Source organism: Phyllopteryx taeniolatus, chromosome 21 (genome assembly GCF_024500385.1).
Source record: "Phyllopteryx taeniolatus isolate TA_2022b chromosome 21, UOR_Ptae_1.2, whole genome shotgun sequence".
Lineage (NCBI taxonomy): Eukaryota > Metazoa > Chordata > Actinopteri > Syngnathiformes > Syngnathidae > Phyllopteryx > Phyllopteryx taeniolatus.
This window is the reverse complement of record NC_084522.1, coordinates 11609188-11753366: the sequence shown is the minus strand read 5'-3', so window position 1 is coordinate 11753366 and position 144179 is coordinate 11609188. Positions and strand designations below refer to the sequence as shown.

General features: G+C 41.0%; 7 protein-coding genes and 2 long non-coding RNA genes across 20 annotated transcripts in view; 3 read left to right on the top strand and 6 right to left on the bottom strand.

Annotated features, from left to right (window-relative positions):
• The window catches only part of LOC133470906 (ephrin type-A receptor 7-like), a 361573-nt gene extending 327185 nt beyond the window's left edge, over positions 1-34388 (bottom strand). The window contains exons 1-2 of the mRNA XM_061759845.1: positions 34021-34388; positions 11388-11562 (exon numbers count right to left, since the gene is read on the bottom strand). The gene's annotated coding sequence lies outside the window, so the exon portion shown is untranslated. The remainder of the gene's footprint in view (positions 1-11387; positions 11563-34020) is intronic.
• Positions 34389-74101: 39713 nt separating this feature from the next.
• On the bottom strand, positions 74102-80520 carry cdca8 (cell division cycle associated 8). Its single transcript, XM_061759329.1, has 11 exons — positions 80369-80520; positions 80000-80089; positions 79715-79843; positions 79266-79306; positions 79106-79172; positions 78154-78221; positions 77991-78073; positions 76688-76783; positions 76437-76566; positions 75082-75168; positions 74102-74332 (listed from the first exon to the last, which is right to left on the bottom strand). Exons 2-11 carry the CDS (start codon positions 80085-80087, stop codon positions 74297-74299), a joined length of 825 nt encoding a protein of 274 aa, XP_061615313.1. The 5' UTR covers positions 80088-80089; positions 80369-80520; the 3' UTR covers positions 74102-74296.
• A 74-nt stretch (positions 80521-80594) lies between these two features.
• On the top strand, positions 80595-83307 carry airim (AFG2 interacting ribosome maturation factor). Its single transcript, XM_061759331.1, has 4 exons — positions 80595-81017; positions 82410-82589; positions 82666-82784; positions 83085-83307. The coding sequence occupies exons 1-4, from the start codon at positions 80749-80751 to the stop codon at positions 83123-83125; spliced, it is 609 nt and encodes a 202-aa protein (XP_061615315.1). The 5' UTR covers positions 80595-80748; the 3' UTR covers positions 83126-83307.
• A 226-nt stretch (positions 83308-83533) lies between these two features.
• On the bottom strand, positions 83534-84377 carry cldn35 (claudin 35). The gene has a single exon (XM_061759330.1). It carries the CDS (start codon positions 84375-84377, stop codon positions 83688-83690), a length of 690 nt encoding a protein of 229 aa, XP_061615314.1. The 3' UTR covers positions 83534-83687.
• Positions 84378-86266: 1889 nt separating this feature from the next.
• On the bottom strand, positions 86267-118640 carry ago4 (argonaute RISC component 4). Of its 7 annotated transcripts, none has more exons than XM_061759327.1 (21): positions 118508-118640; positions 116880-117162; positions 113826-113893; positions 106364-106538; positions 106100-106220; positions 104275-104456; positions 103857-103993; positions 103217-103351; positions 102830-102917; positions 102549-102696; positions 102317-102436; positions 101414-101575; positions 94459-94607; positions 94107-94291; positions 93811-93970; positions 92851-93022; positions 92419-92562; positions 91408-91542; positions 91207-91308; positions 90042-90241; positions 86267-89938 (listed from the first exon to the last, which is right to left on the bottom strand). In XM_061759327.1, exons 5-21 carry the CDS (start codon positions 106202-106204, stop codon positions 89830-89832), a joined length of 2433 nt encoding a protein of 810 aa, XP_061615311.1. In that variant the 5' UTR covers positions 106205-106220; positions 106364-106538; positions 113826-113893; positions 116880-117162; positions 118508-118640; the 3' UTR covers positions 86267-89829. The 7 variants fall into 7 exon arrangements, with proteins under 7 accessions (XP_061615311.1, XP_061615309.1, XP_061615312.1 ...); XM_061759325.1 differs by lacking the exon at positions 118508-118640 and adding an exon at positions 117960-118103; XM_061759328.1 differs by lacking the exons at positions 113826-113893; positions 116880-117162; positions 118508-118640 and adding exons at positions 107333-107427; positions 112754-112952.
• On the top strand, positions 115176-126650 carry LOC133470683 (claspin). 4 transcript variants are annotated; one of them, XM_061759320.1, is made up of 24 exons: positions 115178-115480; positions 116088-116205; positions 116467-116843; positions 117051-117191; positions 117285-117341; positions 117422-117494; positions 117567-117669; positions 117814-118376; positions 118482-118670; positions 119424-119578; positions 119661-119845; positions 120418-120467; positions 120563-120759; positions 121302-121848; positions 121971-122019; positions 122158-122227; positions 122330-122463; positions 122615-122776; positions 123582-123703; positions 123810-123940; positions 124308-124428; positions 124848-124918; positions 125389-125550; positions 126244-126650. In XM_061759320.1, exons 1-24 carry the CDS (start codon positions 115448-115450, stop codon positions 126367-126369), a joined length of 3936 nt encoding a protein of 1311 aa, XP_061615304.1. In that variant the 5' UTR covers positions 115178-115447; the 3' UTR covers positions 126370-126650. The 4 variants fall into 4 exon arrangements, 3 of the variants coding, with proteins under 3 accessions (XP_061615304.1, XP_061615303.1, XP_061615302.1); XM_061759319.1 differs by having other exon boundaries at positions 115179-115480; positions 120560-120759; positions 122161-122227; XM_061759318.1 differs by having other exon boundaries at positions 115179-115480; positions 120560-120759.
• A 6659-nt stretch (positions 126651-133309) lies between these two features.
• Positions 133310-137474, top strand: LOC133471216 (uncharacterized). The gene is made up of 2 exons (XM_061760531.1): positions 133310-133448; positions 135059-137474. The coding sequence occupies exons 1-2, from the start codon at positions 133444-133446 to the stop codon at positions 136092-136094; spliced, it is 1041 nt and encodes a 346-aa protein (XP_061616515.1). The 5' UTR covers positions 133310-133443; the 3' UTR covers positions 136095-137474.
• On the bottom strand, positions 134394-135409 carry LOC133471218 (uncharacterized). Its single transcript, XR_009786159.1, has 2 exons — positions 135270-135409; positions 134394-135188 (listed from the first exon to the last, which is right to left on the bottom strand). It is a non-coding gene; the product is annotated as an uncharacterized LOC133471218 (long non-coding RNA).
• Positions 135499-142249, bottom strand: LOC133471217 (uncharacterized). 3 transcript variants are annotated; one of them, XR_009786156.1, is made up of 7 exons: positions 141747-142249; positions 138043-138135; positions 137808-137933; positions 136498-136539; positions 135924-136077; positions 135762-135857; positions 135499-135634 (listed from the first exon to the last, which is right to left on the bottom strand). It is a non-coding gene; the product is annotated as an uncharacterized LOC133471217 (long non-coding RNA). The 3 variants fall into 3 exon arrangements; XR_009786157.1 differs by lacking the exon at positions 138043-138135 and having other exon boundaries at positions 137808-138007; XR_009786158.1 differs by lacking the exons at positions 137808-137933; positions 138043-138135; positions 141747-142249 and adding an exon at positions 141510-141654.
• Between the last annotated feature and the right edge of the window lie 1930 nt (positions 142250-144179).

The window sequence follows — 144179 nt, the reverse complement described above, 5'->3', positions numbered from 1 at the left end:
TAGGCTTTAGCTCACCCTAGTAAGGATAAACGGAATGCAGCCCTATGGGGGGCACGAGCCAGTGCAAACTGTAGGCCGGTCCCGAGCCCGGATAAATGCCGACGGTTGCGTCAGGAAGGGCATCCGGCTTAAAACTTTGCCAAACAAATATGAGCGTTCATCCAAAGAATTCCATACCAGATCCGTCGTGGCCCGGGTTAACAACATCCGCCACAAGCGCCGTCAACCTGCAGGGCACCGGTGGAAATTCAGCTACTGTGGGTCAAAGACGAAGAAGCGGTGGAAAGCGGGTTCTTTGGCAGAAAGAGAAGAGGAAAACACAGAGCCTAGAACGGAATGTGTGGACTTTGAATGTTGGGACTATGACAGGAAAATCTCGGGAGTTGGTTGACATGATGATTAGGAGAAAGGTTGATATATTGTGTGTCCAGGAGACTAGGTGGAAAGGCAGTAAGGCTAGAAGTTTAGGGGCAGGGTTTAAATTATTTTACCATGGTGTAGATGGGAAGAGAGTCACTGATGGTGTCGTGGTGCACTGGCCTGACTTTGGTCTTTGATCAGTTCCCACTCAGTGACTGTGTGAGTGAAAATGGTTGTCCGTGTCTACATGTGCCTTGCGACTGACTGGCGACCAGTTCACGGTGTCATCCGCCTTTCGCCCGAAGTCAGCTGGGATACGCTCCAGCAGCCCGCAACCCTAACCAGGATAAGCGGTGTTGAACATGGATGGATGGATAGATGGGAAGAGAAATGGAGTCAGGGTTATTTTAAAAGAAGAGTTAGCTAAGAATGTCTTGGAGGTGAAAAGAGTATCAGATCGAGTGATGAGGCTGAAACTTAAAATTGAGGGTGTTATGTACAATGTGATTAGTGGCTATGCCCCACAGGTAGGATGTGACCTAGAGGTGAAAGAGAAATTCTGGAAGGAGCGAGACGAAGTAGTTCTGAACATCCCAGACAGCGAGAGCGTCGTGATTGCCGCAGATTGTAATGGACATGTTGGTGAAGGAAACAGGGGTGATGAAGAAGTGATGGGTAAGTACGGCATCTAGGAAAGGAACTTGGAGGGACAGATGGTGGTAGACTTTGCAAAAAGGATGGAAATGGCTGTAGTGAACACTTTTTTCCAGAAGAGGCACGAACATAGGGTGACCCACAAGAGCGGAGGTAGAAGCACACAGGTGGATTACATTTTGTGCAGACGGTGTAATCTGAAGGAGGTTACTGACTGTAAGGTAGTGGTAGGGGAGAGTGTGGCTAGGCAGCATAGGATGGTGGCGTGTAAGATGACTCTGGTGGTGGGGAGGAAGATTAGGAAGACAAAAGCAAAGCAGAGAACCATGTAGTGGAAGCTGAGACAGGACGAGTGTTGTGCAGCTTTTCGTGAAGAGGTGAGACAGGCTCTGGGTGGACAGGAGGAGCTTCCAGAAGACTGGACCACTACAGCCAAGGTGATCAGAGAGGCAAGCAGGAGAGTACTTTGTGAATCTTCTGGCAGGAAAGAGAAGGAGACTTGGTGGTGGAACCTACAGGTTGGCCAGACAGAGGGCTAGAGAAGGGAAGGATGTGCAGCAGGTTAGGGTGATTAAGGATAGAGATGGAAATATGTTGACTGGTGCCAGTAATGTGCTCGATAGATGGAAAGAATACGTCGAGGAGTTGATGAATGAGGGAAATGAGAGAGAAGGGAGAGTAGAAGAGGCCAGTGTGGTGGATCAGGAAGAGGCAATGATTAGTAAGGGGGAAGTAAGAAAGGCATTAAAGAGGATGAAAAATGGAAAGGCAGTGGGTCCTGATGACATTCCTGTGGAGGTATGGAAGCATCTAAGAGAGGTGGATGTGGGGTTTTTGACCCGCTTGTTCAATAGAATTCTAGCGGGGGAGAAGATGCCTGAGGAATGGAGGACAAGTGTGCTGGTGCTCATTTTTAAGAACAAGTGTGATGTGCAGAGTTGATGAGCCATACAATGAAGTTATGGGAAAGAGTAGTGGAGGCTAGACTCAGGACAGAAGTGAGTATTTGCGAGCAACAGTATGGTTTCATGCCTAGAAAGAGTACCACAGATGCATTATTCGCCTTGAGGATGTAGATGGAAAAGTACAGAGAGGGTCAGAAGAAGCTACATTGGGTCTTTGTAGATCTAGAGGAAGCCTATGACAGAGTACCCAGAGAGGGTGTGTGGTACTGCATGCGGAAGTCTGGAGTGGCAGAGAAGTATGTTAGAATAATACAGGACATGTACGAGGGCAGCAGAACAGCGGTGAGGTGTGCTGTAGGTGTGACAGACAAATTTAAGGTGGACGTGGGACTGCATCAGGGATCAGCCTTGAGCCCCTTCCTGTTTGCAGTGGTAATGGATAGGCTGACAGATTCGGTTAGACTGGAATCCCCGTGGACCATGATGTTTGCAGATGACATTGTGATCTGCCTTGAAAGCAGGGAGCAGGTGGGGGAACAGTTAGAAAGATGGAAGCATGCACTGGAAAGCAGAGGAATGAAGATTAGTTTAGATAAGTAAGACAGAATATATGTGCATGAATGAGAGGGGTGGTGGGGGAAGAGTGAGGCTACAGGGAGAAGAGATAGCAAGGGTGGAGGACTTTAAATACTTGGGGTCAACAGTCCAGAGCAATGGTGAGTGTGGTCAGGAAGTGAAGAAACGGGTCCAAGCAGGTTGGAATGGGTGGAGGAAGGTATCAGGTGTGTTATGTGACAGAAGAGTCTCTGCTAGGATGAAGGGCAAAGAAACAGTGTTGAGGCCAGCCATGATGTACGGATTGGAGACAGTGGCGCTGAAGAGACAACAGGAAGCAGAGCTGGAGGTGGCGGAAATGAAGATGTTGAGGTTCGTTCTCGGAGTGATCAGGTTGGATAAAATTAGAAATTAGCTCATCAGAGGGAAAGCCAAGGTGCGATGCTTTGGAGACAAAGTTAGAGAGAGCAGACTTCGATGGTTTGGACACGTCCAGAGGAGAGAGAGTCAGTATATTGGTAGAAGGATGATGAGGATGGAGCTGCCAGGCAAGAGAGCTAAAGGAAGACCAAAGAGAAGGTTGATGGATGTCGTGAGGGAAGACATGAGGGCAGTTGGTATTCGAGAGGAGGATGCGGGAGATAGGCTTACATGGAAAAGGATGACGCACTGTGGCGAGCCCTCAAGGGACAAGCCGAAAGGAAAAGAAGAAGAGTAAGGATAAACGGTATTGAAAATGGATGGACATTAATGCAGCCATTAGTTGTCCATGTGGTAAATTATTAAATGTAATACATTGAAATGTTGTGATACCTGTATATGTCTTCTTCAACAGATTTCCCCAGTATTTGCTTCTCTGTAAATTCACATTTTTCATTTGAATTGTGAAAAAAAGGCAGCATACGAAGCAAAGCACATAGAGCTGAATTCAACAATCCACGCTCTGCCACTGGTGAACAGCCCACTGCAGGTGTGGGGACACATAACACAATAATCAATCAATCATTTTCCAGGGGGTGGTGGCACTGACTGTTGTATACACTTATGCGCCAAACAATATACAAAATATATAAAATATGAAATAAAATTAGACCCTTACTGTTCATGTTGTCTGATGACTCATGAAAGATTTCAATGCTCACATTTGCATTTATGGAGACCCCTGAAGTGCACTGATTAGGAGGAATGTCTTAAACTGGAAAAATTATATATATATTTTATAAGAGAGGAAGTTGAGGTAAGAAAAGACAAAATAAGACATGAGGAGCAGTAGACTCAAGATGAAATCCTGATAAACCACTAGTATGTGCAAGCATAGCTTGTTCGCCCACTCACTCTGTCTTTACTCATGACCAGCTGCTAATTTGTGTCATAAGAGCCCCCCACGCTCACCCCCGCCAGCCCAGTGTCTGAGGGGCACACATAAATGTACCTCATCACTGATAAATACAAGGGCACATCAAGGAGAATGATAACCAGTCATCCAGTAATCTCACATCTTGTTTTCCTTGTGGATGGAACACAAATGTATGCTGAATTGAGATTTTGCTGGTATTATTTCTGGTGTAAGCTTTTATATACATAAAACATAAGGGGTAAGGCTGCTTTCGATGAAAAGGACATTTCATACTTAGCTTTCATTGCATGTCAATCACACGGCAACTAATTGAACATCCCCTACAGAAAGTCAAAATGAGCCAAATAAAAAGTGTTCAGAATTTATCAGTTAATTGCATAACTAGAGATTGTTGCAACATTATGTTATTTAGATACTATGGCTGTCAAAGTATTGCGAACATTTCTATAGTCACTTCTGACAGCCCAATCCGCAGTGAGCTTGCACAGCATCAGAGGGACTTCATTGTTCAAAGGTAGACATTAATGATACCATGGAACACAGTGGAGACAGTCATTATCAAGTGGAAAAATATGGCACAACAATGATATTACCAAGAACTGTTCATCCCTCCAAAATTGATTTAAAAAAATAAAAAGATGAGAAGAAAACTGGTCAGGAAGGCTGCCAAGAGGCAGACAGCAACACTGAAGGATCTGCAGGAATATCTGCCAAGTAATGGCTGGTAAGTACATCTTCATATTGGATGATTGGGCTATGGTGTAGGGTGGCAAGACCTTACAAAGATTGTATGAAGAAACGTTTTTGATGGTAATATTTTGGGCTCCATTTGGAGTGTGTAGACTTTTTATATCCAGTAGTAGTAGTTAATAACTCTGATAGTATTAATGCATTTGGATGGGCAGAATTACTTACTGTACATTTTGTACATTTAGATGTTCTTCCTACTTCTTTGTGCAAATGACCAGAATGTTGTGACAGCATATCTAATGTGTTGCATTTTTAAAAAGATAGACAAAAGACAAAATTGTCCTCAAAAATCTTTTTGATATGGTTTTATGGCCGTCTTTGGAACCTACCACAATATGCAATCCAATATGATTATATTTCCTGGTTCCAGCTCTCCCAATTGCCACCCTAATCTCACTTTTGCTCTGTGAGAAGGGGCACCGTCAGGAAAAGTAATTCTATGGGGCCATGTTCTTCACTTTGCAGCACTGATATGGTGGGGCCCCAAGTGATTTTTTGTTTCTTTTTCCCCCACAGGGTCCCACATCCCTGACTGTGAGTCAAACAGGTTCTGGCTCCTTATCACTGACTGCTGTTTATGCCAATTACAGAACAATGGGGGCCTTCAGAGCAATCACTGGATGAATGAAGAAAGCTTCAGTTCAGGCTAATTTCCAGGCTACTAAGAATTCTAATGAGGCTGTGGGATTCAACACATGACATAACTTGTAATGTCAGGTTTTTGAAGAATCTGAGAAGAGGAATAAAAACATTATAATATTGATATACTTGTCAGAGGCATCATGGTGCATGACAGAAAAGGAGAGCAATCAGAACAAAGAGGCAAAACAAAATAGATTATAGGAGTAGGAAAGGATCAGTTGGGCTGATAATCTTATTGGCCCCATTACCCCTCCCCCCTTAGTGCACTGCGCTGCTGCAGGAAACAAAGACGAAACAAGTCCACTATAATCAAGCGCGCCGCAGCCCGTCACGCGACATTATTGATTCATCTATATGGTCGCGCTGTAATCATACAGTGTGAGCGCACATACACACCAGTCATTTACATTCGCTCCATGTGAGCATGGAACAGCGACACCAGAGGTACAGGCAAGAGTCATGCAATCAAAAAAATGGCAAATAAAAATAGTATAAAACTCAGTAGCGCATAGCCCTCCATCGAGGCAGAAACGTTTTCATTGAAGAATCATGACATATGGTATTTCCCTTGGCCTGTACTTGGCCGAGTATGTATTATTTTAAGTGCAGAAAATCCAACCATTTTCCTGTAATCAAATGTGCACAATCAATCACATAGTACACGTGTCACTTGAGCTCCCCTTTCATCTTCATCCTTCTCTTTTTGCTCGTTCTTTCGCTCAAGAAGAAGCTGACTTAATTGACACACTCTCTACTCCCACCCCAACTAATAAAAAATAAGCACTGTTGCTGAGTCTGGATTAGACTCGACAATCAACCCGCTTTTAGAAAAAAAGGCTCCTGAGAGAAGGGCTGCTGGTGGTTGGGGACATCCCATCTAATACAATTTCTTCGATGTTCCAGAGATAAGTGAATAAACTCCTCACGGCATGAAGCGTAATTAATTTAGAACGCTGAAGATGAAATCAAGAAGGGATCGTCGCCTACACAGAGGAGGTGCACTGATGCTTTTAAGATGACGGAGAAGAAAGATGAGTGTAGTGTTCTTTGTACACAAGGATCTGACGATATAAGGGTCACAGAGCATGTGAGAAGGTGAGGTCTAATTATTGCCGCCGGAGAATAGCTGAAGGGGCTGGCTGTGATTGGCCAATTTAAAAAAAGCAAAAATCACTAATGCTACAATGAAGAGACATGAAAGTCAATGACTCTAAATAACTCTAGATTAGAATGATATAAAAGTGCCACTGTGCTTTTTGACACTTTAAAGAGAAAGCAAGTAAAACGCAACATCATTTTTCAGTTTATTTGATCACATTAGCCATTTTCTGAGTGAACTCTCATGTAGCAGTCACTGGAATAACGTTAGCATTAGTTAGTAGCTGGCATTATTTGCAAGACACAGCTATGTATAATTGTATTATTTATAAACAAAAAAGAGACAATATTGAAATTAATGACAAAAGCAATGGTTATAATGACAAAGTCAGCATGAGGCAACATCACAGAAATCATACAGTATATGATTTTTTTTTTGGGGGGGGGGGGAACTTATCTTCACTTTTTCAACAAAAAACTCACCTGTTTGCTGTGTTTGTGCTCGGACTGTCTAATAGGGCTGCCACAAACAATTATTTTGATAGCCGACTAGTCATCGATTATTTTTGCGATTAGTCAACTAATCAGATCATATCGCTGGCGTCGGTCCAAAACCTCCTACAGCCAAATTTGGTCAATTCCATATTTTTTCAAGTGTTAAAAAATAACTCTCTTTTACAATGCAATGTTAATAGCTCAACATACAAACCCCAATTCCAATGAAGTTGGGACATTGTCTAAAATGTACATGAAGACAGAATACGATGATTTCCTTTTCAACCTATATTCAATTGAATACACTACATGTCCTCGGCTATTGAACGTGTTTAAAATTTAAGATTGTCAGACCCTATTATCGGGAAAAATTCACTTGTAACACACCTCAAACCACAGGATAATCTTATAGGATAGTCATATCAAACACAAAATAATCTGGCGTTCGTCGACCTTGGTCGGGAAGGGACAAATTCGTGACAAAAACAGCCCGATTATCTTCATGTATGTGCCAGGCCTAAATTGGCAACAATATGCACACCACTACTTGTGCCTCTCATCTGGAAGTAAAAAAAAGTATGACGGAATACACAAAATAAAACAGAATTTAAAAAGAAAGGCATTCATCTCACAGGTAAAGTCAGGTTCAGTTTCAATCCTTCGCTTCTCACTCTGCCAACAGGTAGACTTGTGGCGCATATACAATATATGATTTTAGTGCCTTTATGGGTGTACATGGGAACTCAGCCCCCATTGGCTCCCACATAACTCAAAGCCTGATAAAGACATCCTGTTCACTATTTCACAAGGCCGTCTCCTACTTGACAAAACACTTATCTTTATGTGTTTTACTTTGTGCAATAAAAGGCAGGTACACTGCACTGCCTGAGATTTAAAGATCGCATTTGACCTTGGCAACTGGCAGTACAGTGAAGATAAGCATTCAAGAGACTTACACTGCTTGTCTGGTTTGGAAAAAAGAAAGTGTAGACATGTTACCACAGTATATTTAGGTCATTAGAAGGTTTCTTACATGTGGCCCTAACACCCACTGACTCATGTCTATGGATACAGTTTAGGGAAAAAATTATGGCAGATTTTTGCCTCATTTGTCTCAATTGTTGGCAGCATTAAACCCAAATCCCTTCTTGTGTCGAACGTGCTAATCCTATGACATCAGTAATGGTGGTTGTCAAGTTGTGGTTCCAGCTTTTATTGGTGATTTGATTTTTCACAGTCACATTTTTATTCCCCGAGTCGCACCCAGCTGGCAGCCGCAGAGCTGGAACTAAGCTCATTTTCACTTGCTAATTACAACGCTTCCTTAATAAATGCAATGAGCTTCACGGCCATGTTTTACTGTGTTTTGCTTTCATACAAGGGTGCATACGTCATGCAGCAAGTTTGATGATTTTCCATTTGATTTAGCACGGTTGATTGATGATGTAGCCCCCCCAAACAAGGAGAAAATGAAAAATGTGTTTGTGTTGTTCGACCACGGGCAAAAGAGGGACAAGCTCATCAGACAAACTCCCGCTCCAACATCGGCACACGCTCCTAGAAGCGCATTCACGTAAAATGTGACTCCCCCTTTTGCACCGTACACCTCCATGTTACTGCCTCCTTAATGGATGGAGTGAAAGGAGGGTCTCATTTGCCAATATGTCTGTGCTGGACTGATTGCGGCGGAGTGATGAATGGCTGATGGAGGCTCGGTTGGGGTGCAGAGGAAACAATTAGTGCCATGTTGATCTCGCCTTTTCTCCTCTGCCCTCCATCCATCGCTTATCATCCCCCTCCTCTTCCTGTGTTCTCCAAGTCAATCATTCTCTATCTGTGTTGTCATCTCATCAGCTAAAGCATCTCACTCGTTCTTTCTCTCCTCATCTCTCTCCCACCCCCAACAAATTCCCACCTCAGCACCATTAGTATTAATATTCAACGAGGCAAAAGAGGGAATGAATAAAGATGGAAATAGGAAACAGATGCATGGCGGCTGGCAAGAGGACAATGGAGTGTCTCCTTTTCGTAATGCCAATGTCATTAATGTTAGCTGTTTGTATGGCGGGGGGTGGGAAATAAATGAATAGGTAATATAGGACAGATGAGCAGGTTGCAGAGGAAGAGAAAATGGAAGGATCTGGAATGGGGGCATCCCTGTCAAAAAATATTTGCTCCATCATCTCTTTAGTGTTGTTGTTTATCTTACAAGGTCACCTTCAAAGACCACCCTACGCTTACAGCAATTAAAGTCAGACGCTGCAGTGATTGCTTAGCAGACAAAATCTGACCTGCCTTTCACCTCCCAAGAACAAAAGATATTATTCTTATTTCTGGAGTTAGTTGCGGTTAGACTAAGAAGACACGAGACACTACTCATTGCTGATAAATATGACATGCTCAAATTCATTGGACAATTACTTTCGAAAAATGAAACCACAATCTAGTGGAACATCGACGGTCCAACACCCTTGATCCCATCAGTTCACATTTTTTTACGAAACATACACAAACAGAAGGACGTGCCACAACAATGGGGTGGAGAAGAAGAACATTAAAAGACGATACAATATTTTTCACATCAAAGTTATTTGGAGTGAAAGCAAGCCCACATATTATTACTTCAGTGATTCCTAACCAGGGTGCAGAACAATTAAGACCATCCCTCCATCCATTTTCTACCGCTTATCCAAGGTCGGGTCGCGGGGGCAGTAGCTTTAGCAGGGACGCCCAGACTTCCCAACAATTAAGACGATATCCTAATTGTTTAAATACATATACTTGTACTTTTGTGACATTTTTGTGCCGTTAGATTTTTATTATGTAAAATGGGTGTCTTGGTTCTCGTTCTCTGTATTGGGAAAATTTGTGGAGAAATCAGAACCAATTAGAGGTCAACTTAAAATATCATTAGCTATCAGGTGTCCATTTAGGAAGTAGGTCATGTCAGTAAACCTGAATGTTACATTTCTAAAATGTTGCTTACAATGTTATTGTAGAAATTGTCATTCATATGATTGAGCATGTTCTCTCATGAATTCAGTAGGGTTTTGTACTCCTGATGAAGGAACTAGCGAATACAGTAAAACTATACTTTAGTGCTAATTTCTTTTGTACAAGTTCCTCATTGTTTTATCTAATAATGTGTTTGCAAAAAAGACAAAACAAAACAAAAATTATTTTAGGCCTCTGAAGCTTAAATGTCCCTGTGCGTATGATTCTAATAGGAATTGCATTGTAGATAGAAGAAATAGGAATAAGTAATTTCTCAGAATATTTTATCATTTAAAAAGACCAAAAATAGCAACCCCATTCTGTCAGCCGTATTAGACACCAAATATTAGAAGGATTTACTTGGGGATAATGTTGTAGAAATGGCTTAATGTTTTTAAATCCTCCATTTTCACTGTTGTGATTTTGCTTTCCCACTTAATGTATTCTCTTTTGTTTGCTACCCAGTGTTGTCTTCCATTCTTCATCATTTCATTTGATTTTTTTGTTGGTGTTGTTGTTGGCATCAATTTTTAAGTATTGAGTTTTGTGCCTCTGTCTTACCGGTTTGGTTGTTTTTCTAATCCAAAATTGGTCTCGTTATCTGATATCTCATTTATCCGCCCATTTAATAAAAGCTATTTATATATCCACAACTATATAAACACATGCAAGTAGGGCTTAATGGTTAAATTAGCTTCCTTAAAGTCAGGGTGACATAATATATCATGCATCAACAAAACAGAAAATCTTTTTGGGAAAATCTTGCCTCATTCTCTGAGGCTTACAATCATTTCTGCATTTCAACCCTTGTAGCTAACATAGAGAGAGACATATTTAAAACCCTCACATGTAAAAACATAACATTTGAGCCTTTCAAACAGAGTGAATTGGGTATTAATTAATGAAACAGCTGCCAAAGTGTGTGCAGAAAAGCTCTCCAGGCTTTTGCAAGCCATTATGATGAGCCCTCCTGGAAATGAAGAGAGGGAAATGGTCTTCAATGGGCTGTTTTAAGAGAATACGTGTGGGAGTGTTGTTCTGGATTTGAGCCAAGGTAGTGGGTCGGCAGCCGGACATGTGCTCACTGGCCACTTTATTAGGTAAACCTGCACAATCTCAGGAAACCTAATCCAAGAGATTTATCAAAACCTCTGTTTATTAAAAAGGCAATTCTCACCAGTGTTTTACAGCTCTTGTACTGGATATCTAATTGTCAGCCATGTGTACAGATGCACCATAAATGTTGGCCCTGGATGAAAAAGTAACCTTTTTGCTGCAATACTTCCCCTCACAAACAGTTTCGTGCAGCTGCATTCCTCATAAATATAAGAATACAAGCAACCACAGACAAAGGGAGTATTTCAAACGCCAAACAAAAACTGTTATAGCATAAGAAGGCATACAGATCCGTCATTCTGCACGAGCATGCAGCTGAACAAGTCAGTTAAAAATAAATGTGACCAGAAAGCGTACATCTTCATTAATCATACTTGGCTCCCACAGCATCCAACTTTGTCGCCACCACACATACTGTACAACTGCGTCCAAATGCATGTGCACATATGTGTTGCACCTACCCGCTGTGGGTCCTGGAATGTGGCTGACAGTGACAGAGAAGCAGGACAGCGGGTAATGGAGTTTATAGCAGTCGAAAGTGAATCACGCCGACAGATGCTAGTCCCCTGGGACACTGTGGGGGACGAAGCACTCATTCACTGGCGCTGGCACATCGTGGGAGGACATGGAGTACCCCTACGGACACACACGGGTGGAGACATTGATATGTTACACATTCACAGATGGTCATGGGAGGGAGGGAGGGAGGGAAGGGGCTTGTTGAACCTTGAACTGTACTAAGAGATGGACCAAGCCACTGGATCTGGATAGTGAAGCCAAAGAATTAGCCAGCCAGTAAAGCAGGGGTGCGGAACCTTTTTCCTATGGTCAATTACCTGCCTACTAAATTTAAGAAAAACTGAGAGTTTATTAGTATCTTTTATGAGAATTTGCGGGGTAACATTTTTTTGTACAAAATTACAAAGTTTCAATTTCATAGTTTTTCAAACAGGTAAATATTATTTCTTTTGTGACCAAAAACATCTGCGCTCTCAGAAAAAAAAAAAAGAAATGAATTAACTTAATGTTGCACTTTGTGTTTTTGGCTTTTCAGAAATCATCTCCTGTAAAATAATTTAATATCTTTCAAGTACCAATGAGTGGTTAAAAAAAGAATAAAATACATACACATACTTCACAGGAATAGTGTTTATTAGAAGCAGGGGGCGCAGCATTCGTAGCACACAACTATAAAGTCCAGGGATTATGTCCAAAAATACATTAAGCATCATCCTCCACTTACTTGTCAAATAGCCCACTGTACACAAATAAACACATAGACACAATATCACAAACACTATAATGAGAATATGCTGTGAGAGCTCTTTGTTGATGTCTACCTGCTGCGCTTTTTGGTAAAAAAAGACATCCGAGCAGACTCCATGACGGCAAATCCATTTTCACATTTATACACACACACACACACACACACACAAGTACGCATGAGGGCCCCAGAATTAGCCCGCAGATATGTTTGTTGCTGCGACAAACACTGGGATGCTCCTAATTCATGCTCAGAAATTAGCTTTAAAAGGGGAGTTTGGAGAGACTCATTTTACCCTGCGCTTATTGGATAGATGTGTCTGCGTCTGAACTACAGTGCAGTTTCGACCACATCCTCTCAAGAGTGTCTATGTGGTGAAGTACAATTGCAGCGCTCCCACTTAACAAAACAAATGGGACCAAACCACAATCCTATTCAACTGCAATGAGGAGAAAACACCTTTGGTTCGACCCACTTTTCTTCATAAACACTTTTTCATACTCTATTATATCAATTACACAAGCTGCATTTTGTAAGCTTTACACACCTCACTTGACACTGGACAAAGAATTTTACTATTTGTGGGACAGTCTATTAAATAACTTCTTTTCATTTCCGCACTTTTTTGTTCGCATTTTATTTATCTCTCTAAATTATTCACTGTGCTGTAAAGCTATTTATTTCTACATAATGTCGCTGGCTCCCATCAAGACTCGCACTTAAAGCTTTCAGCCAATTAAATGTTAATTAACATGCAAAGCCTAATACTGATGGATGACCTCACTTTTACCAAACTCACTTATTCTCCATGTCTCGGAGAATAAGTTCTTCACTTGCTTTTTATATACTGATGTTCACCCTGGTTCAAGTGGACCTCCAGGTAACATAGTACACGGTGGATTTAAGAAATCCCATAGAACCATTCAAAGAAGTTTTCCATGAGCTCTTCAGATTATGTAAAGTTGCCATTGACACCCTGTGAGTCCAGGTTGAATGCAGCTTTTCCACACGTCAGCTGGCCGAGACCTACTTTTATCACCCATGGACAGAGACGCCGCAACAGGGCAAGCAGTGGCTGACATTGGCCCATATCATTGGCAAAGTATTGCTTTAACACTGAAACGACACTGTGTCGTAGTCCGGAATCCTCCGCATAGGCCCCCCTACTAGCAGGCTTGTTAGAATACCTACAGTACAACAAAATGAAGCGAATTTATCACTCGAGGTATTTTTCCACTGGAAATGTGTTTTATGGTATTTTTATTCATCTTTTATCCAGTTAATTGTTGTTCTATATAAAATGTGTTTTCTAAATAAATGGAGAAAAGATCAGAGAAAATTGCCATTAATATGTAATTTTAAGGAAAAATACTATATTGGGATATATATCATTAGCAAGATATAAAATTACCTAAAAAGGCGTATAACATCACACAGTATTATGCAGCAAAACCTTTTGTTATAATAATAATAATAATATGTGTAATGATAACGACATCGATGACGTCATGTATCATTTTTGTTATCGGTTGAGAATCACTAAGAGTATTGTATCTTTGTTATATCTGTCCAAAAACATTTTTTTTTTTAAAACAACTTCTCCATCTTAGCTGAAATTTGCGCTCGTGTGCTTTCATTCGCTCACATCCTGTGCTTCTCCTGTAGGCTAAGCTCCCCAGTCCATAAAACCCAGTGACGCCCCTGCTTTCCTCTATTAATTATTCTGGTGACTTGATTAAATTCCATACAATAAACACTCTCAAATTGCTGAGGGCGTGTGTGCGTGGCATTATAATCCAAAAACAATTATCATTTATATTATCTACTACCTGTCTTCATGTATTAGACAGGGAAAAATGCTACTCATACCAACACTTGAATGTATCGTGCCTGAAGCAAAACTTCACATATTACCATCAAATATTGGAGACAAAAGAGTTGAATGAGCAATTAGTCCTTGTATGACATAGTAGAACTCTACAAGCTATTTGTTTACAGCAGACCGTGCTAATGAGCATAGAGGTGGTTAATTGCAGAGCATAACTAGGAGGCTTTTGTTGAACCATCCTTTAATTGTCACGAGAATTGCACATCTAGTGTTCCATTAACGTTTGGTCTCGCTTTAGATGAAGCCAATACCAGTGTGTTCTTTGACATTGAACACCCTTTGTGCATAAAATACGATGGCTGTCAAATATTATGTCCTGGTAAGATATAAATATATAATATATATGTATATATATATATATATATATTTATATTATACTTGTACTATTCAAGAACTTAGTAATACTCAAAACGCGGTAACAATCCATCTTTTCTTTTTAAGTTTAGTTTTCCTCTCTATTTTGCAGCATAAACTTTGCACCATATGCTTTTTTTGTGACTCATAACATTCTGCCTTTGCTACAGTATGTCCCATCTCATTCTCACAAAGTTACATTGACTTTTTCTAACTTCCACACAGGCCAGGATGCACCAGCTGCTGTTTGCCATATAGAGTTGCTGGCTCAGTATTAAAAAAAAAAATGTCTTTCAGTAATTTGCATGCTCTCACTGGTCTCCTGTTTGACTGCACAGTAAGAGGTTCCACGGTAACTAGGCACTGCTGTTGGTGCAAGCATCTCCATACTGTGAACGCGCAAACATGCCGAGGCATCTCCCTGAGGTATTGAAAACATAGACAGGGCTTAACATGTACAAGTCTACCTGTCTTTAAGAGACCATCCAGCCTCATAAAATGCTTTAATACTAAAGGTGTGGATGTGAGTACGAATGGTTGTTTGTTTATATGTGCCCTGCGGTTGGCTGGCGACTAGTACAGGGTGTATCCCGCCTCCTGCCCGATGATAGTTGGGATAGGCTCCAGCATGCCCGCGATCCTAGTGAGGAGAAGCGGCTCGGAAAATGGATGGATGGATATATATCTATATATATATAAATATAAATATATATATGTATATATAGATATATGTATATATATCTATATCTATATCGATATATATATATATAGATATATATATATATATATATATATATATATATATATATATAGATATATATCTATATATATCTATATATTGATATAGATATATATAGATATATATCTATATATATATCTATATCTATCTATATATATATATCAAAGAAAGGAGGTGTTGTGTTTGTCTCCCTTTGTGCAATTCCAGTACAAAATCCTTTATTGGCATGACATTGAAGTTCATCTTTGTGGCCATGGAAGAACTCTATAGCAAACTCAAAATAGCCTAGACACACACACAAGCACAAACAGGCAGGCAGGAAGGAAGTGAAACCCACCGTAATGTAATTTTGTCTCGATTAAAATGGTGGGAATTGGATCTGAGGTAAAAGGCCATGTCAAGGGAGAACAAATGGGAGAAGCGGCATATGGCGGAAGATGAACGACTGTCCGGAAGATTGAGAGTCGGGACGGAGGGAGAGAGAAATGATAGTAGGGGGAGGGAAAAGGGGAGGGGGGGGGGAAGTGGGGTGATATGGGTCTATATTAATCCGTTATGGAGAAGGCGCCTTGCCTCTCGACACGTGATGACCTCCTTGTGGGGAGGGGAGGTCATTAACTTTCCACATGATCATTTACCACCATTATGTGTTGTTCCTCTGCGGTGGACTCCAAATTTGCACCTGTACTTGTTTCATCCATTTCTCCTAGACATTTTTTATGTTTGTACATGGACAATTAGTACATGTTTGTTTGCAACAATAAAGGTCCAAGTGAATGTTTCAGGCTTTAATTATGCAGAAAACGACAATATTCCGCAAACATGAAACTTGCAGGGGCGCGTGCAATGTATTAGTTTGCGCAGCGGCATAAGAATACGTTGGTTTCGGCGGGTCCTTCTTTTCGTCTCAAAAAGTCAAAGACAAAGCAAAACAAACACTCAGCGTTGATCCTTTAATGCTTGCTGAACTAAGGTTTTGTGCAATATGTTGATGGCAGCAGTTTGAACACCCAAGGTTTGTCAGGATTCCAAATTGTGGTGATGTTTGACTTCAGTGATTCCACTGTATTTTGGTGAAAGTCAGAAAGTGCCGTCTTGAATGAAATTTCCTTTTAGAAATTATTGTTGAATATTGCTACCCATGTGAAAAAAAATATATTTTTTTTTTCCTCCCTCTCATTAGTTTCCCCCTCGACTTATATTGGGAGCTTTCACGTGTGCAGCTTTGACCAGAGAGCCATTGATCACATCACATTGTGTACCTACCAACTACAAGATAAACAACAGTATTGGCTTATGGGGTTCATTGTATTCTACACAACCCACTTTAACAGAGTGTGTCTACATCCAGACAGAACACGACAACACTGATTACACTGTCTTGCGTCTGTGATGTTTACATACTATGTGCTGACCCAGAGTCTATATGACAGTCTTGTCAGGATAAACACATGCAATATATGTGTAACTGACACACATCCAATATTGCATATTTATCAGTGAGGGAAAATGGACCCTTTCCTCGCACTAAGATCCACCAGACGTGACAGAGTGCATTACTCAGATATGTCAGATTTGCAGAAGATTATCAGGGATGATATCGTCACCTGGAGCATATTCTTGTTAGAATACAGAAGCTCAGTTTGGCTGACAGAAAGCTTAAAAAAAAAAAGCAACAAGGATTGGACCTCAGTACACATCAATCGGGTTTCTTTTCAGCAGTTTGGTGTAGCAACCAATGTTCTTCAAACTAGTACGTATAGATACTTTATTTATGACAATCTACAGTTCCGCACTATTGATGTAAAATTGAAACTTTCCAACACAAGCCATCACATTTCCATCAGCAAATTTATGAAAATTGCTGTCTCCATGTCAATGGAAAAGAACATTACTTTAAAATTTTGTAAAGCTATGTGCAACTCCAGCAGTACATCTGTACAAAAAATAAATATAATTATTTAAGATTTCCACAAAACATTCAATTTCCTGAATGCTGTTCTTTTCTGTCAACGCAGCATCAGTGGAACAGTCCACCTTCCGGAAGCAGCACGACCACAGTGGAGGTCTGCTCTCCCTTTGAGGAACATTCTAGATATCCAACAAATGAATCCAATAAATATAATGGTGCACAGGACTTTTGCACAGTACTGAACATACAACAACATTCATCAAGTTACTCATAAAATGTTATATTGTGACCAAAGTGTTGTTAAAAGACAGTTGTTACTTTTCACCGTTAGTTTTCATTCCTACTGAGAAAAAAGAGCACCAGTTGATGAAGGCCGTACACACTGTAATGTGCAGATCCCAAGGGTGCCTCCGGGCAGAGAAAGTAATCTGTGATGGCAAATAATCTGTGATCTCTTTCAAAAGGTCAACACATAATATCAGATGGTTAATTTCAGCCAAAATGTTGCAGTAGCAGACAACGGGCTACAGCCTTAGAAACAGAAGTGCGGGCCTCGAGTCACATGACTTGAGACCTGCCGGTTTTAGAACTCGGGACTTGCTTGACTAAAATTTATGAAAGACTTGACGACTTAGACTTGAAATATGACAAGTGTTACCTGTTTACAGTTTAAAATCTGCATTTTCAAGTGTGCCGTTTGTTTTGTTTTTGAAAGAAAAGTATTGTTTGTGTCGTGTGTGCAAACCTTGCAACCCACCAGCTAGCTATGATGCGCAGTGCAGATGCCACCTCGTAAAGCATTAGTAGCTATTAGAAGTATTATAGAGGAAGCTCTAAAGATCGTTACATTTGGATTCAAGGATTATGTTTTTGATAAAATACTGAAAAAGAGAAACGGCAACTCAAAGATAAGAGACATAACGACTATAACATAGAACTTCATCCGTCACTGTGAATCCGGCAAAGACAGACAAGCTATGTTAAGCTCACAGTTTAGCTAATTAATGTATAGCTGGTCAAACATTGACTATGTTTCCTGATGTTTTTTTGTTGTTTTTGTTCAATTAAGAAGAAAGTGACAATTCAGAGACTGGTTGGGACCATTAAAAACTACCTGATTGTGAATGTGTTAATATAAACATGTACTGTATACATACATACGTCTTGAATAGTTTGACGTTACTGCGATACACCAGAAACATTTTGAGAAATATGTAGCCAACGGATTATTTACTTCTTTTTAATTCCCTCTTGATGGAGAGAGAGTGAGAGCCAACATTTGCACACAACCAATTACAGAGTTACTTTGAACAGTAACCTGATTATCAATAGGAGCCATATATAACCAACCTGTAATGTAGACCATAAAATGATAGTTGCTTTAAAAAAAAAGACACTTTTGCATTTGTTCCAAATTTATATCCATAGGCATTAGTTATTCTTTCATAGTTTCATGATTACTAGTAGACTCCATTATCAATGAAAAAACACATTTTCCATATGAATGCCAGTAAAGAGTTGACGAGTTAAAAATGCACAGAGTAGCAAATAAAAGAGATGATGGTAGCACAAACTACGAAAAGTTTTAAGCGTATGTATTCCCACTGTACTGTGCCCATATAGACTGCATAATGGCTGGCAACCATTAAGGTGTGAATGCAAATGAGAAAAATACAGAGCATGAATACAGCTGGACCACAAAGCAGATGATGAAATTGCAGCGGGCTTGAACACTGTTTTGAATGGAAGCAACTGTGAGATAGCATCCAGACGCACATGGCCGGGCGTCGTGCAATCGCATACAAAGGTGGCCGCCCTCAGCGCTGCTCATGGACCGTACACACCAAAAGAAAGTACCCAATCTCACTTAGCTAGAGAGGGAAAATGAGAGGGATGGCTTGGAAAATTGAAGCGAATAGGAGGGAGTATGAAAAGAAAGTGACATCTAAAGAGAGGGTAAGATATGTTTATGAAGAGAAAATATGAAAGAAACCTGAAAAATGAAGGCAGGCAAGGACAAGTGGGTATAGAGAGTGAAATGGAGTGCAGTTTATTTAAATGGCTCTCAGATTTGACTGTCTTTCTCCTTGCGTCTGTTTGATGGAGCCTGTGCTTACTAATGTATCGTTGTGGGACGGGGACACACTGAAAACATTTCGTGAGTCATTTAAAGTTTAGTCTGACTTACACTGGTCACTGTCAGAAGACAGTTAAACATGACAGCTTAAAGTTTGTACTTCAGTCTCAAGAGTGCCTCTGCGGAACTCTTCACTTTTTCCTGCATCATTTTTTTTTTTTTTACTCTCCTCTTTTCTCCTGTCCTCTTTTATTGCTGTTGTTGATATCAGCTCATCTAAGGTCTGAGATCAACAATTCTGTTTTGGACTAAAAATGTCATCTAAAATTTAATGCTGCTGTCTACAGGCTTCATTTGTCACTCTGAGTGTCTGCTTACTCAACGAGTTATAACTCAGTGTTGTGCAATCATAAAACAAGATATTAAGAGTTGAGTATTTAGTATACCTTCTCTATGTAAACTGTTTTAAATTTTGAAATTGAGTTTTTCTTGAGCAATATGAGCATCATATGAGCAGTACACACATAATATAAAAGTATTTCATGTAGGTGTAAGTTTGAAACCCTAAATATTAAGCTTTACGAGAGACTTCCAGTATGTGTCAAGTGGATAAAACTATTTATTCAAAGTACTGATTATCATTCGGTAGGTAAAGTAAGCATACCAAACTATCAACCTCTCACATAATCAGCAACTTGTTACTTATACATGTAAACACCTCACATGATAGCAATCTGCAGAGTCAAGGCCAAAAAAAATGTATTTTTTTTTCTCCCCCAAACAAATAGCAGAAGTTCTGAAGAAGAGTACATATTAGATATGGAACAGCAAATCTTTTTAAATATTTTTTTTCAAAATCAAAAATTACTTTTTAGTATAAAACAAGTTAAAATATCCTTGAAAAATGAAAAATCAAACCCTTTGGCTAAGACTACAAACCCTTTGGCTAAGACTACAAGAGCTTTGCACTCGGTCACAATTTTGAACGTGTTCAAAATGTATTATTATTTTATATGAAATACTGTACGGCTAAAGATGGGTGAGGTTAGGTTACTGTGCGTGTTCCTTCTATGAGCTAAGTGAGTCGTAATTTCCTTATTTTAGAAACTATCTGCCTCATGATTTCAGAGATAGCTGATATTATATGTCAGAACTGTTGGTTCCATGTAGCACTCAATCGATCTTTTCCGACTTTCCAGGATTCATTTCTAATTTATTATTCTATGCCAGACAATATTGATTTAAATAAATATTCCACTAAAAAAGGCATAATAGCTCAGGCCCTATCTTTATACAGTATATTCCATTGAGCGCAATATTTCAAAGGGAGAATATCTGATCCTTCAGAAACTGTAGCTGGGGTCAAAAGTAATGTCATGCCCCTTTTTCTGTCAGTGCTCTCTACCTGTTCAAACTTACTTTCCTCAGTTTTTTCCACTTAGAAAGACATACAACAAAGATTTACATTTCAGACTTTCAGGATTTCAGACTTCAATCTAACTACTTCTATCCATCCATCCACCCATTTTCCATACAGCTTGTCCTCCTTTGGGTCCGGTGACCTGGAACCCATCCCACCTGACTTTGGGCGAAAGGCAGAGTACACCATGAACAGGTCGCCAGCTAATCAAGGGCACATAAAGACAAACAATCATTTACACCGGGGGGGGGGTCACAATTTTTCGTCAGCACTACCATGCGGCCACATAGGACCGCAACCTTCCTAGCCGAAGGACAAAATATGCGCATGTCTGTTTTCTTTTAATTAAACCAATGTACATCACAGTGTCTTAATGTCTTTCATGATCAAATGTATGTGTATGCATGCTATTCAACAACAAAGGATTTGAAGAAAACAACAAACTACAGTAACCACATACTGTACTGTGATCTCCCCCCAGTGCAAAGGGCTTTCTTACATGAAAATTCATATTCAAAGATGAATCAAAACAGCTGAACAGCAAACCAAGATTAAGTGCACGGACTCAGTTTGTCCATTTTTTCTCTCTCACAAAAATCAACTCACTCATGTCATGTCATGTCATGTCATTCAAAATCGCCAAATTAATAGGCAGACTCGCTTACCTGTATGATACAGTGCAGTATAGGGCAGGAAAGTTCACTCTGTTTTGTTCAAGGAACTCTAGCAAAGCCGGTGTGTCTCCCCTGTGCTGCATCGTGGGTCCGCCATCCATAACAACAGCCTCTTGTCTAAGCCAACATACGCATTTGTAACACTATTACCAGCGTTAAATATCTCCATGTTTTTGGAAGACACACTCCTCATGCACTTCAAACAAAATGTCAACAGTTCTTGTGAAGAAAATAAATCATTGTTGTTTGTCTACTTTTGTTGAGATCTGACGCTGTTTGGTTCCCAGCATGCATTGCAGCATGCAATGCTTAACTTTTTCTGTAAAAAGGACGTTAATCATTATTTTTTAACTGTGTTTATGTTACCGTAGTTCAATGAATGTGTATCTTAATTACAAACAAAAGATCTAAAGTGAAGCACATGGCGGATGACATAGTCGCAGGTTTCCAGATGGGTAGAGGAATCTGTTCAAGGGGCATTACAAGAACATTACAATGGACACTGTGACAAGGAATCATCATTGGGTGTTTTGATGATATCATGGTGAACAATGAAGTATCCCTCCCAGAAGGCTCTGTGGTGAGATAATAGGAGAAACTACAGGACTTGTGCTGATAACGTCCCTCGAGGTTGTTGAAAACAAGTCTGTTTTTGGAGACATTTTCACACACCGTCACTCTCTCTCACTTTCTACACACAAACACACACAAACACGCACACACACACAACCACAAACAAACAGAGACTGCATTCGGGGATACCGAGCTTCATCGATTCCTTAAAACATCAGTATTCTATCAAACAAAAAAAAGAACTTGTGTCTGAAAGAAGCCCAAGGCACAGTGTGATAAAGTATATTCATCCTAACACTCAAACAAACACAACAAATAAACATAAATGTACTGACTGGAATATACTTTGACCACAGCCACCTTAAACTCAGCATCTACAGGTACAATTTTATAAAGGGATTTTACTTGGATCTTCACTCCCTCTGCTGTCTTAGGTTAAATGTCCTTTAAAATAAATGACATTTGTTCTTTTCTTCTTCTGTAATCCACACAGGGTCACAATGATACATACAAGTTCAAATATATAAATTTACCAACAGTTTGTTAGGTGATGATGAAAGTTGTAGAGTGTCCTTACTTAATTTAGGCCAAGGCCTATCAACTTCTTCTTTGTGATCATGATTGTGGCCGATAGGTTCTCTTTGTCAGCACAAATTCGTTTGATTTGTTTGACAGTAGTATGTTAACTTCTGACTACAACTGTAACGGTCTATCTATGCTGAGCTAGGATTACTGGCTTTGGCAAAAGTCTGCACTCTACTGAGTGGAATTGTACGCCTCAAATGGGTTCTTGCTCTGACAAAGAGAAATGAAACTTTGAAGAACACTTGTAAATTGTGACTGGTTAAAACAAGACACCTCTATGGCGCCAAGGGTATAAAACATTAAAATAATGTGAACACTATCTTTCTTTCTCTTCCGTGTTTCATGCCAGTAGTTAATAAAGCGGACACTGCTGTGGGGTATGATGATATTTATGTAGCACACAGACATCATTTATTAGAAGAAAAATGACTTTTTACTGGCCATGTATGATAACCTGATTTATTCTCTTCTTTTCAGCTGTAAAATCACCGGGATTCACGCTTGCTTTTCTCTCCTACTTACAAAATCTACAAATTTCACCTCCCTAACACTCACAGGCTCCATCTTCCCTCCTGCTCAGGGCTGATTAACTCAGAGGACAAATTACAGCCTTGTATCTATTAGCGCCATCCAGGTGCGAGGGCCTACTGAGCAACCCTAACTTAAAAAGGTCCACAAAATACGCACTTTGATTTTGATCTGTTTGCAGCAGAAAAGTAAGGAGCAAAATCGCTTAAGAGACATCTATTTTTTTTTATGCTTTTGCACCCGCTATCTGCTCTGTAGTCAACCCACATTATTCTAACTGACTGCCCTCGCTGTCCTTCTAAAATAAATATGATTGCACACAGGGGGTAGATTTAATTTGCGCAACACCAAGTCCCAAGTCAAATTAAACCAAGTATTTACTGACAATACATGCAAAGCAGGTAGCAAAGGTTGGGGTGTCAAATGAATGAAAAGTGGATACAGACTTGCACACCCTGCTGTGGATTTGCTGGAGAAAAATCATGCAATGATATTTTTTTACGCCAGCATATATGAAGAGCCCTCCAAGCTATAGCTTTAATATCTGTTGCAATTTGGGCATTTGCTCTCATTTTGTCCCTCTTATCAAATTGGAATAGAAAAAAAACCATATCTCTCTATGTGATTGTTGTTAGTGACATTGAATTTGTGACTTTTTATGTCATTTTAAGTAAGACCTAATGTGCGTAATCCTGATGTTGCCCCATGGATAGCAATACTACTTAATTGTCTGAAGACCATTGATATGAAAGGGGATGCTTTCTGATTATTCAAAAGGAGCTGATTGAAAACTGGAAATGCATAGTTGATGCCCAAAATGTATCCGAGTGTATTACCTCATCCATTTCAATACAAAGGAGGAATAAGGCAGACTTGAAATGTAATTGCTCTACCTAGTGGGGTAAACAACCTTGAGTTTCAACCCTTTGACCAAAAACACACACAGTCGAGCTGCACAATTAATCGAATTTTAATCGTGATCGCGATTTTGGCTGCCACGAATAAATGAGCCTGATTGTTTGTCATTTATTTACATTTAAAATGCAGGCATTGCTGCATGTGTAAAGTGTTTCATTTGCAGCAGTGCCTGCAACCTAGTAAGTCAGCCACCATGGGGTGTACATATTGTTAAGGCGCTCCGTGGGCAACTTCAAAATAAAAGCTTCAAATGGCATTCATGTCCAATGTAGTAATATATGAAGCCTTTATTTTGAAGTTGGCCCTTTCAGCACGTTGACAGAGAGGCACGCTGCATCATGTCACAGTAAACACTATTAGCAATCACTGTAGCGGCTGCCTTGACTTCTACATTTCGGCTGGCCTGACTGCAGTAAAGAAAAAAAATGACAGAAGTAAATAGAGCTGTCGAGTTCTTTGCAGTTTGTGACCGTGCACAACTCACCAATCAAGCAGAAAAATAGAGACATACACTTCCTTGACAATTCGCTATATTGAGGGGAATTTTCAAATGAAAAGTCCGTACTTACAGCCTAATAATGCGTTTTATGAATGACTGTAATTCCTCATGTATAATGCTCAGTTTTATTTTCCCAAAAAAATCTTCAAAAGTCAAGTGTGCGTATTGTACGTAAGTATAATAAAAGTTAAGAAATTCCTTCACAGTAAAATGAGGTGGATGAGTAGATACAACAACGATGGGCACGCTGGGAAATCTTCTGATAACGTAATTGTTGACATCATCGTGGCGGCTTGCTGCCACAGGATGTCCCAGCGTGCCTAGCGCCATTGTGTAGTTGTTAAAATGCTGTTTTAAGTCAATTAGTCCCCTAATCCCATAAATAGTTGTAATAATGTGAATGTTAATCCATCTTTTGTGGTTGTTCCCCCTCTGCAGTTTAAAAGTTAATTTTGCACAGAAAACTGTTACATATTTTTTGTTGAAAAGTAGTACAATAAGGATTTTTCCCAAACGAATATTCGTGGCTAATAATCGTGATTACAATATTGATCCAAATCATCGCACTTATTATTTTAGCCATAATCGTGCAGCCCTAACAAACACATTGATTGAAATTAAAGAAGGGTATTCTATTTTGGCTCATGGTGAGAGCTCAGGTACTGCTAACATACAATTTGAACATGTTCCAAATTAAACCCCGTGTTCTGCATATACACAAATACACACACATGAGCGGCAGTGGTTGACCAGATAAAATATGAATACATTGTATCCTTGAGGGATGCATTAAATGATGTCTGAAAATGGTCTATTAACCTTGCAAGTGAGTCGAGGCATCTTGCCAAGCAGCCTAAAGCTGCTATGATAGTGGCTTGTCCAAAAATGACTGGACCAATCAGCGTCCTTGGTACGAGAGCTAAGAGCAAGCCATTGTTGACCAAAGACAGCCTCGGCTAAAAGAGGTTAGCAAAGATGCTACAATATCTGTAATTTTATCATAAATAGAGAAAATGTTTTCATTGAAATAGGAGCAATGCAATAAGCTTGAAAAGAAAAGTAATTTTTTCACTCCTTAGCAAGATACAATGGCCAAAAGTCAAGCAAGAGCTAATTAAGCATATTCGTCGACATTTGATTCACCCAAAATTTATATTTTTGATGTTTGTACTATTACATCCATGTTTTTGGGAAAGTGTCAGCCTTTTTCCAATCGGTCTACAAGGCTAAGCTTTGGTTTTGTGATTCATTTAGGGGAAAAAATATTTTGTGAACAATAGCTGGGATAGGCTCCAGCACTCCCCGACCCTAGTGAGGAGAAGCAGTAAAGAAAATGGATGGATGGATAAATAGATCATTTAAAAATAAGAAATAAAATACAGCTGATTGACCACATGGTGGCTGCATCAATTACGACTGTCTATCAAACTCCCCCTGGAGCGTCGAAACCTGCCCTTCTTTTGTCAATCACAAGTCTGTATCCTGTCAACATCACTGCCATTGATTGGCACTTGATCAGCCTGCCACACGGTCGCCAAGTGTGTGCAACATTCTGTGGCTTTCCACACTTTTATAGTCCATCATGTTAACATTTGGGGAATATCACAGTGAAAAAAGTAATCAGAAACCAGGGGTGTCCAAACAGCATACAGAAAATTGGTAGGCTTTAATTTATTAACAGAGGTCACTCAAAGAAGGTTTTTATTCTACACCTTTAATCCTGGACACCCACTTTTCGACTTTGCCATAGCCTATTGCAGCTGCCTCATATGCATTTTGCAAACTTTTCTTCAAATAAACCTTCAAATAAGTATTTAAACTACAAACTGAAAATTTCAGGGGGGAAAAAACATGTATTACGCAAAATTAAATTGGGCTCATTACTTTTTGACTGTCCCTCGTATTAGGTTTACAAAGCAAACCATGACACAACAAACCCTTTTCGCTTCTGACACTGAATTATCTTGATTTACCAGGGGGTTATAATGAGAAACATTATTGCTATTCTAGTCATAAATAGTGTCTGTGTCTTTGCATATCTAGAAAAGCTCCATATAAAACCGATTTATTAGTAAAAGTTGTAGTTGTAGTAGTCAAGGGCGTTCCACCCATGGGGGATGTGGGTGTCTCAACCCCCACACTTTATTCACACCTCCACTTTACGTTTTTTATTTGTTATGGTGTTGCAGGCAGTGTCAAATGTAATTTTTAGTATAGTAAAAATAAATTTTCTCTCTTCAAGAGCACCAAACATGCAATTGTGAGTTAACAGTGGCAGGAGCTAATCTTCATGTGAAACCCTAATTTGTGTTTCAATGTCTTGAAATAAACATTTTAGCACACCATGAGGTGTGTGGGCTGGTCCACCTGTATTGCAATGTAGGTGATGCAGGGTTGTCATGGCAACAACACATATTTTATTGGTCTTACAATGCAGTGTAGCATCCAACTGATTTCAAGCCTCTTATTTTAAATGAATTTGAAGTGGACTGTCCTGGCTGGGGAAAGGGAAGTCTGGGCGTCCCTGCTAAAGCTACTGCCCCCGTGACCCGACCTTGGATAAGCGGTAGAAGATGGATGGATGGATGGATGGATGGATGGATGTCAGAACTTTCGACGGTCAAATCACTCAGTATGTGTCCTAAAAATTTCAAGTCAAGCAAAATTCCAGAATCTAAACAAATAACTGAGCAAGGCTGACAAAACGATGAGGCATTAGTTGATATCGCTAACCTACTAGTCCATATTTGACTGTGTTCTTTTTGTTGTCTTGGCTTTTTAGTCCAAACACAAGCAACTCTGCAGGTAAGGTTCATTACACATTTACATCTTCTCCTAGCTACCATCTTTTTATCCATACAGTATAAGAAAATGATCTATGCTACATCCATCCATCCATCCATTTTCTGAACCGCTTCTCCTCACTAGGGTCGCGGGCGTGCTGGAACCTATCCCAGCTATCATCGGGCAGGAAGCGGGGTACACCCTGAACTGGTTGATCTATGCTACAATGTTACTTAAAACACTACCTGTTCTATACTTCAAACTTTTATGATGGCAACGTTCAACCCATGGATACGTTCAATTACCATTATTTCTTTTGAAAATTCAACCAGTCAAGGGTCGAACAGCCTCTTGGAACAAAATGTGAGATCCATCCATCCATCCATCCATTTTCTTTACCGCTTATTCTCACTAGGGTCGCGGGCGTGCTGGAGCCTATCCCAGCTATCTTCGGGCGGACGGTGGGGTACACCCTGAACTGGTCGCAACAAAATGTGAGATGACCATTTTAATATTTCAACATGAAAGAGATTCTCTTGTATACACTTCGGATTCTTATATACTTCCATATGTTCTTCAACTGAACTGCTCCAGCTACCTGTGGTTTTCAGGTAGTGAGTCATGGATGGCCTTGCATATTATTCACATCAAAAACATGACATTTACACAGGCACATCTCGCTCTCTCTCTCTTCGTCTCTCACTTGCCTGCAGTCACACAAACACGTGACCTGTCAGATCAACTATAGAGACCAAGTCATACACCTGAATATCATATGCTAATAGACACATCAAAGGCACTGGGCTGACTTTTTTTTTTTTTTTAAATGCCAATCCAAAACATACTCTCAAATGTATGGGAGATGAGTACAACCTAACATTAACACAAAACACACATCCCAAAAGGCTCCGCAGCAGCTCTTTTATTACTTATTAATTATTTCAGACAACCTTCCTAACTGCCGAGCTATTTCAGGGGGCACAAAGCCCCAGTGAGTGTGAATGTGCCAGTGAGCCATTCTCTTCCTGCCCTCATCACTCATGCCAGACTCACCCTTTTTCCTGAGTGGGGGCAGGGGTGGCGGACAACGGCCTTGGACAGACAGAGTGGAGAGTGTTTGCATGTAAGAGGGAACGAGACAAATTGAGAGACCACAGTGCACCACAGGCTTTGAGATGTCAAATCAGGCAGGGGTGTCACTGCGCAGTCACACAGCGCCCTCTATACGTCACTAACCAAACTGACATCTCATGCAAAGGGTCAAAGAGGTTAAAGAAGGAACAAAAGAGATTTGGAAAAAGACTGTACTGTAAATCACATTCAGACCTTCAAAAGGTCTGGTCATTTGTCATATTTATGTCATTAATTGGGATATTCTTACATTTGTTCATGTTGGCAGTAGTGTACATTCTTGCATTTGCCTGTACTACATCATTGTATATAGCTCAACATTTTCATCAGATTCCCTTGTGTTTAGCAGAGCTACATCAGAGTTGTGGGAGCCAAGCACTTATAAGTGCCCACTTAAAAATTACTGTAAAAATAAATGAACCCTCCTGAGGTGTCAATTAGGTAACCTCGGTATGATTCAGTGCAGTTACACTGCATCTAATTAGATGATGCCTGTATACTCCACCCCAGTGATTCTCAAGGTGTGGTACAAGTACCACTAGTGGTACGTGACAATCACTGAATTAAATGTTCAAATTGTGCATGATTGTGCATTAATCCAGTATAGTATATTTGTTAAGGACAGTTCAGTTGTATTTAACTTTTAACTACAATACATTTGCAGTTTTTAGAACTGTTACTTTACAACAAGGTTTTTAGGTAGTTTTGTTTGTTGTTTTTTTTTTTACTTTTAAGTGCATTACATTTTAATTGAAGCATTATCTAAGTTTTTATTTTCCTATATTTAAACATAATGTTAATGCTGAAGATGTTCATTATGTTACAGTGCCTTACAATATTAAATACACTTTAAGGAATAAAACCTCGGCCCCGTTTTTGATAAACACTTGGGCCTATTGAACTACTGTATTTTAGTGTTGGTCACAATGGTGGCACTTGGACTACTAAGTATTTTTGGAGGCGGTACTTGGTGTAAGAAGTTGGAGAACCACTGCTCTACCTATATTTGTACCCAGTGAGACAGCGTAAGACAAACACAAAAGACAAATTCCCAAAAGCAGCTAGGTTACAGAGAAGACTAAACAATTGCAAGTAAATAAACTCCAACTTTGTATACTTTCAAACTGCCCTAAGTGCTAGAGCACTTGACAATTGTCAAAAAAATTTTAAAAAATGTACCGGCATTACCAGATAACTAGCTACCCTTTATTGCTCAGTGACTGTTTTTGGTCAATTGACTGTCTGTTGTCGTACTAGAGAGGTTCCAACTACCGGAGACAAATTCCTTGTGTGCTTTTTGGGCATACTTGGCAAATAAAGATGATTCTGATTCTGAAATATGTTTACAAGATACATAGAAGGTAAGAAAGGCCATTTAGAGTACTCAAACTTAAAAAGGTCTTTTTATCATACAATATCTCCGAAGATAAAAGGTCCAGCTTTTTTCAACACTGGAAAAAAACAGTAGTCAAAACTACTTCTTTGTTCTTGCTACTGTAACCCTGTGTGGTATAAAATAACAGTATGTACAGTGCTACCATTATGTACTATTTGCGTGATATTCACTTTTTTTTGTTTTTGTTTGTGGAACTTCAGGATCTTACTTTGCACCAATATTTCCTCTGTGAGTCTTGTGTTGCAGAACTGCAGTGCGTTTGTGCGAGTGTGTGTGTGCTGTCACACGTCACCCACGCGCTTTGCCTTTAGTTCCTGCCAGGGCTCCCTGCAGGTATCGCTGCACTCCCATTTCATTCCTCACAGCATCATGATTCCTACCTCTTTCACACACCAAGCACCCTTGCCTCATAACTGGTAAGCTGCTTTCCTACCGAATCTTCTTCAACGAGAAGCTCCTGTGGTGCAGCATAAATGAACAAATAAAATAAAGTGTGTGATCCTATCTCAATGGTGCTTTGCAAACTCACTTTAACCCCCCCCCCCCCCCCCCTTTGGTTTGTTTGGAGTTTATCCACGTAGTTCGTTGAGTATTGGTAAACAGCAATTAACAGTTCTTCCTGAATATTCATTCTCATTATTCAGCTTACAAAAAGATCTTAAGAACGATATGAAAAAAAATAATCAACACAGAAACAAATCTTCAAACAAACAGGACAGCACAAAGGAATTATTTTGATACCCTTCACAACATCTTATAATTGAAACACAATTATGTGCTTTAAACTCTGTAAGAAGGCCTTTATCTGTTCTGGAGTGGAAGAACTTGTGAGTCGGGGCCTCTTCTCAGGTCTGATATTAGTGACCTATGACCTCACAAAGGCTCTTTATATGAATGGGCAACACTCCTACAGTCACACTCTGAAACCATGAGCAAAACTCATGATTGTCTTCCATTTTTACTTCTTGTAGGTCATGTAACACTGTGTCCTAATAACTTTGGTTATATAGTGTATTTTTGATGAATTAAAGAAAGTGTTTGCAGCTTAAAAAAACACGTTTTGTCAAATATGTTAAAACTGTCTGTATGAACAGATAGTATAATATATTTAAAATGATCTTTTTAAAAATGTTCGCTGTCTGGCCGCATTTTATGCCTCTTTTTTCATTATTATTCTAAAAATGGACACAGCACGAGAGACAGGTACCAGAATAGTGTGTCAATCATTGACACACGTACAGCCGTTCACAAATGCTCGGGGAGGTTGGGCACACTACTGCCTCCCGCAAAGGAAACTATTAGTTTTTTTGGCTGGATTATTGAACTCTGGTGAGCAACCAAAGTTAAAAAGGAGGAATTGGACAGCTCTCGAGAGAGACAAATCAAGAGTAAACATCATGGCTGCGTGGGCATAGAAAAGCACCACGTACATCGCGTCACTGTTCTCACCGGGTGGCAAGAAGCTTTTTACTGAGAGGAAACATTGTAATGAGACACCAGTGAAATATACTGCATATACTATGACGTTAAAGGCAGAGACGTCTATACAGGTGAAAGGTGGAAGGGAAGCTATTGTGCAGCCCCATGCAAAAGCTCCCAAGTGTCTCAAACCCCCAATGCCAAAGCTCAAACCTTTCGTCGTCCTGCTTTTTGGCAGCTTGTTATGTTCGGTCCACTGCATAGAAAGGGCTGAGGTGACTATCACACTCTGACTCACTGGAAGTGGCAATTGCACTCCACAGTGAGGAAGAAATAGCTACAGTATCTCCCTGATTGCATGACTCCAAGCCAAGCTATAGCAGCAAGGCCAGCAGACAAGTTGATGACCTGCTAGTCACTTCTGAGATATGAGTCAAGACTCTGATGCGCAGGAAGGTCTGCGCTTACACCTACTCTGAAGGCTGCCTCATCATTCCGAGAGCTGCTTTTTCCTTGAGGAGAGCAGCATCAGAGATGATCATATTGCATAAACAGATTTTCATGCCTCCGCACAGATTCAGGGTGAAATCCGTGAGAAAATCATTACAATATGGTGGGCAATAAAACACCTTTTTCAGTAGAGGTTTTACAAGGGGGAAAAATGGTGGTGTACCAATAAATTCAGTAGACCAGGGGTGTCAAACGTAAGACCTGGAGGCCAGAACAGGACCATCAAGGGGTCCAATCTAGCCCGTGGGGATAGAATATATTAACAGAAAATTTTCAATAAAAAAGTAACTGCTGTTGCTAATTTTGTCCACTGGAGGACACATTGACGGCCACTTAAACTACCACTTACCACTTAAATGACATACTCGGGATTCAAAAACTTCTAAAGGCTAGGATGCCATGTTTCAGGAGCAAAGTTAGTCTACGTCACATAAAATGCTTTGCCACCTATGCACTGTGAAGAATACATCCATCCATCCATTTTCTTTATCGCTTATCCTCACAAGGGTCGCAGGCGTGCTGGAGCCTATCCCAGCTATCTCCGGGCGGGAGGCGGGGTACACCCTGAACCGGTCGGCAGACAATCGCAGGGCACATATAAACAAACAACCATTCGCACTCACATTCACACCTATGGGCAATTTAGAGTCTTCAATCAACCTTCCACGCGTGTTTTTGGGATGTGGGAGGAAACCGGAGTGCCCGGAGAAAACCCACCCAGGCACGGGGAGAACATGCAAACTCCACACGGGATTTGAAACCCGGTCCTCAGAACTGTGAGGCAGATGTGCTAACCAGTCGTTCACCGTGCCGCCAGAAGAATACAGTTCTGTGAAAATCAATACCTCCTGTAGAATATTTTAAGAGATGGAACATTACAAAATATCAATCAAAAGCTTCAGTTGAAAAGAGGTTGGGTTGGTGGAACCTTTTTGGGTTTTTTTCATGCACTGCCAGAACTTTAGTTTGTATGGTGTGATGAGTCACATTGACATTGTCAAGATTTCCAGATGGTATGTGAAAATTTACGTAAATTTTTAATAATTTCTTGATCAGATGTTTTATAAAAGGTACATAGACTATAGAGATCCATTGTGATCTGTAAGTTGAATGTGTAAATAAAAACAGATTCATAATATTGAATTGAAATTGCATTAATTTTTGTTAAGAAATTTTTGATCACTCATGATTTTAAACAGGACTTGCAACAAGGTAATAATCAAGAAATGTGAAGATTTTCCAAATGTACTTGTAATTATTTGCACCCAAAAAAATGGGAGGGGGTGGGGGGGGGGTTGGAATTGTCGTAAATAATAATTTATTAGGCCACAAATAAACTAGTCCGGCCCACTTGTGATCAAATTGGAGTGAATGTGCCCACTAAACTAAAATGAGTTTGACACCTCTGAAGTAGACTAAACAAACCAGGAAAATTGCAATACTCTCTCCTCCTGTCTGATATGTTTTTTCAAGTTGTTCTTATATGAAAGACATGGCATCAATCACTTTTTGATTATGGTGTTGTTGTTTTTTTAAACTTTCAATATGAAGGCAATGGAACCCAACAACAAATTGTCTGTGATTGTCCATTTATCCATTTTCTACAACACTTGTCCTAATTAGGGCTGTGGGTGAGCTGGAGCTGGAGCCAATCCCAGTTGACTTTGGGTGAGAGGTGGGGTATACCTTTGTCTGGACGCCAGTCAATCGCAGGGCACATAGACAAGCAACCAGTAACACTATTCACACCTATATACCATTTAAGTCTCAAGCAAGTCCCAAGTTACTGCAGGTGGGGGGGAAATCAAACAAGTCGAGTTGCCACCAAATTTCAAGCAAGTCGAGTCAAGTCATTACTTGTTTTAAGCGAGTGGTACTTCAAGTCATACAATTTTGCACAGTCACAACAAAAGGAAATTTACCCCTCAAAAAATTTTAATGACCACACAATAAATACATTTATACCTCTAAAAATTAAATGCACAAGAGTATGAAATAAATGTATTATTATTATTATTATTTATTTATTTTTTCCATGTTTGCATGTTTACAGCTACTGTTACTGTGATGATAAATACTGAAATATACTGTATGTGGGAGTAAACCTTTGTAGGTTGTCACTTTATGAACTTCAGTCCGTTTTACTTGCATTAGTTTACAGGCGGGCCTGCCACATCCAATATGGTGGACACGCTGCGACGAGAAAAGCCGCTCAATGTATCTATTTATGCTCTATGTATACATGTCTATGCTAAAATTGCGATCTGCGTTGTTTAACAACATATGTTTTAAAATTCCGCTCACCGTATTTTCGATCACCTTATTGTCTTCTCTTCTGACTTAAATGCATAACTTACGCGAAGTTTAGTTAATCTTTGATCAGCTGTTGGAGAGCTAATGTGAAGCTAACCTAGTTAGCTTACCTGCGTCAGACATGAAGGCACACTCGTCAAAGTTGTGTCTTTGAAGCTTGAGCTGCAGGCCTTGAATCTTGCTCTTTTTCCCCGTTTTTAGCCAAAAGGTAATCCTTGAATCCAAACGTAATCATTCTTGGAGTTTCCTCCGTGATACTTGCTCAATGGGCCAGCCTCAGTCCTCCTCTGTGGCCGGGCCAATGGGGGTGGCACAACCTTTACGTACCCGCCAGGTTGCCAGGTCGGTGGCACGCAAGACAAAAATAACGACTTTTCTTTCCAAAAACAAACCATGTAGTTCAAGTCTAAGTCAAGCCAAGCCTCATGAATGCCAAGTCTAAAGTCAGCAACTGGAGTCGATTGGAGTCCATGACCTCTGAAAATTGGCATATGTTAGTTACGCCAACTGGACTTTTTGAGTGGCAAAATAGAGCTGATGATGTTGTCAGACCAAAAGGAAGTCAAGGAAATTACTCCAAAAGCTATATTTTATCATAATACAAGCACTACCCAGTATTAGATATAAAATACTGTAGAAATAGGGAGAAAGAAACATTGTAGTCGACACTGAACGTCAGAAACCTAAATTGAGAATATTGCATTTATGCCAAGATTACCACCAGTCAGACCGAACCTGAAAAAGATAAGGACAAGGTGTGAAAGCAAGTCAATTTTAGGACAGGTGCACACTCTAAAAATTGCTCCAAACATATTTTTTTATTCACATTATACCAAAGGACTATTTCATCATGATAATATTTGCTTAAAGTACAGTTATATTCCCATGCCCTCCTAATAGAACTAAAGCTCAACTTCACACTAACCCGTATATTGATGATAATTGTGCCACTTTCTCTAATGAGTTGGTGGCGCAAACATTACCTGGCCTGTAGCACACCAGGTTGACTCGAAGATGTTACCAGGCTGCGGTTAGGGTACCAAACAGAATGTTAGGGCACCTAACTTAATGTATACAGTTGGTATTTTATTTCCGGGAAACCGGAGTTAAAAGCTTTAAAGCACAGCAGAATTAAAATTGAACTGTTCAGGCTCTATCGAGTCACATCATATCACGCCAGATTACGTCGCATCTCAAATTGGAAAACATGTAATACAAAAATCCATGCCGCATAAAACGCATCAGTCTCAGTTGGAAAGGCATTGGTCTGTATTGTGTTGCAGGGGAAAACAAAGCATTTCTCTCGAAAACACACGCACACACAAAGTCATGAATATGAAACAGGCATTAGGATAGAGACTTAGCGTTGCCAGATTGTCCTCTTTCTCAACATAGTTTTTGATGCATTTTAAATGTGTTTTAAAAAAATGTGTTTGATTTACAAATGTCATTTACAGCATATGTAATATGTATATTTGTTTAAATGACACTAGCAGCTCACTTTCCAGCCTTTGTTGGAGCATGTATTCTACCGAGTACTTTTCTATATACCTCCACCAATTGCGAAAACCTGACGGGGAGAGATATTGTTTTGATTGCTGTTCTTGTGTGTGTGCTTAGCAGGATTATGCAAAAAAAAATAATAATTCTCCATGAACCTAAAATTTGGCCTGTTACTCGTATATGGCTAATCACGTTGACGCAGGGTGCCATCAGCTTGCTTCATCCCTGTGATTTGCATTATTCACTTCAGTTGGGCAGCTAGTTCTTTGTTACATTTTAACGTTACATTGGTGTCTTGAGGTACAGGTTTCCTTGACAATGACCACTCCTATCTCAAATCGTCTTTCCCCATTGAAATGAATGGAAATGCAATTAATCTGTTCCAGCCTACCCCAAAAAAACATCACATTTTTGGAATGTCTTTTTAATGAGAAATGTAGCACTCTATAATATTATACTTACAGTAATTACATAATTAAATACAATTAAAAAGACAAACCGTTTTTGTGACGTTTTTGTCACGCACCGAAAGATTAACTTTGCATGAGGGCCTTGCCTTTTTAACAGAAGAATGAGATGATAATAATAATAATAAGAATAATAATAATAAGAATAATACAAGTTGAAGAATGCGGTTCGAAGAGGTGAACTGCCGAAAGATCCGCGGCTGTGTTCTCGACACTTCAGCCCAGATTCTTTCTTTTTATTCTTTCCTCACAAGGAGCCTAAACGGTCGCGTGTGACATGCGAAAGCCGAGCAAAAAGACACGAAAGACAGGAGGCGCTGGCCACGTACCTTGATCAGCCCACTTTAGCAGTAGCTACAAATACACGACTGAATATGACCAACTCGAGTTTCTTCACACCCGTCATCTTCATCCTCATTTCTTGTGTCTTCCTCATTCTCCTCATTTCCCTGATCCCACTGGCTCGCACTGAAATGGCTGAACAGCCTTCATCGCTGCCAGGGGCTGCTACTGTGGCTACTGCTAAAAACTCCGGGCGTCGGGCACGTCCCCATTTGACGTCACTACGCAGAATGCACTGCGACGAAAAAACAATGGTGGCCTATGTTGAAATTACGTTTTGTAAAAATATATAAATCTGGAAATGATTCTCGAAAGTTGTATCTTATTGTTATGTTACTCAAGTCAAAAGAGATCATATATACCAAACATGTCATTGCAAAAAAAGTCACATAGATGCTAATTCTTAGCCTGTGTGCCTATGGAGTTTCTCATTGTATGTTTGCATTCAGGTAGTGGAGGCTATGTGGTTGTTTTAAAAACACATTCTCTTTGTTTGATGTTTTGTTTGACAGTAACGCTTATTGGACAAACAAACGAGTACTTTTCTAGTTTAAAATGACTGGTTAAAAAAGTTCGAACCTGTGAAAATTCTTTAAAGGATGTGACAACTAAACTACAGCTCCACAAGTTTGCTCAGTACAATGAGACAGCAGGGGCTGCCAACCCCTTACATCCTCTTCTTCTTTGTGGCTTCCTCACTATCCAACCTGATTACCGAGAAATTGTTCATTTCAGCGATACATATTGCAGCCTGTGATTAGGCCTTCAAGACAGATAAGGGCAAAGCACACAGAGCACGATATATGACATCAGTTGCTTCTGCGTGGCTGCCTTGGGCTCTTTTTAGAGAGGTTCAGTAGAATTACACCGATAGCTGGATGAGGGCAAGACTTCTGCGATGTAGCTTAGCTTGCTACAAGGTGTGTACACAGCCAGATCTAAAAGGACACTTCAGGGCAACAATAAAACAGCCACAGAGAGACAGAGGAGGGAAAAGCTGAGGTGAGGTGAGGGAAAAGCGGGTAAATGAGAAACAACACTGAAGTGCTCAAAAGACAGGGACAAAAAAGTTTCCCCCTGCAGCATCTTCCTAAGACATGACTAATACATCACTTTCAGTCCATCAGTCACAAGACTCAAACCATCGATCCACATGTCTTTATACCTTTGGAAAACAGAGTAGATGCAGTATTCCACTCTTGTCATGTATCAGGGAAGAACACACACACACATTTTTGTCACTGATCCCTCCATCTATCATCTTTATTTTTTATTTAATACTGTAGAGATAGTTCTGGAGGAGTCACTGATGAAGTGAATGGCAAAATATTTATTTGGAAATTACCGTCGTCAGTTTCCTGGGAAGACAGTAATTTCTACCTGAAGTGAATTTTAAATGGAAATCTTCATTTCAGTGCAAGTAGGTAAAGGATTTTAATACTTTCTCGACCATTCACTAAATAACCAGTGAACACAAATAAGAAGAAGTAATACAGATTAAAAATGCTTTAAAACCAACACTCACATTAAGACACTGCGTCACACATGTCTCACTGTCAGAAATAAAAACAATGTGTCACACACGAACAGAAATTGCACACCCACACACTGCGTCAAAGACGAAAAGTGTTTTCCCCCTTGGAGCCTGGTTGCTTTTGGATACCTTTAGTATGGTCGATATAGCTCATTTGTAAAGTTCCTTCCTAAGAAAGGAAGGGAACTTTTTGAACCCTGAACTTTTGTTTCCCTCTGGACACCAACTAGAACATTCTCTGTGAAATTAAGTTACTCTTTGGTGCAATTCTCCCTGCAGCAATGGAGGGTAGAGGCATTAGAAGTTTTGTGCCTTTCCAAAATGCCTTCAACTCAGTTGAGGTAAATGTTTTGAAAAAAAAAAAAGCATAAAAGAACTTATATTTTGACACCCAATTTCCAAAACTCACAATTAAACTGCAGTTACATAAAAAATGAACTCGCGGGAGGGTGCTACGCAGTTGTCACATGCTGTGCGATCCACGACCATGCAGTGTAAAAACAAACACTTGTGACAGTTGGCATTGAGCTTCAGTGTAACGGCTGCAGCAAGCCAAATAAATGTGCATGTGTTGACGAGAGATAGGGAAATATACACATCGGTCTGTCAATGTTTTTTTTTTTATCTATGAATATTGTACCATCCATCCATTCATTTTCCGTACCATTTATCCTCACTAGGGTCGCGGGCGTGCTGGAGCCTATCCCAGCTATCATTGGGCAGGAGGCGGGGTACACCCTGAACTGGACGCCAGCCAACCGCAGGGCACATATAAACAAACAACCATTCGCACTCACATTCACACCTACGGGCAATTTAAAGTCTTCAATCAACCTACCACGCATGTTTTTGGGATGTGGGAGGACACCGGAGTACCCGGAGAACATCCACACAGGTATGGGGAGAACGCGCAAACTCCACACAGGCGGGGCCGGGATTTGAACCCCGGTCCTCAGAACTGTGAGTCAGATGTGCTAACCAGTCGCTCACCGTGCCGCCCGAGTATTCTACCATTTGAGCAAAATGTGTCTTCGGCCCAGGAACTGATTCAGTTCATCAATCTCCTTTTGGAGGGACAACCTGCAATGCCATACACAACACAGCCACAGCTCAATTGCACTTAGTCACGTTTGGACATCGGCAAATTCGTGAAAAGTCAGGTCTCACACGGAGAGGCCACTACTTACCACCACTACTACTGGTGATATAGATGGACGGACGGATACACAGACAGACAGACCCTTCCAAGAATCTTCTCAATGTCGGTTATACTTTTCACATTTTTGGGCCCATGACAATTTTTATTAGGTTGACAACAGACTAGAATGCTTTAATTATTATTGTATTGATAATCAAGCCGGCTCACATTTTCTTGCAAAAGGGCTTCTCTTTTCATATTTGTTTCATTTAAATTGTTCATTAATTTATATGCACAGGTATATGTTCATTTTAAATGGTTGGATGTGTGGCATGCACTTGGCTTGCAACCAGTCCAGGGTGCACCCCGCGTCTCGGCCAGTCAGCTGGGCTAGTTTTCTGCTCAACTGTGACATTAGTGAGGACAAGCACTTTCAAGAATGGATGGAGCGATGTTAATGTTATGGCAATGCACGATATGTTTCATAAGATTTGGTACTAGGTGAACTACATTTGTTCGGGTAAAACCTTGCCATAAAAATTATTACATTTTGAGTTTGACATTTTTTTTAAAAACATGGGCATTAGGCAACAAATGTATCTGTTTTTCTGCCAAATCTATTAATGTTACAATTCATTGGGCTTTCATATTAAAATCATTGGCGAATGTCTGATCACTCTTTTTTTCTTTGTTTATTTGCTGGGAGCTTACATTCTCTCTCTAGAATTTCATTCAAGTAAAAGAAAATAAGCAATTGTGATCTGTCGTTCTGCAAAAGCTGCCTCCTTGCCGGTTATGACACTGACAACACTGGTTGTGATTTTAAATATCTTGGCAATTTTTCGTCTGCCCTGAATTTTGTGGGCCTGGTGGTGTGACAATAAAATGACAGCAAAACCTAGTTTGTCAGTTGGTTTCCACACAAGCAGACACAAAAACAAACGACTGGTGATCATGACTTATATCGCAGATATAAATCAGAAAAAAAAACTTGTGCTTGTGTGGGAAAGAGTTGTGCTCTGTTGAGCCTTTGGGGGTTGGGTTGCTGCTTCATATTCAATCACTGCTGTGAGAGGTGGATGACCTATTATATCAGGGATAGACTTCTCTGAAATGTATTCCTTAACTTCACTGCTTTCCCCATCTCTTAATTAAATTCCCCCCTTTCTTCACCTTTTTTTCCTCATTCTTCTCATTCCTCTTTGTGTCTTTCACTCTAGCTCTCAATCTCTCTGCCCGCTGCGACTCCACGGCTGCCGCTGATTGATGACGAGACAAATCTCTCAAGGACAGGCACCCTGTTAAAGTCGGACCAACGTGTCCTGTCTCTGAGACCAAATGGAGATGGAAGGACTAAGTTAGGCTGATTACATTGGTGGAGCTGCCAGATACTATAACGAGTGTTGAAAAGCGATGGTAATTTCCTGAAAATCTATGGAAGGTTTCCAGAAAATTTCCACGAGAAGTTTAGCTTTTCAAAGATGAACAGAGTTTGGAATATTTGGCATCCACAGGAATTAATTGATCATTTGTGATAACAATACGTACAGTATGTACAAACAAATTAACATTTTGTTTGTGATAAAACAGCCATCCATTCATCCATCCATTTTCTGAGCCGCTTCTTCTCACTAGGGTCGCGGGCGTGCTGGAGCCCATCCCAGCTGTCATCGGGCAGGAGGCGGGGTACACCCTGAACTGGTTGCCAGCCAATCGCAGGGCACATAGAAACAAACAACCATTCGCACTCACATTCATGCCTACAGGCAATTTAGAGTTGCCAATTAACCTACCATGCATGTTTTGGGGATGTGGGAGAAGCCGGAGTGCCCGGAGAAAACTCACGCAGGCACGGGGAGAACATGCAAACTCCACACAGGCGGGGCCGGGGATTGAACCCCGGTCCTCAGCACTGTGAGGCAGACGCTCTAACCAGTCGCCCACCGTGCCGCCTAAAACAGTCATGTCAAACTAAACTTGGACTTGGATTTGGGATCCAGTTTATTTGATTTATGAATAGGACTGTACTTATACTGTACCTATCTCTGGTGAGAGCCTCAGAATCAGGGGAAGCAGTGTGGTTTTCATCCTAGCCATTAGAACAGTGGACCAGCCCTACACCCTCGGCAGATTCCTGGCGAGTGTGCGGGAGTTTTCCAACCAATCTACAATGCATGTGCTTTGTAGACCGGGAAAGGGTGTTCAACTTTGTCCTGTGGGGGTAGTAGCTAGCAATGCGTCCAGGCCCTGAGGTTAGAAAAGCAGTCGCAAATGGTGATATATTTCCACATAATAGTTTGCCAGTTGCACTGTGGAACATTTAGGTGCTCTTTTGCAAACTTCAAACCTGTAGCAATGTTTTGGAGACAACAGTGGTTTCATTCATAGTGTCCTTCCATGGCATCCATTCATGTTTAATGTTTTACTTATCATAGATTTCTCAACAACAATGTTAGCGTGTGGCAGAGATTTCAGAGAGTCTTTAGCCAAAAGTCTAGGATTCCACTCTGTGCTCTTGCAGTCATCTTTACAGGACAGCCACTCTGAGGGAGAGCAGCAACAGCTCTATACATTTGTAGACCTGATAGATCTGTCTTCCCATGGACTGATGAAAATGAAAGCTTTTGAAGTTGCTTTTGTGACTTTTCAGCTTCATGCAAGTACAAACTGTACACAATTCTTAACTGGAGGTATTCTGAGAGCTTTTTTGTGGAAGGCATTGTTCACATCTAGTCAAGAATAGCAAACTCAAAACTGGTGTGCGTGTTTTTATATGGCAGGGAAGCTTTACCTAGACCTATACTTATACCTCCAATCTTATAACATTAAAAGGACTCCAGGTTGACTGACATTAGCTTATGGGTTAACACACTTTTTTTATGTACTTTTTTCACCCTGCTTTGTGAATGTTTACATGCTGTATCCAGTGAAAGCATGACAAAATGTGGCAGTGTATTAGTTTAAGTTTGTCTATTTTTGAGATTTAGATGAAGATCAAATCAAATATTATGACATATTAATCCAGAAATCCAGGTAATTCCACATAATGTTTCTTGCAACTGTATGTTTATGTCACCATGATCTTGTTTTACACCCACACCAGGTAGCGCCACTACAAAGTCTCTTTTTAGCAGAGGGCCTGGAGGATGGGTGTGTCAACTGTCATGTGTAAAGAAGAGGGGGCAAAAATGAAGGAGGGATCTGCTGGATCTGTGGTACCGCCCAGGGGTATGGGCTGAGTCGTTTTGGATAGATAGCGACAAGCTGCGGTCTGATTAATGATAGGGAAGTCATTGTATTTATCACTATTTCACATCAGCCCTGAGAGAAAGACTGGTTTGGGGCAAGAATTGAGAGTGTGAGTTTTGAATAATGGTAGATGAGACAGAGCGCATCTTATTATTAGATTAATAAGGAGAAAGAGGAAAAAGTAAAAGTAGTCCTCAAAAATTACTTGTGGCTGGTTTGTTTAGCAGACATCCTGAATTTCTTAGGTATACTCAGTTGTAAAGGTAGCATTGACAAGAGTAAAAACAAAGAATCAAAAAAGTGTTTTAAATTAACAAGAAATTTGACCATGGCTGGTTCACATTCATTTCATTTCGAACACTACCAGCACTTTGATGCTTAGTCTGTCACCCGTGAATCAACCTCACGCCCTCATAGCCACACAAGCAGGACTTCACAAAGTAAATAATGCTTTATGTTTGTTATTTAATTTTAAAGGTACATATTTTGCAGCATTTTCATTTTATTTGTAGCAGTAAGGCAGGGTTAGATCAGATCTGCTTTATCCATCCATCCATTTTCTGAGCCGCTTATCCTCACAAGGGTCGCGAGAGTGCTGTAGCCTATCCTAGCTGTCATCGGGCAGGAGGCGGGGTACACCCTGAACTGGTTGCCAGCCGATCGCAGGGCAGCTCTGCTTTAAACATGAGCATATAGAATAATTGTCTTGATCAGATTTGATAACTTCATTTTACACTTGACACATACATATGTTGTGATTAGAATAATTCAGACCAATCAATTCCATTCAGCTGTGACACACGTCATCTGAAATTAAGACACTGGGAAAAGAGCATCTCCATTCTCCAAACACTTATTTCTCCTTGAGTGATCGCCTTGATTGAATCTCTCTTGTAAACAGAGGAGCGAGTACCAAGGAATTTGCCTATTCACACCTGGGCGCAGCCACATGGCCTACCAGCTCTCTTTAGGCCAGTTGGCAAACCCACTTAAAAGGTGCATTACCACCACTAACTGGACTATCATTCATATAATCCTATTCCTTCACGATGGGAACGTAGAAACTCTTCTTGTGGTGTTCCAGCTCACGTTTCCTTCTCGAGGATAAGATTTATTTTTTTTTATTCTGGAATTAAAAGTGTTCAGTGGGGACTTTCTTTCCACAAGTTGGCTCAAGTGGCAAATATATGGTTAACATTGTGTCTCTTTTAACTTTTCGAATTTTGGCCTTTTTGTTTTGAGGATTCGCTGCTTTTCTTTGTTATATGTTGGGGTAAACAGACCATAATTGAGCAGCCGGTCAAAGAAATCGTCGTCGCATTTGTACATGAGGGAGAAAGGAGGGATGAACGATGGAGGCAAATTGGAGAGGCAATGAGATGCTACATCTGCATTTTCAAAACAAGACTCCTTGTCCAAACAGATGATTTCTTATCGCATTCCACTTGTGGGAGGAATAAAACAAGCACTCAGTCGCAGGCCATGAGTACCTGAACAAATTGTGATGAATTGGTGTCCTCCACAGTCAAATCAAGAGAGCTTGTTCTGAAATCAGCCAGCCACTCGCAAATGGAGATTAATGTAAATAGCTTTGATTTAATGCAACCTATTGAGCACTCTGTGAGTCTGATCATGACTAAAGGATGGTCATTCAAGGCCAGTTCCAACTTTGATTAACTTTCCCCTCCCCACAAGCCTCCACTCACAGCAAGATTCCGGCTAATTACTCCTCGGGATGGTCAGAATTATAAAGGCTCTGATTCCATAAGAGACTTCCTTTTATGCAAGTCTCATATGTACAAAACTGAGGCCAACATCATTAAATTGTCTTTTCGTCCCCATGGAACAGACAACACTTGCAGCATCAGTGCAAACTTGACTCGTTTTTACACTGCGACTACCCAAACATGCAATCTTCTTCTCTGCATTCTCTATTAGTATTCAGTCCTCTTTTTCATCACTTCCTCTCCTTCCTTTCCTTTCCTCTCCTCCTCTCCCCAGGCCTTCCACCGACTCATTCAACATTTATGGCTGTCTGCAACATACGCTAGCCTCAGAAAATCTGAAGGGCATACATTCTTATCCTAACACCAGCAACTAACACGGTTTATTTGGTATCTGACTAGGTCTGTTCTCTTTTCACTGCCAACGCTATATTACATCCATTCTCTGGTGGCATCTTGCAGCTGAACACTTTTACTGAAGCAAACACTGTCTGGAGCTCAAGACAAATCTCCCCCACAGGGGTGTCCTCCTAATCTTGTCAATTTCGCCTGTCATTTGAATGTAAATCACAAGAATACTTGTCTGCTTTGGATCACTAAGGCAGTGCAGGGTGCAGGATGGTGGCTGACGCTGCGGTGGAGCACTGTGATAATCTCGGAAAACGTGCAATTGCTACACCAGGACAGATTATGGAACTTTTTTTAACAGGAGACCCACCTTTAGTCACATATTTCTCCCCTGAAATGTAATCATAGCAGCTTCTCTTCCTATTTGCAGAGATTTGCACCCACAACCTCCCGGTTGCTGCTGTTTTTCACTTGCATCTCTTAGCAGCAGCTGTGTTGTGTTGCTGTTGCATAAGTATGAGCTTTCTTCATGATGAAATAAATCAATTAGTGCCCTGCCACGAGTTGAAAGAACAAGGATTAAAACCAGTGAGATAAGAGGAAGCCCAGTAGAAAAGCAGAGGGTCAGTGGTTGAAGGGTTAAGAGGGGGTTAGATAAAGCATTGAATTATTTATGAGCTCACTGGTCACAACATTAGGTACACTTAAACAGTTAAATGAGGTTAAACAAATAGAAGATAAAAGATTGGTGTGAGAGGTGTACATTGTACACCACTGCAAAGTGCCATCATAGCAGGATTTTGTTTATTTAGCTCCTATCCTTTAGAATTTTGATTTGGCACCTAATGACGTAGCCAGTGTTCTATTGCTACTCTCCAATGAAAACCATGGATCTTCAAATTGTGTTTTTTCTTTTTATCTGAAATAGAATGTCATTTTTGTTCTGTTTGGGATTTAATATATATAGTGATACATTCTTTTCATTTGAGACTGGCAATAATATGTAGATTTTGGATGGTTAGGGCACATTGCTGTGTGCTGATAACAAGAACAAACATATAAAGTGCATCCTATGACAGCAAAATTCACGTGACTGGTTAGGAATACCAGCCATTCATTCTTGTCCAAGTGATATTCGATAGAATGAATAGTTCAGACCTCTGCAGTACTACAATAAAGGAGAAAAGCATTCGATTCGCATGCAATGGTGTACGAGTAGTCAATTTTGAAGAAAGAAGGAACACGATGGGCATCTTTTACAGCCTCCACTTCAGTGAACTCTTTTTATGTGGTGCCGAGTCTTAATGGACAACCATTGACATGCTAAGCACATCTGTAGTGCAGAAATAGAGATTCAGCAGTTCATATCTCAGAGGTTCTTTGATTTCATGCCTTCAGCGCGGCCAATACATTCGATCATATGTGTTAATAATGAAAAAGGTGGTTTTCTTTTGCTGCTAATTTTTCTTATTTGCTATTCAGTCACTTAGGGCAATTTCACTAGATCCTGTGTTTGAATACTTGGCCCAGTGGGTATTAAAATTAGATGAAATGGGATTATAATAATGTAAGAACCCTCAAAGGAGGCAATCCATGCGCAGTGCTTTTCTCTCAGGCACCACTGCAATCACGATGGGGGAATATTAATTACTGTCAAAGCACTATGAATGTTATTAGGATTTCTCATTATGCCTCTTTCAGTCGCTGGTATGAGTAAAAGCATAGGAGTAGGAGTCATTTCAAATCCTGAAAGCAAATGTAAAAAATCCAATGGATCCTTTTTTTATAGACACTGGAACTTACAAAATCGAACATAATCCATTCTGGGACAATAGTTGACCTCCAGTTTGTTCGGATTAAAAAAGAAAGAAAAAAAAACCTTAATCCATACGGAGTAATCAGAACGGCATCAATTAGTTCCAGTGTCACACAGACTACAAATCTTTACATCCATAAATGTATTGGGTTACTGAAATAGTCGTTTTCTTCACTTTCACACAATTGTTCATAAAGTCCAGACATGTTAAATTCGACCCCCCAAAGGTAGCAATGATGCTGCTTTCAGCTCGTTTGTCAATGGCGTTGAACAATTAGTAACTTGTTGTTAGTAAAAGAGATAACATCACAGCCTTGTACAACTTGTACATGTAGTAATGTTTTAATTTTTGCACAAAGGACATCTGCCTTGACTCGAGGTTATGGTGGCACTCAAAGGCAGAGAACACAAAAGCTGAATGCTCCTGGATTGGTTAAATACATTTGGGAAGAACTGGGTTTTTGAAACTAACTCAAGATGTCAAGTTGTATCATCCACCATGGAAAACAAATGGTTCCAATCAATCATTAAAAACCCCACATTAGTATGATATACCTCACTGCAATGTATTGATGAGTTATATGGTCCTCACTTTCTTTCTTTGGTCATTGAACTTGCCAAACGCAGTCCTCGGCACCATTTTTAGTTTTTCTGTGGCTATTTTATGGCAAGATTTTAAGTAGGGTTGGGAACGTAAACCGATACGACCGGACGTCCGTTCGTAAAGGCGAGAGATACGATTGTATAAGTAGCAGACTAGACTATCGATACAAAATCCGCCAGGAATCCTTAGCGCGAGTCTAGGAATCGGTTGCCTTAGGCTTTATGGTTTTCATCTCGTGAAACAAGCGCAAGAGGTCTCGCGCTGTGGTCCGCTGGTAACGTTTTGTTTACAACCAAACATAGCAGTGGTGGATTACTAATTTAACTACATTTCTCCGTAGCGTCACTATTTCAACATTAAAAAGCATTTCAGTAGTTAAGCTTCTTTCGTGGTCACAGCGATAGCAAAGTAACGTTCCCCCAGGAATTGTAAACATTGAATGCAACGTCACGTTACGTAACTTATCTCGAGTCTGCCATCGACACCGGGGCCGGCGGCAAAATGTGCGCCACAGATTGTAAACATGCATACAATATGTCAAAGGTACATACATGTGGGCAACTTCCTTGGGCTGTAACTCAGTAAACTAATGCTTCTTCTCGAGTCCTCACGATCCACTTATATGTTTGTGTTGGTACTGTGTGACCCTAAAAAGAAACTTACAGGGGGACACACAGACAGGTATATCCCGAAGCTGACACAGCAATCACCAGTTGAACTAAGCTCATCATCAAAAAGTCAGTCAGCTCTCGGCAAGGAGCGGGAAAAAAAATGGCTACATGGCTCTATAAATATTGTTTGTGCAGAGTTTGTGGAGAGAAAATCTTCAAAATTAATTGTTGTATTGTTGTGCTCTATTTAAATAATGAATTTGATATTTTAAAAAAATAATATATAAGTCAAGGTTCTTTATGATTAGCACATGAGCAAATATTAACTATCACATGTTTTCTGCACTGAATCGAGAATCGTATCGCTCCCTTACTGAATCGAATTGTATCAAATCGTTCCGCCTGAATCGAATCGCTACCTGTGTATCTAGATATGTATCAAATTGCCTCATGCAAGAGATTCCCAACCCTAATTTTAAGCACTTGCTCTTTTCTGCTTTTTTGGCTTTTGTGTAACTTTCTTCTCCCTTAGTCAACCTCGGCCTTCCTACTACTCTACCTGTCTCTCCCTTCCTCCCACAGGCAACATGGATCAGAGCTTTGCAGGTGATAAATACCTTGGACCAAGGGCTCACCAGCCACCGATTCCTGCCACTTTACTGTGTCACATTGTGGCCGAGGCCTCATTAAAAAGGCATTAGCCTCCTCTTGGTCCCATGATGGCCATGTCTGGTTCAGTCCCTGCCGCAGGGATTTATTTAAAAGTGGCGGCTGGAATAGATAAGGACAGGAGAGTTAGTAGAAGAGAGAGAAACTGAGAAGGAGGGAGAGCGAGAGATGTAATGAAAGGAAATATTTGGTTGGAGAGAGAGAGAGAGGAGAGGATGGCATGGCATGTCTGATGATGAACCCAAAGTCTGGTCGTCCAGGGATGGAAAGGAGGCGGAAGCAGAGATAACTAAAGGGAGGTCCTCCCATGAGTTTGTGTGCTTGCCCACTCTAACTGATACCAGGCAATTAAAGTCACCCAGGTCTCACCTTGATGGGGTCAGGAGGAGGGACGTCATGGGTTGGGAAGAGGATGAAGGGGATGCTGGGGGGTGAAGAGATGGGAGAGGTGAAAAGCTGAGGTGGAAGGAGTAGAATGAAAACACAAAGGTAAGCATTTGCTGCACATCATTAGTAAATAAGTAGTCTGAGGGGAGGCAGGAAGGAGAGGGGGGGTACAGGGTTGAGAGAGGAGAGGGAGGCTGAATGCAGCCGGTGGAAGATGTAGGAAGTACACTAACTTCATCCAAATAGTGTCATACAGAAACTGTGGAAGCCCATGAAACATTCAAATAGCAGCATTGAGCCAATCTTAGTATGATTAGTTATAGGAATGTGTGGTGTTCCAAGGACAATCTCACCAAACATAATTAGCTGTTCTAATAAGTATTGGCATTGAGTGAAACCTCCATGACTAAGATCACTTGTCTTCTTTTGGGTTACATGTGAACTGGAGCCTAGCCCAGCTGACTACTAGCAAGAGGCAGGGCACACCTGAACTGGTTACCAATCAATCCAAGAGCACATACAGAGAAAAACACTTTTCAGACTCTTATTCTCCCCTATGGACGATTTAGCCTTCAATTAACCTACTGCATGTTTTGAGAATGTGGGATAAAGCTCAAATATTCAGAGAAAGCAAGAAAGTGAAGAACATACCACCTCCACACAGTAGGACCCGAGCCAAGATTCAAACCCAGAACCTATCGACTGTGAGGCAGATGTGTCTGTTACACAATATCACCATGCTGCTTCAGTCTTAGCAGCAAAACCAGATCTACCACAAATAAATATACTGTAGTATGTTTATTATCTGTGATTGGCTGACAACCAACCCAGGGTGTACCCTGCCTCTCGCCCAAAGTCACTTGCGATAGGCTCCAGGTCACTCGGTTGTGTGGTGCAGAAAAGGGATGGATGGTCTGTTTCTTATTAAGATTGAGTTATTTTGGGTGGCCGACTGGTTAGCTCATCTGCCTCACAGCTCTGAGGACCCGGGTTCAAATCAATGGAGTTTGCATGTTCTGCCCGTCCGTGCCTGCGTGGGTTTTCTCCGGGTACTCCGGTTTTCTCCCAAATCTAAAAAACATGCATGGTAGGTTAATTGAATATTGCCCGTAGGCGTGAATGTGAGTGCGAATGGTTGTTTGTTTATATGTGCCCTGCGATTGGCTGGCGACCAGTTCAGGGTGTACCCCCCCCTCTCGCCCAGAGCCAGCTGGGATAGGCTCCAGCACGCCCGTGACCCTAGTGAGCATAAGCGGTACAGAAAATGGATGAATGGATGGAGTTATTTTGAACTGAATCATCCTGAGAGGTGTATGTAATTGTTTGCCTCTCTACTCTACTTAAATAGAATGCCATTACACAGTGCAGGTGTACCTAACCCTGTGGCCAGTTGATGTATACTGGTTTATTGTATGAAGCGAGGCTTCTATCAAAGCACACTCCTGTTGGAAGAGGCGGCCGCTAAATAAATGTGGCAGTAAAAGATGGGACGATAAAGTCCGAAAAACAGGCAGATAGGTATTGCAGGAGACTTCAGGTGGGCCTGACAGAGAGATACAAGGCGACACAGGCTATTTATCTAAAGCTCTGATTCAAATGGCGCTGCCCTCTGCCCTACTTCCTGTGATGGATGGAGGAAAAATAATTGCGTGGTTACCTGTCACCGCCGACGCATGTGTGTCCGTCCATCCATTGACAGGCTGAGGAAATAAAGCATGGGTGCAGGCCTCTCAAACGCAGGACAGGGTCAGAGAGTTGAGCATTACTCAGGTGCTGAAGAGTCTGGTTTTGGTGGTAAAATAGCTACAGAGAGACGGATCGGGTGTCAGTTGTCAGGCGCACCTCAATCTGCACACCGTTGGTGGTTCAGAGATCAGACAGGAGGCATTGAGGGAAACCTGTGTTCCAATGCAGATCAGAAAGATAAGGTCATGACGACACAGAGGTCTCAGGTGGAAGATCAGCCAGTTGTGTTTTTATTCTTTTCTTGTACAGTTGTATACAGACAATAAAACAGTTTGCAGGAAACATTCCAGACAAGTTTGACTTGACGGTGACCTTCCTGTAGTTCAATTGAATGTGGTCTCACATGAATTTAGCTTCAAATAACGCAAATAGGACCAAACGCCATCGCTTGCCGTGTAAACCGTGAGAAAACGCGTACCAAACGCGGCGGAACGTGACAAAACTTGAAAGAAGTGTGAGATACCAGGGAAATACATACTGGTATGTTTCCCGTCCAACTACAGACCGCCTCCAAGTTTTATTACACCCTATGACGTACTGTCACGTTTAGCTGCATACATCCTGTTTTACTACAGCCGAATAGGTTTCTCATCCTTACTATGATTGACGTGGCAATTTTTTGGACAGTTTAAAACCTGGTCAGGCATCCACAAGAATTACGACCTGTCACGTTTGCCCATTTTAAAATTAAGTAAATTAGGGCACACATAGTTTTTAATATGCATCACAGGCAGATCTATACAAGCAAGAGTTAAAATGTGTAATGCAAATTTGAGTTGTGTCACAGATGTCTCACTCATCTGACTTTTTAACACTAACTTTTAAAGTGAACTCTGTTTGCAATGACATGTTTGGTATATATGATCTCTTTCAACTTGAGTAACATAACAATAAGATACAACTTTTTACAAATCATAATTTCTACATTGTTTTTTCGTCGCGGTGCATTCTGGGTAGTGACGTCAAATGGGGACATGCCTGACTGTTTTTAGCAGTAGCCACATTCTTCTCTTCAAAAGGCAAGGCCCTCATGCAAAGTTAATCTTTTGGTGCTTGCTGAACTGAGCTTTTGTGCAATATGCTGACATCTCACAATATGAGTACCCTCTATAAACATGAATTGATTTTTTAAATATACTTAACAGTAACCCAACGTTAGATCAGAAGGTTTTGTACGTTTACAGTGCAAATGTGGGTGTAAATGGTTATATATGTGCCCTAGGATTGTCTAGCAACAAGTACCCCGACTCTCACCCAAAGTCAGCTGCGATAGGCTCGCGCTCATCCACGAACCTAATGAGGACGAACACCATATGCAAGTGGTTGGATGGAGGTTTACATTGCATTATTTTGTACCAAATCCTACTAAATTCTTTAAATGAGAATGTGAAACATTTTGGCTCAACGCAGGCTGTTTTTGCTCATTTGTCCAATATTATTGATGGCATAATTTGGCTCAGTGCCAATCTCTTCTCTCTTACTACGGTCTCTAATTGGAGGCGGCATACTAATTGCTGGATGGATGCAATCATGGAGGATTTGTTCTTTATATGTGTACACAGCTGTTGCTCTGTTTCCAACTAAACTGTTGTTTACGTAGCAGCATCAGCACAGTGAGGCAATCAAGAAGTAGCAGAAGTAGACAATATTGCACATCCTGGGATAGGAAAGTTTTCCAGCAGACAATTAAAAACATTCAGAACATCAACGATACCCATTTAATAAACATTAGTGATGCCTGCTAAGAGCCCAAAGGGTGCTTCAAGAAAATATTGACTGCAACCACAGCACATTTAGCCAGCTGCTGTCTAACAGTACATTCAGGTCATCTGTGCTGCCCAAACATCAGACCACAGAGCATTCCACTGCTTTGCAATATGAAGCAGTTTATTTTGAATACTTATTATTTATTAATCCATCCATATCATGTTTGCTGCACTGGGAGCATCATATAAAGGGGCTCCAAACTTAATCTCCTCCTCTCACTGTTATTTCTGCTTCCCAATGAGGATCCTACCTCGAGCCTGCAAACTTAATCTCCTCATGTAGACCTTTTGTCAAATTATTTTGAATTAATGAATCGGAAATGTGTCCCCTTTGTGAACTGCGTATCGATCGAGTCTCTGCGAGCCAACCAGCAACATTTACTTTTAAAACTTTGAAAGACTGCTATAACTCAAGACATATATCATTTATACAAGATTTAACGAATAAATCCATTGTTATTTGTTGTTGAGTTGCGCAACAACCAATATCTTTACCACTTGTAAGGGGAACTGTATTATTTAATATATTACTATAAGTGATATAGAAAATGGGTGATGTGATGTTCTATTAATTGTATTATACTATTATATTCATTATTCTATCTGTCCTGTTCCAGCCTGGGGACTTACAAGGCCAAATACCCAGATGTCTGGTTGTTATGCCAACACAATCGCTTTGCCAAAGTGAGCGCATGAGTTAGGGAACATGCATCCAATAGACACGTAACTTGTTTTGAACGCGTCACACTGACGCCTTGACATATGCAGTACATAACAACAATGTCAAATACAGCCATGACCCTATTAAGTCTTAATATGTATTTTATTTTTGCAGCAATTTACTGTACATCTAAAGTAAATGTAGAACATGATTTACTTTTATAAGACAAATAAAATCAACAATTTAACAGACTAATTGAAAAATGACCTGTGTCTATTTTACTAGTTAGTCTCGTTTTATATACTGTAAATGAATCCAAAACATTTTTTTGTGCTTGTCTTTCTGGTACATTGTTTGGAGTTTTTTCCCTAAAATTATCACAATATTTGACATCATCAACATGATCATAATAACAATTTGGTTAAATCAGCTATTTTCAAGGATTTTCTTCAAAAATATGTGTACTTCAGTATATAAATGCCTGTTTGCAACTTGAGGCAGTTCCTTTAGACAGACTGCCTGATATTTTATTAATATGGATAAACATTTCACCATACATATTAATATTTAACTCCGGATGTTTCTCACAGGAGACAAGTGTGTGTGTTTTAATCAGCAGTCTCACAGCCACTTCAAACTTACTTACAAATTCTTAACTTCTCCTTGTTTATATGCAACGTCTTTTTAATAATCTCACACCGCATGGAGAACAGGATGGGGACGACGAGGATGTTGCTGAAAAAGCTGGACAGTAATGAGACGACAAGAGTGCGGACATTTTTGCTGACGCCTGTAGAATCCTGTGAAGTAATTAATGATAGGATTCCTTACATCCATCCATACACCTCACTATTCCTTATTATTTAATTCCTGCTCAGCAGGCATGACGTTCCCGTGAGTGCGCTCCTGTATCACCCTCCCAAAAAAGGTCAAAGAAAGTTGAAAGGCAATCAGTCCCCAACCTTATTCCCTCACAGGTGATTTACTTCTTGGGTTTGCATGCAGGAAGTACCCTGGGGATTTGGGTGAGGAGAGGTGAGCCACTTCCATGACACTACGGTCAGGGCGCTTGTTTATTAGAATAAAAAATGGCTTGTGGTCGCTTGGAGAGACCCTAATATCGGGGTTAATGATATGAAACCTTAATGGAAAAATGTGTGCAGTAACAGAAAAACTGGAATTGATAGCCTCCCTGGATTACAATTCAAGTGGTACTTGTTGTCAAGTCTCAATAACATGGTGATTACTGATGTAAGTTACAAATGGGCAAGGCTCACCACACCGCAGCCTCTAAGCACTTTATGGTGCAACAAGGCTCCAGTTCTAACTAATTGAGCTGTTATCTTTATTTGCAGTGGTCACTGGGATATTGCAAGCTGCACTGAATAAGCATTAAAATGGTAATTGAAAAGGTTTTATTAGTTGCAAGATTAATTAATTTGTTTATATGGCCACGCAATGATTGCATCCATCCAGTAATTTGTATTCAATTAGTTCAGCAATCAGTCTTGACATCAGCGCCACCATACGAGGGGCTGTATAGGCCCAAAATAACATGTACCTCTCATATACCCCCCAAAACTCTCAAATCCACCTTAAAAGTCTCACATACACAAAAGAAACTCTCACATACACCAAAAAAATCTCATACTCACGCAAAAAAAACCAACTCACACAACCTCTCACTACTTTCACACACACACACACACACACAAACCAATCCTAAATACACCCAAAAACAGAAACCTCACACACACACACCAAAACAACTCATTCATACCAGAAAAACTCTCACACTCACCATGTTTAGGGTAATACACTAAACCCCTTAGAAGAAGGCCCGAAGTGAGATTTGAACCGGGGACCTCTCAATTTAAGAGGCAGACGTGCAGTTCACTAGACCGGCCACCATGCTACCTGCTTTATACAACTGTATCTGAAATGTAAAGAAAAAAGGCATAATTCATTTTTCTTAAATATTGCATATTTCAACAAACTAAGCTACCAGGGTCCATCCCTGGAATTAGATGATTTAAAAATACCTTAACTTACTTAGTATATCCCCACACAGATTTCTATCTTTAATGTGCTTGCAAGTGTGACATTGATCGCATTAAAACATTATTAATAACAAACAAAAGCCCAGGCGTGTATTTATTCATGCAGGAAAACTAGGAAAATGCAGCGTTTGTGGTCTATGATTAGTTTGTAATGAGAGCTGTGCCCTTGTTCCTCCTTGGTCTATTAAAATGCAGGATTTCTTAAATTCTTCCATGCAAACTCGAGACTGTTTACATCATTGTGTCTCTTATAACATAATGTCTGTCATCTAATTGTATATTTATAAGGAATGCTGTTGCAACTTTGAAACTACAGTGTGAAATAAGTCACTTTAAGTGGTTATTGCATCCTGGCAGTCCTTAGAAATAACAAGTCAAAAGCTGCAAAGTACAGCCTCTTGTTAAACTGAGCAACCTACTCTAGTGACATTTACAACCACTCCAAAATATCACGAGGACACCCAGTGCCGATACTAAACTACAATTGCCAATAGCGGTAAATGTGCAAGCGCTCCTACATGGAAGTCGTGAGCTTTTAGAGGGATCGTTTAGACACACGTGAAGACAGGTTATGCAGCCAAGTGAGCTTTTACCTTGAGTAATTCAGTCAGCTGGATGAGGCCAAATGTTGCTGGTTTATAGCAGAACCTTTAAGCCCTTCTCAGGCAACTGTGGAGAAATCCCACCACCACAAACCTGTAGTATACAGCCATACAAAATCAGAGGTATGATGGATTGAGATCATGCATAGTTCTAATGCAGAGGCAATCCATTGACTTCAGTTTTAGTGGAGGCAGGCCTGACAGGGACTGATAACCTTGCTATCATCAGTCTGGATCAAAGCTATGTGGGTCTTGGCTCTGTCTGGGTGGTCAGGATGGAGGGTGACGGTAGTATGAGTGAATATAGTATGTCCTTTTTTTTCCACAATACATAAATCTAGAGCAGATGTTGTATATCACCTTTTCCTTTCAACTCTGCTCAAGCCTCTTTATTTTCTTCCTGTTCCCATGTAGTGTATGCCTGAATTTAGTGAGGTTTCTTACCAAACAAAAACAAGTAACAAGGAAGAAATTGACATAAATGCTTTGAAATCACGTCAAGTCACTTTCCTTATAACAAAACAAAACATATTTACAGTGGCTTGGAATGCATATCACACTAGTCAGGGGTGTCAAACTCATTTTTGTTACAGGCCACGTTGTAGTTATGGGTTCCCTCAGAGGGCCATTATGACTGTGAAACCAGATAAATGGTTAATCGCCTCATATTATTGCATATCAACAATAAATTGATGGATAACCAATTTTGAAATCAGAGGTCAAGGATAATAGGTTAAAAAAAAAGGTATTGTTAAAAAAATGCCTGCAATATTTTATGATCATTACACATGACAATTTGAAATGTTAGAATTATGGCCCGCCACATCATTTTGTGGCCTGCTAAAGCAAATCATTTTCATCAGCTTCTATGATCCTTGCTAAAATCTGTACCAAAATTTAAATCATCATATTTAATAAAGAATAATGTTAACATTTTTCAAGCATTTTTTGTTATCAAACACCTTTTTACAGTATTTGGCTGATCACTGCCCCACTCGCCTGCAATGCAAGTGGACTGCAATGATGGAAAATGAAAATATATTCTTGTCTGCAACTTTATTTGGAATCTCACTAAAGGGTGTATTTGCTCTGCCTGGCTGTTTTCCACCTGCTACAGTATTTACTCCTTTTTCTAAATACAGTGATAACTCGACCTAAAGGTGCACCAATACCTTTCCTAAGTGAGTCGGCTGGCGACCAGTCCAGGTTGTGGCCAGCTTCTCCCCCAAGGTCATGTGGGATAGGCTCCACCTCCACGTGACCCAAAACAGGATAAGCGGTATAAGTAAGTGGATGGGTGGATATTTGAAGTTGGCAATTCCAAAAGTTCGATATTAGCCCTCTGCTGGCCAATAAAAGAACCTAAATCCCTCATGGATGATTTTTCCATCTTGCCACCATTTTTCCCAATCTATTTTCAATCTCTTGTTGCCAAAATGTAATCAACTCTAGATCTTGACAATATTGACCAGTCTGTTGAATTATGTCAAATTCTATCGACCTGCGCTCGGGCAATTATGTCCGCGCATACAAACTCATAGTGGTGAAAACAATGCATGTGAGAAGGCTAATAACTTAGTATAATGTATTCCTCTGCCAGTTCAGTTAGATTGTCAATTATACAAACTCTCAACTGTGCCCGATATCGAACCACCACAGAGAAAACACTTTCAAACTCTTACATTCCCCACCATTGAAAGTAATAACCCTTTTCATTAGCATCTCGTCACTGAAAGTGCACATTGTGAATAAACCACACAGATAATGTTAGTCGTTATAAACATGTCAGTGCATTTTATCCCGATGGACAATAAAATGGAACCTGTCGTAAAATTCATCAACCCGCAATCAATTGAACAATCTATTAAATACAGTGTATGATTTCTATGCCACGTCATTTGGTATCCTAAGCAACATGGTGAGTAATGAGTGGTTGGTATGTGCTGACTGGGGAATAAAAAAGGTTATATCAGGTATTTTTGCTCTGCAATTTTGTTTTTTTTTATTTCTTTTTTTACTTTCTATCCTCCTCCATGCTTGCACACCCTCGTTTTCTCCATCTTAGTTACACCCCACTCCACCCCCTTCTGTATAAAGCCTATAAATCATACGGTGATAGATTAGCCCCGCTGGGGATCTCCCAACCTCAGGCTCGTGCGGGGCTCGCTCACCAGATACGTTCCTTCTTTCTTCTGAACGCATGTCACGGGGGGGGGGGATATTTACATGGAGACCACTGATCCCAGTCATCCTGGCTTGGAAAGGGAAAAGAATAGTTTATATTCACGGAAACACTCCAAGGACAATCAAAGACAACTATAACAGATATTTCCAAGGGACAAAATTCCAGGTTATATTCAGACTCGGAACTCTGGTGGGGTGAAATGCTACAATTGTCTCGGTTTATATTAGAGCTAGGATGGAACATCAAACTAAAGTGTGTGTTTGAGTTCAAAGGGCGTAACAGAGAATGTAAAGCATATCGTTGCCACGTGGAAGACGCATCTTCCTGTAGCCTGAATCGATGTCAGTGAACCACCGTTACATTGCGGTTCACCTTTTGCGCCTCCGCTATGTTTGGGCTTTTTAAGCGATCATTTTTTTAAATCGTTTTTTAGGTACACGCAAGTCCTAATTTAGAGTTGCGCGCCGTCAGTGTAGTACCATGTTTTGCCCCAGCATGCCCAATTGGATGAAGATGCAGCGGAACTAAGAGAAAAGAAGAAGCTGAGATGGTGCCCTACTAAGGAGAGGGAATATACAGTATGCCTGTCAGTAATGTTGTACCGTATGGTTTGATTGGACATTTCGGTGTTTAAATATACAATGTTTAATTCTCTTTTGTTTTATGTCAGATTTACTGTCAACTGTGTGACAAATACATAGCTTGAAGCATGCACGCTTACTCCAACTGTTCCGATAGTGTAACAGTTGGGTTGAGCGTTAATCGATTGTTCATGCCTGGAGAGTGGGTCGGAAGGATGACTTAAGAAAAAAGTTGTTGTTTTAAAATGCTGTTTGTGTGAGCTGAGGTCAGTAAAAGGAGTTGTATCAGTTGTTTTTTGCAGAGCATAAAGAATACAGTATATGAATGTGTTTGTGTGTGTGTGTGTGTGTGTGTGTTATATCCTCTGTCTGTATGTGGTGCCGCACCGTTTGTGTTCAAATAGCGTTTTTTTTAAACAAACTACTGCAACATCGATGCTAGTTTTGTTAGCTGAGCTATGGTTTTTCCCTTTATGTGTTAGCATTAAACTAGTAAGACAGCTAATGTGGTTTGATTAAATACACAACGTGTAACTCTCTTTGTTTTGTGTTTATTTTACAGTAATCTTCAACTGGGAGTGGCAATAACTAGCTTGAAGCAAGCACACGTGGCCTTTTTCTTTTGAAGAACTGTTCGCTCTCTGCCACACTGCACACGACACACTCAGGGAGGGCAAAATAGACATAATCCGCTTCTTCTCCATACTCACTGCCTTAGGACCCGTGGTTAGAAAAAAAGAAATTTGGCACACACAAAGAAGAATGCAAACACAAAACACAACTGTACCCTTACTTACACACTTATTTTATTAGCTCGTTGGCTTCACCGAGCGCTGGAATGCCTGATGCTCACTCGGCTGCTACATTTTTGCCCACAAGACAAAAAAAATAAAAAATGATCGCGCGACAGCTCGTAACTCGAAACACTCATAAGTTGGAACATTTGTGAGTCTAGGTGCAATTGGAATTTAAAAAGTACTACTCCAAGGAATACTTTAAAATGTGTGCTTTAAAACAAAAGTGTTTTAATAAATGTTAAATAAATAATAACGTAAAAAAATAAAATAAATGTGTTTAAAGTGTGAGGGAGGGGTAAAACTACTAAAAATGTTTTATATAATTATCATATCACTACTGTCTATAGCAGTTTTTCATCTATCGCAGATGGGTCTGGAATGTATCCCTCGTGATGTATCACCACATTTTTTTTTTGTCGCTAAGCTCCTTTTAGCTCATCTTTAACGTACTTCCGTACCACATGACCTTCATCCCGACACGCTGTCAGTTGCCAGCAGGTTGTCACGAAGTGAGGGGGCTCCCGCCATCCATCACATCTCACAGCAAACACACAGTTCCCTGCCCCACAATTCCAGCCACTAAAAGAAATGTCCATCCTCATCTGAGGATGCCACAAGCAACAAGGTCACCCGCTGACATCATAATTTGACAAAGAAGAAAAAAAACACATTAGTCACTCACTCTGAGTTTTAACTCCAGGCTACTCTCACAATAAGATTCAATATTTATGCAACTCAGTGGGCAGAGTTATCACCCTATTGTTAATGGTTCATGACAAACTTTATAATCTCCACTGGAAGGTTCTTATTCCCGCCTTTCTCTTTATAGAGCACTCTTATTCTGCTGATGGTGAGTGCGGTCAATTTTGGCCTTCCATCCATTCATCTATATTGTTCTGCTTATCTAGGTTCAGGTCATGGGGGCAGCAGCCCAGGCTTCCCTCTCCCCAGCCACTTCTCAAAGCCCTTTCAGGGATCTCCGAAGCATCTCCCCAGTGTGTCCTAGTTCATCCCTCTTCCCTGTGGGACATGCCCAGAACACCTCACCGGGGACGCTAGCAGGAGGCATCCTAACCAGATGCCCAAGCCACCTTAACTGGCTCCTCTCAATGCGGAGGATCAGCGGTTCTACTCTGATGACCAAGCTTCTCACCCTATCTCTTGGGGCACCACAACCGAGCACATCAGGCTGAATGCGACAGAACTGAACAACTGCAAGCAAATTACCGTCGGTGACTCACACCCGCATCGCTGGCTTGGCTGCTGACCCTTGCAAACATTCCAACTCGTTGCAACAGAAAAGCTGCAACTCCTGTTGTTGTTAACGGGAAAAAGCATTTTGAGGCTCCACATATAATGTATCGTGTTATCATTTATTCAACCACAAACAACATGGCATCATTTGAAGAAGAAGAAGATTCGGTGCCGTCGGCGCTATCGACACTCGCAAGTACATCTGACGTCACGGTGAAAGTTTTTTATGAGGGTAAAGTGTGTTGGGGAGTAAATTGGTTTCAAGCGCGAGCCTGCATGTAATTGGTTAAGGTGTGTCGTGCAAGTGGGTGTGGCAAACCTGACAAAGGAAATCGTTACAAAGTGCATGCGGAGCTGTAAGGCTTGAGCACAGTGCTGTGAATATCAATTTAAAGGAAATGAAGTTTCAAGTGAAGGTTATGGGTTTCCAGCAAGAAACAAACAAACAGTGTGACACCATCCCTGCACAAGGACATTTTTAAAAAAAAAAACACAAATATAAGACAAATAAGGTCTGAAGGTATCCTTGATAACCAGAATGAAGGATTCTGTTGTTCTATAAAGCCTGTAATTGCATGCATTATTAAATGGTCAAAGGCAGAATGTTACTTTTAGTAACCTGGAGTTTCATTCTACCTTTTCGCCGTGCCTTTATTGCTTTAGTGTTAAGCAATCGTGGGGAGGGGTGAGTTCGTCGAAGAGATCGCCCGCAATTATGTACAATTCTCTGTGACAAGCTATAAGGCTTTTTAATAAATGAAAATAAGAGGGAGTTTCTGCCAGCAGACAGGAACCTGGAACCTTTTTGCTGCTTACCTGTTAAACGTGTCTCAGTCTGTATTATACTGTGGCGTTTTTCAGGGACTGCTCCAGATAAGAGTAAATAACACTTTTATTGCCTTGATTCCTCCAAAGATAGACCCGGCGGTGTAATATAGCCACCAGGATATCAGGGGATTGGTGAAAAATAAGGAATAGAACAAGGTATGACGATTTCTCACCCCCCCCCCCTCACCCACCCAGGATAAAATAGATGAAACTAAAAGCTCGCTGCAATATAGACCATGATTTCTTAATATACTGAGCACACATACATTGTAATTTGTTGTAAATTAACATTTGAATGATGTGTTTGTCTAATTAAAAAAACAACACTCAATCAACAAACCTCTTCTTCCTCTTGAGACAAGTTTTAATGGAACATGAAAATGCATTAAGCCTCGTGATGAACATAGAGCCATGCATTTTCCCTGCAGATTGCCTACACATTAACACATGACCCGCCAACACCACCACCCCATTGTAATAAGGTCATATGTGACAACGAACCATTCACTTCCATCTGCTAGCACACATACAGTACAGATGATACTTATCGATCCAGCATTTAAAACTGCTAAAGACCCAGCCTCTAATCAATACTTTTTCACCACTTCAAAAACTCCTTTTGTGAGAGATCAAGCTCTCGAGTGGTGTGATGAATTTCTGACAGCACAGCTGAATGCTTTGTGAAAAGACTTTTTTTGGTTTTTTTTTTTAATTTGATGTCCTATTAGCATGATAATATGACAGCCACTTATAGCTTAACTTGACTTCATTCGCCCGTATTTCTGACAAACAGCCATCGTTTTCAAGCCTCCCTGGATCCATTTTAGCATTTCCTGCTTAAGTAATAGCTTTCAGTCTGCAGTTGTGCTTTGAATTGACACAGATTATCATTTGCCACTTTGCATTGTCATCATGTATTTGACATTAAAGACACATTTAGGAACTGAAACCACTACATCATGAAAGGCAGAATTGTGTCTCGTTGTGGCTCAAAAAGAATCAACAGTATCTTACCTTGTTCATCTATTATGTTTATTAGCCTTATTAGGCAAGGGAAACATATCTAAACTGGGATAATTAGCCTGAAAGACTCCATCCATCCATTTTCTGAGCCGCTTCTCCTCACTAGGGTCGCGGGCGTGCTGGAGCCTATCCCAGCTGTCATCGGGCAGGAGGCGGGGTACACCCGGGACTGGTTGCCAGCCAATCGCAGGGCACATACAAACAAACAACCATTCGCACTCACAGTCACGCCTACGGGCAATTTAGAGTCACCAATTAATGCATGTTTTTGGGATGTGGGAGGAAACCGGAGTGCCCGGAGAAAACCCACACAGGCGGGGCCGGGGATTGAACCCGGGTCCTCAGAACTGTGAGGCTGGCGCTCTAACCAGTCGGCCACCGTCTGAAAGGCTCATTACATTGTTCCGTTCATGACAATTAACACAAGAAGGCACACATAGTTACCACCCTATTTATTGTTTTTTTATTTTAATGTTTTATATTCATGGCCTAGAAGTGTTTTTCTTACAAATATCTACTGTAGTTATAACTTTACTACTGGGTTAGCAGTTTAGTGATGAGACAATGGCAGTTTACCGATATTGGATTGTGATTTACAGCAATTACGATCATAAGGATAATCATCATGATAACGATGATGAATATTTGTATAATAATTATCTTAGAGCCCTGAACTGCATTTCATTTGACTGTGGAGCAGTACCTAATTCAGCAGGGGAACAAACGACCAGGGCCAATTAGCATCCTGGTGGATGTTTATTTCAATTAATTATCAATTCACAACTGAAATCAACACTTCCAACATAACCAAGTATTTAAAAAGACGAGACCCTTCCCAGAGTGCTGGACTCTGATCCTAACAATTTCAGTGGAATTGTTTAATGCTCCCAGTGCGACGTGCCGCTTGACAAGGAAATGTTAATTACCCGTGTACATGATACGCATTCTCTTGTTGACTCTTGACTCCAATTTGCACATCAGTGGATTGTGATTTTGAAGCGCCGCAATCTTCTGAAGGCTTTTGGAGGGTTTAAGGAGGAGGGTGGGCGGGGGGGACAGCTTCCAAACTTGCTTCAACCCTGCCGCAGGCTGCGAGCCACTCACTGTGGTACAAGCCAAAGAGGTTTGTTGTTTGTAGGCCATGTTGATCTGCTTTATTATCGCTTCCCGCGCTTGTGAGAAAACGTCCCAGACATTAAGGTCGAACAAAGGGGGGAAAATAAAGGATATCTGTGAAGGGAAGAGCAGGAATCAAGCAGCGTTGTGTTTACTCGGCAAGAACTAAGTCTTAGAAAAGATATCTAACGCGGATAAGAGCTGCATGTGATTAGGAATGTGTGCAAAATGTTGCTTAAAAGGTGGTTTTTGTTCAATCCGTTGAGGGGACTCTCATATCAGTCCCATCGGTAGTGACCGTCCTTTTTGCTGCAGTGCACATTCATAAGCCACCACGCTTATAGTGATGCCCCCCAGATTACAAAAGGAGGGAGGAGATCAGCAGTTCTGCGAATCAAATGAATAGCATTGTTTTCATTTAAGAGTTGTTGTGTGTTGTTTCTGTAAAATCAAAGAAAATACTTCAGGGTTTAGCGCAAAAAACAACAACAACACTTTCCACATTTGTGAAGGTCGAAAGCTCCGTGATACATGACAGCCAAACTGCCAGTTCAGCGTTTTACGCGCACGCTTCAGCTTCCATGAGCAGAGATAAACATCAGGAAAATGATGGGACCATCACCTTGACTCACACGTGTCTCTTAATCTTTCTGACATTAGATCTTATTAGCTCCAGTGTTTTTTTTTTTTTGTTCTTTGAGTAACATTTGTAAGGATTTTCACTCCTCCACTAGTCATCAGTACATTCATTCATTCTAACAATTCATCCAGCAATCAATACTATGCAAGTTGCTCTGTCCCCCGAGCAACTTTGGGATTGTATAATCACTGTTTAATCCAACTAAATATCACTTTCCGGCAGAAATTTAAAGGGGACATGTAATGGAAAATTGACTATTCAATTGATTGCATACAGTATATAGAATAGTTGTGCCCGCCATATCCATCAAGTGTGAAATTACAAGTATTTTGTGAGCTGCTGCCTTCTAAAAATGTGTCTATAAGCAAGACAAAATGGATTAAAATCATTTTTTTCTTCAAAATTCTACACATAACACCGTATAATGACAATGTGAACTGTGAACATTTTTTTCTGCAAATTTATTAAAAATCAAAAAAATAGGTAATTACATATAAACAGTGTTGAGAAGTTACTAATTACATATAATGAGATTATGTCATTTAATTACTTGTTGTAATCCATTACAATGTTGGGAGAAAATATATAATTAAATTACAGTTTCTGTTGGAAATTTACATTTGAAAATAGCCACAAAAGCTCAGCTTTTTATTTTTTTATTTTTTTTCATATCACTTCCTCCTTCTAAAGCCGATGCCTGTCATTGGCTCTCCCTGGTCATGTGCCAGTCTGCAGAAGTCTCAAACGTCACATATTTTTCCAATATGACCTCAAAGCACCAAAGCTATTAGTTTGTCTGTGATTTTGAACCTTAGACTCATCGTTACACTAAACTGCACATTTGTCATTACGTCAACATGGTATGTTATGGTGGTTTTCCACATGCTGTACACATGGAATGCAACACACAATTTTTTTTATGTATTTACATTTCATCATGTTTTGTTGAGTTTATTATTTGTATAAAGAACAAATATGTGGTTCATTCCAAAATAATGAGCTATGGTTTTAATCCACTTGTTTTAGTAGAAACATCCAAGGGTCCCGTTATGCATTCATTCAAAATTAAGAAAAGTAATCAACGTTTTTCCATTTTTCCAACAACAAGGGCCATCACCATCTCTGCAGCAATCCACCAATCAGATGGATGGAACTCATTCCTTAGTCAAAGAAACATGGCTTGACCAAAGGCATCTGAAGGACTCTCAGACGGAGCGACAAAATTTTCTGCTCACCCATGTATCCTTCCATCACTTCATCGATTTGTCCAACAATTGACCCATCACACAACTGTGTGGTTTAGCTACAGTGTCGTTAAACTTTATTTAATGCAGAATAACGTGTATATTAGCTCACTAGGTTTTTCCAAGTAGCTTTTCCAACACTGGTTTGTGGTACCTGCAGAGTAAAATTAATCTTTAATTTAAAATAAAGGGTAATGCTTTAAAATTAATTATACAGATGACAAATGAGGCCCTGGGATCCAGCAGACCACACAACTGAACATTATCCCATTGTCGGGTGTGTGTGTGTGTGTTATTGGAACTGGAGGGACCATTGAGTTGCAACTCTAGAAGCAGTACCCCCAAATCATATCACTCACCACTGCATCTAATAAAAAGAGGAGCTGGCAATGAAGATAAATCAATCCCCCAACTTGTTTCATCAGAGGTCCGCTACCACGAATCCAAGAGACAGGTGTTTCTCAAGCGATCCAAGAGGCTGGCTGCGGGTTTTTGTGGGTCTCACAGCACCAATGCAAACATTACTAGCTGTTACATGACATGTTCTGTGTCCAGGCTCATCCGGGAATAGGAGAGTCAACCATGCAGTTTTTTAAAGCAGAATATTATTTTTAATGTAGAGCAAAATAATATGGATGACACATGTTTAAGGGTTGTGAGCCCATGCATCCAGATCTATTACAATACCCATAAAGCATTTGATTGACCACATTGGAATACACAATAATAAAGATGCGTCATTGCTATAGGCCTCTAAGCGTCACTTTTGAGGGACAAACTTTAGATATGAGGAATGGCACCATCTTTCGCTAAAAATCAAATTGTTTAATCCATATGCAATTAAATGCACCACTACCCTCTTGGTGATTAATAGTCTAGGGTTGCCTATGTAAGCAATATTTGAAAGTCTGCACTTTTTTTTTTAATGCAAAGCCGTTAGACACCACTGAAAATCAGGACCACATTAATAAACATATTGTGAAAGAATAACTCTCTGGTACTATCAATAAAAACTCTATCTTTGCAAAGGCAGAAATTTTGAATCGTTGTATCGTACCTAAAGTGACAAAGAAGATAACGTTGCTGTACAGTCGCTACCAGAAAACCTGCAGTGCTACACACCACATCCCACAGATGCTAAATACAATAAACCTGCACAACCCAGCCTCCTACAAGGTGAACAGTAAGACATCTGAACTTTAAAAAAGGGGCTGTTGTTGTTCAAGGTCAGAGTCGGACCCTTTGTCTCCTTCCCAGTCTCCTAATGAATTGGTTTTAGCCTGTTTTGGAGCAAATTATCTTTCCCTCCCCTCCTAATTTTCCAATTTGCTGTGTCAGTTATACCTAATTGAGGGCCGCACAGGACTGCATTACTCTCACAAATAGGGCGATATAGTTTATTGAAGCTCTGCTTTATACAGAGGAGCTGGTAAAGCAAACATCCATTGTAAGAACATATAGAAGATGGGGATTTTCCCAAGAGGCTCTTGCAAAGAGGCTTTAATTCTTTCTCAAAGGCAATCCTCGGCTTTTGCAACTTGTTACCTACCACTACACATTTTATGGCCTCATTGCTCCTTTTTCTGTAATAAAGATAATTAATGAGGGGCAAATTCTGTCGCCATGCGTGGAATTTGCATCACGTTTCGTTGAGCCAAATAAGAAAAAAAATTAATAAATAATAAAAAGAGTTTTCAAGCTGGCCGCCTACATTACCCATCATCTCTTTTGATCGTAAAAGTGTTATCCTGCCCAGAAGAAGGCTAAAATATATCTTTTACAAATGATATTTTCTTTATGGGTAAAGGTTATTCAGCTTCAATGAATCTTTGCAGACACAATGAAAAAGACTTTACTATTAAAATCCCTTAGACCACTGACACAGCAAATGCTGCACAATTAATCAGTGATTTATTTGGGCAAAATATATCCTGTTGTACTATAGGTACTCTAGCCTCTCCAATTCAGCTAACGCAGGATACAAGAAAGAATGCATGAGTATATACAGGTGGTACTATGAGGAAATGCATGAGATGATGTCCTCCTGTTTAGTTGCTTTTAGTTCTTAAAAGCTATTTGCGGTGTTTTCACTTCTTACGGCTGTCAACCCGTGATTTAATTAAATTTCCACTGAACACACGCTGCATTCTATAGTGCTTCAATTATAATCACTCTTCACCTGTTTTCTGCCGTCATGCAGGATGATATTGTCATAATACTGGCATTCACTGAAATGAAATTTTAATTAAAAAGTTGTAAACAAGTTTATTAAAAGTCACCCTTCAACTACCTAAAGAGTGGAAATGTAACGTCTTCCACAATAAAAAATACAATGTTTATTTCTCCTCACACTTAATATATTTAAAATGAGTAAGAAAGTATACTGTTTTGTTTTTTTCTTACAGATAAACAAGGCAGGAAATATTTCCATTCACAGGAACCTTAATTAGGTACAATAAAAATCCAGTATCAAAGTTGCTGCCATCCATCCATTTTCTGTACTATAAATATTCCATCTTCAACAGTAAATTAGGGTAAGTGATACGAGAGCTTAGCGGTAAATTGCTTAGTGGTAAATTACAGCGATATCCAATCTAATTCACGCCCATACAGGCTGAAGTAAATTTTAGTCTGTGTACCAATCGCATTTGTGTATGCACACACACAAAATGTAAAGCCCGTTTGAGAGGGCAGGAAAAATTATAGAGGTCAAGAAAGACCATGGGAACGTCATAGCTGGCTACATGAGTGCTCCCCCATCCCTTCTCATGCAAGGGACTATTCCATCTTGTTGCTGCCCGTGGGCAGACTAGTTTCAGGAAGAGTGTAAGCAGAAAGAAAGTTACAAACCTTTTGGCGCGTTGTGAGGAAAATGAAACAGGGTTATCTCAGTGCAGCAGAGAAGAGGAGAAGACAAGAGGAAAACAGATTTGTTTTATCAAATCTACCACAGGTATTTAACCTTTTTCATGTTGATTCAGAAAGGGCATAAATGACAACAGCAAGGACCTGGTGATTTTGCAGGTGGCAGTAGCACTGCTGTCAGTGTCAGCTGAGAAGGAAGCAATGGAGAAGTGACCAGAGTGATGCCACTGAGCTTAAAGTGTCATCATTCAGCAGGTTGCAACAGATTCAGAGGGACTGGAAGAGTCACAGAAAGGTATAGAAGTGGAAATGTACATGCACAAAACACCTGCTGTGAATTTTGCTGTTCATCTCCTTGCTAGAGAACAGCAAGTTTTACAAAAAGAACCGAAAGATTGACTATTTGGACGTGTAGTGTTGTTACACTCAAGACTGGTCTTAAGACCATATTTGGAAGGTTTTAATGTAGTCGCTGACTCAAATCTGATCTGCTATTCTTTAACTTCATTCATGTGATAATAAAGGGAGGTACTTTGTAAAACAACAAACACTTTCAACTCCCCACCACACCCGTAATGGCTGCAACCTTTGCAGTGTTGTGACTGAGGGTCAACGCCCCCGCGCATACAAGCGGAAGTGAAAGGTGCAAGACGCAAGTACGAAACTGAACGAGGAGAGCCCGCAGCCAGACATGTCTGCTAACTCAACGGTAATTACATTTGGCTAACCACAAAGACATCACATATAAAACAATGTGGAAAAGAAAACACTCTGTGGTATGAAAATTCTGCGGTCTTCAAACTACTCAAACGCAGAAAGACTGCAACAAGGTACGGTAGGTGTGCTGGACAGAGGCAGAGACGGGAACGCTAATTGCCCGGTTAAATGCCATCTCCACATAACATTAGGTTAGAAATAAGAGAAGTTGTTTACAACATCCGGCGAAATTTATTAGGGTTAAAAAAAAATAAAAAAATAGGATGCATCTACTTTGGGGAGAGGCACTGAGATGCACCCTGTAGTAAAGTAAACTGAGTTACAGCCTCGATTAGAATACAGGCCACTGTATAATGAACTACAGTATTTTACTTTTATCGCACACCTTACGCCCCCACACACATACACAACACACCCCTCCAGCCCCTGCCCTCATGAGTATTATGTACACATATGAATTTTTTATATTACACAACAGGAATCACTATCATGTCCTTTGCTAACAAATATCTTAGTTCTTAGGGTCGCCCAGGGATCCGAGGAAAAGCTCGTCCCTGCGCCATCAGCAAACCTCCTGCTTCGTTTCCTTCGGAGCCTAATTTCCACAGTATTTTCTCAATGGCAGCAGATGTTCTTTTCAATCCCACCTGTCTTCAGGGGCCGCCCGTCAAAACACCATCAGGACTCCGCTGGCCGCCCGACGAACACGTGTCGAGAATGCATCATGTGTGGGCCGTTCAGTCCCATTTACCAGTCAGCCATCCAGTCTGTCGTTTCACTACATCATCACTTTCAAGTGACATTTTTATTTATTTTTTTTGCTGACAAACATAGCAAAAGAAGAGTGTCAACCCCTGGTTGTTTCGCTATGGATTAAGTGAGAGACAGTGGCAGGCAGCAATGTAAGTACGTGAATAAATCGATTAGGGGAGCAATTGACGGATGGGATTTATAGGAGGCCCTGACGCGCTGGAGAATTCATTTCTCCGGGAGAACATGCCCCCACCAGTTTCATCCGTCTTGCCAGGAAATTTGGCAGGTTCCCCAGGGTTGGAGCGCAATTAACCAAAGGGCCCTGGCAGTTAGAAGGGGGGGGGGGGGAAAGCTTTGTTGAGGAATACACACTTAATGGTCACAGGGAAAACCAATTGTGAGGATGCTAACTGGAAGACGATAAAGTATGGAACAAGTGGACAAAATACCCATCATAACATAACGACTTACTACAATGGCACACAGAGGCGTGTAAACGTCCGCCAAGCAAAAGAATCCATTCCAAAATGTCGCAGATACCAACATGCTGCATGCTCTGACTTTGGTCATTCATGCAATTATGCACTGTCTCAATTTAATAATCAAACAAAATATGATTAGCACCAGTCAAATAACGCGTGCACTTCCAACCTCCCACCTAATGGTGGCGGCAGCAGAGTACACAATGTCCGGCAACCACCGATTCGCACTGATTTCCTCTGGACAATACATTAGGTACGGTTTTGTTGTGTACTGACGTTTCTTGAGAGAAGTATTTTTTTTCAAACCATGGGTCCTAAGAAAGTATTTCTAACTGAAAAATCAACTCTTTACATTTCAATTGAGCTTTAATGCAACAATCTGTTTGAGTGCTTTAACCCATGGTTTTAAGCTTTGTTCTCATGGGAATTACCTTATGTCTGATGTACTCGTTATGGTCCCCGTTCCACTCAGGGTCCAGTCCCTCATCCTGCACAACTGAGTGGATGATTTATGTGGAAGCGTTGCTACGTGACCTGAAAATCCACCCCATTCATACAGCACCTGTCACTGCACCACTGCCCACGTGCTTAGCCATCCGTGCAATGTGGCAATTTTCCAGAGAATTAAGAGAGAAAAAAAGGATCCACCCCATTCAGATGCAAAACTGTGAACATTCCGCTATGTAGAGCAGGTTTGCAAAGATTTTGCTAACAAGGGAGTTGAACTGGATGCACTGCTGACCACAGCATCTGTCGTTTTTGGGGATATGGAGGTGATTTCTTTTTTTATTTTGCACAGCAGTAGTTTGCACAGTGAATAATAGCAGATGATCAAGTGCTTAAGATGAGGGAAGGGCCAGGCTTAGTCTCAGTTTGGGGCAGAGTTCCAGTCCCACTCCTTGCTAGCATGTGATGCACGAGAATCAAGCGTTTGTGCGCTTGCCTGTGGAGACTCAAGGTGAGGCCCGGCCTGACCCGTCGCCTCGTCCCAGGTGAAAACCCTGACGAGCTCTTTGAGCTTTATAACGAGCTTCTAATTGCCAATTCAGTTGTCCCTGAAGGTCAGAGTGCGTGTTCCTGTGCCAGCAGCGGGAGAGGCTGCCACTTTCTGCCAACAGCCGTGTTACGCCACTCACGAATATCCCTCTGTGCAAACAAAGTCATGAAAGGACAAGAGAACTTCTAGCATAAGCAAAAGCAAGAGTTTACTGATGATAAAGGAAAAAGGCTAACAGAACAGACTTAAGAGGTGAGCATCGCAAGTAGCAGGTTAGCACATCTGCCTCACAGTTCCTAGGTTCAGGGTCCAAATCCCAGCTCTGGGCTTCCTGTGTGGACTTTGGGTGTCTAGCTTCCTCCCACATTCCAAAGAAATGTTGGGTTGATCAAAGACACAGAGGCCAAATCGCATTTCTTTATTTGCAACCACCTCCGTCCAGGCTCCTCTCTTTAGGTGTTCTGCTATCCACCAGAGATCTCACCGAACAGATGACAACAGAGCGGGGAGGGTTAAATGTTTGGGGGGGGAAAAAAAATATATATATATATATATATATATTATGTCATTCAATGGAGAGCAATTAAAGATGACGTCATTGTGGTGTGTCACAAATCAAGTCTCCTTGTATGAATTATTATCATTACACAAATCCACGTTATGCTTTATATTCCAAGTGGATTCCTTATGAGACGACACTGTTACTGTTCACCAGTGTTCAGATTACTTTGTAAATGTTGGTTACAATTACAAGTTACACTAATGAAAATACAACCTAGATAAGTGATGGCATCAATGTTCCATAATAACTCCAAAAATATGAAGATGAAACTGTTCTATTAGGTGTTCAAAAGTGCATTTATTTATTATGAGTCTAACCTGGAGTAATCTTTTTAAAATCTCTGATAAACTAACAGAGTGCAGCACAAGGTGGCGCTTCGATGTCGTATTTGTAAAAATTGTCATGCTTGAGATTACGCCAACGGCACATGACCAGAGACCCATTCAGAAGTTTCGGCTTTAGGAGGACGTTGATAAATTTGAGATTTTGCGGCGATTTTTTCAAATCTAATTGTAATCATGAAAATTTCCAAAAGCGACTAATTTAATTACACATTTTCCCCCAGTAATTTAATGGATTAATATTATATATTATGTCCAGCCCTTAGTTAGAGTAGTCTTTAATACTGAAATCACTGAATGACAAGTGGCTTATGATTACAAATCTGTAATATTTAGGCTGTAATTTTGTCAAATGCATTTGGCCACATTAATAAAAATGTTTCGATGCTTCTACAGTTTTTGCAAATGAAGAAACGAGATGAAGACAGTCTTCAACTAACATAATCTGCAGGTTTTTGGAATGTGGAAGAAAGCACGGGAGAATATGCAAACTCCACACAGAGAGGACGGAGCCTGGATTTGAACCTCCATCCACAGAATTCTAAGATGGATGTGCTAAGCACTTGTCCACCATACTGCCTGTTGTGAAATATAAATATATATAAATAGTTTTTGTACAAATGGCCTCACCCTGAAACATCTTAATATGTGCCTGGTCCCCACTGCAGTTGAGTAAATAACCACCCCCTGCCACTATATGAGGATATAGTGGGTAGAGCGGTAGAAGCAGCAGATGTGGTCAAGTGCTTAGAAACCCGGCCATCAACCAGAAGAAGATTGTGGGCAGCAAAACATCCGAATCGGAAAGTGTTGCCAGACAGAGCCGGTGAGGATGCAGCAATCGCCCATCCACCCACAACAACCCCGGGACATGACAATAAAGATGATTCTTCGTCTAGCAATGGTGGTCAGTTTACCATGTAAATAACAATGACCAATATAATTTAAGAGCACTAAATTACCCATTGGGTTGTGAGGTGCCCTGTAATCGGCTGGCTTCAGCTCACACCCAACCCTAAAGAGGACAAGCGGGGTCGAATGGATTAACATGCTACCTTACTTCAAATATCAAAAAGGTAGGAGGCAGCTCATGAGGGTGAAAGAAAACATTTAAATTATTTAAATGTGCTGTCAAAAAAAGGCACACATGAAAAATATTCAAAACGTTCACGAGGCAAACCCCTACAGAAAACGTCACGAATGAATGCTGCCATCTAATGGCATCTATGCTGCAGTACAACGAATACATTTTAGTCTAAAGCGCCCCCTCTAGCGACTAATATGAGATACTGCAAAGCTACGAAAATAACTGTGGCTCCTTGATATGCAGGCAAAATAAATACCCACATTTACTCAACCATTATTCCAAGAATTGTCCTACATTCAATGTTTGTGTTCAACTCCTTACTCTATTATGTACATGATTAATGAAACTGCATCCAACCAACAAAGCATCAGTATAAAAGAACATCTGTGTCCATGTTACCGATAGTGACTCATATGACAAAATCCAGGCTTTATCTAGACATTAAAAAGTGATAGAGTACAAAAACTAAAACACACGCATTTAGAAGTTGCATTTACACATGGGCAGTTGTCAAGTTAGTGGATTCCAGGGAATGTGTTGTATGTAATAGCAAAGCAAATTTATTTATATGGTGCATTTCCGACAAGAGAACTCTTGCTTTACGTTATTAAAAGCATATTAAAACAAAGACAAAAATATAACAGCTTAAAAACATTTGAAAACAAAGAAAAATATAAAAATAAAGATAAGAAACGAACAGTGGAAGAAAGATAATTTAAAAGTGGAAATTCTTTAAAATAATCATAAGTATGTGGAAAAAAAGAAGTTTTTAACCTGAATTTAAAAACAGACCCTTGGGGCTGACTTGACTTCTGTCAACAACTTATTCCTCTTATGAATAGCATACCAGCTAAAAAGCTGCTTCACCATGTTTACTTTGGTGGACTGTCCTCCACCATTTGACCTGAGTTATACAAGTTAACTATAAAAAGCCATTTTCTTTTGTACTAAACTGTGTAATTAGCTTCCCCCCCTTACAAGAACATAGTATCTGGCTCGTAGGACTTCTTCATTATTCCACCCAAGAGCAAAAAAGGGCAATGCGCTCCACTATTTGACCTCAGTCTTCAGATCTCTGAGTCCTACCGGGTTTTTATTACACTAGTATTTGTTTCATATATTCAGGACCTAAACCATTTAATGATTTATAGACCAGAAGCAGAACTTTTAAGTCTATCCTAAAGCCAACTGGGAGCTAGTGTAGAGACCTTAAAATTAGAGTAATATGTTCTGACCTCTTTGTTCTGGTCAGAACCCAAGCTGCAGCATTGTAAATGACTTGCAGCTGTTTACAGCTCTGTTGGGGGATTCCAGTCAGAAGACCATTGCAATAGTCAAGTCTACTTGAGATAAAAGCATGGATGTGCTTCTCCTGGTCTGCTTGGCACATGCAAGCCTTAACTCTGGATATGTTCTTAAGCAAGTAGAAGGCTGTTTTAGTATCGGATTTAATATGACTACTGAAAGTCAGGTCTGAATCAATCACCACACAAAGGTTCGAGACTTGGTCTTTGTTTTCAAAGAAAAATGTAGAGTGTAACAACAGAAGAGCACACTCTACAACAAAACAGTACAAATAAAATATCCCATCAGATAAAGAAGGCAGATAAAAGGATGCAAAGCTGTGGAAAAAAAAGACAAAAAATATATATATATACACGTTACAAATCAACAGGAGACTGCTGGGTCAGTTCAAGGAGTCACACAGTGATGTGAGCCGATTCTGTTGGACAGAGGGGGAAAATATGTGTAAAAAAATAAATAAATGGCACACGTGTATTGTTGTAAATAAATAATGGGGAATAGGGGATGCTCCACATGAAAATAATCTAAGGCTAGATTAGCATTGTATGGCTCAAGTGACAATTGCAAATATTTAGCTCATCAATTCGGATAAGAGTCATGGCGATGAAAAAAACAAAATAAAAATAAAAAAAACACCCAGATGGAATCAGAACTCTTCCGAATGTGGATATCTCATTGCGTATCAACTATCCGCCAATGTGAGCACGCTGTAAAGCACGCACTGGTCGGATGCACTCCATCCATCTGAGCTTGACAACAAATAAACAAAATGCCATGCTGTAAGTTTAGGGTGTATTCACACCAGGAAAGTTTTTTTTCGTTTGGTGCTGTTCGCCTTCACATTGTACATTCTGCAAGCGAAGGATAATTTGTAAACAAAGCTACGTGAGCGATGATTGTTCCCATTGGACAGAAATGACGAGGGCGCAACAAAGCACACATCCGGAAATGCGTGCTGCATTTCTGTGCTGCAAATTTGCGCTCCTATTAAAGTTGCAAAAATAAAGGCTGGAGTAATCTGACATGCACTGTCTGTCTTTCGAGTGTTAAGCCTCCAATTAATACAATACAGGCAGCCTCACTAAAAAGACATGGCAGCTCATTAAACAAATTCTTGGTTCTGCAGTGTAAATTCAGTCTAATACCGATGTGGTGGATATACAGTACCTGCAAATGACGAACGCTCCTTAAAGTGGTTTCATCCAGCAGGGACAGATCCAGTGAATTGATTTGACTGGCCAGCAGCTGAATACTCTGAAAACAATCATATTCCGTTCATAAGCATGAATCATCCTTGTATAAACAGAGTATAGGAGGAAGTGAATATGAAACGTCCTGGTAAATCCGTTGCCATACGATCCTCAACTGGGTCTCGGCCTGAGCAATCTATTTGTTATCGGCTTCCGTTGCTCAAAGTGCATTACCGCTGACGTGAATTTATAACTATAATCCCATGGCTGCGAACAGAAGAGCTAGTTTACAAAAGCAGCGTCAGGGTTGCCAACTTAATTTGGTCGCCAGACTCTTCCAACCCCTCCAGTGACTTTTTCAAATAAGCCACAAGTGTGTTTAATTCCCACCAACAGATATATCAGCATAATCATTTTCACATTGTTTTCCGAATGACAAGAAGGGAATCACAAAGTCAATCGCACTAAACATTGCGACCATTACTAAGTGGCAAAAATGATTTATCAACGTTGGAAACTTGTGACCCAAGGTATGTGCTTCCAAGCTGCAACTATTTCGCCAAGGTCACATTGGCTCACCACATTACGGAACTAGAAGGGGTGCAGTGTTACTGGAGATGTGGAACAGCCGAACCATGCATAAGAGTTCATTTGATTGTTGAAATCCTTGAACAGTTAAAATGTTAATTAAGGATCGTGTTTCCATACATTTTTTACCCCCCCCCCCCAAAAAAAAATACCCAACATTATCTGTGAATAAAAATATTTCTATAATTTCTGTAGACTATTATTATTGAAATTAATGCTTGGAAAACCCCAGTTGCAAAGCTTGTTTGTATCAGAAAATAAAAAAGCAAGTCCCAGGGGAGAAAAAAATAAATACGAACTTGTTCTGAATAATGCAATTGTCATTCGCTTTTTTGTTAAACTTCAAAGATAGCACCTTTTAGACAATTTTTTCTCTTTGGACATTCCTCGTGCCCGCATACTTGAAGATTTTCATCTCTCTCATCTACTAACAGTTAAGGATTGGGTGGAGGAAGCTATGCTGTATTTTGATGGGAGATGAAAATTATGTCTGGTTATTATTATCATCATCATTATAAGAGCATGTATGAATGTATGTTTGATACCCATTTCTATGGGGTTTATTTGTGGTGTTTTTGGGACTGACCTCTTGAAAAGGAGTATGAAAAGCAGTATGTTATATGTTATACTGTACAGTATGTTCCACATATATTGAAGGCTGACAATTAACTGATACCATACCATATGATAATATATATTTTAATGGTCATATTGTTTAGGTTATAAAGTGCACTTATGACTCACCTCTCCGTTGCCGATTGGCACATTTATGATAATTTCTTCATTGGTTGCTGCGATGGGTGAGCCATTGGTTGAAATACTGAAGACCCTCTCCTTGTGGCGAGGATTTCTCAAAGCCGGAGTATTGGGAAGCCTGAGGTGCAGAAAGCTTGAAGGATGAGTTGTGTGTTTTTCCCCTATGAGGCCAAACTATAACACTGCATTGATATTACAGAAACAAGCAGCATCAGATGCCTGCCACACATTACGGTTACCTCGGGTCAAAGCGTGGTGTGATGAAGGGAGTTGGGGCCATCAAAGAGGAGTCCAGCAGAGTCCTGGCAGGAGTCACCATGGCATTCCTTGGTGATCTAAAGCAAGATAACACAGTCTTAATAAAGACAACACTAGCTTGAATAAAATTGCAATAATGAAGATCAGTGAATAAAAGTTTGGGATGTCCCGATCCAACTTTTTCACTAGCGATCCAATACTCATATTATAGCCTTGAGTTTTGGCTGATACCGATATCAGCAATAATGACACATACTTTACTTATTTTGGAGTATGGAATGTTAGAAAAGGCTTGATCAAATGATATTAATCAAACAGAACAATAATAAGCAATAGTAGGTATGAGGAAAAACTGATTCATTTACAATGAACCAATGAGTTATATAAAATAACTTTAAACATAGTAATGTACTACAATTGAATAAAATAAATTGAAATTAACTTCAATAAAACCAATACTAAAAAGACAAATACCATATTTCCTCATCTTTATTTATTCAACGAGAGAGATTATGAAAATGGGCAAGGTTCAAGTGATACTGTAACTTGAGCTTTGTGGTGCTACATGACAAATTCCTCGTGTTTTTGACATACATGGCAAATAAAGATGATTCTGATATGCCCACCTTGATGGCTTGGCAATGAAATGACCCCTGACGACTCCTATTGACAGACAGTGGCCTCTCTATAAGACATCTTAACGACTGTCGTTTTTTATTCCAAAAGAATGATCCCATTCGAGGTTTGGGGCGTTCCTCCAACTTGGAGGATAAATAGTTGCGCCTCCACACCAAAACCCCAGGCTAGTTCTGTCCTAACTAACTAAGCCTAGCTGCACGAACTGATGAAGCCCGCTCGGATGAAAGGCAAAACTGTACTTGTATAAAAATAAAACTAATAACACTATAAAAAAATAAACCAGGTTTAAGACCCCCTGCAGATAAATGTATTTACTGTTGTTAATGGAAGCCAGATGCACTTACTGGGGGCTTGGCTTCCACGTATCAGGGACACTGGCTAATGTTTTTATTAGGCATGAAACAAATGCATTTTTATAATCATAATGTTGATGAAAACTATAAACGCTTTCTATTTAGCTGCTCACTCTCTCTGTCTTTCTACCATTAAACATTGTGCGATCATCATCAGCCATAGTAAAAAGATAGTCACAGTTCTTTTCTTTACCCAGTGGAAAAGGAAGCATCTATCTGCACCTAGCAATTAATTCTATGAGAGAAGGAGCCTTGTTTTAGGATAAAGTAAAACAACCCACTTGTGTCCTACCTTCTTACTGAAGCATTTTGCTGACTGACTGACAGAGCTTTTACACGTCTGGATGTAGTTGGGGGCTTCCTTGCAGTTTTCCCCTGAACGCAGAAGAAGTGGTTACATACACACTGTACAAAAATTACTTAAGATGCACGTCACTTAAAATGAGCCATTTTACCTTCCTCGAAGTTATGGGCGTGTTTTCATCATTTGAAGTGGATTTGGTTGTGCCCTTCTTCTTTGACACTGTGTTTGAGACAAGAAATGCACTCATCATTGCAGATGCTTTTAAATAGCATCAAGAAGCTGATTTAATATTGCATTTGACAAACTTTTTTTTATTTATTTATATATATATATATATATTTATATATATTTATATTTCATGAAAACATGCCACAACATGCGCTACAATTACCATCTGCCACAGCAGTTTACACAGTTCTACACAAAAGTGATTGAAAGGTGATATATGGAAAATTTACTTTTTGTTCGCCAACAAATATTTTAGTTGGGTCTCTGGAGTGCTGCCCATCCATCTCATGTGAAATCACACAACTAAGTAAATCTTTTGTTATCTAACCATTTCTGAAAATATCTCTGTGAGCGAGCCATTCTGCACTTCCACCCCCACTATGACACAAAAGGGTGTACAGTATATGGTTAATGGTATATGTGGTCTTCACACACGTTCCATTCATTTGCAGTCTGGACTTGGAGGGGGGAATATTTCTTGCTCCGGAGGGCATCGGAGTCTCAGATAACGCAACAGAAAAAAAGCAAGATTTATCACTTGACGCCCTTTTTATAGTTGCCAGAGGGGTAAAAAAAAAAAAGTCACTACATTGGCATCATTCAGAAGCCGCTCACTTGGTCGCATGCCCTAGCTCTTCCCCAGTGGCCCTGGTAACAAAAGACACTCAGCATTTGCATGTCATAGAAACACTCCAAAATATTATTTGAACTTGATTGTGGCAACTGGACATTAAGTGCGGTGTAGTTCTTGACTTATGAATGACATGGAGCTTTTAATAAGACACGTGGGAAATGTTTTGAATTGTGGGAAAAAAAATGCATAACATCTCCTTTTAAAAGCATCTCAAAACATGGGGAAAAAACAGCTATCATACTTTTCTTGACTGATTTCATGAGAACGGCGTGGTCCTCAGCCACAACATGCGCTACAATTGCTGCCCTCTGTAAAGAGACAGAGATAATAAACAAGGCAACAGGAACATGAAGCTTGGAACACTCAATTGCAATAAATGACAGGAAAGGCCATCGACTCACCTTCAAATCATCCACTTGCGGGGATTTGGGTTTCTCGGCTTCTGGTGATCGATGAAGAAAACATTAATTTGCTTTTCGTGTATGTGCAGGGAAAACCAGTGGCTCAAACAATCCAAAGAATCCCCATTATCAATATGAACATCACAAAAGGTGGCAAAAGTACTCACACTCTGAACTTAAGTAGAACAGCAGAAGTACAAATACAAAAAAAAGTAGGACGACTGATTCAACTCCTCGACTTAGGTTTAAAAAAAAACAAAAAAAAAACGTCAATTACATACAACACAGTGGTGCTTTAAGTACTAGTAGTAAAGTACACAAATCTGAAAAATTTACTTAACAAAATGAAATATTTGTACTTTGTATACTTCTCACCACTGAATATCAGTCGCCAGTCACGTTAAAAAACCCTAACTAAAAGACAAGCATTAATGAGATACAGTACTTACTGAAATATTCCATCCAATTCATTTTTCTAACCATCGCATGTTGCTTAATGAGAGCCACATTACAGCTGTTGTCAAGCTCTCTTAACAGCACGTTCTTCTTCTCTTCAAGTTGTCCAACCCTTGTTTTGACTGTGAAAACAATCATTAATAAGTCAGTTCAAACAACAATGGACACAAACACCAAGGAGCTGAAAGAAGACATAAAATGACTTAAAAACAGTGGATGAGCACTATTATAAAGACTTATGATGAGATGTCTAACCTTTTAAAAATTCACATATTTACCTTCACTGTCGAAATCATCCAGAAACGCCTCGAGCTTGATCATTTTTGGGTTGTTTTTCTGTTGTTTCGTGTTTTTCCTGGGCGCCATGACTGAAGGTAGAAGACCAGCGAAAGCAAATTGACTTCATCATAACCGACAAAACACAATCCATCGAGGAAATAAGACTACCGTGAATGGCCTCCTAAAAGAAGTTATCGACATGCACAGTAGAGCCGTTTAATGCTAGCGTCATGTTCGTGTTAGCCTAGCATGGCCGTTACGGGGTGTTTTAGCAGCTATGACTTGAAACCATTTGCATTCCAACCGTCTTTTAATGGCAAAACGGCATTGGCGAGACGTTTTGTGTAGGTTTTTAAAGAATGCATTACCTGATTTTTCTTCCTTGCGTAATCTTTTGAAATACGTTTTCAACTCCTTGTGCCCTACTTCTTCTTTGTGTAATGTCACTTCCAAGCTGTTTTCAAATCCGCGCCGGGGTGGGACTAATACCCAAAGTGCACCAATCAAGTTTCGTTTCTATAACGTGACTTCCCGTAGAAACCAGGCCAATAAGGGTGTTTAACGTCTTCTATTTACAGCACGTGACCGGAAATTGTCGACAAGCAACATGTAAACGTGTGGAGCGTGAAAAGGATGGGAGTATTCATTTTAAAAAAAAATATTTTCAAAGACAACCCGATGTAAATTATTTATGTCCAAGTGTACATCTCGAATCGAAGTCGGCTAACTGTTCAAATCAGCCACAAAGATGTCGAAATCTGCCCTACTAACCATCCATCAAGTATTGAGGAGATGCTTCCATAGTCTGGAAAACAACCAAAAATTGTGGATGAGCGTGGTAACAGAGTGTATCCCTCTGATGGCATCCCTGGAGAACTTGGCAGAGCAGTCGAGGGCGCTTTCCAACGTCCAGATCGCCAACACCCCGCTGAAGGACTTTCCACAAGTGGAGGAACTGCTGCGTTTCAAGCTCTCGCAAGCCATGGACACTGTGTTGTGCAAACTCCACCAAAATATGTAAGATAGAAATTATCAATATTATGCGTCGCTAACAAAGCCACTGTACATGAGAAACTCGACACGATAAAAATCAATGGCTGTGTGAAAAATATCTGCCTTTACAAAGATAATGAATTCCAGTAATTTGATTGAAACTATAAAGGTTCACATTTAACATTAGCTTTATTATTATTATGGCCGCTGTTTGCAGTGGTGTAGCGAATTAAGATGGGACAAAAACAATTAGAAACACCTCTGTTTGATGCACAGAGACCGAGTGTTTAGCATGTGTCTCTTAATGTTCTGAGGTTGTGGGTTCAAATCCCGGTTTCGCTTTTCCAGTTAGGAGTTTGCATGTTCTCCCAGTGTTTGCTGGACCAAATGGTTTTCCTCCCTTATTTTAAAAAAAACATGTGTGTTGGGTTAATTGAAAACTCAAAATCAAGAGTTGTGGACCTCATTTTTGAAGGCCACACGTCATAGTTATGGTTTGTCCCCTCGAGTATGACACCTGTGCTCGAAATAAGTGATTCTCAACTGGTGGGTTGGGACCCAAAAGTCAGTCGCAGACCCATTGTTGTTGGATCGCAAAGGGATAGTAAAAAGAATTAAACGGGGTCTTTAGTTTACCACTGTATCAATATGACGTTTCGACGTGAAGAAAACTGCACAATGAGCTAGTTTGCGTGGCAGCATAAGAATATGCGGTACAAAAAGTCATATTCAATTACCCCCACACTTACTTTTTTCATTTGATTTCTTATATTTACACCTCAAAAGTGTTTTTCGTAAAAATATTACAATAAATACTGTATGCCACGCTCTGTGCTAAGTTCCCACAAGGAACATATCGGCTAAGTGACTTTCCTAAAAATATCAGTGCTAAGGTATTAGGGAAATTTTGTGGTCCAATTTTGTGCAATTTTGATATTTAATTCTACTACAGGTATTATTCATGTATGTACATGCAGTCGCCATGTTCATCCTCAGTTTCTTAACAAGGTGCTCTTAAAAGTACTTTTGACATATAGCCATGTTTAGTTATGTTTTCAAAAGCTATTTTTTAAAAATACATATTCTTTGTTGTTCCTAACTTCTGTAAAAGTGGGTCGCTCGCGACTTACCGACAGTAGAAAAATGCAGGTCCTAGGATGACAACAGTTGAAAAGTACTTATCTAAATTGCTCTTAGGTGTGAGTGTGAATGGTTGTTTGTCTATATATGCCCAGTGATTCATTGGCGACCAGTCCCGGGTGTACGACGCCACTCGGCTATAGTCAGCTGGGACTTCTGCTCACCCACAACGCTAATGAGGACAAGTGGTGTAGCAAATGGATGGCTGTCTGTATGAAGTATGGTCTGGTGAAGTTTTCCATTACTGTGATTATTTCTCTGCCTTTTTCCTCTCAGGGCTTCTCTTCAGTCACTAAAAGACTCTGTGACTAACCAGGTCTCGACTGCTGACCAGTTGTATGAGCAGAACACAGATAGTCTGGATTTGGTCACTGTAACCGAGCGCTCTGCCACCGTCCCGTCAGTCATCGACATGCTGGAGTGGCTCCATAATGCCGCGCGTCACTATCGACAACAGTATCCTCTTTGCTAACGCTTGACTTGGAATTGCATCACACTGTCTGTTTCGCCCTTCCTCAACTCATGTGTTCAGATTCACGAGGAGGAAGATTCTGCTCCACACACTCAGTTCAGACAACCTCAACCTTTTGGTATCTGCTACTAAGAGATGGAAAGACTTGGACACCCCCAGTGCAGAGGATCAAATCACAGGTCGATATCCATTATTACTGAGAGTTCATTCTGTTTACATTAAAAGACCACGTGCTGCACCCCAACACACAGTGAACAATCTGTTTTGGGTGTGTCCTTGTAAATATCAAATTGTAAAGGTTTATTACATCTCCATTGCTATATTACTTTGATAGTAATGTCCTATGTTTTTGTGTGAACAAACAACCTACTTAAGATACACTCAACTCTGTATTCATCATGTCTGTAATATTTTGTTGGTTTCATGTTGTGTATGACTTGTCAGGCTAATGAATTTATCCCTTCTTTGTCCAATTTCAGATGCACTTTGCAAAGTTTCTTTCTTCATGGAGTCTGGCTAAGTGGAGAGAAAGCGACGAGTGCAATGCTTGCACTCTTGACAGTCTTGTAATGGAATGACTGTGAGCTTCAAAGGAACAATACATAATTGGAGACTTATCTTCCATTCACCATACAGATAGTGGTGACTGTTGACAGCAAAATTAATCGTTTTTGAAAAATAAAAAACAGCTTTATTACCATTCCTTGATTGACACTATACCAAAACTAAATATTTGTTAATAATACAGCTCACAAAAGGATCAAAACAGATCCATACTAACAAACTGTTTTATTTCACAGTTCTGAATTATGAAAACTCAATCATGGCTTTTAGATGACAGGAAATAAGTACGAAGATAAATCATAAAACACAAAATAAGCCATTGTAGAAGCCTGGGGATTTTCTATGACAATTGCATTTTCAGGCACTCGTTTTAAATACAAGGAATGTACAGAACACAAGTTTAAACACAAATAAATACAGAAATTAAGCAAAATATTGATGTGATCAAGATATTGAGAGTAATTTAATACCTTTTTGTCATTTTGCTATTACTTCTTGACAGAAATACTGTTTGCTCTCTACACATACTCCTTAAGTGGGAGACTGGTAGATGTGATGGTTTTGTGTAGATTTGGTGCAGAAGCAGGCGAATTAGCAAAGCTGCGGCCCATGTAGCCCCTGCGGTACCTGCCACCCCTCTCCACGAGGGGGCACGTACTGCTTAACACTGCTCCGCTGATCATCAGAATAACTGCAGCTGCCCAGCCAAGATAAATAGCCTGACCCAGCTCTCGTTTGTGCATCATGGGGACATTGGAGTTGTAGAAATCCTGAATGACTGTGTTAGCAGTCCAGGAAACGGGAATGAGAACACATAGGCCCGTCAGGATGAAGAGAATCCCACCAGAGAGTGCGATGCCCGCCTTGGCTTGTCGATCGTCCCCGGCGCAGGTGGTGCACTTCATGCCGCAGCAGGACACGGTGCAGGAAAGCCAGCCCATGAAAATGGCCAAACACATGAGGGCGCGTGCGGCCTGGATGTCAGGAGGCAAGGCCAGCATGGAGTCGTAGGTCTTGCATTGCATGTGACCAGTGGTCTGGTAGATGCAGCTCATCCAGATGCCCTCCCACTTGATTTCTGACGTCAGGATGTTGCTGCCGATAAAGGCCGATACCTTCCACTGGGGCAGGGCCGTAACCGCGATCGCCATGATCCAGCCGGTCACAGCGCAGGTGAAGCTGATCAGTTGCAAGCCGGTGTTCACCATGGTGACAAGTGATTCACAAGGAGTAAGATTCTTTGAAGGATGAAATCTCTCTCTTTCTCAGGATTAAAGTCTTCCAAAGTGTACTTTTTTGGTATCTATCTGCACCCAAGTCACTGCTGCTTCTCTCAGCATCTGCTCACAGGGTCCCCTTCCACCTAGCATCCAATTGCTGCATTAACCAGGAGTAATCACACCCACTTTCTCCTGGTGATAGACATCCGTCTGTTGAAAACGATCACAGGGCCACACACTTTCTCCTCCCTCTCATTCCTGTGCTTGACTCAATGCATTATTGAGTAAGTATGCAGTAGCTGTGCAGCCACCTGTGGCAGCCTTCGGATGCAGGATTGATCTGTGTACAGTGGCATTCAAGTCCAGCTGGTCTTGAAATTGATCTTAGCCCTTTCTTACAGAGTATTTCAAGTTTAACAATGGCACTTTAGTACGTAGCTTCACCTTGATAGCTAAGACGCATACCTTATATCAAGCAAGGTTAATTCTGCCGTTGGACTGTGTCAGGCCCTTTTTTGGAAGAAAATATCCACATCGTCTTGTATATAATTCCCATTAAAAAAATCTTAAAGAATAAAAGAACCAACATATTTCTTTTCAAAAACATGAAGCAAGAGCCCTCATCCAATGCTGTTTTAGCGGAGGTGTCGCTGTGCAGACAAAAAGCACTCGGGGATGCAAGCCTTTATGAAGCCACTTCAGACTCGGCTTTACCCTTCCCCCTCCTACCAACCGCCTCTGGTGCTAACAGGGCAGTCCAAAAGGGTCCAAACCAGAGAAGCAATATCAGGGCAAATGGCGCATCAGGTTATAACCAAGTCTGTCTTCAAATCTGGGGGAGCAACAGTCAACATGCCCCCAAATACATGGAAGCAGTGGGTGGGAGGAGAGTGTGTGTGTGTGTGTGTGGCAACAAAAGGGCGGTAGGAATGGATGGATGGTTGACACAAAAACAACATGGGGGAGCCTCTACAATGGGGATTACAGTTTCACCCTCTGCCACGCTCCTTTTAAAGGATATTTTACAAAACAGCTCTGAATTGCCTTTTTCTATGACAACACAATGAAAGGATTAATAACTTTGAAAATGGTAAAAAGCCATAAAACACAAAGGTCACAGGTAACGTCAGCTATTGTACCTAAAAGTCTTTCAGAATGATACACCCTTGCCCCTTGGCTCATTTTTTTATTTTATTTTTTTTAATTGTGGCTGAATTGTTTTTAATTGTTAAATATCAAATATGAATGAAGGCATTTAGAACATCACTCTTGTTTTCTAAATCAATATGCGCTTCTTAGCTGCATTATGTATACTAAACCTTTACGTGCTAATGAATTAAATACGACAAGATCTCGGTTTCAGGTTTCCTTTCTTCTAACGCAGGTCACCAAGGAAACAGTGGTCATGACAACAAGTTGGGACACATGAAGCAGGACGGGGGGAATACAGGGGGATGATAACGTGAGTGGCAAAAGGATGGTTGCTCTCATCGTTTAAGTGAAATACATGTTGAATACTCAACTTAAAATTAACTGAATACTACTATGCTGGCTCAACTGGAGCAAACTATTGTACAGTATTTTCTATTTTCAACATCACTTTGAAGCCATTTGTCACACCGGACATCCAAAGTGTAGGCTGCTTCATAACTTGAAAGGCAACATAGATAAGGACCATGCATCTTTTCATTTTCTGAACCGCTTATTTCGAGGTTATCTTATTTTCATTCATTGTATAATCTCAATAGCTATACCTTTTATATGCTACTTTACAGCATATGAGGTATACTGTACTGTACTAATGTGAGTTATTTTGGCCCAAAAAAATGCATGTAGACAGAGGCCTACTGTATCAATGTGAAAAGAGCATAAGACAATCATTGTTACAGGCATAAAATACCAATTTATTACTTTGCACATTAACACAAAATTTCCCTGCAGGCTTAAAAAAAAAAAAAGAAATGAAAAAAACATTTCTTAATAGCAATACCGTGTGAATGGCCCAATACAGATGTTCTACAACATGCCCCACCTACTGGTCAGAAAGCGTTTGACAGCTCCATTCAGTCAATTGAAGCGATCCAATCCTTTGTATTGCTATTAGAGAACACTAGCTGACAGAAATTGTAGAGCAGAGCTAAAACGACCCCCTCCTTCCAAAAATAAAAATACAATAAGAACTTCATTAAGTGATATAACAAAGTGATAATGGGAATTTAACAGTTTTACATGCTCTCCCCTTTGGGATAGAAATAAATCATAGGTAAAAAGAGGTAACCCTTTTGTACTTTTATGAGGGGGGTGTTGCCATGGCAAAAGGACAGACACCCTAAAAAGAAGCTTGGCCACAGGTATAAACCAGGAAGAAGGAGACAATATGGAGCCTCACTACCATAACTAGGTAAAGAGAGGAGAGGGGTTTGCTCTTAAACGGGCCCATGTTTGAAGAAAGTACCTCGTTTGAACGCGACCCAAAGAGCAGACCCCCACATAGGTCTTCACCTTACAATAGACAAAATTGACATTGTGTGGGAATCTTAAGAAAACAAAAACTCAAACAGATATTGGTAACCTAAAAAGTCAATGATAAACATTTACACCAAAAAAACATTTTTGCTTTATCATTATAAATATGATTCCAAAAGGTTTATATTTTTTTTTTTGTTTTTTTTTTTTTTTTAGTAGGAGAACAATCTGGCATGCAGGCGAGCAAAATCTAGTCAAAAGAAAATTGTCTAAAGCCTACGTAACTACCACCAAATGCACATCCCCACTGATTGATACAAGCAAATGAAACGCATGGAAAAAATACAAGGACAACAGCCAACCAAAAACCACAATAAGAATTACAGCTTTGTTTTTCCACATTTTATATATTGCTTTGGGCGGTCATGTTACAAACAGCACATGATAATTCAGACTTAAGCGTCATTTAAAAAAAAAATAAAAAATTATTTGTAAGACCAGATGAACATTAAACCACAGCCCCTGATTTGCCTTGTAGTGCCTCCTTTCACACAATTCCAAAGTTATTGCATGTAATGTCTGGACAACCCTCACCTGCCACTTTCTACTCTCAGCTTAAGGCCAACGCACACGCCTTCATCAGGTAAGTGCTCAAACTCATTCATAATAAACCTGCTGCTTTACGGGTGGTTTATTACAAAAGGGTTTTACCCTGAGCTGTACCCCCCTGATGAGGCGTGCACGGCGACTGCTTTCCCACGACTCCCCGCTATCCAGAAGCAACACTCAAGAGTGCAACTACAGAAGGCAGGTGATGGTTTAATGAGTGAAGGGGGGCGGGGGGGGGGGGGGGGGGGGGGGGGGGGGGCAGTGCTCATGCTAAAGTCAAATTCATTCAATCCAGTGTTAAAAATTCATGAGATTAAGAAGATCACACTTGTATAGCAAAGACTAAGAGTAAAAGGGGTATACATCAAATATACAGAGTAACTAAAACCATTTAAAAATAAAAATTCTCATTGCCTATCACAAACCGTTTGAAAACAAATCCCCCGATATAGCTTGACTACAATTACAATCCCTGATTGTCTCCATCTATCTGGTCAAAACTGACAAGAGTGACACGAAGAGGCATATCTGTTTCATCACTCTGGAGTGCTACACGGAAGCCCCAATTTACCACTAAGCTTCAAGTTGTCCTCAGACCAACAATGGAAGCATGAGTTTTTCCCTTCCAGGGTCCCCACGTCTTCTCGCCATTAGCAGAGATGCTACAAAAAAATTCCAACCAAACGCTCAACCAGCCTTGACCTGTAACCCCTGAACTACTTCACCCCAACTAACTTTAAAAATTCAATTACAACAATTACAACATTGACCACCACTATTAACAACATCAATGGTAGCACTAAATTCTAAACAACAGTTTTTAAGATAACCACAAAACATCCTTATATTAAAATTTTACAAATCTGCTTTGTTGATTCGTATGTATAAATGCATAAAGGTAATAGAGATTGAGAGTGCCCTCTGTTGCTTGCCTAGCGTCCCGGGTCAGTGCAATGAATTGGCCATCATTTGCAAATGAGACCTTTAGGGAAAAAAAATTATAATAAAAATACTCTGGTTTCTGGCCCTAGAAATCACTACTAAAGATCTAAAACAAAACAACAACGTCCAGCAGTGTCATCATAAAATCCTTCAGCTCATCAGGTCCCAAGAAAAATCCTATTTGTCACTCACACAGAAAGAAGTGCTGATAAGACTGCTGTGCTGCGTTTAATGCCTTTAGCCAAATGACAGGTCCCAATGCAGAGCCTGTCACAGGCCAGACCTCAGATATCACAGCTTCCTCAGGCAACATGTCACTTACTACTGGAAAGTTGGAAGTTTGACACGCCAGCCTTGAACGAGCACGTGTGCAAATCCCACCCGTCAGTCAAAGTGTAACTTGATTTTAATCGATAGGTGACCCTGGACTGCTAGAAACCCACAAAGCCTCCATGAGGCAAGTCATTTCTCTCAAAGCTGCTCTAGATGTAAATATATGTTTATATGTACTGTATGTGAGAATATAAAAACAACAAATCTGAGGTATTTACAGCAGTTAACTCCTCAATTTCCCTTTACAATTCAGTGGCCTGCCATGAAAGCATGTGCACACAAAAACACACACATTCAAACAAAATTACATGTATATACAGGGACGCACACAAACGCACGCACGCGTACACTGGCTACTCTTTCGCAAAGATTGGAGAAAAGTAGCAATGGGTATGGACACCCAGGTCACCTCGTTTGTAAAAGACTGAAGGAGGAAAAAGTTTGAACACTCAAAAAGGAAAAACAATTTTATATATATATATGTATATATATATATATATATATTCATTCTCAAAAGGTCACCCACCCCCCATCCCCCACTCCATCTCTTCATGTAGAGTTCCTCCCGACCACCCAATAAAACCCAAGACCTTGTGACAGATTTTGCCCTGGTGGGCTTTGAGGTAAAAGTAGATGAGAGTCCTGCTTAGCTGGGAGAGCGAAAGAGCTTCGTCGACACAAGTGGCGCCAAAACACTCCATTGCTCAGTATATCTCAAAAACACGAGTGCAGACATTCAGATAGGAAAAAACAAAAGACAAAATAATGGCTCAATTAGTAGTAGTATGTGTGTGTGGGTTTTGTTATTTTTCTGTCATTTTCTTCTGTGCAATGGAAACCCCTGGGGTTTGCAGTGCTTAATTGCTGGTAAGAAGGGAGACTCGACTGGGAATACTGGATTTAGCGTGTTTCAATAAAAAGCTACTGGACACAGAATCCCATCAAAGTGTCACTTTGGTGCACATTTAAGAAAATGAAAAGCGACTATAATGAGGGAAAAACAAGACGACAAAGAAAGACTAGCTCATAATGAATAAAACTACAGACGGGATGGATGTCCACGCATGGACGGGCAGATAGGCTCGTTAGTTTAGGCGAAGTACATGGTGTGTTGGGTGTCATAGTGGATCTGCACCGCCTTGGCCAAAGCCTGGGGGTCACGGCCATTACTCTGGCCTGACACATGGCTCCCCTCAGCACTGCAAGACAAAACAAGGTTTAGAAAGGCAAATGTTAGTCTAGTGATGCAAACTAAGAATTTCGGACAGAGGACCGAACTGGGACGACATTTTACGACCTCACCTGTCATGGTCTTTGTCCACCAGATGGTATCGGGCACGGAAAGCCACCAGCCTGGCGTAGTAGGCAGGTGCCGGGATGGAGACGGAGCGTGTGCAGCGGACATAGGTGTGGCACAGTTGGTAGGTGAGAAGCTGCAGTTCATCGGCCGTGAAACAGTTATCATCCCACAGGACGTGGTAGTGAGATGGACGACTGGTACCCTGAGGAAATGCAGGTCAAGGACATTGTTATTGTAGGACTAAATCAAATGTGTACACAGTGGTACCTTGACATGAGTTTAATTCATTCCATGACCAAGCTGTATAATGACGCAACGTACTGTAGTATTCGTGTGTTTGATGTGTGCCTAGCGAGTCATGGCCTCGTGAGTGATGTCAGGAGCTGGGCCCGGTTAGCCGGGTTAGTTCATTGTGAGCGTCTGGGTAGAAGTTGGGGCCAACAGCAGCTCTTTCCCAGTGTTTTCATTTTACCGTTTGTCCAGTTCAATAAACGGCAGAAAGTGCATTGCCAGTTGTGGCTCTGCTTGCTCAAGGGTGAGGGCATTACAGTACCTTAATTGCTTCATTTTTTTTCCCCCTCTCACTTGAGCGGCAGCATACTTGAATACCTGCTCGTACCTCAAAATTTTGGCTTGCAACACAAAGCAAAAATAAAAATCTAGGACTTGAAACTTGAAAACCTCACCAGTTGGGGAACCCTTATGTCAAGGTACCAGTGTATGTAAATCTGGACAAGTATATAGCAAGCTACTCTCCTGTATAAAGCTACTGGAACAGTGACATCATTTCCTTCATTTTTGCTTTAGATTGAAAACATTTGACATCAACAGATTGCGAGATCATTTCAGCTTTAATTTTCAGGTATTTACAGGTACCATCTGGGGCTGATACCATTAGATAGAAGATATAATTTGTAACACGACACCACATTACACGTTGCAATCTTTTGATGTCAAACCCAAATGTTTTCATTTTACAGCAAAAATAAAGAGATTGGTCAAACAGCGATAATATTTCAATGCAAAAATACATCGGTGAAAATTCACAATGTATCCAAGTGTAGCATGAAACTATTTCAGTGAATTATACATTTTATGCCAACTTCACTTTTTAGTAGATAGAGTAGAAATTAGAGTATATACAATGTGCGTGATCCTGTGCCTCACCTGAATTCCAGCGTGGCTGCACAAATAGAAATCAAACTCGGACGGATGTGTAATGGTGCTGTCCACAGTGGTACCAGCTGGTACGTTACCACTCTTCCCAACCTGAAAGTGAGAGACAGAAAGCAAGAATACAAGTTTTATAATTCAGTTGTATATAAGAAACCATCTATAACTACAGTACAAACATTTTGCCATACATACCCGCTCAGCTTTGTCAGAGCAGAAAAGACGAGTGTGATGGCGTTTCTGGACTACAATGTAGGTAATGCCAGGCCGATAATCCTCCTCCAGACTGATGCACGCTTTCCTGATGGCAATCAACTCCGGCCACGCTACCTGCAAATGTTTAACAAAAAAATTTAAAAGGGTCATTCATAAAAAGATTTCAAACACTGAAAGGGCTTCTCTGCAATCTGCTAGACCTTCAGATAGGAAAGATCATCAAACTGAGCTAAACAATAGTTCATATTCAAAGTGTTCCAAATTATTAGCCATGCAAGATTTCCTAATTACTCTGTGCTTACACTGATAGAAAATGTTAACCATGAAGAATTACATTAGGTAGGAGTTTTTTCTCTTTTTTTTCCCCAACCAACTAGTGCCGATGACACCAGCAACATTGTGGCTATCCAATCACAATCCAGAACTCCATCCATCTAGAAAGTAGCGTGGCTTTCATTGATTAGTGAATACAAATGTTTGAAAATTAGTTGTCATGTATTTCTGAGCCCACTGCAAACATTTCCAGGTTAGGGGTGGCCTCATGCATGACAGCAAGCCTTGAGACGAGCCCGCGTCTAGAGACACCATTAGCTTCAAATACTCTCTTCTCATCAGTGGGTTTTTAGCAGCTTCTCTTTTAATGATACATTTGCCTGACAGAAACCTCCTTATCTGAACAAACCCATTTGCTCTCCCACACACCATTTTTAACACTACAATCTCCTTTACGTTTTCTTGAAATGTTCAGTGTAGCAGTAGAAAATACTACTTTTACCCTATACTACATGAAAACTGTGACTTAATTATGTGGAACAAGCTCCTTATGTAATTTTCCTAAACCAACCAGTTTGCGATTTATATCAGGGATCTCAACAGACAGAGGAAACCATACATGCAAAACCATCCTCAGAAAAGCTAAAACTCAAATGTTTATGTAATCCTCCATGCATAATAATTTGGAACACATAGTAGATACATGTAATATGGCACCTGTTTCATCTGGCCTTCAGACACACCACCACGATAATAGATGATGCGGGTTGGCTTGAAGCGTGTGGATTTGTAAAACTGGATCAGTAGCTCCCGCACCATGTTGGTAAGATCTTGAATGACCTCCTGACTGAAGAGCTGCTCCTATAAAGCCCATAAACATATGTCCATTTAGAAAAGAAGAATGGTATTGCTTTTAAAGAAATATTTTTTTTTGGTTTTTTGTTTGGTTTTTTTTTGTTTTTTTTAAAAAGGGAAAGGCTTTGTAAGAAAGTCGAACTGCACAAAAAAACAAAAAGGAAAAAAAATCCAATTTACCCACCTCCAAGTTTCACATCTGGACTAATTTTCTCTTGTAACGGAATACTCTTACTAATATTGGAAGATTTTGACTCTCCTCTATTATACTGCAAATTAGAAGCATTTAAAAACCTGTGACATGTCTTGCCGGGACGTCTGGACTCGCACTGTAGCGCAGTAACGGCTGGGGTGGCCATCCATGCTGCCCACCACTGCCGCTATAGATGGCTTCTTCCCATCACCTGCTGGAGGATGAGTGACATCTGCACCCAGGAAGATGACGGGCTGCTGGAACACTGACGGCCTGAACAAGACAAACACAAAAACGTATCACAAGTCCCAAAATTATGGAGCTTCAATAAGTCACAAAACTCACCTAAACCAAGACGTCTATGGAACAAAAGACCCGTTTGTTGTTTTTTTTTTTAAAGTGCTCCATATATAAAGGGTGAGTTGAGTTGACCCACTCTGATCATATGATCGGAAATTGGATGCCAATTAAGCAATTTTCAGCTGATTTGTGTGTTTTGTTTTTAATAATTTTGAAAGCTCACAAAGCCACAAAATAATCCTGAGGTGCCAAACGGAACAGTACTAGCTTAGTTTCATGCTACACAACGTAAGGTTTACAGTTTGTGAGCCGGAGTCACAAAGAAAATGTCCACACGACTGCTGATTTTTTCACAAAAATATTCGTCATTTATTCAAGCTGCAATTTATGACCGGTTGTACAGCACCAACCTATTCATATATGAATTAAAAAAGGATGAGTTGATTGACAAAAGAGCCATGGAGGCAACCAAAACAAAGGCGCTCCCCAATGTCGCTTCTCAGCGACACAGTAAGATAACTACTGTACATGGCCTGCTGTAACTAGTGGAAAGCGTAAATGTCGAGCTGGTGTATCAGAACATGCATAAAGTCTGCAGTTAGCCACTATTTTCATTTGGAAAGCGCCAATAATGCAACAGTGACTTTTAATGACTCTAAATTCAGCAGCTGGCACAATAGTTGTTGCATAAGCTGATCAACAATTCTATTTGTATTAACATTCAACCAAATGGGGACATTAAAAATGAATAGGCTTCAGACCTCTGGTGCGGCACTAGGACGTTGTTGATGCCTCCCAGCTTGGCATTGATCTTGAGGCAGAGGTTGGAGAGAGTTTGTGGGGACGTCTTTACTACATTCTTCACCTGAACACACTGGGTGGCCATGCCGAGGAGGGTGTCCCCCACCCGCTTCACCTCAGCTGTGGAGAAGAATACAGAGGTAAACAATTGGCAAAAAAACAATTACTGTAACAATGTTTTTATGCCTCATCCATAAGCATTTAGCTTTACCTCATGCACTGTGGCATAAAATTAGAAACAACACAGCGCGCTTACCATAGACTGGCGTTTTGCCAGGCAGGATGACAACAATGAGCTGCAGACCCACATAAGACATCTTGAGGTGCTTGAACATGGGCTCCACACTGTCCGCTCCTTGTGCATATTTACAGAAACATGGCTGGCCCTGGATGGGCATCCCAGCATCCTTTGAGATCTTACGCAATTGATCAGTGAAGCTCCTACCAAAATTAAGCCAAGCTCATTAGCGATCAGCAATAAGCAGAAGATATCCAAGGAACTCAATCAAGCACAAACAAGGTAGCCTGTAGCAAGCAGGCTTTAAAGAGGACTAAAAGCTTTGCAAGCAATGTTTGAATGTTTGTGATTCATTCATTATGGCACTCACTTGAGCAAGTCCTCTCTGCATTGTTTCTGTGGTGCGAAACAGGCCACAGCCCAGACCTTGATTTCGATGCCAGCATAGAACTGCTTCCCCCTCATGTCCCACACGCCCTGATTGGGCGTGGCTACCGTTTTATTCTGTGGAGAGAGTCCCTACCTTCTTAGTCAACCCCCCGGTTGGATGAGCTGATACACAAGGTTTACTACATACCGTATTTTCACGACCATAAGGCGCACTTAAAAAAAAGTCTTACATTTTCTCCAAAATGGACGGGGCGCCTTATAATGCGGCGCGCCTTGTGTGTGCACAGAGTTCCAAAATCTGTAAATGTGTGACTTTGATGAGCGCTCCGCTTGACTGACTGGGAGCATTTCCTGCCGACAGGCTGCTTATATAGAGGAAAGGCGGACGTGACTGAGGACAGCATGCGGACGTAAAGGGGGAAGGGTGCACGTGAAAGAGGCCGCTAAAGGCACCCCCCCAGTAAGTATATAGCGCCGGGGTGTGCATTGTGCAAAACATCGGTTTGACTAAGGACCCCCGGAAATGGCACCTACGAAGAGACACGCTTACGAAGCACAGTTTAAACTGCAAGCTATCAGTTACGCGGAGGAACATGGGAATTGAGCAGCCGCGAGAGAATTCAAGATCAATGAATCCATGGTTTGCAAGTGGAGGAAGCAGGAAAACGATCTTCGCCAAGTCAAGAAGACAAAGCTGAGTTTCCGCGGAAACAAGGCGAGGTGGCCCGATTTGGAAGAACTCCTCAAGCAATGGATTAATGCTCAAAGAACAGCCGGGAGAAGCGTCTCTACAGTCACCATTCGACTGAGGGCAATAACTCTGAGCTTGCCATCATTCCTGGAGGCTTGACGAAGGAACTCCAACCGCTGGTCATCGGTGTAAAAAGGGCGTGCAAAGTGAAGTTGCGAGTGGCGTGGGAGCGATGGATGACAGATGGCAAACACAGCTTTACTAAGGCTAGGGGGCAGCGCCGGGCGAGTTACGCCACAATTTGTAAATGGATTGTGGATGCTTGGGCTAACGTGTCTGCTTGCACTGAGATTTTGTAAAAGCCGGCATCATTTCTGAGGAGCCGCACGGCAACAAGACTGACTCTGACAATGACGAGAGGGCAGCTGGAGTGTTTGATGGAGAACTTGCCCAGCTGTTCATTTCAGATACAGAAGATGAAGACTTTGATGGATTTGTGGATGAGGATTGATAAAAAAATAACGTGAGTACATTGTTAAATACTTCAATAAAGTACAATCAAACTCAGTTTTGCTCCCACTGCCTTTTTAAAAACATTGTTTTAGCATGGGTGCATGCATACTCCCGTATGTTTTACCATGCCTGCGCCCAATAATACGGTGCGCCTTATGTATGTGTTAAATACAGAAATAGACCCCGTAACTGAGACTGCGCCTTTTAATACGGTGCGCCTTATGGTCGTGAAAACATGCTAATTTAACAGGCAAACAGATATAGCCACATTCAACGCTTTTACCGTTTCCCAAATCATCATATTGCCAGTTGTCACGCAATTTTGCAGGACTTCATATAAAAACTGATGCAGGGAACAACTACATTTAGACTTTCAGGTTACTTTAACAGGCAACCTTTTAATTTAATTAAACTAAAGATAAATAGTGTATGTTTCAAAAAATTTGTTGTAGTCTGTCACTGTGTGTAGAGCTGTTAAATATAAAATGCTTAATATTTTTGTACGACTTCCTACTAAAATCCTACGAGCTTCATGGCATGACAAACAGAATCTCTTGCTCCTAATTCAGTGTGGTTGTAAATACAAATACAAAAGGGCAGAAGCTTTCTACTTCGTTAACAAGCTTTACCAAAGACTATTAAGTGCAGTGTAGTTAATTGGGGCCATTTAGCAGCATGTATTATTTTCAAAAAATACCAATACCGTACTGTATTTGAGTTTTAAGGACATAAATGTTAGTCAAGGATTAAGTCAGTAATGGAAACTAAATCATAGTGTTTGTTACAGATGAGGAAGAGTAAAGGCTTTCCCATCTCATGTGTATCTAGCAACTTCAGGGAGTGTTTCTTGTAGTTTTTGAAAAAACCTGGCCATATAAGCACACAAACATCAGATCAGCATGCAGTTTTAAAATGCAATGTATACCATTCATTCCAAGCAATGAGAGAAGGCTTGAAGCCAATTAGATTTGCTGTCCCAGGTGGCAAATGGCCAACTGTTCAATTGAGAGTGGAAGAAAGACTGCTGTGTTGAGCTTTAAAAATCAAACAATGTGAACACCTGCAAACCGAGCGCAGAACAAAATGGGAAATCTCCCCCAACATTAAGAGAGAGAGATCAGGATTTTATCGCTCGTCAGCAGAAATGCAGGGCGTTTTATTGCCTGTAAGAAAGCCAAATTGCCACTCCATTGACTTGAAAAAGATTTTACTGCTGGACACTCATTGCTTGGTGACAAGTCTCATTGACATCCTGGTGGCAACGCATTCACGTCACCCCCTCTTATTCACAATCCTTGAATCCCTATCCAGCCTTTCTACCAAGAATGAGGATACCGGTGTAAGTTAACATCTTTAAATATGAATCAGCCCGTAGTGTTCAAATGCGGATGTATATATCTCAGCATTACAATTTCCACATGGATGAGCATAAAAACATTTAAAGTCTACATCAATCATCCAATTTTCCTGGCTCTCTCCAGATGCGGACCAGATGGCTGAATTGAGATTCAGTGGGTGAAGCAGCAGTCTTTTGTGATTAGAGCTCCTAATTCTCTCCTTCCCCCACATACCCCATATGCAAGCAAATTAAACATGTACTGACCCCTTCCAAAAAATGTGAATATCACGGAAATGTTCATTTATTTCCATAACTCCATTCAAAAAGTTAAACTTTCATAGATTATAGATTCACGGCCCTCAATTTATTTGTATACGTTTATGGTACATAATTTGGGCTTCCAGCTCATAAAACCCACAAAATCAGGAATTCAAAAAAATTACAATACTGTGACGAAATCACCATTTACGTCTAATTTTTTGTAGAAAAATAAATAAATTAGGGTCACATTAAATCAATTGAAATATGGTACTTTCCAAACGATATGTTAATCTTCAATACTTGGTCGGGAATCCCTTTGCTTCGATCACTGCTTCGATGCACCGTGGCATTGAGGCAATCAGCCTGTGGCATTGCCTGGGAGTTACGGAAGCCCAGATTTCCTTGATGCTTGCGGTCAGTTCTTTTGTTTTTTGGTCTGGTGCCCCTCATTTTCCTCTTGATAGATTCTCAATGGGGTTTAGTTCCGACGAGTTGGCTTGCCAGTCAAGCACTGTGATGGCATGGGCATCAAACCAGGTTTTGGTGCTTCTGGTGGTATGGGCAGGAGCCAGGTCCTGCTGGAAGATGAAATCTGCATCTCCATACAGATCCTTAGCAGAAGGAATCATTAAGTCCTCTCAAACATTCTGGTAAACAGTTGTGGTGACCTTGGATTTAAGAAAGCAGAGTTTACCAACACCTGCACTGGACATTGCAACCCAAATCATGACTGATTGACTGGATATTTCACACTGGAGCTCAAGCAGCTTGGGTTATGTTCTTTACCAGTCTTCCTCCAAACCGTTGGACCTTGATTCCCGAATGAAAGGCACACTTTACTTTCATCCGAAAAGAGGACCTTGAACCACTGGACCCGAATGCGTCTGAATGTGGTGGTTTTTGAAGCTGTGAGACTCTCCTCATTCCACTCTTTCTGGATCTCTGCTAGATTCTTGAATCTTCTGTTTGATAATCCGCTCAAGCCAACGGTCATCTCTTTTGCCGGTGCATCTTCTCCTGCCACATTTTGTCCTTTCATGAGACTATCCATTGATATGCTTGGACACAACACTGTCAACAGCCAGCCTCTTAGCTATGAACTTTTGTGGCTTACCCATCCTATGGGGGGTATCAATGATGGTCTTCTGGCCAGTTGTCAAGTCTGCAGTCTTCCCCATATTGAACCCAAATGAGACAAACCAAACTGAAGTAATTTAATGACACCTGGTGAAACCTGTGCAGGTGCTTTGAGTTTAGTCAATGATGAGTGTGTGACACTCAGTATTCTTCACAGTATTCAAATTTTTGAATTCCTGATATTGTGGGTTTTATGAGCTGGAAGCCCAAATTATGTAAAAATAAACACATACAACGGGTACTGAAAGTATTCAGACCCCCCTTACATTTTTCACTCTGTTATATTGTAGCCATTTGCTAAAATCATTTAAGTTCCCCCCCCCCCTCAATATACACACAACAGCCCATATTGACTGAAGAAATTGAATTTTTGAAATTTTTGCAGATTTATTAAAAAAGAAAAACTGATATCACACAGCCATAAGTATTCAGACCATTTGCTTTGACACTTATATTTAACTCGGGTGCTGTCCATTTTGTCTGATCATCCTTGAGATGGTTCTACACCTTCATTGGAGTCCAGCTGTGTTTAATTATACTGATTGGACTTGATTAGGAAAGCCACACCCCTGTCTATATAAGACTTTACAGCTCACAGTGCATGTCAGAGCAAATGAGAATCGTGAGGTCAAAGGAACTGCCTGAAGAGCTCAGAGACAGAATTGTGGCAAGGCACAGATCTGGCCAAGGTTACAAAAAAAATTATTCTGTACTTAAGATTCCTAAGAGCACAGTGGCCTCCATAATCCTGAAATGGAAGACGTTTGGGACGATCAGAACCCTTCCTAGTGCTGCCCGTCCGGCCAAACTGAGCAATCTGAGGAGAAGAGAATTGGTGAGAGTGGTAAAGAAGAACCCAAAGATCACTGTGGCTGAGCTCCAGAGATTCAGTTGGGAGAAGGTTCTAGAAAGTCAACAAGCACTGCAGCCCTCCACCAGTCGAGGCTTTATGGCAGAGTGGCTCGACTGAAGCCTCTCCTCAGTGCAAGACACATGAAAGTCCGCATGGAGTTTGCTTAAAAAAAAAAAAAAAACACCTGAAGGACTCCAAGATGGTAAGAAATAAGATTCTCTGGTCTGATGAGACCAAGATAGAACTTGTTGGCCTTAATTCTAAGCGGTGTGTGTGGTGAAAACCAGGCACTGCTCATCACCGGTCCAATACAGTCCCAACAGTGAAGCATGCTGGTGGCAGCATCATGCTGTGGGGGTGTTTTTCAGCTGCAGGGACAGGACGACTGGTTGCAATCAAAGGAAAGCTGAATGCAGCCAATTACAGGGATATCCTGGACGAAAACATTTTCCAGAGTGCTCAGGACCTCAGACTGGGCCGAAGGTTCACCTTCCAACAAGACGATGACCCTAAGCACACAGCTTAAATAAAGGAGTGGCTTCAGAACAACTCCATGACTGTTCTTGAATAGCCCAGCCAGAGCCCTGACTTAAACCCAATTGAGCATCTCTGGAGACGCTCAAAAAAGTGCTTCTACTAAATACTGGGTCTGAATACTTATGGCTGTGTGATATTTCAGTTTTTCTTTTTTAATAAATCGGCAAAAATTTCAACAATTCTGTTTTTTTCTGTCAGTATGGGGTGCTGTGTGTACATTACTGAGGAAAAAAAATTAAAATATTTTAGCAAATGGCTACAATATAAGTGACAAATTTAAGGGGGTCTGAATACTTTCCCTACCCACTGCCAATACTTGAAATTGGTTAAATTGTGGGCCCTTAATCTACAATCTATGAAAGTTTAACTTTTTGAATGGAATTATGGAAATAAATAAACTTTTCCATGATATTCAAATTTTTTGGTAAGGGTCTGTACAGCTCCACTGCCTACTATAACCATTTGCACCAAAGCTCTGTCAGCAAAGGAAGCGCATATAGAATAGACCCGGGCAAATTACGGCCCGTGGGCCACATCTAGTCTCTGACCATCCCTCACAATCTTTATTACGTCAAAATAAAATGTGGTGCTTTTATTTTGATATCCACGTTTGTCAGGAGAACAAACCAAGCGGGAGCAACAACCAGCTACTTTTTCTGTGTGTTTGTTTGTTTTTAAAGCAAATCGCCGCAATGCCAAAAGTGGTTCTCATGTTAGCAACATTCCCATTCCCTGCATCTTGGAGGTCAGAGAGGAATTTTTCCTGGAAATGATCTGTGAGTCCCAACTAAGAATGGCTAATATGAGTTAGTGATTTGTAGTCATACCAGCACTTTAAACATATATAAACATTTTTTGGGGGGGAATATTGATTAAATAGGGATCTAATGTTAATGTGTAGATATGTAATTTCAATGATTGACTACAACTTTGGTAAACATTTCTGCTAATTTTCCCAATGTGGGGAAATTATCTTCATTTCCTAAGAACATATCTACCAAAATAGGAGCTTATTAAACTTTAATTTAATGCATTATATCAATTTCTTCTTAACCTGTCCTGTTCAGCTGCATGGCCATGCAGAATGGTGGATCTGTATGCCTTTTGTGCTGGACCAGTTCAATAAATTAAATTAATATGGAATACAATTGAGCCCTTTGGCATGGCCCACATCAATTGTCCGACTTTCTCATGCCCCCTTTGGAAAATTAATTGCCCACCCCTGGCTTAGAGGATCTGCACACTGTGACTGCTTGAACTTCACCACAGGATTTCCCCCACACAGAGCTAGTTCCAGGTCTTACAGGTCTAGTTAATTTAATTGCAGCACTAGTTAGTTTGTAAGGAATTGCATTCCGTTTGCATGCTGTTAGGGCCTTGATATATCAATCCAGCTACTGTTATGTGCTTGTCTGGTGTTAATTTTTATTAATTACCAATTAGTGACAATTTCAGAAAATGTGAGCATTAATATAAAGATAAGACTACTCCTGCAAACCTGGAAAGAAAAGCCCGATGTTCCAACATTCACTCCGATGCCCCCCACCCAATGCCTTTTTCATTAGGCTGGTAACCCAAGAGTATAACCCCTTCCCGGTACTCACCCTGCCACAGTCCCTCCCTGTGTCTGTACTCACCCGGCCCCCATACTGTAGCATGGGCGCTGGGAGCACTCGTCCTGTCACCTCAGTCATGTCATTATGCACCACAATGCCAAATTCCTTCAGATACGGGTCAGGACCCCCAACCATGCTGTTGCTTTTGACCTGGGCAAGGTGAGGAGGAGATTAGAACAAAAGAAGCAAAGGACAATAGGGACAGTGTTTCCCCAACCGTGACACATATTTGACATTACAAAAATATTACAGCTTAAAACCAAATAATAAAGTCACAAAAATAATACATACTGAAATAACAATGATCTGGTCTCAATTTAGTCACACATTTACTTAGTGTGAAATCTGGGCTTGTTGAGTTGAACAAAGCTATTATTCTGTTGTATGAATTTCAACAGGTGCATACATGGGTTAATTTTACCTTTTGCCATCTGGTGGATGAACATTTAATTGTTCTGCCTCTAACTATATGTCAATGGCATAGATGGATGAACAGAGAAACAATTGTAGTCAATAAATACTGATGTAATACACTATTGTGCCACGGCACAGTGGTTGGGAATAACTGCCATAAATGACCACTTTTAGGCTTTGTCCACTTGTTTATGATAATGTATGTAGCATAGGTGTTCAACTAAATTATGTTCCAGTTGGAAGGAAAAGTTGTCTTTTGAATAACAGTGAATTTAAGAAAGATTTTTGAAATTTACTGTAACATACTGCCTTGTAGTCTGTGCACACACAAAAATCTGCAGTGGTAAAAAAGTTATCAGAATTCTCACAGCTCCAATACCACTTCACAGAAGGGCAAATTTCATTTTAGCAGAACCAATAGTGTGCTTAGTAAAGGCCAAAGAGCAACATCAAGAGGCAACATAGATATTCACTCACCAGTCTGCTGATCTCTTCTTGTCGGTCAGGGGCGGAGCGAGCGGTAGCTTTGATCATGGTGGATGTCTGGTTGTCTGTCAGTTTTTTTATACAGCGTTGGCCAGCTACTATGTTACAGACCTACATTGTACGTGCACGCACAAAAAGTGAGCGGTCATTTAGGAGGAGGAGTTTTGGTGGAACACTGAAATTTCTTTATGATGTTTAAGTGTAAAAACGGTCTCTTTCTAACCTCCAATGGCAGATAAGTGTGCTTCTGTTCCTGTCCTACTTGCAGACAGGGTAAATGTGGATACTTGAGCTGCAGATTGTACTTCTGCTTGAAATACTGAGCAACTGTGCATTCCATTGCCTGGCCATTCTCAAGCTGTAAGGGGAACCTGTCATGAAAACAGTAATGTGGATAAAATGAAAAGAAACACATACCAGTCAAATTATTGTTAATACAAATGTGCAAAACACAAAAAGCTTTAAAGTAGTGGTTCAAAATGACAATAGCTGGAAGTGAATTACGTTTGGTGACTGGCTGGTCGGCGCGTAACATTGCACACACGATACTTCCTCTTCATCTGACCACAGTGTGTGACCTCCACCTTCAAGCCTGTTAAAACATAAGAAAACAGGGCTACAGTGTAATGCAAAAGGAGTGCGATTCAATTTCCACAAACCTTCAGCCAGCTAGTTGGAAGAACAATGATCTTGACCAGCACTAAAGCAATGTCAAACATTCCTATAGCAGTTTCATTTCTGCAGTTTGCAAATGTTCTTTTAAAGACAAAATTTAGAATACTTTTAGACCTTTGTTTATAAATGTAGTACACCAAATACTGTGGGGGTGACTTAATACAGAGCCATCTCATAATAAAGCCTTTAAAATGACAATATTTAGCTAACACTCACCTCTTATTTCCTTCGTAAATTTGACGCGCTGCGAGTCAGTCAGGGGTTTGGTCTGTTCATTGATGTTCTGTATATCTAAAACTTCGCACATGAACTCAATCACTGGCTGAGCACGGTAGAAAGCAGTGGCCGACACTGGGAGGGTAAGAGAGATATCACATTATTCATTGGTCCCCATTAATTAGCTACTATGACCAGAACAATTTCATGCATGAACTATCACAGGCTGAGCATGGGCTCAAGTGGAACGGGCAAGAAGGAATGCAGCACCAATATGTACAGATGCTTTTAGGAGGCTTAAAACGGCTTGCCATCAGGCTGAAGGTCCTATTTCAAGAATGGTAATTTGGTCTAAATAGTCCATCTGAGTTTGCATAATGGAACCACCACAATCCTCTGCACTTATCAGGCCTTATTAACAACAACAATATAGCAATAGCAAAAAGGTTCCATAGAGCATGAGTTACTTAGGAGGTTACTGGAGGACAATGACCCAAACTTTCACATGTTTGATAATTGATAAGTTGCAAACATTGTTCACAAAAAGTGACCATGTCTATAAATTAGTTTAAGCTACTCTTAGGACAAAATAATAATACAAATCTTAAATAATCAATCAAGAGTTGCAGCACAGCCTTACCATCGATGTTGAGCATCATGTTCCACATGGCAGGACGGACGGACTGATGGAAACCAAACCAAACTTCTCTGCCTCCACCCAGAGGATGGTAGTAGCCCTCAGGAGGAGAAAAGAATGACCGTCCCACTGGAGTGTATCTGTGGACATTAAAAACAAAAATCTAATAACTGCAGACAAAAGAGAGTGATAGTGTAGAGTTAAACTGTCAAATGATTTTGTACTGGTATTATATACAGTAATATTGTAGCAGTCAGGTTTGATTTCTATAGGTTTAAAGTTTTATATCTATAGGTTTAAAGGCTAGAAATTGCATCCATTGTGTATGACAATTTAAATTCAGGATGCAAGATAGCATTGGAAGCAATAAGCCTATCACATATATTGAAAAAGGTACTGCAATAGACAGATAAATGAAGACCTCATGGAAGGGAGATGCCGCGTGATGACATCCAGAGCCTGAACGGAGTCCTCCGGGACTTCGTTCAGGTGACCGGACAACGCGTCAAGAAGCATCTGAAGACTGACCACAGACACCCACTGCAACGACACTTTGAAAGTTTGATCTTTCCCTTCCCCAGGTAGGGTCACCTCTAGATCCACCTAAGCATGACAGACAAATAAAACAAAGCAATGAGAAAGCAATAAAATAAAGGCAAAGAGATGGAGGAAAATTTAGCGTATGGATGACGAGCAAGACAAGTAATAAACACCAAAAGGAGAGAGACCAAGATTTTGTGAATCAGTTGACAAACGACAAGGTAATTCTTTTCAACACACACCTCCAATTACAGTATGTGAATGTCAAAAAGAAGCACAACCCTTAAAATGAAAAAATTGAAGGAAATTTTCTATAATCATAGATTTAATGTGGCACAAAAAGAGGGAGAGTAAAAGAACCAGAACAAAACACTTTCCATGAAGAAACATACAGAGGTACCTTGGATTTACGACAACCCCATTTTACGAGTCTTTTGAGTTACTAGCCAACGCTTGATCAATTTTTTGCTTTGTGCTGCCAGCCAAAATTTAAGGTACAAACAAGCTCCAGTTAAGCTTTCACTTGAGTGATGTGGGGGGGGAAAAAAAGGTAATTAAGGTGGAACCTCATTTCACTATCAAATCAGAGTACAAAACAAATTTGGGTTGATGAACTGCTCATCTTGGCATCCATGCAGACCGCTCAGTTGTGCTTTCGCTCTTTCACCCAGTATAAACATCATTCCCCTTGCTGAAAATTAGCCCTCATGATGGCTGCCAAGAAAGAGATTCTGCCATTAGGAAACCCTGGAAAGTGACGGGGTTGCTGCGGCATCTGGTGAGCTCTCGCTGGCGGGGCTGGCCATGTGCCGACGCGTACCTGTATTGCATGTTTTTATTCAATTATTTATTTTTCTTGAAGAGCTGTAAATGCTCTGCTTCACAGTACAGGGGGATGGAGCTCCAGTTCTACAGCATGTAACAGCGTGCCGCAGTATGGTAAAGCGGCTTTTTTGGAACGCAACCACCGCCAAAGAAAGATGTCCCTCCCGGCCGCCGGACCTGCATGCGTCAGCAAGAGGTTTCCCAGCTCAGTGTGCCAACAGTGGGTTTTGGGGGCTGGAACAGATTAATGGCATTTCGATTCTTTTCAATTGGTTTGATCATGGATGAAATTATACTCAAGGTAAGTCAATCAGTGAACATTGAAACCCAGTTCATACACATTTGAATGCTAGAGTCATTCACAACTTCCAGTTTTGGAGAGGTTAAGCACCACAGCCAAAACAGCATGTTTATAAAACTAGTTCAGATCAAAGTTGAAGCTATACAATGAGACAACTGTATTATTTATTAATGTAGGTAAATTTAAGAACAAGCATAATCAGCATGTATTATGATACTTTTCATTCGAAGCACAATGCGGTTTAGACTACCGTACATTTTGTCAGATGAACTTCAATTCTTCATTTCTATTATTGGACACGTTTGATCGTCTTGACTTCTGTGCCCATTTCAAATGTGTGAATAACTGCTCAATTAATGTTTTTATCATTGCCTAGATACAGGGCATACCTGTGAATCAACTGTGCATCACAGTTGTCAGTCAATACTTCCAAAAGGAACAAGCAGAGTTTTAAGTAAAAGGATAATAATAGGTTATTTCAAGTAGGAGCCAGGTTTGCCTTGCCTTCAAGAAATGGCCGGCGATGCAACTATTCTGGAAAAAAAAAAAAAAAAGGGGAGCTCATGTGTGGGATACCAACCCTGTCCCTCCCTATTGGCAGTGGATGTGCTGTGTACATATTCCTCTTCCCATCATAACCAGGCTGTCGGTCTCCAAAGATCTGCATCTTGAAATGCCGCACCATTGTGTCCACCACCTCTCTGGAAAGCAAGCAAATGGGTGCTGAGACGCAACAGTCACAATTGTACCAAAATATAAATAAATAAATCATTATTCAACGCAATGCCATTGGGGAGGAATGCATCCAAGTTTATTACAGTGCATTTTGGCAAAGCAAAGCTACCTGTTGACCCTCCGCGGCCGTTTCTCAGGCTTGATGTCAATATCATAGTGATAGACATCAATCTTGGGAATCTGCACTTGGAAGTGGTTGGCCAAGAGACGGATAGGTTTCCCCACCGTACCGAGGCCGGGACGCCGCGGAGGCTGGAACAGAGAGGGAGGGGCAGCAGGCGGACCTGGAGACAGGAAGGAAGAGTGATCATTCTTCAGTAAGTCAAATAATGATTATCCGTTGGAAAATTCAGAGTCACTGCACATAACAAAAGAATGATAGGAATTCAGTGAATCAACTATTGAAGCAGCTTTGGGGGAAAAAAACTGAACATCATGATCAATGTATAATTTGAATGTCAGATTTCAATTAAGTGAGTCTCAATGCCTGGCTTAACCATTTCAGTGTCACCTGCATGAATGCACTGAAGATCGGCACACGCACGTACACACAAACGTGCTGTGATTGCTCCAGAACTCTGCCCCCTGACCCACTAGGGTCAAAGAGGGGCCAGCGAAACAATGCCCTCCAATTACCATTCAGCCCACCCCCAGCTCCACCCAGACATACGAAAGCACCCACCCCAAACATTGAGACAAAGCCCAAGCTTCACTCAGACAGACAGACAGCAACACCATATGGAGGGGTGGCGCGCCGAGTCTGGGATTACCGTTAACACTTGGTACATAAGGCGCAGATATCTCCATATACGTGTGTGTGTGTGTATATATATATATATATATCTCATCATCTTCATCATCCATTATCTATCCACTGCAGGATGAAGGCCTCTTCTACACATTTCCAACTACTATGACATTTTGCAATTTGTTGCCACTGTATTCCGGTGTGTTTAATGATTTCATCTATCCATCTACTTTTAGGTCTTCGCCGTGGTCGCTTTGTGTCCAGTGGTATCCAATTGATAGTTTGTGTGTGTGTGTGTATGTATACACACAGTCAATGTATCCTACCTACCGGTAAATACAGCGTTGCAGTGATGAGTTTTTGAAGCACACACTTGTCCCTTTCTTGCCTTTAGTAGGACCCCTCATTCTGTCATCAAGCCAGAACTACCAAAAAAAAAAAAAAAAAAGATGACCGCCCCATATTGTGCGATCTTTGACAGCATGTCCCCAGTAAATCTAATTGAATTCAGTCAAATTAGAGTACAACAATTTTTATTTAAAAAAAATAAAAATTAAAAAAAAAAAAAAAAAAAGAATCTAATGATGTGAATCTTGCTGCCTTAACATATCTCCCTCCTCCAGATACTGACTAATCTCTCTCATCAATACGGAATTACATCCAAATGGGAAGACGAATCCGTTTTGATAGTAGTTGTGTCTAAATATGATAACTATGTTTAGATGAATTTCAAATTCATTGGACATGCATGACCACATAGACATTCAGCAATCAGCATCATCAGCTTTGTGGTACTGAAGGAGGGTGGCGTAGGGTGGTGAGGGGGGGGGGTTCTGCTTAATGCTTTTGTCAACTGACAGCTAAAGGACTGTGGGGGTCCTGCTGAACTCCATGCAGCCACACGCTCCAGTTAGCAAGTGAGGCACGGGAGCACAGACAATCAAGACCCCATTGCTCCACCACAACCCATTTGCCTGCATGCCCCGATCAAGAGTGGGCCCCAAATGACCTCCCCTTCGCCCAGCTAAAGACTTTTCCATTATAGTAGCAGTAGTTTGATAGCTGCCTTGCTATTGTTAGCTTTGTATGACTGTCTGCCTGTGACTCACCCTTCCTGACAATGTGTGGTCCCTTTATTCTCAAGTGTTCTCTTTATAAAGTACTACCTGTACAGTATGTGGTAGAGTCTTGGTGCACACTTTTGTCTTAACCTGCAAGTTTAAGTTTACCACTCAACTACAAATGTGCTCCACCTCAGTGTAAATTCAAGCTTCTGTGTGGAGTTTGCATGTTCTCCCCGTGCCTGCGTGGGTTTTCTCCAGGCACTCCGGTTTCCTCCCACATCCCAAAAACATGCATGCTAGGTTAATTCACAATAGGCTCCAGCGCGCTCGCGACCCTAGTGAGGAGAAGCGGCTCAAAAAAATGGATGGATGGATAATACAGCCATTGGATAATGTTTTAACATGTTTCTGTACATCAAAGAGGGTAAGAAAATCTCAGCCTATTGTAGCTAGAAATGAATTATGGTAGATAATCACAATGTTGATGATGCTCCATCCATCCATTTTCTGAGCCGCTTCGCCTCACAAGGGTCGCAGGTGTGCTGGAGCCTATGCCAGCTATCGTCAGGCAGGAGGCGGGGTACACCTGAACTAGTTGCCAGCCAATCGCAGGGCACATACAAACAAACAACCATACGCACTCACATTCATACCTACAGGCAATTTAGAGTTGTCAATTAACCTACCATTCGTGTTTTTGGGATGTGGGAGGAAACCGGAGTGCCCAGAGAAAACCCACGCAGGCCCGGGAGAACATGCAAACTCCACACAGGCGGGGCCGGGGATTGCACCCCGGTCCTCAGAACTGTGAGGCAGACGCTGTAACCAGTCGTTCACCGTGCCGCCTTTATGATAGTCTACATATTATAAATGTTACTCAACAAAATGAGGTTGCAATAATAGGCTCCAAATAAAACTGCCTCCTCTGTTGGAGACAAATCTTTGGCAGACAACTAGGAATATGACTACAGTATGTCTAAGATCTCAGATGCCAACTTGACACACCTAAAAAATTTGCAGTGTACTGAATTGAAGGACAGCGTTTCCTGCTTTTACCCAGTCAAACTCTAATCCCCTATTTAGAGTTGGGCTCATCAATTTACATGCCCAGGAAGAGTTTGTGAAATATTGGCAATTCTTTGGAAAATATGACTGATGACTGAACAGTGATCATCTCATTATTTTCTCTTTATTGCCGTTTTGCTTAATGATTGTGTGAAATACCTTGAAGTTTAATTTGAATCTCATTGAAAATAAAATGAAACTGTATTGTGTTGTTCCTGATCACGACACATCTTACAAATTCAGCCAAGGTATGTCAACTTAAGCACAAGTCATTAGGCAAAAAGTTTGACATCCTCTTCTTCCATTAAGAAGAAAGGGAGAGAAAAAAAAAAAAAAAAAAGAGCTTACACCTATGTATCGCCTCCTCAGCTGCCATGCTGCTACTTGGAAAAGTCCAGGAATGGCTCATCACAAAATATGATCCCAATAAGCAACAATAACAATACAATTATTTTTTGTATATATACACCACAACCTAAGAGTTCACCTGTTTTGTGCTAGAATGAAAGTTAAAACGGCTTTTCCCTACACACTAAATTCCATAATCTTTCTGCTGATTATATAGTCAGTACACATCATTGAGCTTGCATTTAAATGGCCACCGAATGTCCAAAGACCACCACAAAAAAGGCTAGTTTACCGGTAAGTGGTACAGTTCAGCTCTGATTCTGGGTTGCATTTCTATCATGGGGAGTGTAGGCGGAATGGAGAGAGAGCCATGTCAATAGGGTGATATTCTATAATCTGCTAATGGATGCAACAAATAAGAACGGAGTAAAAAAAAGGACAGCATTGAGAACATAATACATTTTGTGTGGTGTTGTTTTTCTACAGTCTCTCTATATACAGGTTTCCGCACCGTTATCTTTGTACCGTTTGCGGTTTTCCAATTGCATGCCGCTGACCTGACCCAAACTGTACTGTTAGGTGCAAATTGGCATGAGGGCTGATGAACACTTGGTTTCTACCACACTTATAGGTGCAGTGATGCAGTGTAAAGGTAAAAATGTATTATGTTAATGTTGACGTGTCCCTGGCAACCACAGCGTGATCAAGCAGTTGGACAGCTGGGTTTGTACTGAGCATGAGGATGATGGTCAGGCCTGGTGATGAGTCAGAGACTGAACAGAACTGAGCGACCAGTGCACTGACGCCCACACCTGCAAATACCTGGATTAAGGAATGGCATTGGACTGTGAAAAAAGCTTCATTTGGTTGCTTCAATGGTTTTGGAACACATTTGTCCACACTCATGACCATTAACGTACCTTGCTTCTTTTTTTTTTTTTTTTTTTTTTTTTTTTAACTTTTATTTGCCTCAGTTATCACCCTAAGAACGTACCGTGGTCTAATTTCCTCATTATATGGTATATTACTCAAGTAGTATGTAATTTTACCAATAAACTATTTGAAGAAGCCCCAACTTGATCAGTAAAAGTTTATTTGCAATTTTGCATCTTCTAATTTCCTCATGAATCTACAAAATTACCCAATGGATCTATTTGTCACAATATGAGATCAAACACAAGAGCAGCACTAAATTCTGCCTTTACAATGATAAGATGCTAAAAATGTAAATATGAGCAAGCGAGCAAACATTATTTATGGTGAGCATTTTATGGTGGATTAAATGTTTTGGGGCTTTCTTTAGAACAGTTTCTCTGAGGTTTTGTTTGATTTTAGAATTGTACAAAAGATCAGATCAAATGATCAGTGATCTAAGGCACACTGCACAGCAAGCGATGCGGCTGAACTGTCGCGCACTCTGCAGGGATCGGAAACTAGTTTTTGTGAGTGCTAGTGTTTCTATGATTCAATATTTTAATGACATCATAGCATGCAGGTGTAACAGCCAATCAAAAATATACATGAGCTTACAGTCTTTCATAAAAAAATAAACTTTCATGTACTAAGCATAAAAACTAGACCCAGCTGGCCGCTCCACCAATACATTGTGTTTTACAAAAAAACTATATTTATGATTGCATTTATACCTACCTAGAGTCTGTTGCTGAAATGCTCATGTGCAGTCTGTGAAGGGATGATCAATCATTGCTTGCATTGCCCATCAAAATATTTACTCTTATCTTCTCCTCTCTTTGCAGCAATCTGCTTCTTGACAAGCATGCCATGTTTTTGTGGTTCAATAAAAAGTCAAATAGAAAAGCATACTGTATGTGGCGCCTCAAAACCGAATACAGGGTTGCAGCTCTTCCACTCCAGTTGATCAGTAGATATGTGGTACTCAAATGGCTTGGTGTCTTAGGGAGAAGCCAACTTATTTTTTCACGATGGTCAACTTGAGCTGCGCTCTGCCGTGTCGCTTGGTGTGCGGCGGACCTAAGGCTAGTTTGCTGAAATTGCAAAAATGCATACCTCGTTTGATTAAAATTTGGTGAAAATCTGCATAATAGTCGAGGTAAACAACTAGCACTTCTAAAAAAAACTTAAGCTACCATGGTGTGCAGACACACACACACACACACACACCTGTGGATACTTGCACAATTGCAATTGATTTTTTCTCTAACATTCACTTGCACCTTCCACATAACCATTTGTTACTTTATTTCCACTGCAAAAAAAAAAAAAAAAAAAAGCACACAGATGCATTACTGTAATGACCCCCCTCTCTTCTTCGCTTGTGGGTGATCCAACAATGGTTTAGAAAATCTTGTTATGCTCTCCACAAAGCGTCCAATTGCTCACTCAGTCCAAAGGCAGTCCGTCACAAACAAGAGGAAGGGTGTGTTTATAAAAAAAATAATAATAATAAACGCGCTGCTCGTAATTGTTATCGCCTAGTGTTGAGGCTTCCTTCAGACAACTGCACAGCCGGGAAGTGGCTTTGTTATCATATAGCAGATGAGTAATATGGAGCATGCCTACAGCCGTGTGATGGTTAAAAGCGCCATCCAACCATTCCCGCTGTGCTCTCACAGGCGCATGGCTACTGGCCATGCCAGGAGCCAGACGCAACAACACGACCAATAAACTCTCTTATCGAATCGCCACCGACTCGTTAGAACATCTTCATTTTCTGTTTCCAACCTTCCCTTTCCCCCACCCCGCCGCCCCCGACGGAGGCAGTCCGGAGAGCAAGCACACTGTCCTGATGGCGATCGCTCAAAATTCAAACGGCTCGAGATATATTGGCGTGAAAATATGTGGCACAATTTGCTTTACATCGACCAGATCGCCTGGTGTCACTGTACAAAAATGTCGTTTTTGGTCGAAATAAAGAAACGTGTAAACATCAACGTGAAGATATTACGACGCGGAAGGAAGGAGGAAGGAAGGAATGAGGTCCTAGTTAAATCCCCACTCACACAATACCAGCTCCGTCACGACGAGCCGTGCGTGCCTCACATAAATACAAGCACACGGGCATGTCTGCAGAACACATTAAATACACACGCGCACACAGTCGACGTAGGAGAAAAGAATTTCACTCCACGTCAATAACGTCACGCTGAGCGACACATGGGGTGGGCCTCTGTTTGTTTTCCGTCGAGGCCTCAGTGCAGCCGCGGCCCCCAGTGAAGCCGCACACCTGAGCACAAGAGTCACATGCGGGGCTCTTTCTGCTTAACGCCCGCCTCTCAGTTGTCTAATATCTTACCGGGTCCGAGCGCTTCCATTGCCGAGGCCTCTCTCTCCGACTCTGTCCCGGCCTGGCGGCTCCGTACCGACGCTGAAATTGGGGGCGGTATCGCGAAGCTTAAAGTGGCTAATTTAAGAAAAATGGAATAAAAGACAGCGAGGTGTGCTGTTGACTGGGCTGGCTGACCCGAGCTACTGATACAGCCGCTTGTGGCGCTGGGGATTTGTAACTGCGCATGCGTGAGTGGGAAGCGGTCTGTCGCGATGTGCGCATGCGCGATCAAATCAAGGCGCTCATAAAACTTTGTGACGCCAGTAAACACTAACTGCAAATCTATGAATATAAATATGAACGTCGTAATTTTAGGGTAGATTTATCTTCATAAGTCAATATATGAAGTGAAGATATTGAGCTGATTCAGAATCATCTTTATAAGCCAAGTATGTTAAAACAACGATTTTGTGTTGGAGTCACTCTTGCACTTTTCACAATAAAGACACTATAACCAAATACTGAATACATTTAGGACCAGTGGTGGGTAGTAATGAGCAACATTTACTCCGCTACATCTATTCCAGTAACCACTTAGATTACTTATCACAGTAGTTTTAATGCAACATACTAATACTGATAATAATGTGCAACTCTTGAGTGTGAGCCATTAAGGGCGGGGCCTGGTTATTAGAGGTTGTGACGTCACAAAATATGGACGCGCAAGGGGACATTTCAGCGTGTCGAGTTACTAGGTGTGAGTTGTAGCTGATAGCAACTCTTGCATGAATGTGTATTATGTTACCACTCACGGAAATAAAGTGACTGAAGTCAATCAGGGCATTCCAATATTTTTTTTTTTTTTTTAAAGAAATACACCATTACATTGAGCTACTTTCCAATCGCTCTTTGTATTTTTATCTGGATATTTATTATTACTTGCACAATCTATTTTGGTTTGTAAGAGAGACTTGTATCACTTGATTCTGTTTCACCAATCCAAAGTAACTACTACAGACGTTTGACTGAAACACACATACTGAAGCAATTTCTTCAAAGTGACTTTTTAATGTAAAAATTGGCAGAAGTCTATATTTACCTTACAGATGGGCCTCAGCTTATCCAAACCCAAGCGAGGAGATGTGTTATTTAAAATGGATGGATGGACTGCAAAAAAAAAAAAACAGCAATGTCATGCGCTGTCATTGGTGTCTGCCTAAAATATTGTCATTTCAGCCTACAAGAACTCCACTTGGTTATTTTAAGTTATTTTAATATCATTTATTTTGGCTAAATATGCTCTGTTCATTTTATTCCATAAAAACAAATATTTCTTTTGTGATATTGTTGAGAGATATTTGAATTTTCATATTCCTTGTTCATATTTGAATCTGTTTGACATTCATGTGCTCTTTAAAAAAAATCAGAAGTTACTCACCAGTTACTCAGTATGTGAGTAGTTCTTTTGACTGAATACTTACTGTACTTACTCAAGCAATCATTTGGAGGACTACGTTTTACATTTACTTAAGTCGTATTATTCGAAAGTAACTTGACTAAGATTTTTGGCTACTCCACACGGCTTTGTTTAGGACATGTTCAAAAATTTACATTCAACCATTAGCAATATAAAGTGCAGTAAATTGAAGTGAGTGACAGAACTACAATGATGAATACAGTACAGTAAGAATGACACAACAGTGCTACTAGTACTACTAGTGACGTTATCAAATTCTACCAGTTGACATTTAACGCTTCACTATGGCAGATGTCAACAAGTGCACAGTTTTGTCATAGTAACATGTAGTTGTTTTAGTAGTGCACCCTTGTCATTTACTCTACTAGTGTGCAGAAATGTCATTCAGCTTTTGTAAACTGGCTCCTCTGTCTGAGTGGAAGAAGCGCACGTCAGTGTGGCTCTGCTTTCCCACATGCGAGGGTATTACAGTATCTAGGTTTACTGCAAAAACTCATAAAAACAATTGCTGTAAACTGTATATATTATTGTATTAGTTTTAAAATCAGAAGGAGACTAGTGTGTTAAAGTACTGCGCAATTTTTTTTTTAAAGGTCTTTGTTAAAAAAATGCTTGCAACATTTTGATTTGCTATACTGGGTCACATTAAATGGTGTGGCAAGGGGCCAGATCTGGTCCTCGGGGCTTGAGTTTGACACATTTGTTTATTTTTACTGCTGTATTCTTAGCACACAAATTTAAGCACTGTTAGACATGCTGATTTATTATTCTATAATATATTATTAACGGACCTTTAAAGTGTTGTATTTACTATTGTGTCTCGTTATTTAAAAAAAACAAAACTCCCATGAATAATAACGCGCCTCTCGTCCGCCCGCCGGAAAGGTTTTGTAATATAAATCACACGTACACCAGTGTCGGTAAAATGTAGGCGGGACATATGTGTCTTACAAACCAATAGAAATGCGATACGTAATCGATTGACACCTCGGTGACGAAAACTGCGGGCCAGCTGTCACGGCGCGCGAAAGATCCAAATTTCTCCTCCGCGGATCAGGCGGGAGGACCAGAGGGCAGCGAGCTAAACGCTATCTCATTGCACCTTCAATGACTGAATTAGACGTTGCCGTTCAGGCATTAACTTTTTGGACGCCTTCTGTGCTTGCCACGAGTTGACGAGACTTTCTATTTAGCACCATTGGTTTCTTTGTTAACCAAGCGTCGAGTACTAAGTGGGCAACGATATGAGCCTGGTCCTTTCTCAACAACAGATGACCGTGAGTAAATACTTTTTAACTCGAAGACATTTTAGCCTATTGTGTAATAAAGCAGAATGTATTCACTCCTGTGGCATAAAGTTCGACTGTCATGATCAGCATTTCTTTACTATTGTTAGCTTTAGCCAGTTAGCGAGTTGGGTATCGCTAGCTTGATTGCATCGGCCTGTTCTTTCAATAAGAGCCTCGAAATTGAGCAATGTTGAAGAGCACTCGTGATGAAATTCCCTGTTAATGTATTGTTCTGAGCCCCCCTTCCCCAAATCTGGTTTTCAGGTTTCAGGTTTTCTTTCCACTTTGTGATACCATCTCCAGCTAACGTATGTGCTCATTGTTTGGCTTGCTGCAAGGCGCCACTCGTCCTTAAAAAAGTGCTAGAAAGGCTTGCATGCCAAATGCCTGTATAAGTCAAGCTGTAGCTGAACGTATTTCTTAAATTAATTTTAGTGACCTTTTTACTACTAGTTGTTTAGGTCCCGACGAATGAGATCGACTTACTAATTTGATTTCATAATGCTTCCTTCACCTCTAGATACCCTGAACATTTCATTTGCAATGCATTTTTGCCTGTGAATGGTCTTTGATTGCAATGTGTGGTTCTACCCAGGCTGAAGGTCTCCTGGCCCTGGCTCCCACAGTAACTCAGAGCGATTCGGACAGTGGAATGGGCTCTCCAGCAGAGAAGAAAGTGCAGGAGACAGCCAACAATAGAGAGGAGCATCCAGGTGAAGTTGCGTGACAATAGTGGTTGATTGAGCCAAAGACGGGACAAAGTGGTATACGTTTGTGTGAATTAGGGCCATGAATGTCTCGAATAAGAGCCATTGTGTCACATTTACAGTTTTGTGCATTTATTGGGTGTTTGTTGCATTACACTATTCGGCAAGAGTGAATGTTGTTTGCGTAATACTAACTATGCTTATTTACACTCTTTATTATGTAGTATTTTTGGGCTGAGCCTTTTTCCCTTTTGTTTTTTCTTTCAGATTCTGACGAGGAAGAAGACATTAAAATTCGCAGAAAGCCGCGCCGTAATGCAATCAGAGACAGTGACAGCGAAGAGGAGGAGGCGACCGTGGAAGAAGCATTAGTATTGGCTGCTTCTAGTGGAGAGGAGATGGAAACGGATAAGAAACAAGAGGTTCAAAAGATTAGGAGACGGATTTCTGCTCTCACTGATGACGAAGACAGCGAACCTGAGCAAGAGGACAATGAGCAGCAACAGGACACGAAGAAGTGTCCAAAAACAACAAAAGACCAGAAAAAGAGGGAGAAGAGCCAGAGGCACCGAGACAAAAAGGAGAAGTGTAGTAAAACAGTAGAAAAATTGAAGCAGAAAGATAGATTCTCAGACCTGAATGAAGTGAGTGATTTTGGAATCCAATGTAGTTATTCTTACATCTGTAATGCACATGGCTCCCACATCCCCCCTTTAGGGTTCCTTCAATCAGCTTTTGCAAAATCCTGCTGACAAAATTGAGCAAACTTCCCCAATTATCTGTAGAGAGAGGAAAGACTACTTTAGTTGTTAGTACATCACGTGGATAACGACAAACTGCTTTGTGTCCAGGATACGCCTCTCCCCGGTACTATGAATGACAGCGGCTGCCTGTTGGGTGACACAGATCTCTTTGACGCTGGTATCGATGAGGAGGAGGAGTCACTGGATTCCATTCGCGCAGCTGTCAAACAAAAGATGAAAGAGCACAAGGTACATACTGTAGAGTCAAGCATTACTGTCATATTTAAAGTAATTCTTAACATATCTAGGCCTTAATGTGATCATTTTCAAATATTGATGCAGGAACCTTTTTTGGATGACGAAGAGGAAGGTGATCAAGCACAAAAGCCCAAGCGTGTAGTAAGCATTGCTAATCACTTGGAAATGTAAGCACAATTAAACAACATGTGAGTTTGACATGCTGCTATGTGTGCTTTCAGGAGAGAAAAGCTGCTCAAGCAAGTAAAGAGGCGATGAAGCAGCTCCACAGTGAGTCTCAGAGGCTAGTCAGAGGTCAGTTTATACACACACACACACACAGACACTGTATATGTCATTAATCAGTGTGAGGTCTGTCTAATGTAGAGTCCGATCTTGGCCTGCCATACCACATCCCGGAGCCAAAGACTATCAGCCAGTTCTTTAAGAAGAGAGCCAGGCCCGAGGGCCCTGCCATGTCGCTCTTAAAGTAAATATAAACTTATGCATATGTCAGGTTAGCTTGTTTAGTCTATTGATGGCCAGCTACCACCTCAGCATGACCAGTTGCATTTTCGTTTTCACATTTTCTGTTGTAATAACTTAACAAAAAAACTCAATCTTTGCCTTTTAGATCTAGACAGTATTCTGCAGTAATGTTGGATAAACCGACGCCACCACTACCTCCAGCCAACCCCATCAGTGAAGCCCAGCAGCCGCCTGCAGAGCAGGACTCTGCTCCCACTCTACACGATACACTCTCTCAATTTAAACCGTTACCTGAGCCTGCCGCCACATCGTCGCCGCAGCAGGAGAGCCTGAGTCAGACACGAGAGGCCGCTGCTGAGAGCTTAGAACCCGACCGGGATTCTGCTCCTATGCTTTATCTCTCAGAGAGTTTGCAGGAGTCGATTACAGCAGATTCTTCAGTGAAAGAAGAACAGGCTGTTACCAAACAAACTGAAGCTCTATGTAATGTCCAGCAAGCAGAGGATGGACCCACAGCGAAGGTTGAGCCTCCAGCTACATCTTGTATTGATCCTGTGTCTGCCGAGCATACCGCTCAGACGGCCACCAAGCCCAAAAAGGATAAATTAGCCCGATTGAAGGAGCTTGGACTGGAGCCCCCACCTGTTGCTAAATTGTGCGCCAGTGCAGGAGCTTTTGTACTGCTTGAACCAGCATCACACAATAAAGGTCCGTCATGCGTTTAAAAACTTTACATAAGATTACATAACTGTGTCAGCTGTCACTACTCTTCCATTGTGTGTGTGTGTGTGTTTCTCTCTCTCGTTCAACCAGGTGTTGAGGCTCTGAAGGAGCGGTACCTTCGTCACATCCATGCTCCGGTCCGACCGCAAGGAGAGCGTGCGCTGCAGATCAACATCGTCCGTAAAGACACCACCCCCTCTGGCAAGGAGGAGTTGCATGCCGAGTCTTTTACTGTCATTGTTAAAGAAGGACAAGAGGAGCCCGTGCCAACCAAACCTGGTATGACACCAAACTTGGACATCATGCACATCTTAAAGTGGACGTTCATCGCGGGGGATGTTCCAGACGCACCCGCGATATGTGAAAATCCTCTTATTATTAATTTTTAAAAAAAAAGTATTTCTTAGCACCTGTTCTCACTCTTTCTCTGTCACGAAATGGGGGGCTATTGTGTAACATCAGTTGAAGGAAAAGATTAAAGACTCACTTGCACAGTTCTCCAAATCTGAGGCAAAGCGTGCTTGCTTCAAGCTGTTTACACAGTATGTTACTCCCAGTTGACGTTCATTTAAAACTGGCACATAAGACAAAAAAGAACGAAGCGTATATATAAAATTCATAATTCAACCAAACCATATAATTTCAAACCTTCAGACAGCCTGTACTTTAACACACACACAGAATAGCAACACATACAAACTGAGCATCCAACACTACTCACAGGCATATATTCTCTCTGCCCTGTGGGAACGACTGTCACTGTTGAGTACTACAGTATTAGTTGGGGACCTTCCCTGCCTCTTCTTCTTGCTGTTAATCATTCATTATTAATTCCAGTAGACCTCAGTGGCTGCCTGGCATGTTGCGACACAACTCTAAAGCCGAACTTAATTTATATACTAAAGAAACACACGCAAAAACAACCGGTTAAAAATCTGTAAAATGGCGTGGCGAGGGTTCACACTTTCATTATTTTTGGAGCCAGCGTGGTCCTTTTTAAAAAAAAAAAAAAATAGTTGCCTGTTTTCCCAGGAGAGAAACTGTTGACCCTGAAGCAGCGACTGCAGCTCGCCATGGCACGGCGGAGACAGGAGGAACGGGTGCGCAAGGCCGAGTTGAATCGCCTCGATAATGAAGACTGCGACGAGGAAGAGGAGGAGGCAGAAATGACAGATGAGGACGAAGAGGTAGGAGGTTTTCTTGTTACCCTGGCTAAAATGTGTTTTCCCCGCTAATATATATATATATATATTTTTAAATATATCACAGGGTGTTGATGACTTATTGGGAGGCAACGATGAAGATGATGCTGAAGAAGAGGAGGATGGCAGCGTAGTCCAGAGTATCCGAAGTCTTTCTCCTGTGGCACTGAATTGCCCGTCAGTAACACCGGACCTAATTAACACTGATGGAACACTCATACTGTTCCCTGGCAACTCCTGCTCTCGCACTGGGTAAGTTGGTTTTACATTTGTAATTCACATGCGCAGTAACTTCACACTGTATGAGTACTGTATATACCGGGGGTCCTCGGTTTACGATAATCTCGATTTCCAGGTTATGAAATAGTTTGCACAGTGGCATAATAATACATCGATAGATGGAACAAAACGATACATTCAGTTAACTGTCGTACTTGCTGTTTTTCATTTGATTACTTTATATTTACACAACAACAGTTTTTCATACAACTATTTGCTGTCCTTATGACTCTAGTGTGTCAGAGTGAATTAATGACACATAAACACTACAGCGCAGCATGAGAATACATTGTCACGTGGCACAAGAACACGTGCTCAGTTACCACCGTGCTAGCTGTTTGATATTTATTTGTTTTATTTCAAATGGAGAAGTTTTTCATCTAAATATTTGTACTGTAATTATGACTTTAGCGATAGACTGGCGCGCTCCAGTATACGTCGCCACAGAACTCTGGATCCTCTGTTTACACTTTACAGTATATCCATATTTGTTGAATGTACTGGTCTCTGTTTACACCTTCAAATGCTTTGTTTCTATTTTTAAGTGATGGTGGAAGAAGATCTGGTGCTGGACAATACGGTGCTAGTAAACTGGGTAAGCTTATCCAATTTCAAAACTTATTATTAATACATTTCTTTCTCCTAATGTCTGAGGTTTAACCCAAATGTTCATGCCCTTGTCTCCAGAAGAGGATGACTCGCTGTCCCTAATGAAGGACAACAGCCACAACAGCAGCTTTGAGCTGGCCGGATCCATGATCACTTCTTACCAACCGGTCAGCCATCAGCGTACAGGAAGAGGCGCTTCCAACTCCAACTCCAACTCCCTGTTCCGCTCACCTTCTCCGTGCCTCTTCAGGCCCAGTATCCTCAGCTCTGCTTCCAAGGTGGGACGCAAAAATGAAATTCAGGCCCATTTATGTCTGCCAGATGTTATACAGGGTGTTGCTAAATGTTTTACATCATTTGAAATATGAATATCTGAATAACTGTAGGTCCCAGGCAAGAACAATTAAATAGGCTTTGTGTTTAAATCAATCAATCAATCAATATTCAAACAGATATGGGTTTTATAAGTAATTCCACAAAACTTCACAATTCTTAACATGCACACTTCCTGTGACTTGATGCTTATTTTTTTATCCCCTTCCTCTGTCCAAATCTGCTTTTCAGTTGGTGTATTTTTATTGAATTTCCTTCAATGCACACTGCACAATCTTGTTTAACTATGGTGGAACATTTTCTAACACTTTACCAACGTTTATTGAGCCAAAACACACATTTTACATTAGAAAAAAAAATAATAATCTCACGACACATCACCAAATAAAAGTTACAAAAATGTACCTTTGCCAGCCAAAACTGTAATTCTGATTTGTGTCATAAACAATTTGCGCTTATCTGAATTAATTGCGTCTCTTTGTGACAGAGCTCTGGTAAACTGTCCGAGCCCTCGCTCTCGCTGTGCCTACCGGTTGAGGACTCCCAAGATTTGTATGCCCCTCCCTCCCCAGTGGACTCTGAGCCCTTAGGTGAAGTAGTTACTGGACCAAGCGCCCTGGGCGGAGACTCTCAAGGTCGCTTCTCTCTAGAAGACTATGCTCACTCGCAGTTACTTGACGCGGATGGCTTCCTCAATGTGGGTCCACGACCCGGTGCCGTCCACTCCCACAAGAGAAAGTTGATCCTAGACAGTCTGGACGAAAACGCAATGGACGCCAACATGGGGGAGCTTTTAGGGTTGTGCTCTGGTGTTTTCGGGATGGCGCAGAGCGGCTGCAGAGGCGAAGCGGCACCAGCCGCTGGTGAAACGCAGGCGGAGGAACTTCTCGGACTATGCTCAGGAGCGTTTCCAGCAACACAAGCCGCAGAGCAATCGCAGACCGATGAGAGTAAGGAGCAAGAGCAGGATGAAGACACTGGAAACACCTTGGATCAACTACTTGGCCTGTGTTCTGGCAAATTTCCAAGCTCAGGTACCCTCCTTTCATATAATATATAAATATTCCTGCCCTCACGTCATTATCATTGTGGTAATATAATGTGCTGAGCACTTGTTAAGTGTCTCACTGATAAAGTTGCTGTTTTGTGTTTTTAGGGTCTTCCCACATGGGTTCACCAGCACAAGATGTGTCAGCACAAGACAGGTCATTATTTCTTGCCTTATTTTTAGACTGTAAAAATGTGTCTTTAATTATTCAGCCTTAAGAAAGCTGTTGCAAATAAAGAACATTATGTAAGAATATTTACTGCTCTTCTGGGATTTTCATGGTGACTTCTCTCAGTAGTAAAAAGACACCACAGGATGACGATGAAGAGGAAGAGGACTGTGAGTTTCGGCTTCTGTCTGACGTGGTATGTGACAGCGAGCATGTGTATCCAAAAAAGAGAGCCAAAAATGCAATATTGTTTGAGATTCCATTCAAATAACAGGACAAATATGGATTTGGATTATAGGAAGACGAAGACTGTGATGAGGAGGATGACGAAGCCGATAGTGGTGAAGAAGACGAAGAAGAGAATGATGAGGTCGAAAAGGAGGAGATGAATGCAGTGTTTGCACAAAATCTTGTTCGGAAGAAAAAGAAGATGTAAGTGAAGAATCAAGCTGAGGTTCCATGCATATTTAAATAAACATCCCTCCACTTGTGATTATTTATTGTTATTATTTTACATGAATATACATTTTGGGCGAAGACTCCCAAAATTGCTGGTGCTTACCTGAATCCTTTCCTTTCGCAGACGCCTTACCGACTACGTGGACTCCGAAGCGGAACTGTCAGGCAGTGACGAGGGCAGTGGCGATGAAGACGACGAAGGAGGGAGCGAGTATGAGGAAGAGGAGCTTCTGGAGGATCTTCCCTCTGATGAAGAGCTACATGACCAGGTCAACAAGATCCACATGTGAGTAAAATGCACAAGTCCGTCTATGTAGTGAGTGTCAGTGGATGTGCTGCTGTAAGGGGAAACATTTAGTGCCCTCTACAGTTTTGATGCATAATCTACTTCTAAACCACTGTGGTGAATAGAAGTCGATAATGTTTAACTTTTTTTAAACCCCTTTTATTATATTGTGTGTCAAATTAACTCATTAAAAAAAAAAAAAAATTCAAATTTTATTTTGAACATAAGAAAAAAAACACTTAACAACAGACTTTTTTTTTTTAGTTTATTTGTATGGAAAATGTGTGGATGGAGAGAAATTAGTAATTAGTTTGTTAGTCAAAATCATAATATACCATGTGCTTGCAAATTAACATTTGTATTCTGTATAATTTGATATGTTGTATGTTATATTTTATATACGATAATAAAAGAAGAATAGAATAAAATGAGGCCAGCAGAAGAAGTTATGTCCCACAATGATGACATTAAAAAAAGACATTTTGATTTTTCAAACTAAATGGGTCAATTTGACCCGCAACCTAACCAGAGGGTTAAGGGATAAATGGATTGTAAACCTAAAGACACTAAGCCCATGAATGTCATTGACAAGCACTGCAGACAGCTCATAGCACTACTAGTACTGTCCATTAGAAGTGATCTACCAATATTGTAGAAAACTATAGTAGGTGATCTGTGGCAAGGTTGCAATTACAGGGTTGCTTGTCTCCTTATTACAAGCTGGTGTACGATCCAAATTTAAAAGCTGCAATTGGAAGGTAAAATTAGTACATGTTGTTGCTTTAAAGTCCATTTGTCCTTACAGGAAGCAGATAATGGACGACGATAAACGACGTCTGAGGCTGTACCAGGAACGTTACCTCGCGGATGGCGATTTACATTCTGACGGTCCTGGAAGAGCTCGCCGCTTCCGCTGGAAAAATATAGGTTTGTTACAGGAAGGGTTCTTTTTTTTTTTTTTTTTTTTTTCTAACATTTAGTCAGACCTTTAATGAAATTATGAAAACATTCACATGGTGGTCATCCTTTCCAGATGATAACTTCAACACAGACAGGGGTGGAGCTGAGGGGGATGAGGAAAATGAGGATGATGATGACATAGATCAGATTGAGATCCAGAAAAGGAAGGATAGACTGGAGAGGGAACAGTGGCTCAGAGAACAGGTAGGCTTTAAAATGCTGTTAATAGGTGCTCCTCTGTTGACGACAGGGTGATATCGGAATGTGCCCTAGTTTATCACAAACCCATATTAATGCACTGGTAAAGTCATACTTAGAGCAAATATTTGTGAAAGAAAAACAATTCTAGGCCACAAATCTAAAATAATCAAATGGAATAACAGTAAGTACGGTGGCTGAAGTTGTGAGCGTGCTTTCTTGTGCCGTGCGACCACATTCTGACCCCCCCACCCGCTTGTAACCTTGAAATGTTGGGACTATCGTAAACTGCTGTCCCCTTTTATTACACTTATTTTGTAAAACCCTCTACTTTGTGTTCATATTATTGCTCTATTCCCCTGCATTTCTTCAGTCCCAACAGAAAGCCAAGAAAGTGGCGGATTTAGATGAGGAGGATGAGAATATTGGGGAGGAAGATAGTCAGTTTATGAAGTTGGCCAAGAAGTTGACTGCTAAGACTCTACAGAAGAAAGGTTAGTTTGTTACCAAAGCTCATTACAGTGGTACCTTGACTTACAAGACCCTAATTACTAGTCGGTTCAATTTTTCTGCTTTGCGTTACACATTTGCATGGAGCATTTTTCCTCATTAAATGTATTGTATTTTTCTTTATTATATTCCAACAACCTATTAATTGGCCGATAAATTAAAAAATGTATAATGAATAAAATAACTTATTCTTTTGGTCCTTTCACGCTTACAATAATAAAGATATGAATTACAAATTAAAGTTTTAAGTCCAAGTACCACTGTATTTTAACTAATCTTGTCCTTAGCTAACAGACAGAATTGGATGGCCTTTGAATCTGATGTTTAAATATACTGTACAGAAGTTTGGCAAGACTAATGTAGTTTTTGATGAGTTACTAATATCTGCCGATTTACAAACTAGAGCTTCCTGTAGCGCCGCCGCCGCCACACAAGACATCATCAACCCTCAATCCCTTCCTGCGACCCTCACAGGTATGAGAAAGTAGCAGTTATATATTGAACTCCATTTTATTTCCTTATTTCCTGACTGCCTGTCCTTCTTTTGGCTTAAAGTTTGAAGTAGTGTACATCTTCACTGCTTTGTATTTTAGAAGTGGTTCTAAAAGTGTGTCCCTCTCATGTAGGTAAAATACTGTTGCACTGGTCACCCAAAGTGACCAGTGAGTTTGTGTGTTGAACTTAATGGGCTTTTTGCCTTGGTGGAGGTTTGCACTTCAAACATACAGTATAGACAACAAGCATTCACACTAACATGCATGTTTTTGGAATGTGGGAGGAAGCCCTACAATACCCACGCAAGCATTGGGAGAAGTTGCTTAGAACCCAGGGCTGTGAGGCAGTTGTGCCAACCATTAGTGTCCAAATGCAATTTTAGTTGCACTGCATATTTTTTGGGATGTGTTCACTGTCAGATAATAAGAATCTTTTGTGTGTCCGTGTAGGTTAAAAGAGGTTCCCTGCTGAGTCAACCTCAGTCTGTCCTTACCAAATTGGCGTCCATATCTGAGGGAAACCCGCTGGCACCCAGAAACAGTCGAGGATTCCTCTTTCAGACGTTATCTCCAGAGAAGGGCGGCTCAACTAGGGATGCCTCCCAGAATCACGTGAGTAAACGCAAAGGCTCTCAACAAAATGTCGTGTCTTATTGTTTGCCATAGAGGCACAGACAGGGAAACTGGAGATTTGTTTTGACGATTAAAAAGAGCCAAACGGTCCCGAGTGTGCATGTGTACTGTATAATATCAACTATGTGAAGAGGTTCTTATTTATAAGACACTGTTCAATCAATGTGACGCGCAAAATCATATCTTAAACGTGGTGACTTGCTATTTTGGAGCATCACATGACTCATACTACACACACAGCTTTTCAGTGCCCACTCCATTCCTTAAGCCAGACCACCGAGCATTTGCATTATTGTACAATGTATACTGTCATATTTGTTGCAATAACTTATTTGTTTGGTTGGTAAAAATGTTTTTCGCAAAATCTCAATTTGCTAATTGAGCAGTTGTAAATAATTTTAAAAAGTAAAATATAAAATTTACACATGTACAGTATATTAAAAAAAAAAAAAAAGGTGCAGATATAATTCCATAGCATGTTAAAACCTCATGATAGAAAATTGGAAATTGATTTTGTACTTTTTCAAGCAATAATTTGAGCTTGATTAGTAAACTCAAGCAATCTAACATTCTGCTGCTGGATGGCGCCAAAGCCCGCATGAATGTGCACATTTGCTGTGTAACAGAGGTTTGCCTTTTCTCCAAATGAAAGACTTGTGTTTTGATCGACAGACGGCGAAGAAGAGGAGGAACACGGGAGCAGTAACCCCAGCAGCCAAGAGAGTCTGCAGGCAGGACACGACTGCGGGACACGCTAAGGGACCCCAGAGAAGCATTTTTAGCTTCTTGGAGCACTGAATTGGGAACACAGTGCTGATGAGTATTAACAGTGTCCATGAGCCAACTTGTCGTTTGTTGAGCTGTTTTCTACAGCTCGTGTTTGAATTTTAAAATCCGTGTTGCGTTAGACTGGTAGCCAGCTAATTGTACAATTTGACTTTTGTTTTCTTTTTTAGGCTGGTTGTTGCCTGTCCATTGAGTTTTATTATGTAAATAGAGATGATTAGTTTTTTTTAAGTCTAAATTGTTGGGTTTTGTATAATGTATTTTACATGTAAATAAAATTATATTTTAAGACATTTCTGGAATTGCCCTTTGTCTTTGACCTTCACTTAGTTTTAATCTCAAAAGTACTCTTCAGCATTTGCACACAACCCAGTACAAAATACCAATTGTGCCAAACACGATCTGACTGGTTGAGAATTTGGGTACGCCATGGACTGGTCACCAACAAAGCACATAGACAAACAACCGTTAACGTGACGCACATTCACACCTAAAGATAATTTAGTTTTAATAGATAATTTTAAAGTCAAATGGGTCTACTTGGAATGTTTTTATTTAGGCTCATTTACAATATTATAGAATCTTCTAGACAGCTGACTTTTTTTCTTCTTGCTGTTTGAATCTTTAATTGCAGTTTGGAAGGCTAATGTTTTAAGTCGCTAATAATAGGTAGACATTATAACAAGGCCCTTTCATCTCACCACCTCATTAGTTTCCATGGTGATTAGGAGACACGTGTCCTGGGGTTAGGATGCCACGCAGGGGGGACTCATTTTGCATCATTAGGGGGCATTGCTAAGGGGATCTTGTTTTTTTTAAATGTTTATATATGTTTTTATTCACCTGTAATGTTTTTCCAGACAGGAATTATCAGTATATTGAAATATGAAAAGGGACAGTCCAGATATATCATTATTTAGCCATTACTGTGGAATTAATGGACATAGGGATGATTCCAAATCCTAGGGGCCTTTTTTTGTGGGGTCAAGCAAGCCAATCTAATTAGATTTTAATAGGATCTTGAGACTTGTATTCCTTAAGTCATGTTCATGCTTTGCCTTTTTGATTCACTCCAACATGGATTTTCACAACTTTCTACCCCCCAAGAGGGTAAACTGTGAGGTCAAAGGCCGCAAAACTTAATACAAAACCTCCTTGAACTCTCATTTCACACAAGAGCGCGAAGGTTACGCGTTTTGGCATGGAGGTCCGAGCTTCTAAATATCTAGAGGACATGGATCCGCTTCTATTCTGATTATGAGGATAAGAGAGGACAGAGGGTGGAATAATTGAAGAGAAACAAAAGCCGCGGCACCCAAGGGTGTTTTTGCTGTGTGCCATGCAGCATCCACTTTAAGCATGTGAGATAAAAGTATAATTATAGTGCAAAACAAGCCATGCTGAATTTCACTTTAGCACGTCCAGGCTCATTTGGCTCATTTTCTAACAGTGCTGGCGCGCTCTCTTTCAGTGTGTGTGTGTGTGTTTTACACTCTCTTTGTGCATCTCTTCTCCACACTGGCGATCTGACAGTGTGGCCCATGGGTGCTGGCCGCCCTCGGCCGCTGTCACAGCCCGAGACCGCTGCTGGAGCAGATGTGGAGCTGAAGTGGGTCACGGTGCTGCAGGCTGCGGGTGCGTTCAAAAACAAGGTCTTATTATACACAAGGTAAGTCATGCTCTTTTTTTTTTTTCTTTTTCTTTTTTAACATGAATGTGTGTTGAAAGTGTTGGTGTGAACATTATGGTAACAGGCCTCTCTATTCCACTTATAGCTCTCTCTCCATCGTGGCTCTGTTTTGTAACTTCTTTTAAAAGACTAAGATGGAGAGAGTGATGATTTTGCGTGTGACGAGGCCTCGGGCGCGTGGCTTGTGTTTGATGTATTTTTTATGGGCTTAGGCTACTGGTGAACGATGAAGAGGGGAGGGAGAGACGGAGGATGCCTGGAGCTGGTATATTTGAATGTGGATGTTGTTGAAGGAGAAAAGGGGAAGGGAGAGGCAAGAAGGGATGGAAGCGCGTGTGTGTGTGTGTGTGCGTGCGTGCGTGCGTGTGTGTGTGTCTGTGTGTTCGTGCAAGCAGGGAGAAGAGGGGATGAGTTTGTCCGCCGCCAGCGATGACATGTCAGGGAGACGAGAGCGGAGAGGAGGGAGACACTGAACACTTGTTAAGTCTGTCTGATGTAGCCTCTCGATACCACGCGCACACACACACACACACACACACACATACACACACAAACAGTTGCATGCGCACAAGCTCTCTCACTCACACACACAAAATCTATTTTCTCAAATCTGAGGTTGGCAATCAGTTTCAAGAAGAATTGCACAGCACCTCCTGCAAGTGATTTCAGGGATCACAGTTGCATTATCCATCCATCCATCCATCCATTTTCAACACCGCTTATCTTGGTTAGGGTCGCGGGGCGCTGAAGCCTATCCCAGCTGACTTCGGGCGAGAGGCAGACAACACCCTGAACTGGTCGCCAGTCAGTCGGAGGCACATATAGACACAGACAACCATTCGCACTCACATTCACACCGTCACTGAGTGGGAACTGAACCCACGCTGCCTGCACCAAAGTCAGGCGAGTGTACCACTACATCATCAGGGACTCAGTTGCATTATGGCTATCATCAAAATCTTCTACCAGGGGTGAGCAAAGCACAGCCCGCGGGTCACATATGGCCCACGCAGCTGTTTAATCAGGGTCACTGAGTATTTACATAATCACCCTGTTACAGCTATTGCCTTCATGTAGCTGTTTTTCGTCATAACATTGGTTAATTAAAATGTTAATAGAGTACTATTCATTTTTAATTGCTTTATTGTGAATAATAATATAAAACAAGAAACAATTTTTGGAGCCACATATGCTGCCATCCAAGCAATGTTTTATTCAGGGATGTCCCTGCTTACAGTATTTCAGCAGGACAATGCCAAGCCACGTTCTCCGTGTGTTACAACAGCAAAGCTTCATAGTAAGTGTGCAAGTATTAGAGTGGCCTGCCAGCAGTCAAGACCTGTCTCCTATTGAAAAGCATTATGAAGTGCAAAATACGACAATGGAAACCCTGAACTGTTGAGCAACTGAAGTTGGACATCAAGCAAGAATGGGAAAGAATTCCACCCACAAAGCTTCAACAATGAGTGTGCTCAGTTCCTTTTTGTTAAAAGGAAAGGTGACACAATGGTAAACATGATCCCCATCCCAGCTTTATTGGAACGTGTTGCAGGCATAACATTTAAAATGAGTGAATATTTGCAACAAGGAAACAATAAAGTTTATGAGTTGGAATGTTAAATATCTTGTCTTTGTAGTTTATTCGGTTGGATATAGGTTTAAAGGTATTTGCAAATCATTGTATTAAGTTTTTATTTACATTTTACACAATGCTTCAACTTCATTGGAATTGGGGTTTGTAATTTGATGGACAAGAAACCCTCGCGCCCAAGGAAAAACAACCAATGAGAGACAGAAGGCATGAGTTACGAGGTGTCAATGATTTGTCGCGCATTCGCAGGCACACTCATCACAGGCAAGACCCCGTGGTCTCGCGCTGACCTATTTCCTTGTTACCACAGAAAAGCACCTCATTCATAACAGGGTGTTAGTTAAAGTTTTATTTTTTGCTGGCGTCTGCCTGCGGCGAGCGTGCCACGAGTGCATGACAAAGGATTGACTATGAGGGGCCGTTAGGGACATTATTCAGTATTAGCTCTCACACATACTATTCACACACACAAACTACTGAAAGACTCTTGACTAGTGTAAATGAGAGCATTTGACTAGTGTAACTGAGAGCATTTGAGTAGTCAATGAGAGCATTTGAGTAGTGTAAATGAGAGCAAGACTCGTACGTATGAGAGTGTTTGAGTAGTCCTTATGAGAGCCTTTCAGTAGTTTGCGTGTGTGTGAAAGCATTTGAATAGTAAGTGTGGGAGCTAATCCTGAATAATGTCCCTAACGGCCCCTCATAATTGACACCTCCTTAGTCACGCCTTCTGTTTTGACTGGTTGTTAGTCCTCGGGTGCAGTGGTTTCTTGTGTGTCAAATTAGAAGCACAAGATGGGGGCAGAGACGGCTGATTTTTTCCTGTAGATTATATCTATAATGTGTACTATTCTTAAATCACAATGACAGTTTGAACAAATATGACAAAAAGTCTTTTTTTTTTTTTTTTTTTTAATGGAAAATTGTGACCCCCTACCAAATATCCATTACGTACACGAATAAGTTCTGCTCAAGCAGGTAAAAATGGAAATAGCATGTAGCTGAAAGCATAATGGCAAATGGCCAGAATGCATGGAAATGACCAGAAATAGTTTCCAGTTCCCTCTCAATTACATGTCTGAGAGTCATCTTCAAATGGTGAATAGTTTTACTTCTTTTACCTCTTCTTACACTTCTATGACCCTTGGGAGTGTTTAAACATTAATTTATTATTACTATTACTTTAAAACACTGCCTGTACAAGTTTAGCACTGGAGTGAGTTCATTCACTTTACATTATTTCCTATGAGGTAAAACATTTTTGTTTGATTTTTTGAAACGACAACAACTTGGAAGTCAAGCAAGCTTCTCGGAATGGATTGTCAATTTTTAACGTATATTGATAATCAATTCATTAATCAATCAGTTAATAGATCATAAAAGAGGGAAACTATGCCGTGTGAAGAGAGTTTTAGTTTGTTGTTGTGCCAAGTTATCAAAATGGGCATTGCCTGCAATTGTCAGTTAAAAAAAGAAAAGTTTTACTTTTGTAGCCAAGTACATTTCAGAGGCTATACTTTCTTTAGTTTTATTTACCGTAAGTACATGACTTGAATCAGTACTTTTGCTAAAGTAAAGTATCTGTGCTTCTGCTCAAGTAAAGAGTCCGAGTACTTTTGCCACAGCTGGTGGGTTTGTTCTAATTTCATTGTTCAACTGTTTGCCTATAATTAGGAATCATCAGACCAGAGATGACTTAACTCGAGATTCACACTGTGCTTTTTCAGTCCTATTTTCGATTTCCTGGGGACATAGACGAACTTGAAGCTCTTGATGTGATTGTATAACCCATCATGTGGCTATTTAAGTGGACAAGCAATACAGAGAAGGAAGAAATTATGAATTTGTAAGGTTGCTCACTTCCGAAAAACAATAAATCTGTAATATTAATGGTTGTTTTTAAATGTTGTGCTTTTTATTGAGTGAAGTAATTATCTGATGTGCAAGCAAAATATAATTTAGTTCGTACTTCACCGTGCCACACCAGATTTGTACACTACTCAATAGTAGTTGTAATAGTGGCTAGTATGTCAGCTTCACAGTTCTGAGGTTCTGGGTTGGAATCTTAGAACCAGCCTTCCTGTGCTGAGTTTTCTGCAGGTCCTCCAGCCATCCATCCATCTACCGCTTATCTGAGGTCAGGTCGCGGGGGCAGTAGCTTTAGCAGGGACCCCCAGACTTCCCTCTCCCCAGCCACTTCATCCAGCTCTTCCGGGGGGATCCCGAGGCATTCCCAGGCCAGCCGAAGGATGTAGTTTCTCGCCAGTGTGTCCTGGGTCGTCCCCGTGGTCTCCTCCCGGTGGGACGTGCCCGGAACACCTCACCAGGGAGGCGTCCGAATCAGATGCCCCAGCCACCTCATCTGGCTCCTCTTGATGTGGAGGAGCAGCGGCTCTACTCAGAGCTTCTCACCCTATCTCTAAGGGAGAGCCCGGACACCCTGCGGAGGAAACTCATTTCGGCCGCTTGTATCCGGGATCTTGTTCTTCTCCTTCTTTACCCCAACGGATCGATACAAAGTCCGCATCACTGCAGAAGCTGCACCGATCCGTGTTAACCAGGACAACCCTACAACATCCAGAGCCTTGAGGAACTCCGGGCGAATCTCATCCACCCCCGGGGCCTTGCCACCGAGGAGCTTTTTAACCACCTCGGTGACCTCAACCCCAGAGATAGGAAAGCCCGCCTCGGAGAACCCAGACTCTGCTCCCTCATGGGAAGGCGTGTCGGTGGAAAAAGCTGCACCAAAGCTGCATTCCGCTTGGCTAGCCGGTCCCCATCAGCTGCCTCAGGAGTCCCACAGGCCAAAAAAGGCCCGATAGGACTCCTTCTTCAGCTTGACGGCATCCCTCACTGTTGGTGTCCACCAACGGGTTCGGGGATTGCCGCCACGACAGGCACCAACCACCTTACGGCCACAGTTCCGGTCGGCCGCCTCAACAACGGAGGCGCGGAACATGGTCCACTCGGACTCGATGTCCCCCCCGGAACATGAGCTTCACAGCTTAAATGAAGACTTAAATAGACTCAATCTGTGGGAGCCAGAAATCTGTCTGAGTTGCAAGGGATCAAATCAGTGGCATTGCTAGGTCTATTTTAGCGGGGCTGAAGACCCCCCGCCTCACCCCCCACCCCCCACCCCCCCTAAACGTTCTTAAACATCCCCAAAAGATTTGGTTATGCCCACGTTTTAGTGTCTTAGACAACCTAAAACCAATCTTAAGCCCCCTAAACAAGTTTGTAGTTCCCCCGAAATCCTATGTCCCCCCCCCCCCCAACAATTGTTCAAAACTAGCGCCACCCCTGGATCAAATATTTCCCAGTAAAACACAGATTGTGCAACTTTCATATTTGTTTGTATGTTTTTTTTAAAAACACTGTTTAGTTTACTTTTCTCCCCCACTGTAGGCTATAAGGCACCAGCAATATAAAAACACGTCAAACGTACTTTCACACTTTTTCTTTCGTTTCCTGCCCTTCCAGCCCAGACGTCCACATCCCCCCCCCCCCCCGGAACCACATGAGTCAGGGGATGGGAAGAGGAAGAGGAAGAGGGGAGGGCAGAGGAGGATCAACATCACCGCGTCGGAGGAGGGGGAAAACGTTGGGAAAGACGCAGCGCCGGTCCAGCCTCTCCACCGAGCAGCGAACCCGCACAAAGGTAAGAAATAAATCACAAGCGCATGCAAATGAGGCTGAAATGCCAGTCAAGTGGCTTAAGCGAGCAACAAATAGGAAGGCGAAGGGAGGATGAGTTGTTTTTATTGAGGAAGGGAAAGAGAGGAAGAGACGAGAGAGCACCGAGATGGGGTGAGTGTTACATAACGCGCATGGCGAGACGCATTAGGATACCTTTTCGTCATTTCAGGGCGACGACGCTAAATATTCAGGAATTCCTCGTTTCTGGTGGATTTTAATACCACCACTTTTCATCAAATATGCAGCCCATGGGCGCCGTTAGTCGGCGTTTTTCTGCTTTTTATAACCAATTAACCAAATCTACGGAACCCCTGTTAAAGAACCGGAACGTCCATCTTGCATCGACTCTATTTGGGTATTCTCCTTATTATTATTTTAACGCTTGTTTTAATTGGAGTGATTTTGTGTGTTTTTTTTGGTCCGCGCGTGCTCACAGCTGAGCTGCCCTTCAGCACCGCGTGAACGCGCATGCACACAGAGGGGAGGGGGCAACGGGGGGTTGACAACAGCCCCAAGTCAGGATTAGAGAAATTTCCATTCTGGGGTTGACATGTAAATGTGTGATCCTAATAGAAGTGGAGTGCAGCACAGCCGCCTGTAGTTACGATAAACAAGAAACTCTTTTTTTGGGTGGCCCACGAAAGGTGATTTAGGGGTGAGGGGGTATGAAGGGGGTCTTTTCATCATAAACAATGCAGATAAAGGGTGATAGTTAAATTATTACAGTGTTTTCTTACTGTGAATTTACATGATTACTAGTTGCTGCCAACACAATGTAATATTGCCTGATCAATGTTACTGAAAGCCTGACATAACTGCGCTTGTGTGTGGATCAGGATGGGTAGGTAGCACGTAGGTGGGTAGGAGGGTGGGGTCAGATAGATAGAGAGATAGATACAGGCTAAGATTTATAGACTTTGACAAAACCAACTATTTTAATGGTTTCCAAGTTTTGTGACCATTCCTCATTCGAGTACGAGGTTCCACTGTACGTGGTGCCGAGAAGAGCAGACAAAGATGTTGTTCGCATGCAGAGGTGGAAATACGCACAGTGAATACAATTGTAAATTCACGTTCATTTGGACCAGTATAATGATATCATGACAAATACACATATCGCTGGCGTCGGGCAGAATCCAAAACCATCAGTTTTGAGGAAAGCCCCCCAAAAAATAAAAAATAAAAATAAAAACGTTTGATGAGACACTAACATTGGTCCGCCAAAGAGAGCCAGCCATTTTCATCACTTAAGACTGGTCAGTAATTTATAAAACTAACAGACCCGTGAACGGACTGACAAAGTATAGAATATTGAAAAAACAGGAAATTTACCAAATTTGGACATATGAGATTCAATATTGTGTAAAATTGCAAATAAATGCAGGATATGTTCACCTTGGTGATGTGTGATATAAATGTATCAAGAATTATATGAAAGATGTCTTCAAATGTTGGTAATGGCAGTGATTCCCAACCGGTGTGCTGCAGGAAATGATCAAGTTTATTATAAAAATTGTATCTTTGTTCAACTATCTATGCCAGTGACGTATAGTGACCGGCAGAACAATGAATTGCTCTTCCACGAGATGGCAAGAAGTACATAATTAATTGATGGGTTTTCTTCTGTAAAATATGTGCCCTGGCTCACTAAAGATTAGGAAACACTCCAATACAGTGCAACGTGAATGTTAATGTATTCCACTTATCCTGTGTCATTACAGTGAGAACCAGTCCAGACCAGGAATGCTTCATCAGGATCAACCTCTGGCCTACAGAGGTCAAGACACCAATCATCGCTCCTCTTCCTCATTGGAAAGCAGGAAGTATGAGCAAGATGGCAACTATAACATCCTGACAAGCAATGGAAGAGGAAGAGAAGATGAAAATCAAAACCGACAGCGCCCTTGTAAACTGGGTCCTTTGAGTGCTGACCTGAAAAACTCGTCCTCCCACAACACCTCCGGGGTCCTGTCACCTCGTTCCCGCATGCCCTGCTGGAGCACGCTGGAGCCCCTTCCCGAAATCGAATATGGGGATGACGGCTATGGCCGAGTGCCTCCCGATGGAGCTGAGGAAAGGAGGATGGAGGAAGAGGAGGGACAGATGATGGCCAAGCACCGGGAGAAGACGGATCTTCAGAGGAGGAAAAGCAGCAACCGAGGCAGGGATGATATGGAGGAGATGATGAAGCTTGAAAATGACGACGAGTGGGGAGACAGCGACTCCGAATCTGACTCCGGCGGGAGCATGTCCTCCGTCCGGTTGGAGAGCGGAGGCAACTGGTTGTCTACGGGAGGCTGGGAACGCATGGCGGCCGGACAACAAAAGATGAGCCGACAGGACTTTGAGCCGACCAGAAGCAACTATAAAGAATCGCCAGGAAAACGGAGAAGCTTCAACCGCAGTTCCATGTCGGGAAGTCACCTGGAAGATCTGATGGAGGAAGGAGCGGAGGAGAGGCGCGATCAGTCGTCAGATTCCGACGGCGAACTTCCTGAGCTGATGGACACCGTGTGGACGCTGCGGGACCGCGAGAGGTTCAAGGCCCAGGAGATGGAGAAGCACCAGGTGCAGCTGACCATGTACCGGCGTCTGGCTCTGATCCGCTGGCTCCGCACTCTGCAGGGCCGCGTGGAGGAGCAGCAGAACCGCCTGCAGTCCAGTTTTGACGTCATTCTCACGCACAGGAAGGAACTGCTTCGCATGGGGGCCGCAGTGGTCAACGCTGCGCCCCCTGCCGCTGTGGGCCAGTCGTAGGAACAGAAACAAGAAACAATGGAAGCTATATTTAGTTCTTCTGCGATAAAAACAACATATCTGTCAACATGGAAACATACTTTCATAGCTAACCAACAGGAAGTGCTATAACGTATAAAGAGAAGATCATTTATCCAATCAGAGCACAGAAGAAAGTCCAACCATATGCATTTTCTATAGTGCTTGTTCTCACTGGTTGCAGAGACTTTGGACAAAAGGTGTGAGACTTGTTGTCAGCCAATCACAGACCACATATAGAGGAACAACCATTCACCCTCACACCAATGGGCAATTTAGAGTCTTCAATTAACCTAACATTAATGCTTTGCGAATGTGGAAGGAAGGCGAAGAAAATCCCGTTAGCCACTCCACACACACATAATCCGAGATTCAAACCTGGTACCTCTCGACTGTCTTGCAGATGTGCAACTCCACTCTCTGGCACCTGAAGAAAGACATTTGTAGAAAAGGCCCAAGAAATTACAGTTATCACTTGGACTAATGGTGGAGGGAAGTTACTCTGTACCACTTGAATAGAAATGATAAACTAGGGCCCAACCGATATGGATTTTGTCAGAATAACGTTCGGATAACTGACTAATTGGATGATTAATTCCCTTATTGTTTACAACAATAAATATATGAATTACAGGCAGAATATGTGACTGTTTTACAATACTTTGGCCTTTACTATTTGTTTAACTTTACAATAGAGAGAAAGATCGGTAGAAATGGTCTGAATTTTTTTGGGGGGGCAAATTTTTCCCAGCAATGTTTGTTTGAATGTAATTGTCTGATGTTGTAATGTGTAAAAAAAATAAATAAATAAAAAATATTGAAAAGGGCTAATGTCTACCATTAATTGGTCGGGCCCTATATAAACAAAGCGTAAAATCAGCTAATATAAGTTACTAATTTTGCACACTGTGATGTCATATCAAGGTGACATGCTCCCCAAAATGTTTTCCCTTGTACTTGCACTTTGAAAAGGAAGTTGTAGTTGACATAATCTGTAGAAAAACATGCTTGTTTAAAAAAAAAAAAAAAAAAAAAAAAAAAAAAAAAAAAAAATACCAGTGTTTGTGTGGACATGACCCAGAAGTCTTTCTGTTTAATGTTTTTTGACAGGTTTTGTGATTGTAATGATCCTTGTTGACTTTCTGACTGACTGGAGTCTGTGTATCTACCAAAGTAAATCCTAACACTAGTAAAAAGAATGATGTAAAAAAAAAAAAAAAAATGAAAACACCTTATTGTGGGATTCATGTTGTCAGTCAACGTGTTCTCCTTGATTGTCAAAACATCCAATAAGAATGTCTTGATTTTGTGTATGGAGATGATTCTAAAAAATGTCAATAAATACAGAATAATATTAAAATAGTTCCTGTGTTTTTAGATTCTTCGCAGTATCAAAAACGAAGGGGTTTGTTTGTCGTTATAGTTCCACTGAACGTCTGTTCTGAAGGAGAGTAAATTTAGCACACAGCCTTCATTTTATTCTAATCGGCATGTTTATCGATGTTCTGCTCTATCTGCTATGCACACTGTAAGCCACCCTCGGGCCAAATGTCCTTTTAGCTAACAATTGCCTCTTTGTCCCATGAATAAAAGTTGGTTTGTATGGGCCCATCACACGGCTCGGGGAGTGTGTGTTCTGCAGAGAGTGTGATTGCCGTGTGAAGCTGTTGCCCCCCGGCACCGAGATCATCTCACCTCTGTGTGTGTGTTTTCACATAGATACCAGCATCTTTGCCACCCTTTAATCTTCAGTGAATTTGTTGGGGCCCTCACCCATGCAGAAAGTCCTCAGGGGATCATGTCAGTCTGTACCCCGGGGCCCTGCACCCTCAAAGAAGGGTCCCCCCCGGTAAACAGACGTCAGGTACAGGAGAGAGGCCAAAGCCTTGGGCAACCTGAGAGAAAATCCCTGGCTATAAGCCCCTCTAACCTTCTCCTATGTTCTTCTTCTCTTATCGCCTCTTTGTGGTGCAATCATTGCAGTTAGTGGAGCGAATTTCCATATTGATCGCCAGTTTGCTGGCTGGGTGTTTGCGAGACATCAAAACAAGAGGGATAACATGTTTACATCAGTTACAATGGTTTTTCTGTCATGTGCACGCAACTACTTCTAAAACAGGACACTGTGAGAACAAACGTTGCTTTTGATGGGGATTTGTAAAACACTAAACAATTTCAAGGTGGGCTAACTGGATACAAGCAGCTGAATAGAAAGGCAACCGATGTCTGTGTTATGATTATATAACTCCTACTGAAAATTGCAATTATATTAGACGAACATGGAATCCCAGTTTAGGTATGAATACATTGCATTTGTATTTATACTCTTTGTCCACATTATTCGGCACTCTCTATTGAGAAGAAATGTACCACAAATTCTGCCTTTACAAAAGCGATGACGCCCAGTTATTCAGTGAGGTAATACTGTGTTTTAATAATACTTTTTGTTCATTATTGTGTTGTCGGTCGCTGATGGTGTAGTGAATGTGAGTGTGAGTAGTTGTCCTTCTCTATTTGTGCCCTATGAGTGTTGATAGTGAGGTTTATGTTTATTTGGTCATCTAACCCTTTACCTAATAAATCTATCTGAGCTGTGAGAGAATTACAACTGCATCTTCTGTCAGAAGGAGTGGAAATTAAAACAAGAATTGCAAGATGAGGTTGAAGTGTTTTGTTAATGTGAAATACCCTGCAACTCACAAGTGGGTTTTGTGTGCCTCAGCCTCATTGTTCCAGTGAAGGAAGAAGGCCAGAAGGACGTTACCCGTTTTGTTACACATTCTACATTGGAAAGGTTTTTTTCTTCCATAACTGCTTATAACAACTCATTTCAGCACGAGGAGGAGGGGAGGGGGGCTGCAATACAAAGCAGGATATATATTAAATGACCTGATACATTTTACATGATCAAAAATGTACAATAGCTGAAGTGAAATAAAAGATGTGCATGTGCAAAAAGTGCCTTAATTCCTACCTTAACTTTCAATTTCATTCTGTCAAGAACAATTCATTCTTGAGTGATCCTAAACCCAACATTTTTTTGGGGTGTGTGTTCACGTTTGAGGCAACAACATCCACTAGGGGGCGAACCTAGCTCACAGTCCCACTAGTATTAGGTTGCCATTGACTGCAGTTTACATGAGTGGACGCTAAGGGGAAGCGTTGTGAATTAAATGTGCTGTACGCATACATCGAAACAGTAATTACAGATTGCAGTTAATGTGTTCTAAAATTGAGAGGTGACTTTTAGAGGGATTTAAGAAAGAAAAAATGAGACAAATATTTATACATCCATATAAAATAATTGTTCTTATATATTTGGGGGGGGATTTTGTATCGATAACACCTAACCTACTGACTCAGTATAAAAACTCCCATGTATGGCAGTGAGTTCAAGTTTCCCAACGACACTTTTTTTCGCAGCACCTTTCTGATTAAAGGTTCAAAATATGACTAAGTGCACAACACACTTCCAATTTTCCCAACACTAACATGGCACGTTTAGCAAGTCTTGGATCATCTCATCCAGAATAGTCAAGTTTTGCAGCTCGGATTGTCTTAATAATCACAAGGCCACGAACAGTTCTTCTTCTTGCCAGCTTATTTTTGCTATTTTGTATTACTGTAGTCCACACTGATAGGGGGGAGGGGAAAAATGTTTAAAGTGGTATTCGCCTCTTTCTTTTGGACAATATTCATCATATTACACTCCCGCTGTGGCCAAGTCTTCAGCTGGTGTGTATGGGTCTTTTTGAACATAGACATGCATATAGAAGCTATCATAGTCTCCCTCGCCCCTTCTTTCCTCTGCCTGATGTAGTGTGACAGTGTGTTAGCCTGCAGCACTCTGCTGGCTTGGAAACAATCAGCTTTGACAGAAAGGGGGTGGAGGAGGTGGTGCTGGTGGTGGTGGAGGGAATGCGGTGGGGTGGGGGAGCTCGGGGGAGCAAGGAGGGGTGAGGAAGGGTGAGTGAGGGTGCGGGGAAGTTGCGGCCGGAGGCCTGGGTATGATGAACTGGATGAAAAGAGTTGTCGACTGAGGCAAAGGCTGGATGGACGGATGCATGGAAGGATGGATGGACAAAGTGTGTTTGACAGAAATGAGAATTGCAATACTTTGCTTCACTGTTGGGTACCAGCGAGAAAACATGTTAAGCCCACAGGAACGGAAAAATAACTCATACCATGTTCCTGTCCTGACTGCTCAGTACAACTCAGCTAAAGTGACAACTACATTAAAACGAGAGAAGAAGAACAGAAGGAACATGACCTACCACAAACACAGAGTTAAGGAAGAGTACACAATAATGCAGGAAGGCTTTCATCTGAAGTCTTTATGGACGATACATTTGACTGTTAAAATATTGCATCAAACAGATTATTTGTCTTTCCAATATTTTCTACTATTATTATTATTTTCTATTTTCTTTCTAATTGTTATATATCGAAATGCGCTCAATCGAAGACATTCCACAGCATGTTGGATGCAGGGGCGGACTTGACATTAGGCAAACATGACAATTGCCTGGGACCCCGAGATTTCCAGGGACCCCCAAAGGGCTCATAAAACCTAATTAATTAAGCTTTCTTTGATTGAAGGCAATTATTATTGTTTTAGTCTTAATTCACATGCTTAAAAAGACATCAAAATGTTTAACTTATCATGATCTTTTCAAGTGCTCCACCTCCCTTCTCATGCAACGGACTATTCGGTTTTCCTACTGAGCATATGCAAACTTGATTTAGAAAGACAGCAGCAAAACAAAGTTACAAACTTGTTGGCACGTCATGAGAAACATTTTGATGAGATATGGAGAGAGGAAAACAATCAGTTTTGGTCAAAGCTAGTAAATGTTTGAACCGTTTTCACTGTGACACCGGATGGGCGCAACTGAAAGAAAGAGCCAGATACTCTAGCCAGTTGAAGTAGCACTGCTGTCAGTGTCCAGATGGCCTATATTTCACTAACAAGTTCTCTGTATGTTTGTTTGTTTTTTGCTGAAGAAAATGAAACTGGCAGTCATTTCCAATACTATTATTCCCTGGGAACACCCCTTTTTCATCGCCAAAACCGATACGCCGATATGTCTTGGGGTTAACGTCAACGACGGAACTAAGGACCAAATTCGTTGCATAGAGGGTGCGGACAGAGGACTGTACTATAGTATGAGGTGGCAGTATTTACTCATATTTTACGTATCACCGCGGTTGGGCGAAATCCCCCACCTCCAAAATGACAACTTGGTAGGAAATGAAAATACATTTTCCTTGAGATTCCAAACACCGCTTTGTTCAAGTTGGTATTATACCAAATATTACTATCATATACGGTTGCACACTCACGTCACAACAGCACCCCAAAATTATGTTCAATTGCTAATATAAAATGTTACATACATCACAAATGTATTCGGTTGTTTGTTTCATTGACTGAAATGGTATGAACACAGCGCCAGCCAGCCATGCCCATCAAAGTCCGCTGCAGTTACACGATGCCACCGATCGTACAAAACGCCCTTAACTTCACAAAAGCAAAGGCCTGCGTTACATCCTCTTCCCGAACTTTTTCAAAGATGAGTGACACAATCAACACATATTATATACGTAGGTGGAAATGAATTTGCACGCACTTACCTCATGCTGCTGCCTTCCTTCTGCAACGAAGCATTACAGCGATCAATTTTAACAAAACAAGCCTACTCAAATGTATCTAAACACACTAGTTTCACTATTTATTGTCTAAAAAAAACATCCAGACTTTCAATATAAGTGATAAATACGCCGTAGAACAGGTACTAGTTTAATAAGGAAATGTGGTCATCTTCCTTCGCTGATGTCTGCAGGCTCATGCAGGTTTTCAACCTAACTGTGGACGGGCCAAAATCTGGCTTAGAGTCATATATGTCATCAGAAAACAAGCCTAAAATAAGCATAATGGTTGAATCTTACACTAACAAAACATGTTGAACTGAGCAGAACCAACTTTTGCAACCTTGTTGTCACTTAACCACTTGACTCTCTCCATTAATTTAGTAAAGCAACTGAGACGATTATAAAAGCCCCTCTCAAGGTGCAGCCACTTGTCACTCTCTGATTCACTGTGTGTGTGCGTGCGTGTGTGTGTGTGTGCATGTGGGGCGTGAGGGTGTCGTTGACGGCTCAGCTGCCTCGCCTGCTTTAACCAGCTAATAAATATGAAAACAGCAGGTTTAAAGTTTTATGTCTGAAAGGATTATAGTCTTCTATAGAGTCCTATGAAAAATCCCCCAAACCTCATAATACTCAATGTTGTCCTATAAAACCGTGTTGGACAAAAGAGGGAGAAGGGGAGCTTTTTCACGCATAAGGGGTTTTCTCAAGAGCACATTGAGTGGAGTCGGGCCCTGGACCCGCCCATAGATTATGTGGCTGTCAAGTGAAAGCACGGCTGGGAGCGGCAGGTGCGTGTGCCAGGCACCAGGGGAGGGGGTCACAGGGGCCTGGTGACCATGCAGGGTGGAGGTGCGTGTGTGTGTGTGTGTGTGTGTGTGTGTGTGTGTGTCTACAGAGAATGCTACGCAGCTGCCGGCAGGAATGTTTGCACATTGTCACTTCCATTTAACTTGCTCTTTTTCTTTTGTCTCCTCCCCTCCCACATCAACGTATAGACCCCCATGGCTGACCGGGGGTCCACCATGCCTCTTCCCTGGCGCAGAGATGGAGCTAAACGCTGACACTTTGTCCATAAAGACTGCATGGGGTGCAGGTCATGCCCACCTCAGTGCTGTGAAATGAGGATTAAACTGATAAGAGTGTTAGATAGCACACTGCTTGGAGAGTTTTACAGAAGCAAACAAACTCATCATCAACACACACTTTGGCTTGTGACAATTTAATCCCCGGAGGCCTCTTTTATGCAAGTTACCCGATTCAGATTTTTCAAGCTACAATGTCAACATATGGTGGCCTGTAGACGAAGCTGTTTAATTAAGCACCTCATGAATTTATCCGCGCAACTTTGCCAAAAATCAATCAAATAACACACACAATGAAAATCGGGCTCCACGCTAAATTCACAAAGTAATCTCATGTCATGTGGCTTTTCATGGAGTCTTATCTTTTATTCTCATGCATTTGCAATAAGGTTAGTGCATTGTTATCAGACTACCGTTACCAATAGAAGGCCGTTCGCCAGGCTGACCCATGCGTGCTGCATCTTCGCCCCCCAAAACTGACTGTTTGCACCGTACGTCGGTGTCTAATCTCTGCCGTCCCATTCCAAACTGTGGCCTAAGGCTATGTGTGGGTCCTCACTTAATCCCCCCACAACCAAGTCCCCACATATTCCGCTGGGATTTGGCAAAACTGTTACATGTCGAAGCTGCGCAACGCCGCTTTTTCACACCATCTTCCAGCAAAAAGGGATTAATGGCTCCACCATTATGTGCAATGAGAATGAATAACAAACAGCCGTCTGTTTATCCTGCAGAGAAAAGTGTGTCCTTGTGCTCTTTTATCAAATCGTCTTTGAGGAGGGGGTTGCAGAGGTGACACGCCAGCAAAAGCATGGTCTGAAATCAGCGTGTTAAGTTACCATCTGATGCTTTTAGTCTCCCCATAGCGGATTACAGTTTGCGTATGCATACTGTATGTTGTATGCAAAGGATGGTTCAAGAAGAGTTAATGAATGAGTATCCCCTTTAGCGAGAACAACGCCACGATGATCAGTATCTGAATTTGACTAAACTAAATTTCTGTGACTACTGTTAAATGAAAAATGTTAACCCTTTATATGCCGCTCATTTGAATAGCCGACTATATTAATCCAAGAAAACTGTAGTAAAACGTTTTACTCCAACAACCACAGCTTGAAATTAACTTCTTTAGTCACCATCCACTGTGGCTGTGGTTTGCCATAGTTACTTGCCACTCAGCATTTTCACTAGCTACAATTTTGGTTTTGGCTAATAGGGACAGAAAACCAATCGTCTGGCGTTCCTTCGTCTCATCAGGTTTCCTCTTGTTTGTTTTCTTTCGACGTGAGCAAAAGGCTTCACTAATGGAGCAATGAGCAAATACTGTGTGAAC

Coding starts and splice junctions, on each gene's coding strand:
- airim (XM_061759331.1), top strand. CDS start 80,749: ATGTCGAAATCTGCCCTACTAACCATCCATCAAGTATTGAGGAGATGC. Junction 81,018..82,409: donor TGCAAACTCCACCAAAATAT/GTAAGATAGAAA, acceptor TTTTCCTCTCAG/GGCTTCTCTTCAGTCACTAA. Junction 82,590..82,665: donor GCGCGTCACTATCGACAACA/GTATCCTCTTTG, acceptor TCATGTGTTCAG/ATTCACGAGGAGGAAGATTC.
- LOC133470683 (XM_061759318.1), top strand. CDS start 115,448: ATGAGCCTGGTCCTTTCTCAACAACAGATGACC. Junction 116,844..117,050: donor GATTCTCAGACCTGAATGAA/GTGAGTGATTTT, acceptor CTTTGTGTCCAG/GATACGCCTCTCCCCGGTAC. Junction 121,849..121,970: donor TGGCAAATTTCCAAGCTCAG/GTACCCTCCTTT, acceptor TTGTGTTTTTAG/GGTCTTCCCACATGGGTTCA.
- cdca8 (XM_061759329.1), bottom strand. CDS start 80,087: ATGGCGCCCAGGAAAAACACGAAACAACAGAAAAACAACCCAAAAATG. Junction 78,074..78,153: donor CGCCCATAACTTCGAGGAAG/GTAAAATGGCTC, acceptor TTCTGCGTTCAG/GGGAAAACTGCAAGGAAGCC. Junction 75,169..76,436: donor TGCCAATCGGCAACGGAGAG/GTGAGTCATAAG, acceptor GATTGTTTTCAG/AGTATTCAGCTGCTGGCCAG.
- ago4 (XM_061759321.1), bottom strand. Junction 94,608..101,413: donor CAGGGAGGGACTGTGGCAGG/GTGAGTACCGGG, acceptor CTAAGAAGGTAG/GGACTCTCTCCACAGAATAA. Junction 90,242..91,206: donor GCAGCCACGCTGGAATTCAG/GTGAGGCACAGG, acceptor GCATTTCCTCAG/GGTACCAGTCGTCCATCTCA.
- cldn35 (XM_061759330.1), bottom strand. CDS start 84,377: ATGGTGAACACCGGCTTGCAACTGATCAGCTTCACCTGCGCTGTGACC.